The 144179-nt window shown below is 33.5% G+C and overlaps 6 protein-coding genes and 1 long non-coding RNA gene across 11 annotated transcripts; 4 read left to right on the forward strand and 3 right to left on the reverse strand.

Moving 5' to 3' along the window:
• Positions 1 to 613: 613 nt before the first annotated feature.
• Positions 614 to 22715, reverse strand: LOC139501507 (lipoma-preferred partner homolog). 3 transcript variants are annotated; one of them, XM_071290610.1, is made up of 10 exons: positions 22574 to 22715; positions 16524 to 16674; positions 14162 to 14916; positions 13448 to 13592; positions 12111 to 12212; positions 11326 to 11393; positions 9737 to 9784; positions 7751 to 7881; positions 6567 to 6687; positions 614 to 5242 (listed from the first exon to the last, which is right to left on the reverse strand). In XM_071290610.1, exons 2-10 carry the CDS (start codon positions 16639 to 16641, stop codon positions 5111 to 5113), a joined length of 1620 nt encoding a protein of 539 aa, XP_071146711.1. In that variant the 5' UTR covers positions 16642 to 16674; positions 22574 to 22715; the 3' UTR covers positions 614 to 5110. The 3 variants fall into 3 exon arrangements, with proteins under 3 accessions (XP_071146711.1, XP_071146713.1, XP_071146712.1); XM_071290612.1 differs by lacking the exons at positions 614 to 5242; positions 6567 to 6687; positions 7751 to 7881 and adding an exon at positions 7940 to 8257; XM_071290611.1 differs by lacking the exons at positions 614 to 5242; positions 6567 to 6687; positions 7751 to 7881 and adding an exon at positions 8300 to 8445.
• A 19172-nt stretch (positions 22716 to 41887) lies between these two features.
• Positions 41888 to 51640, forward strand: LOC139500108 (sodium-dependent glucose transporter 1A-like). Its single transcript, XM_071288847.1, has 6 exons — positions 41888 to 41947; positions 42293 to 42408; positions 42853 to 43197; positions 47306 to 47462; positions 49106 to 49397; positions 50577 to 51640. Exons 1-6 carry the CDS (start codon positions 41888 to 41890, stop codon positions 51638 to 51640), a joined length of 2034 nt encoding a protein of 677 aa, XP_071144948.1.
• A 7816-nt stretch (positions 51641 to 59456) lies between these two features.
• Positions 59457 to 67176, forward strand: LOC139500707 (uncharacterized). The gene is made up of 3 exons (XR_011658335.1): positions 59457 to 59633; positions 65045 to 65248; positions 66496 to 67176. It is a non-coding gene; the product is annotated as an uncharacterized lncRNA (long non-coding RNA).
• A 2243-nt stretch (positions 67177 to 69419) lies between these two features.
• On the forward strand, positions 69420 to 94904 carry LOC139500708 (uncharacterized). Its single transcript, XM_071289534.1, has 3 exons — positions 69420 to 69542; positions 89874 to 90101; positions 94467 to 94904. Exons 1-3 carry the CDS (start codon positions 69479 to 69481, stop codon positions 94727 to 94729), a joined length of 555 nt encoding a protein of 184 aa, XP_071145635.1. The 5' UTR covers positions 69420 to 69478; the 3' UTR covers positions 94730 to 94904.
• A 3319-nt stretch (positions 94905 to 98223) lies between these two features.
• On the forward strand, positions 98224 to 116109 carry LOC139500666 (uncharacterized). Of its 3 annotated transcripts, none has more exons than XM_071289445.1 (2): positions 98224 to 98339; positions 115007 to 116109. In XM_071289445.1, the coding sequence occupies exon 2, from the start codon at positions 115043 to 115045 to the stop codon at positions 116090 to 116092; it is 1050 nt and encodes a 349-aa protein (XP_071145546.1). In that variant the 5' UTR covers positions 98224 to 98339; positions 115007 to 115042; the 3' UTR covers positions 116093 to 116109. The 3 variants fall into 3 exon arrangements, with proteins under 3 accessions (XP_071145546.1, XP_071145548.1, XP_071145549.1); XM_071289447.1 differs by lacking the exon at positions 98224 to 98339 and adding an exon at positions 104336 to 104434; XM_071289448.1 differs by lacking the exon at positions 98224 to 98339 and adding an exon at positions 110601 to 110644.
• A 16448-nt stretch (positions 116110 to 132557) lies between these two features.
• LOC139500109 (integumentary mucin A.1-like) lies at positions 132558 to 132956 on the reverse strand. The gene has a single exon (XM_071288848.1). It carries the CDS (start codon positions 132954 to 132956, stop codon positions 132558 to 132560), a length of 399 nt encoding a protein of 132 aa, XP_071144949.1.
• A 60-nt stretch (positions 132957 to 133016) lies between these two features.
• On the reverse strand, positions 133017 to 133469 carry LOC139500110 (integumentary mucin A.1-like). Its single transcript, XM_071288849.1, has one exon. It carries the CDS (start codon positions 133467 to 133469, stop codon positions 133017 to 133019), a length of 453 nt encoding a protein of 150 aa, XP_071144950.1.
• Positions 133470 to 144179: the final 10710 nt, after the last annotated feature.

A 144179-nucleotide genomic window follows, 5' to 3' on the forward strand; every position in this document is an offset into this window, starting at 1 on the left:
TGATTTTTCCCAAAAGAGGGATGTTTTTTTCTCTTTTAATACCCCCATTGTATAAACTTTATATCTAAAAACTATCACTCAAAGGCTAAAAAAGTCTACATATGCAAAACTATGGTGAATTAGATGTTACACATGTAAGCCATGCTATGAGATGCATGATGCCCTTTGTGCTTCAAATGCTCCAAGAGATTTTAAGAATTTGGCAGGTACAAAATGAATATATTGGTAATATTTGATATATCTTTAAAACCCTGTTTATTATTGCAATATATTTTGTACAAAGCAGCTTTTCATAAGCTTTCCTTAGCAATACAGTAGACTCCACCTAATCGGATATCGGTTAATCGAATATATCGGCTATTGTAATATTATTTCAAAACACTGAACCATTCCCTATACATTTCAGTCAAAATACATCGGATAATCGAATATCGGTTATTAGAATATATCGGCTAATTGGATAGGAATATTCATGGAAAATGTGTGAAAACCATGTACAATCGAATATTTTGAAATAATTTCATATTGTTTTTGACAGGAAATGAAGCCGGAAGTTACGTCATTGTCAGATTTTCATTTTATTTTAGCCTTCATCAAAATGTTCAATAAAAAATGTACATTATAAATAGACTGCATGTCATTTATGCAGAAAGTAAAATTCCACCCTGTAATTGGTTTCTAAAAGTAAAATTCCACCCTGTAATTAATTTCTAAAAGTAAAATTCCAAGTAGTAATTGAATTCTAAAAGTAAAATTCCACGCAGTAATTGAATTCTAAAGTAAAATTCCACTCAGTAATTCAATTCTAAAAGTAAAATTCCACCCTGTAATTCAATTCTAAAAGTAAACGAAAAAGCTTGTGCAATAGTTCTAACCACACCCTATATGTCATTTCATCTTAAACAAAACATGCAATCTAACAAAAAAGCAAATAAAAATTCAAAACAAAAATGTGTAGCACAATTTTTTGATGATCTGATCTAACACTAAGCACCATTATCACAAAATCAATTTAAATAGATGTAAATAATACATAAAACAAACAACACAAAATTACCATTAACAGTTCTATTTAGTTTCATTGATGCTGATACACAGATTCATTGATTGTTAAAAGTTAAGGGGGAAAAGTCAAATGATACACAAAATATTGCCCTAACAATTTTACAGTAAACCAACTTAGTTAAGTACTTTTTTTTTTTTCGCATTTAGCCTTTCGGAATAGTTTTATGGGGATTTTTTTTCATGATCTGATTTTTCTTTGTTTGTATATTCATATAAGAGAAGATACAAGTTTGACATATCTGACATTTATAGTATAAATATTCGCTTTATTTTTCTACATGCTAAAACTTGTCTCCCTTTGTGTGGTATACAGTATATCTACCAACATTGAAGGCCGAGGTTAAATTTCTAATTTTTTTGGTTATTAACCATCTGCTAACTGAATAGAATGTCATTTACAATTTGATTAAAAAAAAACAATAAAAATCTTTTTGAAACCCTGTTTTCCCTAAACAAAAGCTGTTAACAATTTCATTTTAAAGATGTTTTTTTTTCACAAAAGCCATATTCAGATTTTTGTAAGCATTGGTAACAGTGTTTCAAAAGTGGCTGTGTCATAGGAGGTAGCTAACACACTGCATCAGAGAAGATAACTAGATTGTAAAAGTTACATAGCAAAATATATAATATCTATCTATTTGAAATCATACTTTTTGTAGGAAATATTCTGTGATAAAAAGATATATAGGAATGCATCAAGTGGTTCCAAACATACAATGTATCTGGTTCTTGTTTTTAAAAAAAAATTAATTGATTCAAATTACATTGAATTAAACTTTTCAGTTACATTTTCATTTTAAACCTTATTGAAAGTTTTTTGACAGCTAAGTCACAGAATGTCAATAACTTATCATATATTTCACTTATTTACTTATTCAAAGAACCTCATTTCCTTTTTCTGTTTAAAATTGGACACTCTTTTTAAATTTACCGTGAATTAATTTATTTTCGTGGGTACCAATTTCGTGGACTAAAAAAAACCTGCATTTAAGAGGATTATTCATATCAGGGTTTTGCCAAAGTCTGCATACAATCCTAAAAATATTCAAAGAATACAGGCAAATCTTTTAAAAAAAATTGTGGTTTACTGGTACCCACCAAGTCTAGGAAAACTGGTATCCAATGAATCCACATTATATGAAATTTTATGGATTGATTGTTTTTGTAACCATAGATACAAAGGCTTAACTGTAAGCCTTTGTGTCCATGGTTACAAAAACAATCAATTTCTAGCAAAAAATACTCAAAAAAGACTATATTTTATAACTGTGATTATTTTCATAATATCAGTATTTTTCTAGTTTTCACAGGAAAAATTATCTTTCTTTAAAATATCATTCAACAAAAATCTATTCAACATTACCCAAACAAATTGAGTATTCTAAGGAATGAATCAAAAGCAATTTGAGACCTACAACTACTTGCAATGCTTAACAAAGATTTTTAAGCAAAATATAGAGTAAAGGGACATAACCCTTGTAATTTTCTTTCAGCAGCAGTGCTAATTTTCATTTCAGCAAATAATTTTTAAGAAGCATATGTACATAATTAAATGGCATGAATGAGGTTAAAATGAACGGCATATTTTGAGCACATACATTTGCAATGCAACACAAATTTTCCCCTTTACCAACCATGGTTATAAATGTTACAATAGCCTGCTGTGTTCTAATTATTGACCTCTGTTGTTAAAAATTCTTCAATATGAGGTTAGGAAGAACTGCTGTATAAAATTTTAGTTTTTTTTTCACTGATGAGGTATAAGTTTACAGAAAGGCATTAGCACTAGATTTTACTCCCATTACAAATATTAAAGCAAATGTCTATTTAAATTAAACCAATTTAGAGAGTTGAAATCAATGCATGAAAAATGTAATTTTACTTAATAAAATTCAACAAAAGATAATTAGTTCTTTGCATAATTTGAAAACCAAGCAAGATAAAATAAAAAAAATGCCACCAGGAAAGTCACAATCTATTTATAAACTGTTCACAATATTTTGATAACAAAATTTCTACAAAATGTTCTGTTTTTACAATATAAAAAATACAAATACATTTTACAAAATGATATTTAAGTCTACACAACAAATAATATAAATTACATTGTATATCACATTTTTAGCTAAAAAAAATGAAACACATTACATGTTTATAGCAATCAAATAAAATACATTACATTCTTTTTGTAACAAATATAATATATTACATTGTAACATAAAGTATCATACAATTTCTTTGGTAAAAATAAATATAATACACTTCTATTGTAAAAGTGAAATATTTCATGTTTATATTGTAGAATAAATAAATAAAATGTGCACAATGAGCTAAAATAATGGCTCTCGGTCACATTCATAATGATTATTTTCTGCCCTAGAACAGATTTTGCAAAGCAATGCCTTTTAAGAGCAATTCAGTCCATACATTTTCCTCCAATTACCTAAACTATTGATTAAAGTGTCAAATAGTAATAGGGGGGCCTTAGGGGCCAGGTGGTCTAAGAAGTTACTACAGTTATCACTAGCCAGTCAACACTGAGGTTGTAAGTTCCAACCTCGCTAACTCTAACCTTAATTTACTAGGATTGTCAGTTTTCCTATCAAAATTCGTAGTTTTCTCCAATCAATAAAAACCACCATAAAATAGGCAAAATGTGGTGCTTAAAAGTGGCATTTAAAACACAAAAAATCAAATAAAATAGAGATAGAATTTTAACAATAGTTACCCGATTTTTTCAAGTATTCATTGAAAATTCTTTGACAGTCCATAAATGAGTGATTTAGTCTCTAAACAGTCCATGTGACATTCATAGGAGACAACTACAAAATGATTCAATAGAAATGTATGTCTAACTTGTGATCAGGCATTCATTATTTTGGTCAATGGCAATCTAGTACAGATTATATCGTTTAACAACAATACATTATTTTGAGTCCTTTTAATATTTTGTAAACATTTATTTCTATAACTTCACTACAGTAAAAAGCACCATTTAAGTATTATACAAAATAGAATATCAATTCATGTTTAACTGCATCAAATCAAACCTAAAAATTCTATAAATCAAAAGTATTTAGTTATACAAAAAAATGTCTGTCAAAGGAAGATTCTAAAACTTAAAAAAAAAAGAATGTGTCCATAGTACACGGATGCCCCACTTGCACTATTATTTTCTATGTCCAGTGGACCATGAAATTGGGGTCAAAAATCTAATTTGTCATTTAAATTAGAAAGATCATATCCTAGGAATCATGTCTACTAAGTTTCAAGTTGATTGCACTTCAACTTCATCAAAAACTACCTTGACCATCAACTTTAACCTAAAGCGGTACGGATGAAACGGAGGCTCAGTCCAGAAAACATAATGTCCCTAGACTATTGAAGGTGGGGCATAAAAAACCTCAGATTTTTGTATTTATATTAAACCTTTACATGTACATAATATCAGTAGGTACAATTAATAAGCTAATACATTTAAAAATGACAGTATTGCACAAGTAGCTACTGCAATATATATATAAGGACATAGGGTTGTTTTAGACCAGTGGTCCATCATTGTCCAAAGAAATAAAATAGTGGAATAAATTGTATTAATGAATAAAGCAAGTGTCACATCAAAAATATTGTATATGACAAAATTATATATCTTTGCTCAAGTTTAAATTAAAAAAACAGTTTGAAGTATGAGATACATCAATAAATACTAGTACAGTGCAGTGAAATATTTACAAAGATGCTATGAATTTTAAATGGATTGATTGCATTTGAACTCTTCCAGTTCAAGGGTCAAAAGACCACTTCACCTAAAATTGCATCTGACATTTATAACATGACAATGGTTTGCCGCGGCACATATATTACTTAAAAAATTTTTAACAAGAAATATTGATGAAAACAAAATCAGTTTTAGTAATTAGATGTCTTCAGATCATTTAAAAAAAGTCAATTGAACATAAAATAAAGCAGATCTGAATTCTGGTACATTGCACTTTTCATTCTGAACTATAATATTTGGTTGTTATCAGTATCTTTAGTTGGTACATTATAGTTCTGTGGTCATCTTTGTGGTCATTGCCTGTATTCTTCTGGCATTACAATTTTTACAGAGAATATGTTCATCCAGTGGATAGCATCCACGTCCTTCTGCATCAGATGAAAGCTGTAATCCACAGTCCTGCAAAAAATCATTTTAGTTACTGTGGATTCATAATTATTCGTCAGATACCAATTTTCGTGATTTCATGGGTACAGGCTGGTATGAAGACCTCGGCAAAACCACAAAATTAAATATCAACAAACATGCAAGATTTTTTTTTAATCACGAAAATTGGTACCCACGAAAAAAAATGAATTCACAGTACTGTAAATTAAATTTTGAATCTAATGTAAACATAAAAAAATAACCCAATACACACAAACGAACAAACTAACAAACCAAAATGCTTGTTATATACTGATTACTAGATTTATTTCACTTGACTGGGCGGGGTTTTAGAAGTTGGCTTATTTAAGACCAGTCCATCTAAAGACAGGAGTTTTCGGATAAACTCATCAATGCAGTGTCCAGTTATTCGTCCCGTATCATACACTCAGTTCTTTTGTACATGTGTTTGGTGACACTGATAGGTGATTTAAATTCAATAATATTTATAATGACAATCATCATTATCACACACATCTTCAAATAGACTGTCCTCATGCAAATTAAAACATAAGCTCTGCCCGATCAGTTGAAATAACATTGGTAATAATAAATTTGAATATAGAAATGGGGAATATGTTTAAGAGACAACAACTGGACCAAAGAGCAGAAAACATCCAGCCACCGATGGGTCTTCAATGCAGCTAGAAAATCCAGCAAGTAAGTTCAGAAATTATCATGAGGTTTTGATTTATGCAATAAATTTATCAAGGTGAGTATCACAATAAATATTAGGTCAAGTTAACAAAGAAAGAGGTAGATTTTTCACGATTATTTTAGGCTTGTTATGATAATTTCCCAAAAAGCTAGTCAAGAATGTCAAAAACAAATATAACAAACTACAAACAAAATTTTCTATAATTTGGCATTTTCTTTTGTCTTTTTCATGAATTATCAACAAACCACAAAGAGAGGGATTGTGCAGAATGAGGAACCAACAAAAACGTGTTCATAGTACACAGATGCCCCACCCACAATTCATTTTCTATGTTCAATGGACCATGAAAAAGAGAAAAAATCTGGAAATTAGCATTAAAATTAGAAAGATCATATCCTATGGAACATGTGTACTAAGTTTCAAGTTGATTGGCCTTCAACTTCCTCAAAAACTACCTAGACCAAAAATTTTAACCTGAAGTGGGACCTATCGATGAATGGACGAACCGACAAATGAACGGACTGACACACAGACCAACAAGCATAATGCCCATAAATAGAGCATAAAAATGCAAGAGTATCTGAATAAGGACAAAAAAGAATGATATCACAGAACATTCAAACTTTATCCTTTTCTTACCTCACATCTATAGCACTCAACATGAAAACTTTTATCCATAGCAACGACCCTAACAGTTTCTTCCTGACCTTTCTTTGGCATAATTGGCTGATGACAAACACAGCATCTTGGTGCAAATTTTCTGAAAAACAATCATGAAATTACATCAACTAAAATAAACAGCTGTTCCATGAGTGCATGATATGCCCGTATTTATGAAAATCTAAGGCGAAGTTATCTTGTTTGTTTTGAGATTGTAACACAGTGATGACTGATGAACCCATAGTTTGACTTTTATTTATTATGTCTGTTTTGTTCATGTATTGTTGTAAATATAACAGAATTTGATACGACTGTCGTACAAGTGCGGTTTAGCACTATAAAACCAGGTTCAATCCACCCTTTTCTACATTAGAAAATGCTTGTACCAAGTCAGGAATATGACAGTTGTTGTCCATTTGTTTGATGTGTTTTGTCATTTTATTTTGCCATTTGATTAGGGACTTTACGATTGAATTTTCCTAGAAGTTCAGTATTTTTATGATTTTACTTTTTAATAGATATAAATCAGTCACCAAAGTTTCATGATAACTGCTCTAAAGTATTGTGAGAAAACTTGAAAATCCCCCCTTTTCTTTGAAAAAAATCACATAACCCTGAAACGTATAAAAAGTGAAAGGAAGTTATCATCAATAGACAAATCACCCAAGTTTCATGAAAACTTCTGAAAGTATTATTGAATTATTTTTCCGAAAACTGGAAAAATCACCTTTTCTTAATGAATAATGGAAATTTTATTGTAACATAATATCATGTTATATGTTTTTTTGGAATCTGATATTTTGATTCTTTGATTAACTGCCAAAAATTAGGAAAACATTTAAGTAGTTCATTAATGGGGAAGTAAATATTAAATGAAAAATTTTGTGTTTTACCTAAATATTTTTATAGAGAAAATTTTCAATTCTAAAATGAGAGTTTGTGGAAGGGTTTGTTGATTATTTACAAGAAATGTAAAAGTCAAAATTTGTCATCCAGTTTAAATTCACTTCTTCTCTGACCATGTGAAATGTGCCAAAATATCACTCATTTGAAATGTACAAATTCGTTTGAAGTGAGCACACTTTTTTATAACCCAAAAACAAAAAATGAAAATTAAAGCACACACAAATATCAATTACATTATTCAGAAACAATAATCATACTTGTGAAAGTCTTCAATGCAATGTATCTGACTAGTAGCATCAACAGTGAAAGGAATGCCATCAAGACTTTTACCACAGACAACACAAACAAAACAATCAGGATGGTATGGTTTCCCTGTGGCACGTAGAAGCTGAAATGATAAAGAGAATGTCGTCAAGACTTTTACCACAGACAACACAAACAAAACAGTCAGGATGGTACGGTTTCCCTGTGGCACGTAGAAGCTGAAATGATAAAGAGAATGCCATCAAGACTTTTACCACAGACCACACAAACAAAACAGTCAGGATGGTACGGTTTCCCTGTGGCACGTAGAAGCTGAAATGATAAAGAGAATGCCATCAAGACTTTTACCACAGACCACACAAACAAAACAGTCAGGATGGTACGGTTTCCCTGTGGCACGTAGAAGCTGAAATGATAAAGAGAATGCCATCAAGACTTTTACCACAGACCACACAAACAAAACAGTCAGGATGGTACGGTTTCCCTGTGGCACGTAGAAGCTGAAATGATAAAGAGAATGCCATCAAGACTTTTACCACAGACAACACAAACAAAACAGTCAGGATGGTACGGTTTCCCTGTGGCACGTAGAAGCTGAAATGATAAAGAGAATGCCATCAAGACTTTTACCACAGACAACACAAACAAAACAGTCAGGATGGTACGGTTTCCCTGTGGCACGTAGAAGCTGAAATGATAATAGCAATGTTCAATTTAATGCATGTTGCGAAATTATTGCATGCATTTATCATTGCGTTTTTTAAGACTTATCGAATGTGAAAAGTTACATAATTTATACCAGAATGCAAGTTCTTATTATTGCTATACTTAAGAAGTGGCATTTTATACATTAATAATTAACGACTGTGCCATATTTGAATGATACACCTGTCGATTTTTCAAAGAATACAGCTCAATTACTTCTCAATCAGAAACTCATGAAAAACTAAAGGGAGGTTATCTTAATAAACATACACCAGTCACCAAATTTTCATGATAACTGCTCAAAGCATTGATTGAAAACTGGAAAATACATCCTTTTTTATGAATAAAATCACATAATTCCAAAATGTAAAATGTAAAATTTATCAATTTCGAAAGGGAGCATACATCAATATATATAAACAATTCACCAAAATTTCATGAGCACTGCTAAAAGCATTTTTGAGTTATTGTCTGAAAATTGGTAAATCACCCTTTTTTTTAATGAATAAAACCTAATAACTCAGAAACGTAAAATCAAAAAATTTATAAAAATCCTACAATTCATAAGGGACGACATCAAAAGTTCAATGAAGGATAAAAAACTTAATTCAAATAGTTTTTTCACTGACCGCCCACACCCCCTCTTAACTTAAATTGGGAAAAATTGATTGACCAATAGGGATATATGTAAAATCAATTTTAGATTAACAAAACTTGCAGCAATGTTGATCCCCCCCACTCCCAAACTATTTGATTTAAGTTTTTTTTATCCTACATCGATCTTTTGATGTTGTCCCTAAAAGTTTCTTGCAAATTTATGAAAGTGTTTTTGAGTTATTTTTATGAAAAAACCTAAGAATTAGAAAATTAAGATGTATAAAAGTCAGCTCATATTAATAGATATTAACAACTCACTAAAGTTTCATGCCAATTGGTTGAAGTGTTTTTGAGTTATTGTCTGACATATTGATGACGGACTGACAGACAGACAATGGTATACCATAATTCGTCCAGTAAATGGCATATAACCTCACATTATTTTCTGTTTTCATTTGCTTAACACTGGTCATTTTTAGGCTGTTTATAGCTACCTGTTCAGTGTGAGCCAAGGCTCAGTGTTGAAGGTTGCACTTTGATCTATAATTTTTTACTTTCACACATTGTGTCTTACATGTAGATGGAGAGTTGTCTCATTGGCACTCATACCACACAGGCTTGTACCATAGCAGCACAAAGTTGCAACTCAATAAAACTAAACTGATCCTGGTACCTACCCTATCTGTGACTGGTTTAGAACACACTGAACATCTCTCTAGAGTATTCTGAAAACAGAAAAGGTCAAAAGGATGATTATATGGTTATGATTGCTGTTAAATACAACTATAGTCCTCTGGATTATCTATAAGCAATGGTCAGAATACTGCTGTATCAATATTTGACATTTTTACCTATATTGTCTGTTTTTCTTTGCTCGCACATCATTGTTGATAAAAAAGAATTCTATGTGACTGTCATTCAAGTAAGAGGTTTAGCTTGCTATAAAACCAGGTTTAATCTACCATTTTTTACATAAGGGAATACCTGTACCAAATCAGAAATATGACTTATAAATGTTCTAGCTTTTGGTTTTGCCATTTGATAAAGGACTTTTTTGTTTTGAATTTTTCTTTAAGTTCAATATTTTTAATTTACTTTTTTCAAATTTTAGCTGTGCACTGTGTGTTTCGATTGTGCATCTTAAACCTGCTAAAGTCTGATCAAGTCTTCTTGTAAGTTGTGACCTTCTAAGGGAAGACTTTAGCAAACATTAGTCTGTGAGTAATTGTCAATTCATTTATTTTTATTGGTATCAATTTTGGTGGACTGAGGAAAACACTATTTTCAGGGATATTTGAAGTGATGGTTTTGTCATTGTTTAAGGTGGTTTCACACACCTTGCTCAAATAAATTTGGCTAGTTTAATTTTCATAAAATTTTTACAAAATATTTACCTCGACCTTTTGACAAAAAATTTAAAATTAAAAAAAAATTGAACCTCACACTACACAGCTACTTTTGCATAGGTACTATTTCTGTACTAAAAATATGTAGTACTGGAAATTTACTTTTAATATTTAGTACTATTTCTTTACTTTAAAATTATTGTAATATTTAGGTACAATGTACTTGCATTTTACTGTGTATATCAGAAAAATTTCATTGGATATAGCAGTTTGACAAACTTTTATTTTGATCATTGTGAAGCTTAATATTTCCTTAACAATAGAACATGATTAAAACTTTCTTCTGATTTTTACAGAGTTATCTCCCTGAAGTGATATGTACCACTTAAATACAAGCCAATTACGCCATTAAAAAGTTTGTAGAAAATATAAAGTTATTATTCAGCTTTACCCCTAAAATCAAACAAAAATTGGTTACCTACTAATATATATAAATGGGATATGAGTCCATGGTACACATATGATGCCTCTGCTTGCATATAAAGTTATAAAGGGACATAACTCAAGAAAGGTAAAAGTGACATTACCTAAATTTGTACTTGATATGAGTTTTGTTGTAATAAGCATTGTGTATAACTTTCATAACATTTAGTTGAGATACAAAGTTAGAGAACGAAAATCACTTTTGGGACATTCGTACTTATGTACAGACGGACAAGGGTTACACTTAATTCCCCCCTCAGACAGTGGCATAAAAAAGATAAGCTGTAGTTCAGTCTAGTGATATCAATGTCAAATAAAACATACTTTTGGATTGCAGCTACCCTAATTTAACCCTTTTAACCATAAAATTCTTCATATCGTCTTAGTGTTTGGCACAAGTGTTCAGTTCATATAAAATACTTTAGAAATTAACTTACAACATAACAAGCTTCACAGTAAGGTTTTGTATCCATTGAGTAAAACTGTTTCCCTGTTAGCATGGTTCCTACAAATAAAAATTGTAAATCAAAGAATTCAATCATTCATAAAGACTTAAAAGAAAACAATAAGAGTAAAGAAAACTAATTCGTTCATAACATTGCATGCAATAGCATTATTCTAGTAAAACTGTGAAATTATAAACCTCTAGAAATCAAAGGAAAGACAATTAGGATTCTCACTAGGCCACCCTTAAGAAAATCTTTTTTTGATGGTGCCTACCAATGTATTGTGTTGGATAACTTCGTATGGATTTTATTTTAACCAACAACATATAAAGTAACATGTTTAATTTTAGACAAGTAAATAACATGAGAGAAGGAAAAAATCTCTAAAAAATTTGAATTTGTATCATTTTTTTCTGGGTAGGCTGCTTTTTATGGTGGCAAGTCCACGAGTCCTGGACACATGAAAAACTGTCAGGACTCAATATTTGTAAGACAAGTGTAATTCAAACCTTACCACATTCCATACAATTAAAACATCTTTGCTCATTGTTAAAGGCTGTACAGTGACCTATAGTAGTTAATTTTTGTGTCATTTTGGTCTTTTGTGGAGAGTTGTCTCATTAGCGATCGTACCACATCTTCTTTTTTATACTTACCACATTCCATACAAGTCTAACAACCTTTACCACATTCCATACAAGTAAAACAACCCTTACCACATTCCATACAAGTAAAACAACCCTTACCACATTCCATACAAGTGTATCAACCCTTACCACATTCCATACAAGTAAAACAGGAAACATGATAAACTTGATCCTGTGCTGTACAGCCATTCGTTTCACCAATTACTTTCCTATTGCATCGACAACAAATTCCTGAAATAGAAACAGATACTTGAACAGGGATTTTTGAAGGTCAAACTGTAGACTTTTATTTAATAACCTTTGATCATGTAAAGATATTGCTTTTTTTTAAAGGACGTAGTTTATTGAGCTAGGTTGTCAATACCATACATGGCATGTATTTTGATGTAACAATGTAAGGGAAGTAACTTTACTTTAAATTGTTTAACTACATGCTAGGCTTTCAAATAGTTGGTATTGAACATTCCTGATGAAGGTAAATAAAAAAAGCACTTCTAGCAAATAAAAAGAAAGCATGTTTTTAATTAATTTTTTTACATATATATATCTAAGCTGCAAGTTTAGAAACTAATGTGCATTTATTTTGTAATTTAACAAATTAAAAAAAAATGTCAGATTGATTGGTTAATAGGATTTCAGAAATTTTTTGCATACATAAGCTTTTAATATTTGAAATGTGAGTTATTGTTTAGTGAACCAATTCCACTGCAAATATGCAGCAATAAAAACATTCTTTCCTTTAGAAATATCATGCTTTGTTGAGCTAAAGATGTCTTTTGTTTTTTAAGTTGAATGGTTGCTGTCTAATTAACATTTGCATCCATAAAGCCCCAATCACACTGTCACGTTTTACTACGTTTCAACTACGTTTTGAATAAAAATGTCCCGTTACTTTGAAAGTTAGGTTTTACTAGGTTTGTGATACATTCTTATTACGTTTTGCTACGTATAAGTACATGTAGACCCACGTTTCCACCAAGCATTAATTTGTTTTGATACCTAGTAAGCATGTTTTGCTAAGCTTTGACACATATTAACTAGGTTTCTACTTTCGTTTCAATTTTCACTACATTTGTTGTTGAATTTTCAAAACATAAGAGACAGGTCCCATTTTGAACAAAGGATCACTACCTTTCAATACTTTTCATTACGTATATTCCTGTTTCGCTACACTTTCAAAACGTAGTCGAATGTATAGCTCTTGAAACGTGACAGTGTGATTTGGGCTTAATAGGGTTAGGTTGATATCTTCCTCTACACTTTTTTTTATTTAAATTTGTAGGCAAATACAAAATATGCAAATTCCCTTTTTTTCATTCAAATTGTTTTGTTTTTTTATGTTTACAGGGAAAACATTATTGCAAAAACACATACACCCATTAAACTAGTTATTCCTTATAAATCATAATGCGCATTACAAGCAGTATGAAAAAAAAAAGAAAATATAAGTTTTCTGGTGTACAAACCCATAAATTCTGGATCTGCTGACGATGACATATTTTCCATTAAGAGGCTTGTCAGGGCATCAACCTCTGCTTCTTTGTTCTTACTGGTCCCCTGCATACTGACAGCTGGTACCTGTGGCCCAGGAACAGGTCTGGTACCTTCATCCTGAACAATAATAATATTAAACATATTAGCTATGAAAAGTTAGCAGGAATATAGGTGCTAGAATTATAGTATTTTTAAAACAACATATAAGACACCAAAGGGGCTTAAATATTCAATAAATGTACATGTACATCATTCAAGAAAAAGAGGATAAAACGCTTCCAGTGGTCAATCTATCTATATATCATGTATATCATGTATTTACTCAGTCCCAAAGAGTGTAAATAATTATATACCTTAATCTGTAAATACAATGTATATATCAAGACAAATTGTGTAGGGCTAAATTTATCAAAATAGTTGCTAGGTTTAGCTACATGTAGTTATAAAACCAGGTTTAAGTAATGTACATGTACCTTTTAATTAAACCCATAATTTTCTTTGCAAAATGCCCAAGTCAGCAATATGACAATTGCTTTCCATTCTTTCCATTGATTGATGCTGAGCGTTTGATTTTGTCAGTTTTTTAGAACGTCTTACTTTTGTATATACCTTGGAGTTTGGTGTGAATACGTTTTTGCTAAATAGAATATTTCAGTGATACATAATGCAAGCTTGCTTGTACTTACAAATCTTGGTGAGAATCCACCTGATCCACCACTAAGGTGACGTGTTCTTTCACCACCACTGTTCTGCTGAGTGTAAATAATGGGTGATCTTTCTCCACTATTTTGTCTGCCGTAGAACTGATTAGGAGAACCTCCATGTACAGGTGGAGAAGGCTCGCTCTGGAACTGATACTGATCTGGGGAACCAGTCATGTAAGATGGAGAATTGCTGGAAGGTCTATTGTACATATCTGACGATGACCCTCGTATATTTGGTTTAGCATAAATTGGTTGTTCCTGTGGAACAGGAGAAGAATCGCTATAAGCAGATTGAATTGATTCTATGTTAGCATAATTGCTTTTCGGTTGATAGACTGTTGAGGAATTTTCTGAATAATTTCTCTGCCTTTCGTCCACTTGGTAGGGACTGATTACAGGAGATTCTGTTCTGTAAACAACTTCTGTTCTTGGTTTAGACTGGTACCCTCCAGAAGACGGAGAATACTGGTTCCCTCCATACGATCCACTTTGTGAGTTGTATGTGGACTGCTGATTGTAGTCGGTTGCAACGTGGATTGGTGACGTGACATCTCGCCCTCTATATCCTGTGGATGCTTCGGGAGGGGGAGGGAACTCGTCATGTACTTCCTGGTATCCATAACCCCGCCCAGTATCAGGGGGTGGAGGTGGGAAGTTTTGTTCTTCTACATATGCTGTCTGAGGTGGAGGAGGAGGAAAATCTTCAGTTCTCTGGAACTGTCTGTAGGAACTGCCTCCTGGAAAATGTCAAGAGGATGTTTCACCAATATACTTGTACGCGTACGACCACAAAACAATTTCTGTTAATCAAGATGAATGTGAAAGTATGAATTATTTATCTTACCTCAATTACTCCAGTATATGAATTACAAAATTAAGATTGACAAATAACGATTAAGCTTTTTAGTGAAGAACAGAACTGACTTTGTATTTTATCATATTTGTGGGTGTCAATCTTCATTAATTGAAGAAAACTTAAAATTTTCAGGAAAGGAGTAGGTTTCAATAAGGCCAAAAAATGTCCTCTTTTTTCAGCCGAAATTTAAATTTGGGATTTATTGGCCATTATCAATATGAATCATAGCTAATACAATGACTAGATAGGAAATAAGTCTTTTTGTTGAAAATTTATGTTCCTGCATTTTATTCATGACGTTACAAGTAGTACTCATTTTAATTTCCCACGAAAAAAACAATGAAAATCATGAAAATGGTTATTTTTCCATTGAATATTTGGACAGGAAACATAGAGCCCATACGTCAACAAAAAAGACCTTTAACAATAATGTTTGTAATGACATTTTACATGTCTAACTTGAATATTTAGGATGTCCACGGCTGGGTTCTATGTTTCCTGGTCTTAAATTTGGCTAAAATCCATTCCAATTTTGTCAAAGGAGTAGGTTCAGTAAGACCCCTTTTTGGCCCCAAAATATAGCAGTTTTACAAAATTGTGAAAATGTAATAATTTAGCTATTTATTGGAAAGTAGAATGCTTCTGCTACACAAATATGGGCTGTTTATGACTTTACAATGTACATATATCGGTACTAACATCATTAAGTCATGCTAAATTACTGAAATCTTCACAATTTTAACATTTTAGTTAAATTTTAGAAGGTTTCTGTCTTAAATGAAAGTGGCCGCATTTGTGTTAATTCATAAAATTGAAATGTAAGTTGTATTTGATGATAATATATAACATATATAAAGTTTGAGGATGAACATGGCTGCGGCGACTTTCATTCTTGACAAAAACCATCTGAAAAGTGACGATTTTTTGCATATTTGATAGATTTTTCATATTTAAGCTTGAATTGGGGCGTTTTTAATGACTTAATCAGTTAAAATCTTTCACATAAACAAATTGAATCAATTGAAATAGACACTCAAGTGTTTAAAAAGTGTAGAAAAATATTTCGTTAGATGAACATGAAATTTGAGGCCAAAATCAGCCCTTACTGGACCTACTCCTTTCACCATAATTGCTTATTTTGACCTAACTGGGATTTCACATTGTAAAATCAACGCTTTAGAATAAAACTATGACAGAAATAGTTTTATATAACTTTCTCACATGTCTTTAAATCAACTTAACACATTTTTTATCTTGTAACATTGAACTTTATAATCAGGCCAAATATGGCCCTTACCGAACGTAACTCCTTTGATTGAGCAATTTTGTCTAAATTTGTACACAATCCTGTATAAAAGGAGATATTTGTTGTTTTACACATTGTTTAAGGTTTTACTTATACAATTATCTACAGTTGTTAGCACCCTAATCCTTTGGTCTTGTCAGAATTGGGGATAATCATACCACATTTCCTTATTTTTATATTACCTGGTCTAAATGGCTTGGGTGATGAGTTTTGTACTTTTGGTTTGGGTGCCACAGCTGGGGGTGCCTTCTTTTGAGGGTCTGAGATAATCAGCTGACGAAACTGGCCGTCTAAAGACATTCTGGCTGAGAAGATGTAAAAAATGTATCAAACCTGAAAAATGTTAAAGTAATAATAATAAACTGTCCATCTAAAGACATTCTGGCTGAGAAGAAGTATCAAACCTAAAAATGTTACAGTAATAATAATAAACTGTTAACTGTTACATGCACATTACTAAATAAAGATTGCTGTGACCCCACTCGGATTTTTCACTGGCAGGATAATTGAACCATAATTTAGATATATCAACAAGATACATATTTATTCACTGGATATGTCTGATACACCAGATAACTGAACCGATGGTCAAATGAATCTCCTGTTAACTCTAACCAACGGTTACCATGGTTATCTATATAAATAGGGTGCAAAAATTAATCCACAATTCTGCCTCTAACATGTCTAATGAAGGTCTGTTATGGACTGAAAAAGGTCAGGCTATGAAACATCACCCGTTGCTGTTAATCATGTTAATTATGTGTATTGATATATCTACTACATTTTTATGCAAACAACAACAGTTTAAAAGAAAATTCAGACCAACTAACTATTATAATTAGCTATAATATTAAACATGTTAAAGGCATCACGAGTTACATGTGTGCTTTATTTGCAATGAAATGAATGTAATGTGCAGTCAAGTGAAATTGTCTTCAGTAGATTAGCCTCTTAATTTATACATACATGTATCATGTGTATGTTCATGATGTAGCTCACTCACAGTGACATAATATCATGCTGCATGACATGTCTTTGTAAATCAAACAAGTGTAACAACATCATGTATTATCTGTTATATTAAACAGTTAAAACACTTTCAAAGGTACATGTAATAAAATTTAAAAGGTCCAATTCTGTCACTAAATATTGGTACATGATCATACTTCAAAGAATGTCATTCTTTTGCACATGTACACTAATGACTCACCACTGTCTCAGTGTCTATAGTATACATCAGGGTTTCCGATGGCGGTCGCCATTTTCGCAATTTGCGAAAAAAAATTATAAAAATTCGTCAAATTTGCGAAAGAATTTGGCGAAAGAAATAAATATAACAATTTATTTTCCTCCATCTTTTTTATTTACTTTTTTTTCGAGTTTCATGGACTTTACCCGATCAGACAATACTCGAAATTCACCTTGACCTCATTAAGATTTGGACAGAAAATCAATAATCAGCTGATTGCATTTTATAGCTATCGACAACAAAGGACTAATCAATAAAGGTGTTGATTGAATTGTTTGACAAAATGATATGGTTAAATGGCTTCCGCTAAATGTCACATATAGAATTTATTTCCCACTTTATGACGCCAGAGTTCGCGAAAAGTGTCAGTCCTCAGGATTTCACCACCAAAATGTTGCATAGGACTGACACAATTTTAGTATTTTTCAATACAGTTAATAGTGAGGACCAGCAGATTTTCTTCAAGGACCACCAGGGGAAAAAATATTTCGCGAACTCTGCAACGCACATGTTTGAAGAAAACTTTTGACGTCTCCTCTCCTTTTAAAGATAGTTTAGAAAAGAAAGCTGTTGTTGTGAAGAAAATTGTTCAAAAGAAAGAAAAATATCCGATTTAAAACTTTAATTATCCTTTGACTTTAATATAGGTAATTGATTAGGGAGACTACTTTAAAGTCATTTGAGTGACACACATGTTTCAAGCATAGTTTTACGTCTCAACTTTTTCATTTAGCCTAGATGGTCAGGAAAAGAAAACTATCCAAAAGGTTGTGAACAACCCCTCGAATGAGAATAACCCTTCAATGTAATGACTGCACATGCAATGAGGGATCAATTTCATGTGATACAAGCTTTTGTTTTGTTGTAAAAACCACTTCTTAGTACAAAAGGGCACATCTGTATATTTTTTTGAAGAAACTTTCCCTACGAACTTTACTGGTATTATATGATCAAAACATGTCCATTAATTTTGTTATATTCCAGGACTTATATCTTCTTTATTGTTAAAGGTATAGTGGCCCCCTCATTTAGAACAGTTGTTTAACTCATTCGCCCCCAAGACATTTTTGGAAAATCAGGCATTTTCTAAAATTTGCAAACATATGCAAATTATATGCAAATCAGCAAACTCCTGATGCTGTAACTGATGCTCATCTATTAAACTACTTATTGGGATTTGGGGGCGGATGGCATGGGTGGGGGGTGGGGTGGGAGGTGCAATATTTTCTCGTGGGTTTGAACCCACCCCCAGTGAAAAATGGTGATTTTCCGTCAATTTTCCCATTTCAAAACGACCTTGAGAGGTGAACACTGACACGACTGTGTTTTTTTGTCATTCAAGTATTACCCTATAGTTACAGTAGTCCATTCATGCTAGCTGGGAGTATATTGGACTTCAGTGTCTTGCTTGGGAATTATTATTGTCAAGTCAGGTCTGCCTAAATGTCCGTTTTTATGGATTTTTGACAAAACGGTGACCTAGATTTTACAGACTAGATTCCTATTGGCCATAGTATACCTCGTCGTGTTCCTATACCACCTATGCATGCATATATGATAATAGTTTTTGCCAACAGTCACTTCCAGTTACGTAGTGGCCATCAAAAGATGCCCACCCCCACCGGATTTTGGCTACTTTTCATGTTTTTCCGATTTTGAACTCTTAAACGGCTTTCAAAGTGCCATATTTTCATGAACAGACATCTGAGAAGAGTTGATGGACCATGAACTACTTGGTTGAAGTCCCTGCTATCATGACAGTTCAGCTGGGGCAGTTCAAAACCAGGTGCTCCGCAGGGCGCAGCTTTATACGACCGCAGAGGTCGAACCCTGAACAGTTGGGGCAAGTATGGACAAAACATTCAAGCGTGATACAGCTCTGAATTTGGATTGTGATCAAATTTTTGACATTACATGGGTTTTTTTTACACAAAACAAATGTCAAGATTTTACAAATCAATAAAAGATTTCTTCTTCAAACTTTTTAAATCTAAAATTAAATAGTTGACACAGCATAGGTTTCTGACACAGAATGAATGTGGTCTAATGAACTTTTTTTTTTTTTGCCTTTGAGCAATATTTAATTCACTATGCTGTTGAATATTAATCCTCTCAAAAAAATGTTTGAAGAAATTTTCTTTTTATTTATGAAATCTGAAATGAGAAAAATTTAACCCCCCCCCCCTTTTTTTCACATCCCCGTTTCCCTTTTTCCAAAACTGATATCAATTCAAATTTCTAATGGAGTTTGCAACAATAACTACTCTTTTAAATACATCATAAAATATTAAAATGTAAAATAAAGTGCTTGTTATCACTGAGTGGTAAAGATTGGTTGGTAGTAAAAGTGAATATACATTGTTTATTGTATAAAACAATAAAAAAAACTTCATCTGCAACATTTTATATTGGCAAATTTCCAATGAAGTTATTTACATAAAGTTATTGGCAAATAAAAATAGAAAATGACATCATAGTCATGTCTGGCAAATGTCCAACATACATTATCTAAAAACATTTTAGATAAGATAAGGAAAAAAAGCTTCATCAGCAACATTTTATATTGGCAAATTTCCAATGTAGTTATTTACATAAAGTTATTGGCAAATAAAAATAGAAAATGACATCATAGTCATGTCTGGCAAATTTCCAACACATATTATCAACTACTATTCTATACAAAGAAAGATAACTCCAATTGAAAATTAATTGCTATTGCACAATATTGTGCAATTAGATATTTCTTGCTATTGTGCAATACTGTGCAATTGAAAATTTCTTGCTATTGCACAATACTTGATATGGAATCCTGATATGGACCAACTTGAAAACTGGGCCCATAATCAAAAATCAAAGTACATATTTAGATAAAGCATATCAAATAAGCCCAAGAATTTAATTTTTGTTAAAATCAAACTTAGTTTAATTTTGGACCCTTTGGACCTTAATGTAGACCAATTTGAAAACTGGACCAAAAATTAAGAATCTATATACACAGTTAGATTTGGCATATCAAAGAACCCATTTATTCAATTTTTGATGAAATCAAACAAAGTTTAATTTTGGACCCCCATTTGGACCAACTTAAAAACTAGGCCAATAATTAAAAATCTAAGTACATTTTTAAATTCAGCATACCAAAGAACCCCAAGGATTCAATTTTTGTTAAAATCAAACTAAGTTTAATTTTGGACCCTGTGGACCTTAATGTAGACCAATTTGAAAACGGGACCAAAAATTAAGAATCTACATACATAGTTAGATTCGGCATATCAAAGAACCCCAATTATTCAATTTTGATGAAATCAAACAAAGTTTAATTTTGGACCCTTTGGGCCCCTTATTCTGTTGGGACCAAAACTCCCAAAATCATTACCAACCTTCCTTTTATGGTCATAAACCTTGTGTTTAAATTTCATAGATTTCTATTTACTTATACTAACGTTATGGTGCGAAAACCAAGAAAAATGCTTATTTGGGTCCCTTTTTGGCCCCTAATTCCTAAACTGTTGGGACCTAAACTCCCAAAATCAATACCAACCTTCCTTTTGTAGTCATTAACATTGTGTTTAAATTTCATTGATTTCTATTTACTTAAACTAAAGTTATTGTGCGAAAACCAAGAATAATGCTTATTTGGGCCCTTTTTTGGCCCCTAATTCCTAAACTGTTGAAACCAAAACTCCCAAAATCAATCCCAACCGTTCTTTTGTGGTCATAAACCTTGTGTCAAAATTTCATAGATTTCTATTAACTAAAACTATAGTTATAGTGCGAAAACCAAGAAAATGCTTATTTGGGCCCTTTTTGGCCCCTAATTCCTAAAATGTTGGGACCAAAACTCCCAAAATCAATACCAACCTTCCTTTTGTGGTCATAAACCTTGTGTTGAAATTTCATAGATTTCCATTCACTTTTACTAAAGTTAGAGTGCGAAAACTAAAAGTATTCGGACGCAGGACGACGACGACGACGACGACGACGACGACGACGCCGACGCCAACGTGATAGCAATATACGACGAAAAATTTTTCAAATTTTGCGGTCGTATAAAAAGTATGGAGGGTCATACGGGCCATCAAAGAATGGTTGTCGCCATCACGCCTACAGGCAGGATTGGGGGTTAAAGGGTTAAGATACATTGAATATTTTTCCCTTTTAAGTAAAAAAAAAATCTGTTGTTTCTAAGCAAATGTTAAGTGTTTATTCATTAACATGTAGACTCTAAAATAAGTTTGAAGGAATAATCATAGACACAATGGGGCAAAATCATCTTATTTAAGGGAGGGGGAGGGGTAGAAAAAAGGTAAATTTTAAACCATAAATATATTTATGTTACTTTCCGAAAAAAAAAATAAAGTGCGAAAAATATATTGTTTTGGCGAAAGAGGTGGCGAAAAAAATAATTGACCCAGGGGAAACCCTGGTATACATAAATGTACATGTACATATAATATAATCAAATCATCCCTATAGCTATAAGACATATTTAAAAATTCCTACAACTTTCGTCCCATCTGAGACTACTGTTACCTGTTACCTAGTCTTTATCTTCCTCCTCTAGCAGGAGCTTTGCTTCTATAGAGTACTTCTTATTTGCACCCTAACCCTTACACACGGGGCACTCATAAAATCCAGAGGTCCCGAAATTTGAAAAAAAGAATTCCCGAAATCCCAAGCTTAAAAACACCCGATCCCGGAGTCCCAATAAAGGTCCTATCCCCCCTCAAATCAGTATACTATGTGTTATAATAGTAGTCTCAGGTTCCATGCTAGAGTATATTCTTAATTAAAGAATCTCCCTACCTGTATCACTTACTCCGAAATCTGCTCATTTAAGACTTTGATGAAAAAGTGCCTGTGCTTTGACGGTATAAAATATCAATATTTTTTAAAATTTGGCTAGACACTCACTGACAGGTAAACACACCTCCCCCTTTTAAACCGTAACAAACTTTATCATTTACCCATTCTTAAACTTACCAACAGCTGAAAAAATTAAGTGAATAAAATATCTAGCGGTTTCCTTCTGGTCAAATCGTCACCAATCTCAGAAATTCGTTTTAAGGAGTGAATCACTTCAAATCCTGTTGTTTTCCTAAAAAGGAAGTCGACAAGTGCTTGTGACGTCACTTCCTTTTGGTGTTTTGAGATTGCAAAGCAATCGCAAGTTTACCAGTTTCTGAAGTTTCTAGCGATCCCGCTTCAATTATTGAAGATTAGTTGCCGGGCGTGAGCCGTCGACTATAAAATTTGTAATTTACACAGTAGCAAGAAAAATAAAAAATCAAAAAATCAAAATGACGATTGTACATTTGAAAAATTTTGATAAAACTATATGTATTTATCATATACTTAGACTAAATAACATATGATTTTTACTGTATGATAATAGCATAAAATTAACGTAAATTTCATATTTTTCGAATTGGTGCTTAGCGGGCTGATATGAAAAGTTTATCACATGCTTCGAATGTTATCACATGCCTTTCCGTAACGTTATCGCATGGCATTCCGGTGATACTCGGCAAATTCCGGAAAATACACCTCAATGCTACGTTTTCAGTGAAAAACATCACAAAGTAGTGTACAAAACAATTATTTGGATAGTGGAAAGTATATTGTGTAAAAAAACCCCAAAATAAATGCATTTTTAAAAGTTTCAAACATAATTTAGAAAGTAATTTTTATAAAATTTGACTTTTCCAAACAGTGTTCATTATGTAGATTGTTAAATTTTATTTTTTTTGTCGATTCGTCCATATTAAAATGTTTTTCTTCTCTTTTGATGCATATGATAGAAATATTTCATATCCAATGTACTAAATTTGAGGTCCGACGTTCGTGAATGTTAACTCTTTAACTTCTATTTGGGAACCACATGAACGGATCTGTATTCACTATATGAATCGGTTATTTTTCTCCATTGTTGAAGCATATGATAAAAAGATCATAACATGTCATTTTTCATATCGCATGTATTATCAGCCCTCGGTCAATATCAGCCCTCGAGCCATGCGGCTCTTGGGCTGATATTGAACCTAGGGCTGATAATACATGCGATATGAAAAATGCCATGTAATAATCTGATAATATACATTGATACTCTTGAATCCCTCTACTGTACTACATGATACTATTTGTTGTGGCAGGTCATGCGCGTAGCTACGTTTCGTCAAAACGTCCGGGCGTACACTTGAATTTTGCAAATAAAACAAATAATCGAGATAGAATAAGAAAAATTGGTCAAAAGCTCGTCAGCCATGTGCTTCTTTTTTCAATGGATAGTAATTTTGAATAAAAAGGGACTAAATTTACTCAAATAGATCATTTAATATACTAGTATTTGTTCGAATCTTTTGTAAAAGTCTGAATCTACTATGAATTCTACGTACTTTTCTTATATTTAAAGCAATTCACTGTCTGCTCAGATACGATATGCTGTTTGTATTTTTGTCGAGCCTGTGATTTATGTCCCATAAGAGAGACAAAGCGGCGTCAATGGATGAAGTCTTTTGTAATGAATGACTCTCCGTGAAATTTTACGAAAGTTGGACAGAAACTGTCAAAAATGATCAAAAGAGTATTCAGAGCAATATAATAATGCAAGGACAAAATGTATTTCTTTCTGCAATTAATAAGTGATCGCAGTTTGGGCTTACATTTTGTTATTTCTCAATTACATTAACTACTTGTCGAACCTTCATCGAATATTATGAAAATGCCGAAGAAGCTTTTTCTATGACTAATGTCTAAAGCTAAAATTTTGAACTTGAAGCATTTGTTTTCGTTCATTTTTCTGTTCTTTCTGATATTAGACAGATAGCCGGACTTTTCTTTACGCAATTAATTGTTTTACATGCTCAATTTATAAACCTTCATAGATTGTCGTGAAATATTCCAGATCAAGAAAAAAATATTAAAAGATTTTTTTTAATCCCTTTAAAGGAATGATAAATTGATTCACTTTTTGTGGGAAGAAATCCTAGGTGTTCCAGAACTTTTTTTATATTGCACCTCTTAGAAATATTTTTTTTCGTGTTCATTAAAAGGTGCTTTTGTCGATTGTATGCCTCACGGCACCCTTTAAACTTATTTAAAAGTAATATTAGTTTGGACGTTTTCTCTAAAACCAATGACCATTAGGCTAGCTTTCAGTTAAACACGATGAATAAGTTAACATATTACAAAATGTAACCAAAACAAATAAACCATTTAGATTCAAAAGTATGTTGCTATCAATGATTTTTTTACTGACAGGAATCATTATGGTATCTCATTCTCGATAGCTTTCCCTTTCGAACTCACTACCAGCAGGTGCTTTAACATTGAGCGGTTGGAACCCCTCATATCCCTCGCCAAGGTTCGGGCGTACACGTCAAAAATGACCAAGCTACGCCACTGCAGGTGATTCCAATTTATAACTGTTCCGTGGATAAAATGGATATTTATAACTGTCTTTAGATGTTTGTATTTGCCTAAATGAGTGTGGATTGCCATGTCTGGTTCTATTGTCTAGTGGGATCAAAATGTTATGTCACGGTATAGGGACTGCAACAATTTCATGATCAATTTTGTAAAAGAAAACAAATCTGTATCATAAACGCCTAATTTCGAGTGGGTACCAATTTAGGTCTGTCATCATATCAGTAACTGAGCTGGTGTTATGGAAGCGGTTGCATGAGAAGCGTGCTGCTCTTCTCTGGACTTTTTCGATTTGTGCCATGATTTCCTTTTTTGATGTGGATCCCAACAATGCACAAATAGTTGAACAGTATTCTAATTTTGGTCGGACAAGAGCTCTATATGCATGAGCTTTAAATTTTGGTGAGGCTATTTTTAGGTTTTTAAGAAAATATTCAAGGGACTGATTTGCTTTTGATGTCATGTTATCGATATGTTTGTCCCATTTTAAATTTGATTGAAGAGTTAGGCCTAAATATTTTGTAGTCGACCAAGAGAGTAATTGTGTAATTTATAAGTGAAGTCTAAAGGTTTGCGTTTTTAGTTACACTGAGAATATTGCACTTATCAGGATGAAAATGCATGAGCTGGTCCTGCTCCCAACACCGCGGCCGCTTCTAAATCAGACTGTAATTTATAGGCGTCGTCTTGTTTTTTTTAATTTCCCTATAAATAATACTATCGTCTGCAAAGACGCTTAATGTACTATTTTCAATATATTGTGCCAAATCATCGACAAAGATTAAGAATAAAATTGGACCAAGTACTGTGGCTTGAGGTACTATGTGACCCCAGATGTTACAGGAATTTTATTTGATGTTTCATCTTCAAGGACTACTGGTTTTTTTTCTGTTTGATAAGAAATGTTGAATCCAATGATATGCATTGCAATTTATACCGTAGAAACCAATTTTATACCTGAGGTGGTGGTGTCGGAAACTTTATCAAATCCTTTTGCAAAATCCATTATAGATGTCTATATTTGAATGTTTTTATTATTTGAATTTGCAAGATCTTAAATAAATGATATTAGCTGAGTTTTACAGGAGCGGGAGGATCGAAAACCATGTTGTAAGTCATATAGTATTTAAAATTTTCCCAGATGTTTCATTATGCTACTAGCTACAAAACAGGGACGAAAGATAACAGAGGGACAGTCAAACTCATAAATTGAAAAAAAAACTGACAACGCCATGGCTAAAAATGAAAAGGACAAACAGACAAACAATAGTACACACGACACAACATAGAAAACTAAAGAATAAACAACACGAACTCCACCAAAAACTAGGGGTGATTTCAGGTGCTCCGGAAGGGTAATCAGATCCTGCTTCACATGTGGCACCCGTCGTGTTGCTTGTGAGATAACACATGCGGTAAACAGTCTAATTCGGTAGGTCACATTTATGAAAGGGAAGGGGATTGTAGTTACGACGTAAGGAAAATATCCGATATCATTTGGGAAACGGTTATTCCATAACGGTCAACCAACTCGTGATGGCGTCCGTAAAATTTACGAAGAGATGATTTCAACTTCACCATTTGAAACTCTTGATTTAATGGCTTCCTTGTGAGCAACAACCCTCTATCAAAAAAATCATGATAGGAAATGCAAGCACGGGAATATCGTATCAATTGGGAGATGCAGGTGCTGCTGGAATGTTGCTTCTTAGAAATGGAAAGTTCACAATTGGAAAGCTGACATCATCTCTTTTGTCGTAAAGTTTTGTTTTCAATCGACCCTCATTGTCAATTTCTAGATGTAAGTCAAGATATGAGGCCGACGTAACTGTATCTGTTGTATCCTTTATCTCTAGTTCAATGGGATAGATGCGTTCGACATAGTCACCAAATTTTGAATTATTTAGTGAAAGAACATCATCTATATAGCGGAAAGTAGAGTTAAAGGATATTGCTAACTTCTTATTTTTCTTCCTAAGAAGTTCCTGTATGAAGTCAGCCTCATAATAATAAAGAATCAAGTCGGCAAGAAGAGGGGTACAATTCGTTCCCATTGGAATGCCAATAGTATGTTGAAAAACACGTCCTCCGAACCTAACAAATATGTTGTCAATCAAGAAATCAAGCATCTTGATAATGTCAGTTTCAGAGAATTTTTTGTTTGAATCTGAGTGATCCTTTACAAAGTAGGATTTATCCCTTCCTAAGACAAGATACTTGTTTCATCGTTGGCCATACTTTTTTATTAAACAAAACAGTACCAACTCTTTCAATTTGTCTTTTAGTTTGGAATTTGGAATACTTGTATAAAGTGTAGAAAAGTCAAATGTTTTAACATGTTCTTATAGTTTGCAGCAGACACAGGTCGTCCGGCCGATTGGTACAGATATAGAGCAGAATTGTTCACTTGATGAGGAAAGCATGAAACTTTGCATAGTAGTTCTTGGTTATATACCCTTTGCTTTCAGCTATGGACCCACTCTGAAAAATCCAATATGGCTGCCATTTTCAAGATGGCGGAAAAACGGTATAAAAATCAAGATTGTCCTAAAGGTATTCTATATAATTTCGGAAATTAAAGTTATGATTCTTCAAAAATGGACTTCATGTTCTTGAATTTGTTATCAATTAATTCTAAAATATAAAAAAAAAATAATTTGGTTATTTCTATTACACATACATTTGCAAATATGGCTGCATATACAAAAACAAATAGTGAAATTCAAAATGTTAAGTAATCAATATGTTACATGTTATTCTTTAAACGCTTTCAGTTTTAATGGTTGGAATGAAACAGGTTGAAACGAGTCGATTGAACGTTAATAAAGGCCGGTTAAATGTGGTGGAATAGTAGGTAACTCATCTGAACTTTGAGGCAGTGCCGAGGGCACCCTGTCGCGTGTCTTTTCAATGTAACGTCTTGCGTCACTTATCGCATTTTCATCTGCCGTACCCACTACATCGTCAAATTGTTCTATGTAATCAATAGGTGTACCTTTCTTCAGGCGGAATAGGCGATTGTCATCATTTAAAATGGTTAAGCAGCAACTATTTCCTTTTCCAACGACGTGCGAAACCAATTCGCAACTATTCAGCGAGCATGGTCATAAAATGCACTCCTGGTCAGCACTTTTATTAGTTTTAATGGTAACAGTCATTTCTGAGTTTGGTGGAACTGTGATGGTTCGTTTTATGCAAACTTGCTGAGTTGGATCTCGTTTCCACCGTTAACAAATGCCGCATTTATCACTTTATTGTTGATGGTAATTGTGGGAGTACTCAGGTTTATCACTGCGCTCAGTGTGTCCAAAATATTTAGCCTAAGTATAACATCGTCTGTTTACTCTATTAATGTCGAGAGTCGTTCTTTATAGTCTTCCCAACAACAAGCTATTAACACAAACCACGTTGCGTTACGTTCTCAAAATCTCCATTTTCTGCCGGAATTAATTTCTCATTTACTAATGTTATCATTGCAGCAGTGTCCACAATCATGCTCACATTCTGGTCATGTATAGTACCTCGTACTGCTAAGCTCTTTCAAATGGTTTGTCTGATGACAATATCGGACGAGGCCGTGGGCCTCTGTTCGATTTTGTGATTAGGTGATGTGTCATGGCCAATGGACTTTGGAATCGTGCGTTGGCCTACTGGCCCGACCCTTTGCTGTTTAAAGACTCCATTGTTGGAGTTGCACTTTGATTTGCTCCGTATCCTTGTGAAGGTGATCTTTGTCTGAAATAACCTGGATTTCTGGAGTTTGCCCGTGGAGATGCTAACCGTTGTCTTTAGGGACTATATGATCTCTACCTTAGTGGGGGTGTTGCTGATCGATAGGCTTTAAGCTTGGGTGTAATATATCAGGCGATCTACCGCGAATGTATTGCTCAGGAGATCCTCCATGTGTATATTGATCAGGTAATCTTCCATTGAACTGGTGATCTTCCATGATTATTTGATCAGAAGATCCGAGGTTATACTGATCGGCCAATCCACGGCTATGCTGATTAGTTGAAAGCATAATATCAGCTAGTTTTGTGACAATTTGTGCGAGGTTATGCCCCTCATTATCCAAAGGTCTGCTCATATTTCCTTTATGGGTCGGTGATACTGCGCCATCAGCAAAGTAGACTTGTCGATGGTTATAATTGGCACTTTTTGATTCATATATCGCCATCTGGTTTGCTATTGAGGTTTTTAGTTGATTCAACGCCTTGTTGACATTTTCTGGGTTCCTCTTTATTACATGCCTTGAAGAATCTTTGTCTTTACATTCTCGACGGAATGCTTCGGTTCCAATCTGGTTTGATCGTCTTTCTTGCTGAAGCGCTGTTCCAAATGAAAGCTTTTTTAAGGCCTTGGAATCATCATCTGTGCGAGCGTACTCAAAGCCAACATCGGCCTGCAATATGGGGCCTACACACATTTTTCTGTTTTCTCATTGTCATCTACCGGCAAATCGTTCAAATTGGTAAATGAACGCCTCCCAAGTCATGGATCCTCTCCAATTGAGTTTTTTGAATTTTTGGGAGCTGTGGGCTTCGTCTCCGGTCCCTTGCACCAAGATTTTCTTGCCATCGGGTATATTCTCTCTCCAATGAGGAGTCTGAAGAAGAGGTGTTGCCACACTCTTTTGGTTTCCTCTGCCCTTTCCTGGACCGGCCAGTGGAGTCAGCTTGCTGTTATGGGAAGCCTGTTAAGGTTCCAGGAGCTGACGAGGTTGTCATAATTAGAGTGATAAATGTGGGATTTGCCATTAACTCGGCGGGGATGATACCACAAGTAGGCACTACATTCAGCATTGGAGAAACTTGATATAATCCACTTGCAGTCAATTGTTTATGTAATAGTGTGCTGCTCTGAACCAAATATTATTGACTCATAGTAGATGGTAAGTGTGCGTAAGAAGACACATAAGCCATTTGCTGGTATCCTTGATAAGTACTAGAGGGTTTTAGCATGTTCTTAATTGAAGATTGTTGTTGAATAATTTGAACTGTTTCATGCAGGGCCAAAAACCCTGACATAGGACTTTTGACTTAAGGTGAAGACACCTTCAACAGAGTTGGCGCGGTTGCTGGTTCATGCGAACTATAATTGGGGAAAGACACAAGGCATGGATTTTGTTGTGTACTTTTGGTAAACTTGCGTTGTACTGGCTAAGGTCAAATTTTGGCTTAGATGATGTGTCCATTGCAGGCATTTTAACTTCTTTATTTCGATTGTCCACTAATTCATTTACAACAGATGTCAGTTGTTGGAAGGTACCCTGCTGTTCAAATGCACTTTTAAATTGAACTGTGTCTACTTCTTCAGGTGTTGTCAGCTTGTCCATTCGTCTCACAACAGCATTGAATATCTTATTGGTCTGACCATCAATTCCGCCAAGCAATTATTGTGGTCTATCCTGTCTTCAGACTGCTGAAGTTGCTGAGATATTGCTCTCATCTGTTCGTTATTAATATGCATTGCCTCTTTCTGTTCAGCTTGAAACGTAATGAGACCAACACATATTTTATCAATTCGCGATGATTCGCTCTGTTTTATATTGCGGTAATCTCAGCTGTTCTTTGGGCATTACATTTACTACCTGCTAAAAATTCTTGGTACAATTGTTTAATAGTCATTTCTGAGCTGTCCTCTGTTAAAGCGTCCGAGTTCAGCTGTGGGTTTCTCCATATCCCAAAGTGATTAATTTTCTGCCATTTCAATGTTCTTGTCCTTGTTGTCCCCAATTCCTGCCATTTCACTGATATGTGTTTAAATGATTCTCAATTCACAGTTTGATATCTCAAATCACAGCTTTTATGTGTGACCCAAGACAACAAATAGTGCAGCTTTTAATGAAAGCTACTACTGCAGCTTTTTATGAAGGCTACTGCTTTGTGTATGAAATGACAAGCAAGGCAAAATCAAAAAGGACAGATACTAAATGACACTATATATCAATAAAATGCTTATATTCAGGTCAATTCTCAATAATGAATATTTGCTCCTTTTTAATGCGGCCATTTTGAAAATAGCCGCCATTTTGTATTTCAAAGATAGATCAAAACAAAATCTTGCTAAGTGCACCAAGTCATTCAAATATGTTGATTTTTGTGCTTCCAGCATCAAATCCACTGTGGTTTGTGTAATACTGGAAAATATTTTAGAACGTACGGCAGCCATCTTGAAATAAGCCGCCATATTGAATTTTGAGGGTGGGTCCATAGCTAATATTGCTCAGTACACAAAAATATACCATCATGCAAAAACTGGTGCTTTCCTCATTATTTGAGCAATTTTTTCACCGATCGGCCGGACTATCAATGAAATTGGGCGAAAGTTTAAGGGATCCCGTTTGATGCCATTTTTGAATGCTGGACATACACTTGCGAGACGCAAGTCGTCTGGGATCTTTCCAGAGTTCAGTGATGTTTGAAATATGATTGATAAGATGGGAGTGATAAATGATTTACACTCTTTTCAATTTTTTCCATGGATGAGATCAGTTTTGTGGTTAACAGATAGACAATTATTAATTTATGTATTAAATTTAGGAGAGTATAGACTGTTTATATAATACAACTCTGATACTTTAAAATTAAATAATATTTGTTTATCCCAAACCTGATATATTTTGAAAATTTATATGAGAAAAAAGGGGGGATTCGATATCGGGTCTATGTGTCCTAATAAGGGGATGACCATGTCCAAATAATTATGCCGTCTAGAAAGGAAGTTTTTGATTTTGCAAATAAATAACTCAGCCTTGATAATCAGAAATATAAATGGTTTGTTCTGTGGTAGTTTGAAAATCAATTACCTGACTTTACAATGTATTGAAGATAAATAACTCCGAGCAGGTCTAATCGAAAGTATGAGATGGCACCAGATTCTTCATAAAATTCTTTTTTCCCCCAAAACAAATTGGGAAACCCTTTCCAAATCTTTTAGTAATAAAAGTATAAATATTGTTTAAATATACTTGAAATGTCTGAAAATAGGGTTCATTTAACTTGAGGTATATTGTCTCAGGAACACTTACCAGTCACTTTTATTTAACAGGGCCGTAATTGCCTCATGTAGGTAATTTCAAAACCAAACGATTGTCTCCATATCAAATTGTGTTCACGGCGAGTGCCTTGCAAAAAGCAATTTCTCAGACGTAGACCTTGTTTTTTTCGGGATCAGTGTTTCTTATATATTTGTCTTTTGTTCATTGATTGCCCTTCTGTATTCTGTTAGTGTTGCATTTCTTTTGTAATCTAGTAATTTTGTTATTAACTTGATCATGCATATGAGTTTAAAAAAAACCAGCAGCCACAGACTTACCTATGTGAATTACATTTTTTGCTTTATCCTGCATATTGGTCACTTGATGTTGTCACTAGAAACTTGACACTTAATCCATACATTTTGCTTTGAGACCAAAATATTGTCAAAAAAATATTAAATCAGAACTTGCATTTTCATATTAAGAAAGGGTCTGGGAAACCCCCAGAAAGCATGATTGTGCATTTGTTCTATAGCTTCTTGGGCCTTCAGCGGCTAAAAAACCCTTCAAAAAAATTTTGGCGAAAATGTTTGGCATTACTTTTGAAAGATGCTAGTTACAAACAAACTTTAATAATGTGTATGTATGCAATACATGTGCATGCAGTTGGGAATTCAAAAGATTCATTTCTTGAGAGGATGATGATCAATCCCCCACCCCCGAATATCAAATGATCGTCCCCTTACATGTTGTCCGTTCGCTAAAGTTATATAATGATAAGTTATGACTAAGATACTTGATACATGTAAATCATGGTGTATAAACCTGATAATAGTAAAGCGGTGTGAATATGTTTTTGATATATTTTCTACTTTATAGTAATTCAATTGGTGCCTTTTTTTAAATACCATCATTGTGTTTTTAATTCCATTATTCTATAATTATTACATTTTGACAATATCAAAGGATCATTGTTTTTGTAATTTACAAATCCTGAGAATTCCCATGCATACCATAAGTAAAATTCTTTAACTGGACCTAGTGTACTATTATTTGTTTGTTTGTCTTTTTTATTTGATAGCCATGGCGTTGTCAGTTTGTTTTCGATTTATGAATTCGACTGCCCCTTAGGTATCTTTCACCCTTCTTTAATGTTTTTCGTATAAAAATTACATACTTTTTGCATTATTTTATTAATCTACTATCAACTATTAAATTTATTTTTAATTATAATTTTATATGCATATTTGTCCACTATTTCTTTCTTTATAAGAATCTTGTGAGGTTTAACTCCTTTCAATTTTTTACCGTGAATATTCTAATTTATGCAAGATATGCCTAATGGATACATTATTAATTCTTGACGCATATGCCTGGGAACAGTATAGCTATATAGTTAATATAGAGTGGGTGGCGCATTTTCGCCATGGACATATTTTCGCCGTTTTGCTATTTATTCTGTAAAATGTGTGTGCCTTTACCCAGTACTTGTCTAAATATATGTGAAAGGCTATTTGTAATGTTTGAATTGTTGATATTCCTCTTTACCCCATTTCAAAGTTTTTTCCCACATATAAAGCAGGTGTTTTTAAACAATTTTTGGGTATTATGTAAGAGTTATATGGCAATCATACTCAGTCTTAGAGTTAATATTTGTGAGAAAAATCATATAGGAATGATCTCTCAAGCTTATTCATATAATAACAAACATTCATTTTTATAATATACAAGGATAATGAGAATGGTCATTGCGGCGAAAATGTGTCCCCATGGTACACGAACGTTACCTCGGGAATAGATTACCTTAGCTGGATTTGGCAAAACTTTTAGGAATTTTGGTCCTCAATTCTCTTCAACTTCGTACTTTATTTGGCCTTTTTAACTTTTTTTGATTCGAGCGTCACTGATGAGTCTTTTGTAGACGAAACGCGCATGGCGTATGTACAAAATTTAGTCCTGGTATCTATGATGAGTTTATTTCCTCTTGAGTTTGTGTTAATTTTAAGAACAATTAATCATTGTTTTGAAGATAATTCTTTTATCAAACATTTTTTCATATAGTAAAATTTCTGAAACCTACATAAAAAGTTCTAAATAATCGAATGTAGGTCGGCTGTAAGTGGAAATGAACGAATTATGCCGCGAATATGGGTCACTCACTCTATATGTTCCTGTGTATACCAAGAACATGTACTGTTTTTGTCCAGATAATTTGATTGCACAAAAGCTTCGGTTTATATATGTTTTCAGTGTCAAGTCGTGCTTGATAAATCAAAAATTGAATGGAGATGAAATGTTCGTCTGGCAATCTTCTGATTTCAGATCGGGCCTCGACTTTTGAAGCAGATCTTTTTATTCCAGATATAAATTTACCAAAGTTTCAGAGAGAGTCTTGTATTAAAATAGAATGGATCCAATATTTTTCTGAATTTTAGCCCTAGGTCAAATAACTATATCCATTAATGAAATCTGTGAGATGTAAGTCAACACCGGGCGTACTGATCTCAGTGTTCAAAAGATCATTTGACACATTTACATAGGAAGAATGCGAAAGGAAGAAGATATAAAAAAAAAAGATGTGGTATGATTGCCAATTAGACAACTGTCCACAAGAGACCAAAATAACACAGACATTAACAACTATAGGTCACCGTACGGCCTTCAGCAATGAGCAAAGCCATACCGCATAGTCATCTATAAAAGGAGGTCCCCATATGACAATGTAAAACAATTCAAACAAGAAAACTAACGGCCTTATTTATATATATAAAAACAAATGAACCAAAAACAAGCATGTAACATATAAACAAACGACAACAACTGAATTACAGACTCCTGACTTGGGATAGGCACATACATATATTTATTAAAGTTATGTACACCGGTATGTAAACATTACCACGTGTATTTGTTTATGAAATTACACGTATTTGAAAGTATATAATAGGTTAAATGTTTTTCATTGGTCGAGGTAGAACTGACCATAATATTTGAATAGGGTCATTTTAAATATTTCGTGCTATACTTTTGGCGGTTTTGTAAATTAAAGATATTGTCATTCGAGGTTGGCTTTTGGTGCAGTAAAGTTTCCCACCCTCCCACCCGACTTAATGTATTTTATTTGTGTGAAAAATAATGTGTGTAAGAACAGAATCTTTATTTGATTCATGATATGTATTTTCGTACATAATGAAAATTGTTTTTATTTTTGTTGATTGGTTTTTGTGTTTGTTACCTGCAGCGGCCTAGGCAGACAGTAACACTGATGAACATTTTTTACGTTGCATTTGTCTTTAATAAAATTAAAGCTTTGCTGCACACTGTCAGGCGAGCTGATCCCATACAAAGGTGTTGTGTTTATTTTGTAAATAATTTATGTTCGCTTGAAGTTATGAATTAGAACATAAATAAATAACATAGCGGGACCCCCTAACCTGGGACAGTGGTATAACAGTACAACATAAGAAAGAACTATAAAAATCAGTTGAAGAGTATATAAACTCATCATAGATACTAGGACTAAATTTAGTATATACGCCAGACGTGCGTTTCGTCTACAAAAGACTCATCAGTGACGCTCGAATCCCAAAAAATTAAAAAGGCCAAATAAAGTACGAAGTTGAAGAGCATTGAGGACCAAAATTCCTAAAAGTTTGCCAAATACAGCTAAGGTAATCTATGCCTGAGGTAGAAAAGCCTTAGTATCTCAAAATATTCAAAAATTTGTAAACAGTAAATTTATAAATATAACCATATCAATGACAATTCATGTCAGCACAAAAAGTGCTGACTACTGGGCTTGTGATACCCTCGGGGGAAATAAATCTCCACCAGCAGTGGCATCGACCAAGTGGTTATAAAAACACCACTTTTTAGCCTTTCTAGCAAGATCGTCTAATAGATAATTAATAAATGATTCCACGTACAATACTATTACTGTAATTTTGATTAACCATACTTTTTTTTTCAATATAAGCAGCGAACTTTCAGTTATCACAAACATTCTTTTAGAAATTTACCTGGGACGTCACCTTACCTGTGACGTAATTTTGTAGCGTTATCCAGTCAGTGACAATGCATGGTTAGTTTAAGCTGTTTAATCTGCTTTCCCCCCTTTTTTATTTTACGTGTTCGTTTTTATTCTATGGTTATATGGCATTTTTATAAATTTACTGTTTGCAAAAGTAAAAATTATTCTAAATACTAAGAATTTTCTTATCCCAGGCAAAGATAACCTTAGTCGTATTTGGCACCACTTTTTAGAATTTTGGGTCATCAATGCTCTTCAACTTTGTACTTGTTTGTCGTTCTTTGTATGGTGTATTGAATTATAAGCCTGGTACCTTTGATAACTATTAGCATACCGAAATGTCCTATTGTAATGTTTATTTATGTATGTATCTCTGTCCTGATTTTTTTGTTTGATACTGTAGTCCTGTCATGTAAAGTTGCCATTTAGTGTTATATTAGACATTGCCATAAAAGCGTGAGGTTCGTCTAGCCACAAAACCAGGTTCAAACCACCATTTTTTTTCTTAAAATGTCCTGTACCAAGTCAGGAAAAGGCAGTTATTATATTATAGTTCATTTCTGTATGTGTTGCATTGTTGTTTTGGTTTTTGATGCACTTCGGTGTTTCTGTTGTTTCGTTGTCTTCCTCTTGAAGTTGATGTGTTTTCCACGGTTTTAGTATGTGACCCGGATTAGTTTTCTCTCAATCGATTTATGACTTTCGAACATCGGTATATTACTGTTGCCTTTATAAATACTCGGATTATTTACAATGTTTTGAAGACCTTCTTTACTCTCTGAGTGTATTTAATTAAATAAACAGCAAATGAAAGGAATTTTTTGAACCAACTTATATTGGACTCTTTATTTGTAGTTATAAAAATTAGATTGAACAAAGATTGATCAGTTTCAGTTTAAGGAAATTGATTATTTTAATTTTATTAAAGAAAATTTTCTCTACTCAATTTTATGCCAATTTAAAAAAGCATTCCATTTCTCCCCTACATAATATAAATGTATAATGCATATCAAAAGTTTTGTTTAATTCTGATGTATAATAATTACTGATAGTTATCAGTAGTACCAGACTTATAATTTATTTTATACTGCACTCGTTCTATTTGAGCAGTCAAAATGCGTTGACCGTATATTTCTATGTCATATACAGTCACTGACCTGATATCACTTTTCCTCATGAATATTTAAATAGAAATTGTTGAAATTATATTTAATTATTCATACGACCTCTTCAACCTGTTCTTGTTTCCAATGTAAACAACGATGCGTTTAACGACTCAAACTTGTTTCTTTTACAATTTTTGGGAAAACTTATTTCACTTATTAATATTTTTTGTTTGCTACCTATAAATCATTATGTTTTATGCTTATGTTGATACTTTAGTCTGTAAACAAACGAATTCGTTCACCATTGATTGCGGTTTTCAACAGATAAATGATGTACATTTCATCGTGTTTTATATTTCTCGTCCTGTGTGATATGAGGCCTTTTTAAAGGGGGATTTTCCCCAATATTTAAATCAAATAAATAACATTAACACACTAAACAACAATTGACAATTTTTTTTTAGATTGCAGTATAAAGACAATAATAGTGCATTGACTTGACATATCAACGATATAAGGATTCGGCCAGAAACGGGGAAAATGCTCGGCACAGCCTCGCATTTCCCCGTTTCTAAGCCTCATCCTTATATCGTTGGTATGTCAAGTCAAGGCACTATTATTGTCTATCTAATATGACGTACTTAATTCGCTTTGTGAATAAAACCATACTCTAAATCACAATAAAATTTGTTTGCACATGCGTATATTGACTACTGTAGAATAATTAAATTTATCGAATTATCATGCATTTAATATATTTCATTGACTTAAAACACTTCCAAACTCTAAAATGATGAACATGTTGTTATTAATTCAATTATAATGGCTGTAATGTGCTGCAATTCGACATTGACATATTTGACCTAGATACGACAACCGTTCATTGCTGGCTGTTCAAAATTACTTCCTCTGAAAAATCACATTGCCAGCCGTCTGCTTGTTTACAAACAAAAGGACGGTTACGCTGAGGTCACTATGCATACGGAAAATATGTCGGCGAATTGCTTCCTGGAAGCCAGCAATTAAAAAAACTTCTTCTAAATGTTGACAAATTGAAGAATTTTCCTCAGAAAAAAGTATATGTACATACGTTGTATAGTGAAAACTATCCATTTAGTTATAAAAAACATGTGCATATTTTTTTATAATTTGAGGTTTCTTATGACTTTAATTGACCTAATCAAAATCGAAATGATTGATGCAAGTTATACTTTTTTTGTAGTTTTAATATAAGTAGGTATCATATTCGTTTTATTTTAGACCTCACTATCTCTCGGGCAAAAATAATCACGAATATAATGCATACCCATGTTAAAACTACAATAATAGAGGGACGAAAGATACCTGAGGGATAGTCAAACTCATAAATCGAAAATATACTGACAACACCATGGTTAAAAATGAAAAGGACAAACAGACAAACAATAGTACACATGACACAACATAGAAAACTAAAAAATAAACACACTAAAGTATAGCTTGCATTAATTATGTCTTAAATACGCCAGGCGCGCGTTTCGTCTACATAGGAATCATTAATGACGTTCAGTTCGAAAGTGTTATAAAGCCAAACAAGTACAAAGTTGAAGAGCATTGAGGACCACCAATTCCAAAAAGTTATGCCAAATACGGCTAAGGTAATCTATGCCTGGGATAAGAAATCCTTAGTTTTGTCGAAAAATTCATAATTTTTAAACAGGAAGTTTATAAATATTGACCATATAATTGATATTTATGTCAACACCGAATGCTAACTAATAGTTTTTTTAAATAAATATACTGTCTAAGGTTCTGTGATCTATTCTGAATCCAATCTCAGCGTTGAATATTTACCTTTCATTAAAGATATAACTTAAAGCCTCTCTTTTAAATGATTTAGGACAGCACTAAATATTTTTTATAATACATTTTCTTTAATCCATTATAATAAGATGGGCAAGAGATACTCCAAGAGTTATGAAGAATAGTTAAATAAGATTTGTGCCACTGTGCTGGATGAATTTTAGTTTCAAATATGAAGTTAAATATCTTTATTGGTATAGGTTTCTCCGTCGAAGAATTGTACGAGACTGGACTCTTTTGTTAACTTTCATTTATTTATCTTTGTTCTATTGTTAATATTACTTTTTCTGTTTGGTCTGTTTTTTGTGAAATCCATTTAACGTGGCTCGGTACTTATGCATCCCGTCAATGTGTTGTTAGTATTATCTTTAATTTTTGCTGGTGTGCTTTGTACGTGTGACCTTTTGTGTTTCTTTGGTACATATGACGTGGTTCTGTAATTTTGAACATCCCGTCATTATGTTATTGTTCTATTATAATGCCGTTATCTTATTGTTCTATTATAATTTTGAAAATACTTTGAACGACAAAATTATTTTATATCTCAATCTGTGTGATGTTTACATTCAGACGTCAAACACGCGATTCTGCACTAGAATTGATGTTATCCTAGCCATTCAGTCACAGGACTTCAAATTTATCAATCCTTTATGGGTTGATTTAAAATAGAAAATAAGTAAAAATGAACGTGGTTGTTAAATTTTATATATGCTTCTTTGTTAAATATTAGTTTTTTTTCTGATTGAGATTGTGACACGGTGGTGACTTCTGTACCCCTATTGTAAATTTTACCTTTTATATATGTATTATTTACGCATCGTTGTAAATATGATATAATTTTATGCGACAGTCATACAAGTGAGGGGTTTAACGCTATAAAACCTGGCTCAATCAACCATTTTCTACATTTGTAAATGCCTGTCAGGTATATGACAAGTGTTGTCCATTCGTTTGATGTGTTTTATCATTTGATTTTGCTATTTGATTAGGGACTTTCCGTTTTGAATTTTCCTTGGAGTTCGGTATTTTTGTGATTTTACCTTTTACATGATTTATAGTTATATTATTTTATTTTTATTTCATCAACACTTTTTTTTTTTTTTTTTTTATCTTGAACAGGTTTTATAGTTTTTATAAATTTATTTACGTTATTCATTCATATCGCCCTTTTGGTATTCATCGTTATCTTGAACTGATCCTAAAATGTTCCGAAAGTCTGAGGAATTGCTCTTTAGGGTATTTGAAAGTTTAAAATACAACTGTTCTATATATACACACTTTTTTGTTCAACATTTTATTTTTAAAGATTTAGGTTATAAAAGTCTCTCTGTTTTAGATTACTATCAAATGGATCTTTTCCTACTTTGCTTGAAAGTGAGTTGACAATTTTTTCTTTGTTCATAAATAGCATAAATTACCCTTTTTTTATTTACTTCTTTTTTTCTTTTATGTTTTTATTCATTTCAGGTTTTATCATTTTACTCGCCCGCTATATCACAAAACAATGAATTTAGATCTGCTGTCACTTCGAATTAAAAAAAAAAAAATCTTTTTGATTTTCAGATAAAAAATTATTTTCAAAATCAGTAAATTTTGTTCGCTCATTTTCACTAGAAATTGCTTCAATACTTTTATAACTTAAAAAAATTCTTGTTTCAAATTGCAATTTACGATCACTTAATTCTGAGAGTGGTACGACAAGAGATAAAATCTTGAGTTATAAAATAAAGAACCGAACTGAGGACGGAAAACTTACACTTTAAAATGCATAATCAAAACAAGAATGTGTCCATAGTTGATCATCAAGGACATCAGTGATCAGAGTTCCAATATTCCCTCTGATGAATGGCATAATTATTTTGATAAACCTTTAAATGTAGATCGTAGTAATGAACATGAGGATTTACTTCAAAGTATAATGTTTTACTTGATTATGCTATAAATATGCAGGAAGTGTTGAAAGCTATAAACTTTTTTAAAGAATAACACAAGTGAAGGTTTTGACTGTAATAGTATAAGTAAATAGATGCTTAAACATTCTAGTGTGAATGTGTTGATTTGTATTTACAAACTTTTCAATATTTTGAAATCATCTTTATTACCTAGTAGTTGGACAGAAAGTATGAATAGACCTCTGTTTTAAGCAGGAGACGTTATAGATCCAAGTAACTAGAGAGGTATAGCAATATCTAGTTGCCTAAGTAAGTTGTTGGTAAAGATCTTATGCAACAGAGTAGATTTTTTTTTGTAACTGAGAACAACATTCTATGTAAAAATCAAATACTTAGTAGGCTTTAGAAAAGCTAACAGAACAATTGATCATGTTTATCCATTAAAATCTATTGTGGATAACATGTTTAGTGCACACAAATATCTATATTGTTGTTTTGTTGATTTTAGAAAAGCCTTTGACACAGTTCGGAGGATTTTTCCCTTTTCTAAACTTTATGAGCAAGGTATTAGGGTAAGATTTACCATTTAATCAAAGATATATTAACATGTGTTAACTATTAAGTTAAACTAGATTCCGGACTAACTGATTCCATACTCTCAAATGTTGGTGTAAAACAAGGGTGTATACTGATTCCCTTTCTTTTCAATTTATTTATGAACATGATGAATGTCTGTCCAGGATATCTTGATAAGAAATTTGATCCAGTAGGCATAGGGAATACAAGCGTAAATTGTTTAATGTATGCAGATGACATAATTTTAATGTCTCAAACCAAAGAAGGGCTACAAAACTGTTTATCCTCATTGGAACTTTATTGTGAAAATGTCAATTATCATTAAATATAGAACCAACTCAAATAACAGTATTTAATAAATCAGGTAAATTATTGAAAGAATGTTATTTTTATTTTGAGCAAAATCTTCTCAAAAGTGTTTAAGAGTATTAATACCTAGGTATTGTAATGAAAGCACCAGGTTCTTTCAGTACTGCAGTTGAAGATCTTAGTAAGAAAGCTCTTAAAGTAATTTTCATGATTAAACATAAATTTCATTGTACACATAATAAAAGAACTTGCCATTAAAACTTTTTGACTCCTATGTTAAACCAGTCCTTCTTTATGGAAGTGAATTGTGGGATCCGTACATTCTTAACCTTTGACAAACGCAGAAGCGTCGTTTCAGAGGTTGATGACAAGATGCATGGGAGAAGCGTATTTACGCGAATGCTTGGTATTATCGGATGACATTGTGTTGTTTTCACGTAACATAGATGATCACTTTGATAGATCGAGTCTTTTTGTAGTCGTCAAATACACCACGGCTTAAAACTTAGAGACCTTCTTGTATGAAATGTTATTTTTTTTAAGAAGGAGATTAGATATCTTGGTGTTATAGTGTCCACAGACAGTATCAAAACCGACCCAGAGAAAGTTATAGCAGTCCAAAATTGTCCTGTTATAAAGAACATTAAAGATCTTCGTAGGTTTATAGGTTTCACTTCCTATTACCGGAAGTTCATTAGAGACTACACTAAAATTGCAAAGCGTCTAAATGACCTATTTCTTGGATACTATAGTAACTAGAAAAATCTCGGGTCTGAACGGAATAAGTCTAGAAAGCCTTGTCCATGGAAATGGGGTACCGAGGAATTGAAGGCTGTTGATCTTATTATAGAAAAGTTGACAAACCCACCAGTTCTTGCATAATTTTATGCAGATTTCTCTTTACCTTTCCTTGTAAACGTTGATGCAAGTGGTACCGGTTTTTGTACCGTCTTGTACCAATAACAGGAGGGTAGAGAACGAGTGATAACATACGTTTATAGTAGCCTACCTGGCCCCGAAAAATTATATCAAGCCCATAAAAGAGATTTTTTGGCGCCTATATGGGCTGTAACTGATTAGTTTCATGATTATCTCTTTGGTAGCAAATTTACTGTTAGAACGGAAAATGATCCATTTACATACGTTCTCGGTAAAGCTAAGTTAGAGGCTACCTACCATATGTGGGTTGCTGCTCTGACAAACTATGATTTCAGCATTGTGTATAGAACAGACAAGTCAAATATTGACGCTGACGCTTTTTCTAGACTTCCGTCCGATTGTAAAGAAGTTTTTAGTAACGTAGTTAAGGCTATTTGTAAATCAATAGTATTAGCACCAGATACCAATCCTGCTATCGAAACTATATGTTTGTCTCATGATATTCAGGTTATAGACAGCGATAGCGAGATTTTGACCGATACATCTAAATTCGCTGATATAGATCGGATGTATGAATAGAGACAAGATCCATGCATAAGTAGGGTCATTGATTTAACTGATCATAGACTCACTAAGCGTCAGATGTCTTATGAAACGGATCCGAAAATTACTGCTAGAATGGGGAAACAAACTGTGTTTTATATAGGAAAAGCTACATTAATCATAAAGTTATGTTTCAACTAGTATTTCCTTCTATTTACTGTGAGCTAGTACTGACTGCTCTTCATAACGATTTAGGTCATCAGGGAAGCGATTGTACTTTATCACCATATTATTGGCCAGGTATTGATAGAGACGTAGAGAGGAAAGTTTCAAACTGTCAGAACTGCATACTCAGAAAGTCGAAGTGCAGGATTTCAGCATCATTGGTTAATATATGTTACTCTTACGCTTTGGACATCATTTGTATTGATTTTCTAACTCTTCAGCAATCAAAGGGAGGATATGAAAATATTTTGGTCAGTACGTATCATTTTACGAGGTACTCTCAAGCTAAAACAAAGAAAAACCAATCCGCTAAAACTACAGCTAAAGCATTATGGGAGAATTTTAGTCAGCACTATTCTTTCCCATCTTTAGTCCACAGTGAACAGGGGATTTTTTTTAGGGTAAGGTTATCCAAGAACTGTGTAGACTAGAAGGTATAAAAAAAAATATCGCACTAAGCCGTATCACCCACAAGGGAATGGTGACGAAAAGAAATCTAATTGGAAAGTGTATGTTGCGCCGTTAGTATATGCCTATAATGCTACAAAACACGATACAGCTGGATACAGCTTACAGTATCTGATGTTTGGTTGGCACCCGTGGCTTGTCATTGACGCTTTTATAGGCAACCCAAACCAGTCTGTTACATAAGATCATACTGCATATGAGAGTGATTTGAAAAAAACCCATTGCAGTTTGCCTAAAGACAGATGAAAAATCAGCCGAAAGGACTTGAAGACGTCATAAAACGCGATATGATCTGAAAGTCAGACAGTCAGTACTGGGGCCTGGTAATATAGTGCTACTTAAAAATGTATCGTTTAGAGGGCAGCATAAATTAGAAAACAAGTGGGGTAAACAACCTCATGTTATTGTTTCAAAACCCGACTCCGATATTCCAGTTTACTAGTTTATCATAAGATAGGAACATGATCGAGGTCGTAATATGTTATTTGCTATTACTTCCATCTCCAGTTCAAACCCTCAGTGTAGTGAGAACTCTCGACGTAGGATAAATGTAGAACGATTGTCCTTCAGTATTAAAATATATAAGGTTTAATACTCTTATAAGACAGTAAACGAAATCACTACTGATGACCAAGTTGTTTCCATTGCTTCATCTGAGAACTCTGATTCAGATTCAGATGAAGAGTTTTTTCACACTTAAATATAAGAGAAAACAAACGACACAACGGAAACACAACGATAAAATGTAACACACACAGAAACGAACTATAATATAACAATGGCCATATTCCTGACTTCGTACAGGACATTTTTAAAGAAAAAAATGGTGGGTTGAACCTGGTTTTGTGGCATGCCAAACCGCGCACTTTAATGGCAATGTTAAATATAACATTACAATGACAACATAACATTACAGGACTACAATACAAATAAACAGAAGAACATATTAGACAAAGAAACACATGAATAATAGCTTCTGTCTTTTGAATTTACATAGGTTGTCAATTTGAAAAACAAGTAATTTGAAGTATGAGAATGCATACGATGAGATACAGCTAGATCTTAACTCTATTCTACATGATGTGAATAATTTTATTACAGAATTTTATCATACAATTCATGTTGTCAAGCGATTTTTTCATTCTCCTGTATATAAGTATAAGAGTGGGAAATTTAAATATTTGTTTAACAGATTACTAGATTGGGTACATCCTACGTTTGGTTTAGCAAGATTTGGGATTGATCGTTTGTCAGCGGCATTTCATTACTTTGTTGTTTATTCTTTTTTTTCTTTGTTGTGTCCTGTGTACTATTGTTAGTCTGTTTATCTTTTTCACTTTTAACCATGGCGTTGTCAGTTTATTTTCGATTTATGAGTTTGACTGTCCCTCTGGTATCTTTCGTCCCTCTTTTGAAACAAGCTATAGCTTTGTACGCTATCTTTGGGTTTACATATGAAGATATAAATTAGAACGATAGAAAGTTAATGCGATTCTTTGTTATTATTATAAAGATATATATATTTATATTCAAATGACATGAGATATGCATGAACTCAAAGCGCGGCAATACTAAACATATACTAGTATATATACTAATATAACCACGTTTCGAGTTAGTCACGGGTCAATATAATATCAGAAAGGGCGGATGATTTTGATGGTGGGTGATTCATGCAAACATGGAAACGCCTACCCAGTCGACTTATTCATTAGATTATGTGATTCCCTGGAGTGTGATATACTAGTGTTTGTTATCAATGTTTTGTACTGTGTTTTCGATCTATGTGGAAGTTAATATGGTCAGTACAGACAGATAACGATTTCAACTAAGATGACATCTCCTTATACGTGTGTATGAATTGATTAAGTTTTCTTGATCTATTTTTTAAAACGATTTAAGCTTATACGACAACTCCTTATACGTGTGTATGAATTGATAAAATTTTCTTTATATATTTTTTTTATTTATCTTACCTACATTGTATATAGGTTTTTATCTTATTCGTCATATGCATTTTGTAAATAAGAAGATTCAAAGGTTTGTTTGTGTATTATTACTCTTAATTGTGTATAGATTTCCTTTTTTGCTAACGTTAATGATGCATTTTGAGATTGGAGACGCATGCACCAGCCACGTGCGGGATCACAACTTCAGTGTTGAAAGGCTGATACAGTTAATAGACTACTTGGTCAACACGACTACGGATGCCTTTGTTAGAAAGACTACTGATACAGTAACTAGACTCCTTGGTCCACACGGCCACCGATGACTTTGTTAGAAAGGCTACTAATACAGAAACTAGACTCCGTGGTCCACACAGCCACCGATGCCTTTGTTAGAAAGGCTACTGATACAGTAACTAGACTACTTGGTCCACACCGCAACCGATGCCTTTGTTAAAAAGGCTACTGATACAGTAACTAGACTTCTTGGTCCACACGGCCACCGATGCCTTTGTTAGAAAGGCTACTGATACAGTAACTAGACTACTTGGTCCATACGGCCACCGATGCCTTAAATGGCTTTGTTAGAAATGAGAGGAAGAAACTGGAAAGCAGATTTTAAATCGAAGAAGATCTGGAAACAACGGAAGTCGACCACATTCTGTATGTCAAAGGTGTTAGTGATATGTGGTAGATCTACAAGAAAAAAAGTTTCAAATTAAAATTCAACATTATTCCCTAATAGGTATTTAGGGGATGTCTATGTAAAGAAAGGCTGGAGTGAATTTACTAGACTGACCTTCCTTGACTGCAAATTTAGTTGACATTGGATTTAAATTGGTTCTAATCTAAACATATTTATTTATAGTGGATTGGGAAACAAGCTATTGCAACTTATATTAATCCCTTTCCACTTTGCAGGTGCGAGTGCTGCCTTGTAGCCGTAATTACCTACTCTTTTTCGAAATCTACAAGGGTGTTTTTTACGTGCAAGAGATGTGGCTCTCGGGTCAGCCATTTTTCGTCCCCTTTTTTTCTGCTTTGTTGAATAATCAGTCATTATTATTATTAGCTTACTTCATCAATGTCAATTGTCTTTTAAATGAAACTATAAAGCGTGCATGTACAAGGCTATAACATCTATTGATTCTTAAATCTTTTCATTCAAAAATTTGTTGATTCTGAAATACCAAAACGATTTTTCAGTTTTTTATTAAAGTAGTATATAGCTGTTTAAAAGTCATAAATCAAATGAGAGAAAGCAAAATATAGGTTACAAACTTAAACCAAGGGAAACACAATAACTATAAATTCTTTGATGTTGTACTTGATTTGGCCTATCAAATGCTTGATACACACATTATTTTCTGAGTCTTATGTAGACGATACAAAATGTGTTTCATACAAAACTAAAAATCAAATATCTGTGGTGAGTTTTCATAAAATTATTGTGACTTATAGCTGTTATGATTGCCAGGTTACTGTTTTGTTATAGTAAATTATACTGGAGATTAAAACTACTTCCCTTTCCTATGATACAGATGTCACACATCGAAGGCAAATCGACAGAAAACAGATTTTTATCTTCGGATTATACAATCACAGAAAAAGTTTTGAAATCGTTTTTCCTGGTAATATCTTGGACTGCACTGGTGAGCATTTATAATGATAAGTCTATTTTCAAATTATGACACTTTGTCAACTATAACATAACGGAGCATGTCTCATGGCATAATAAAATCAAAAGTGAGAATTGAGAATGAATGAGTGTTTGTGATCCGTTTAGAACAAAATAATTTAAAACATTATATCAGAAGGTTTAAAAATATAGATTGACCTTTGGGAATTCTATGGAAACAAACTGTACTCCCGTCCTAACCGAAGGTTCCCGAAGTAATGGTGAGCAATTTGTTTGAGTTAACTGTTTTCGATTGACATATACTTCATAGCCATATTATAAACAGTACTAAATGTGTTTTGCAATAAAGAAAATCTGTAAAGGACCGATATGATCTTTCCATTACGAACAGGCCTGGAATATTATTTTTCCAACACTGTCAATAATGTTTCGTTTAATATACTTTAAAAACTGCCTGGTTTTTGCATCCTTAACATGCAATTATGAAAGGGCATATTTTACTTGTTATAACATATTTTTAAATTCCTTGTACGTCACAAATATAAAGAATAGTTTATCCCTTTTGAATAACTTGGACAATTTCAAAAGTGCAGTACTTGCAATGCGTCACTCCAATGAACGCAAACATACTGTTACACGTCGTTCAAGCAGTATGTTAATCTATTGTAATAAAAATTCATAATATCTAATAAAAGTTGTAGATTTAGCTAACAAAGTCCTTATATTTGTATAAAGTAACATTCGTTTATAGTGGAAAATTGTTTAAACGTTAAATAAGCTACAATTAAAAACTGCTTGCTTGTCCCTCTCTGTGATTGATATTAGATAACTCTGGTTAATTTCCTAATCATACAATCATGAAGGGAAGTTAAATAATGCGGCTTTGATTTGTAGTCTTTTTCAAAAACGATGAACGGTTCTTTATATTGGTATGTAATCATTTTAAACCTATATTTAATTATAAAATAATGAACCTGTTAAAGGGAGACAATACTCGCATAACTTAGATTGACTTTTTCGAATCGACACATAATACAAAGGAATGTCACTTTTGCATACAAACGACACATCAATATAATAAATTAACTGTGCATTCGTGCTCCACCTTCAGTTAATATTCTGATTAAATAATAAATAACCAAAAGTTGTTAATCTATAGTAAAGTGAAGACTAATGAAAGCTAAACCACTGTAAAAAATGTTTCTTTGAATTTTTTTTTAAATTTACTCAGAAAAATGCTCGAGCCACTTGACTTTCATAGCTCATATTAACGTGTTTACACAATATTTTAATAAAGTAGTTAAAGATTATTTGCTTCTAAAAGTGTAAGACGCAATACAAATCGTACGCTTGCGTCAACTTATCCAAATACAGATTTAAATAAGTCTTGAACGACATGTTTTGTTTATTTTTATCAATACCGGTTTGCAAACAAATCACAAGAACATGTTAAGATCGGACTACCTATATCCCGATATAGTTAGGCAAATACGCTAGTTCCAGGTTGTTTTGGAATACTAGTAGTTGATTTAGACGTAAAAGCACATTAATTGAGATTTAACATTTGTTTTCTGTCTATGACGAAATAACAGAAAAGATGTGGTGCATACTGAATAACTTATATATTCTATATACTACTTATATTTATAATTGTAGGGACTGCAACAAGAGATAACAAATACAACATTAAATGACCTAATTATTCTAACAAACTCTAATTATGAAGTTATCTCCAGAGCAATATTGGGTGTTGGAGTTGGTTATATAGTCTCAGCAGTCATAGGTGGGCCATTGGTGGACATGTTCAAACATTTCAATGACTTGATGATAGCTTTGTGTTTGCTTGTGTCTGCACTAGCAACATTCCTTACACCTTATTCGTCGTACTTTATAATTTTATGGGGTTTGTTTTTTGTTCGAGGTATGTGTGCAGGATTACAAAACGTAGGTGAGTATGTTATCATTGGCAATGCTTAAAAACAAACTATACCTTCATTTTAGGAGTGGGTCGCGGAAGGGGGGCTATATTGCAATCTCTTTTCCTTTTCTTCAATGAATGTGTTTGTCAGGATGACTTTATATTCAGTGAGTGACTTGGCAGGAGTGAATGTATGAGCATTTGGCAAATACATTTTTCACGATAGCCGGTTGCTTAATCTGGTCAATTTAATGTATTTTGACATGTAGATATTATCCTTTACAGATCACGTGTTACGTCTGTCATAAGTAATAACGTATATAGACCTCTATGTTTATACACAGATATGATATATGAATTAAATATCTAGGGTCTACTTAGTTCCAATAATTATGACTTCTGGCAAGGCTATCTTAATTTTTTTCTGGGACGCCTTCCATATTTGTTCCAGAAGACATCCTTGCCAGACGTTATAATCATTTGGACTAGGGTCTATACTTAGATATTAAATGGACTAAAACAATTGTATAGAAAACAAAATGTATACATCAATGACACCACAACTGAATACGATAGAACAATCTCTTAAATACCATTTAATCTATACAAGTTTTAAATCAATTTATAGTTGCAAACAGTTATAACCAAAGATCCGAAATGAGCACTTGATCAAATATGAAAGTCAGTAACGAAGTCCCTGCACTGCTTTCCATAAAGACCAATAGCATATTAGTAGCTTAAACCAAAAAAAAAAGAAACAACAAACATACGACACAGGAAAAGACTGAACTTAATACTGCTACCACCTTCAGTGTTCATTTCCTAAATATAGAAACATAGCTATATTTTGTATAATGCCAATTTCATCATGGAACACTTTCTCCATAATCAGGGGTCCATTAAGGAATGGAAATTTGACATTTATGTTACGATTTAAAAAGCAATCAATGTATTACTTTAACATGTTTAAGTTGCAGTTTAAAAACAATATTAGGTCAATGTCATAAAAATATGAACTTTTTTGTACTAGGCCTAAAACTGAGAAAGGGCGAGGTTCTTTCCCAGTTTCTCAGCCTCATATAAAATAGTTTATTTTTTCCTGACATTGACCTAATATTGTATATTTATAATTGACGACTGAACTAGGAAAGTGTATAACAATACCGGTAAGCACTTTCGTAAACATTTATTTTATTTCTAATTTCACAGCTGGACAAATCATTATCTTTAATTTATGGAAGGAAAAATCAACTGGTCCAATGCATGTTCTTCATTGTGGATATGGTATTGGAGCATTCATCATTCCATTAATAGCCAATCCATTCTTGGCTGTTTTAAAACCATCTCATGTAAACGATTCCATTAGTTTGTCCAGGAATATAACAACGACATGTTTGACTTACCCGAAACTTGACTTTAATGCTTCAACTCAATATACAAAAGAATCAAGAATAAAAACAGCTTATTTAATAACTAGCCTAACTGTTGCATCTGTCTCTTTTGTATTTTTGTTTTACCAATTTTGTTATCGCAAAATACCACAATTTTCTTTTAACACAATTAAGACAGAAAATAAACTTAGAAAATTGTTAAAACTGATTGACACAGGCACATGCGCAAATGGAAATCGTTTGTTTGGAGCAGAGATTATAGGAATACTAATCTTTTATTTCTTCAATGCAGTTGGAGGAGAAGTCATGTTTAAAACATTTCTCCGGAGTTACTCGATTGATAATCTAAAATATTCCGGAGATGATGGTTCCATTCTAAATACCATATTTGCAATCAGTTACACAGCCTCCAGGTTGGCTGGATTACTTTTCGGTAGCATCATTCCAATCCGTATTCTATTAGTGTTGGAATCGTCCGGTTTATTGTTGACGACAATATTGTTAGAAATATTTGCACGTGATAATAAAATGTCATTGTGGATATTGGTAGTACCAATGGGAATCTTTGTCTCTCCGTTGTATCCATCTGGTATGGGTTGGGGAAACTTCTTTATCTCTATAACAGGAACAGCAACTGCAGCTTTGTTGATTGGGAGTTCTATTGGAGCGATGGCTTACGGTTGGGTGATGGGATATCTTTATGAACACTACGGATACGAGATGTTCATGCACCAGACGTTAGCGTTTGGAGTGATAATGTTTTTATGTACAATCTTAATGGTGGTTCTCACGTTTCATATTGCAAAACGAGAAGCTAAAACTAACAATAGGAATGTTTCTACCTATGAACATGTTGAATTAAATAAAAAAGATATAATCTAACAGAAGTTGCATGTGTGTTCAGAACTATTTACAAATGTTTATTCTCATTAGAATTAGCCACGAATCATTTGCCATCTAGTCATATCTTTTTTCTATCCTTCGTTATGTATCTGACAAGAAATGGGATAATTTAATGTTTAATCACGGTCGAAGACAATAACATGAATAACAATCAAAACCAAGGAGTAAACAAAGCCTAAAAAAACCAAAGGACATTTACATCAACAGTTATAAATAATAAATAAGAAACAACACGAACTCCACTAAAAACCGGGAGTGAAATCAGGTGCTCCGGAAGGGTAAGCATTTCCTGCACCGTATACGGCACTTTGAAAATTCACTGTGTCTGAATCACTGTGAAAACTTATAATAGTGTTATGCATGAATCCTCGTGGACATTCTTTAAATCACTAGTCAATCTGTCTTTGAGTCATTATTTCTAAATAACTACAGACGTCATTTTGTTTTTTTTAAGTATTAAGTTATGACGACTGACGATATCTTAAATAATGGATCAAATTAAACAAGACCAAAAATGGAATAGTCGCAATCGAATTATGACAAAGAAGGGAACAATTAAACATCATGCTATATTAACATACTAAAAATAACATGTGCAAAAAGCTTATCCGGATTAGGGTTTATTAAAGGTCCTTTTTGATTTCACAAAGCTATATACTTTTGGTAATTCAAAAAATTCTCTTCAATCATCAACGAAGAAAATGTGCATTAGGTTTAGTAAATGGGTGCTATGTACATTATTTGCGGATAAAGAATTCGGAGTAATAAGCAAACGTTTAAACTTTTGAAAATCACATAAAAAAACAGTATAGTTCAGAAATCTTGTTTATGGTTATCAAAGGTACCAGGATTATAATTTAGTACGTCAGACGCGCGTTTCGGCATTACGACTTATTAGTAAATATTTCTAACCAACATCAGTTTTATATCTAATGTTAAAACACTGCTACATGTTTCGAAGGATTGTTCTGTTATCCCCTTGTCATTGAACTAAAGAACCTTTTATTGACAGTTATATGCATACATAAAATGTGAATATGGTAGACATGTAAAGACCGCAACAACAACGTGCATATGATTTTGTATTTATCAATTATTTCATCCACCATATAAATTTCATAGGTAAACACGTAAACGATACAGATGTTTGTATGATTACGTAAGTAAACCTTGATTTCATGGCTATTTAATCCTCTCACATGTATAACAGTTGTAATCCTCTCACATGTATATAACAGTTGTAATCCTCTCACATGTATAACAGTTGTAATCCTCTCACATGTATAACAGTTGTAATCCTGTCACATGTATAACAGTTGTAATCCTGTCACATGTATAACAGTTGCATAGAATTATATTATAATGACAACAATGTTGAAGCATTACAATAAACAGAATAGGTAAAAATGTCACAAATCGGGATACAACAGTCAACATCTATACTAATAGACGTTTTCGGAAACTAAGTTCACAATAACATTTAAGTTGACGATGATAATTACAGGTAAACTTACCTGTGGGTCATCTCAAAATACATAATGTCTCGAAAAATGTGGCTACATGCTTAATATGAGAAAACAATGAGAGATATAATTTTAATGAAAATCAGCTATTTTTCACCATTTTTATAAAAAGTACTGTTTTTATTCGTTTGAATCAGACGAGGAGCTGACTGCCAATGCTTTCAGTAATTTAGGATTTTCTTTGCCATAAATTTTTATAGGTAAGCTGATTTTTTTTACAAGCTGCATCAATGATACTTTTTTGGGCTCCGCTTTTTTTTTCTTAGACGCACACATTTTCATCATCTGGTACATTTTACATTGGATATCTCTTAATGAATCGACAGCAAAGATGGGAAACTGGGAAAAAACTCCCAATGGCAGTGGGTGCTATTGACGGTACCTCAACCGAAATTTACAGGCCACTTGTTGAGCCACAGAAGCTTTATTATTCTGGACATCGCCACTTTCATTGCGTACATACTCAGGTCGTCATCGATAATTTAGGCATAATATGTTATATTGATGCCGGGTTGACTTCGTCATATAGTTAAAGCGTAACGGCTTGTTTCGTTTATTTGAATAAAAAAAATAATATTTGAGTTATTTTCAATTTGTCAATATTGTACATTTTAATGACCCCTCTAGAATTATCTGTAAATGTCATCATAAATGTAAACATAAAAGTTTAAAACACTTTCCGAAAATGTCTAATAGACGTGTTAGGAAAGTCGAAACTACTGCTGTCACTCGTGTTGGATGGAAAATGAATACAATATGATGTTGGGACCATCTCAAAAAGTACAAAACTAAATAGTTGTGTTACCTGTATGGATAGGCGTGTTTGATTAATCTTAAACAATTATAGTTATTAAAGTACGCAGGTGAAGATTAAAAATGAAATTATTTATTTTAAGAACCAGTAAAGACTTAGTAGATACATTTTTAGATCAATTAAAATTAATCTTGAAAAATAATTTATCTTGATTTAATGTTTTGAAAACAAATGGTAAAAGGGTGTAGTCGTATAACTACGAATGTCATAAAGGAACACTAGTCAAATTGACCCATAATTATCGCATTGAAAATCCATGTCTTCGCATTGAAATCCGTGATCTCAGATTATTAATCGGTGTTCTCGGATTGTTAATATGTGTTCCATGGATTGCTTATCTGTTTTCATTAATTGCTAATCTGTGATCTCGGATTGGTAATCCTGAACTAATAAACTACATGTGTGACAATTAAATCTTTTTCATTTGATACATGTAATACAACTTCCATTTCCGGATATATAAGTACTGTGAGTCGACTTAAGAAATGAAAAGTTATCAAGAAATTAAAAAAAGAAGAAAAATTACTTTCGATTTAGTTGCCATTGTTTCCCGGAGCTACAATCGTATACCCTATAACGGACTTTCATTTATGTAAATACATGAACCATTCGTTCTCCCTTCCCACCCTCCTCCTCTCCCATTGCCATCATTTAGAATAACATGTGTCTGCATTTCCGATTCAAATGGTTTTTATCCTCTTGCTAACAAAATTGGAGGGGATCTTCTAACGATACCATCTGTCGGTCCGTTTGTCAACTTTCGTCCGTAACCCTTTGTTAACACTTTATATTCAATTGTTCCAGTATTTTGACCAAACATGGTTATACTTAGTCCTCATGAATATCCAGAATCCATTAAAATTTATGATGTCAAAGGTCAAGGTTACTGTTAGACTTGTAATTTATCATCAATTAAGGCAAAACGAGCGAAAACAGAAATGTAAAAAAACAGATAGTAGAATATCACAGTATCGTGTGTATGTTGAACACGCAATGAGAAGTTTAAAGATAAACAGGGTCGTCTTGAACTTTTTGGAGACATCAAAGAAACGAACTAAATCTAATAGTTGAAGTTTGTGTCGGACTTTTTCTTCATATTTAATCAATGAAACTGAATGCTTGTATCAATAGACCACAAAATCCCAAATTTATATTTTAGAATAAATCATCGCGCATTCATCTTGTGTAAAAGGGGAGCTTTTGTTTAGTTTCCAAAATTGCTTTATATTTATCTTTAAGTCGTTCCAGAATGATAGTAAATCGATGGTTTTTTTCCATTGGGAGCTAAGGCAGGACAACACTCTTGTTCCTTCATTTTTTGCAAGAATTTGTTGATTTTGAAACTAAAATAAAAACATTCCCCTTTTTTCCCCTGACAGAAGGCACAGATTTGCCTAATTGTTTTATCATATTTTGTATTCTTGAATCAAATAATTACAGTTACATGCAGGGTTATTGTAACGATTGTCTTCAATACTGGAATCCCACGTAATTTATTATAAAATTCACATTAATTTTAGTTATTAATGTTGGGTCTTTAAAAATGATTGTTTTGCATACTATTAATAAAGTATTTCAGTTGTCATACAGGTAATAAAAACCATATAGTATTATTACTTTTTGAGATGACCCCCACATCATATTGTATGCATCTTCCATTCAACACGAGCACCAGTAGTAGTGTCAACTTTCCTAACACGTCTAATACAGACTGATTTCATTGAGCTGCAACTCCTCTGTGACGATACAAAATCGTAAAATAATTGTTGTATGATGTATAAATGTAGTGTTTTGTAGTTCTGTTTTGCGGTTTTTGTGTGCTATCCTAGATTGTTATACGTGTTTGTTTTATTCTGTGGTTAGCATGTCGAAATATTCGATTGTATTGTTCATTTGTGTATTTCTTTGTCCTGAATGTTCTTGCATTTATTTGTACCCGTATTGTTGTCATTTTAGTGTTTTATTTAATATTGTCATAAAAGCGCGAGGTTTAGCTAGCCAAACAAAAAATGTCCTGTACCAAGTCAGAAATATGGCAGTTGGTATCTTATAGTTCGTTCCTGTGTTTGTTGCACTGTCGTTGGTTTTTTGTTCACTTCAGTGTTCCTATTCTTTTGTTGTTTTCACCTTATAGTTGTAACCCGGCTTTGTTTTCTTTCAATCGATTTATGACTTCCGAAGAGCAGTATACAACTATTGCTTTTATTTTGTACTTCCTAAATTTGTCTAAAAAAAAACCCCAAAAAAAACACGCCATTATTTTTAGAAACATCCCAGTCTTGAGACCGTAATCGATCCGTGTCATACGCTTTCACGCGTGCTTAGCCAATATACAGTCCGACATTTCGGTCTGGAGACAACTCGCACCACCCAAACATTGTCACTAATTATTACAAATTACATTACTTTATAAAACTCACACCACTTAAAATAAACAAATTAAACAAACAAAGCAGATATGTGTTTTATAATTAAATTGATTTCTTCGTCTCTTAGTAAATTTATTATTTCTTCCGTTCTTGCAGCGCCGGTAACACAGAGACAAAACTTGACTCGCACCTTTCAAAAAAGGAAGTATTAACCCTACAAACTAGCACTATTGCGGAATGTTTAAATCATCAGACTTCTATGTTATCTTCTTCTACTGTTTTTCAGTGGCGTAACTAGATCATTTTTACGTGTACGCCCGAACCTCAGCGGGGGGTTCTGGTGGTTCCAAGCGATGTCTTTCCATAGCATCTGCTGGTAGTAGGTTCGAGGGGAGGGGGCGATATATCGAGAATGAGATATCATTGCTATTATTAAAAACTCAGCAATAGCAACATTCTTAAGAATCTAAAACGTTGTTTTTTTTTATGTTTATTTCATTCATTGTATTAATTTGGAATTCAATGGTCATTGGTTTTAGAGAAAATATCCAAAAGCAGTTACTTTAAAACATGTTCATTCTCAATTTTATCAAATTAAAGATACTGTGGCGTAAAGCAATTAATTGACAAAAACACCTTTTCATGTGCAAAATTCAATAAACATGAAATACTTAAATTTTCAGAAATGTTTAGGTGCACTATTAGATATCGTAAAAGATTATGTGGAACCCAGGTTCATACCTGGGATTGCTTTCCTCCAAAGCTGAATCCGGCTTCTCTCGTGCCTTTAGAGGATTAAAAAAAACGATATTTTTTTCTTGAACTGACAAAGCTTTATGACAATCTATAAAATTATAATCCTGGTATCTTTGATAACTAAGCCACTCATTAATATATATTGAAAAGCAAAAGCAATCATTCAAAGATTTTAGCAAAAAAGTACAGGTGATCGATTCAGGTTCTTGGGAGCCTCTTGTTTCTTTCTTGGTTAGATTGTTTGAAAATTGTTGTGGTAATTATGTTTTTTATTCTGTCAAATCTAATTTTCCGAATGCTTAATATATTTGTTTTGATGAAGTGAACAACATTAAAAACTAAGCTTATATTGTCTATTAATAAACCTATATTTAGATTTCTGATTTTTGGCCCAAGTCAGGGTTCAATTTGGTCCAAAATGGGCTCCAAAATTAAACTGTGCTTGATTTAAACATAACTTGAAAATATATAGGGTTCTTTGAAATGGTGTGAATCTAAACTGTATATATTTTCATTATTAATTCGATATCATCACATTGAGATACAAAGGGTCCTAAAGTAAACTTTTGTTTGATAAACAATTGAATTCTTGGGTTCTTTGATATGCTGATTCTAACCATATTTTAGTGATTGTATTTAGTATTTTGTCATCACTGGTTGTTTATTATTATCATTTATATCAATTTTGAGATATTTCCGTTTCAACAGAAATGTGTATTTCATAAAAAATAATAATCTTGGGGTTCTCTGTTAACGAAACGCGCGCGTGGCGTACTAAATTATAATCCTGGTTCCGTTGATAACTATATGCAATTCTTACAGCATAATTAAGATTTTGAATATTTACCCATAATAGGTAAATGTCTAAATTCAATTTTTCTAGTTCTTTGACTTCATTCATTTCACAAACCTATGCTATATCAAATATTTAGAGCATATCTGATGATATCTGAAGAGCGAATTTCTGACCTTCAAGAACATACTAGGGCTGCGCAAAAAATGCAAGAACTGAAAGAAGTTATTCAGGAAGAATGAACTGAAATAAGTTAATCAGGAAGGATGAAATGAAAGAAGTTATCCAGGAAGGATGGCCGATTAATAAATGGAATGTACCATCGGGAGTATCAATATAATTCGAAATTCGAGATGAACTGATCCGACAGAATGGTCTTTTATTTAAAGGTGAGAAAGTTATATTCCCTTAACGTCTAAGAACTGACATGATAAAGGGGATTCATTCTACATCCATCTATATAGATAAACTCATTATAGATACCAGGATTAAATTTTGTAGTTTCGTCTATAAAAACATGACTCATCAGTGACGCTCGAATCCAAAAAAGTAAAAAGGGCCAAATAAAGTACAAAGTTGAAGAGCATTGAGGACCAAAATTCCTAAAAGTTTTGCCAAATAGAACTAAGGTAATATATTCCTGAGGTAGAAAAGCCTTAGTAAATTCAAAAGTTTTGTAAACAGTTAAATTATGAATACGACCATATCAATGATAATTCATGTCAACACAGAAGTGCTGACTACAAAAAACATAGCTATTACCAAGGACAATTTAAGTTTGGAATAAAACAGTATCTTAATGACAGATTTATAAGGTAAAAACAATGTTTAAACTTAAAAGAACGTTTCCAGAGCGTAAATATTATAATTTAAAATTAAATAGGTGGAAATTTCAAGGTTTGTGCTCTCCTCGTTAAATTGTGGCAGGCATTATTCTGGAATAATTTAATTTTGGATGTAACGCGTCTTCTGATTGGCTGACGTTATTTTGTTATCAGACCATAGACATAATCTAGTCATGTGACCGTGACGTCATCAACGTTTTTTCAAGGTTTTCTACGGTTTAAAATGGAATTTAGAATTAAATTATAAGAAATGACTGTATTATTTTTTCTGTCTATTCGAAATAACATAAAAAATGTGGTGCACACTGTTAAATAACCCGCTGGATTAATGTAATTGAGATTTAATTGAGTTTAATAGTCATCATGATCGCTGATATCAATTTGTCCAAGAAAATGGCTGGTCAGAGGTAGACCCAACAAGGAAGCAAACAACGCAATATGATTGGTTGAATTATATTTACAGGAACAATGTAGGTTGATAGATAATTACGGAATGTGAAAGTATAATAAGATTTATCTTAAAATCTTTTAAAAATAGACATGCAATGATTGACATGCAATCTTTCTAAAAAGAAAGATAGAGGATTTCGTAGAAAAAGGATATTTTATTAAATTTCTATTCGGAGTTTCAGTTTCAGTGAATAGGTACAGAATACTTCATAGCGTTATAAATTATTGTTAAAAATGATAAGTACAAAAAAGTTGCAAATCGATATCGTAATTCAAACAATATTATCTTGAATGTATAATTGTGTGTCTGATAACGCTCACATAGTATAATTGTCTGAAAGGAAGTATAAGTACATGTATGATGTACTTAATCAGAAGTTGGATTATTTGTGTGTTTTGTTTTGCACTCATATTATATTCAGGTTTGTAGATGTGTACAAGTCAATTGTGTGAAGTTTTATTCAACAATCATAAATAGTTTCTGAGATAAAGCGCGACATGTGAAACCACCCCCTTCCTTTTTTTTTTTTTTACAAAAACTTAATAACTCTTAAATAAAATTCTGAATCATCACCAGAAAGTATACAGACTTGTCCGATTAATATAACTAAAAAGTTAAAAAAGACTGAGTAGGTACAGTTTTCTTCTTATTTATGTCTCTTAAAATTGGTTTAGAACGTATGAAACGCAAATCAGTTCTCAAAATGAAGGATAGAGTTTTTGACAGACAGCACATAAGTAAGTCAGACATTATATTGTTCAAATATCTGTTTACCAATCATTAATTCTTTAAGTAATGACCTGATATGTGTCTTACTTTCGTTGACAACCTAATGGTCCTTACATCTAATCATTATGCAATCTGACCTTTATAATAAGCCCTCTTTCATACTGAATACTGATGTTATGTAAGTTCCAAACATTAAGCTAACAACAATCACTATGATCTTCCAAATTCCAAATTAATTTCTTTACTAAGCAAATCATTTTTGACCGAATTTGGAGGTGAAATCCTGTGCCTCCTGTGAAGAGAATGATGAGCTCCCTGTACGTTACTTATCCTTGTAACATCCGTCGGTAGCCTGTTACAAGGCAAAAAGTGTTCCTATGTTATATATCTTTATTTCTCAGAGGTAGTGGAAATGTCCCATTATATTCATCTCGGACCCTTACCCTTAATTTGTTCTCGTTTCAAACATTCATGCCACATTTGCCACTGGGCGCTTAGCAAACATTAATTCATTTCGTTTTATACTTTGCTCATTTGTAAATAGATAGAGGAAGATGTGGTGTGAGTGCCAATGAGACAACTCTCCATCCAAATAACAATTTATAAAAGTAAACCATTATGTAAGTTTGTTTCAATAAGGCAAACAATCATCTCTGTTAACAAACAAATATCACTTCTTCTCATATATTTTATGATGGTATAATACTAAACCCCTAACAGGAGGGATTGTGTCTGATATTCATATGATGAGGACATTATCTTTTACGGAGTGGCTATTTGTCCGGCTAGCCGGACAAATAGTGCCAGGGCTATTTGTCCGGCCATTGTAATGCGCATGTCATATAATGTACGTTCGGAAGTGCGTGTAACATTATCTTCTGGAGCACCAAGAGGGCGCGTGTAATCTGATCACTGATTTTCAATTTTAAGTTCATGGCTGAATTATTTGTGATAAATTTTGCAGTTTTCGGAATTTGACAATGGAACACGATATTATGAACTTCCAAGAATGATATAATCTTATGAAAGGGACTCTAAAAAATTGAAATCACAAGGAAAATGGGAAATAAAAGATAATTATATATAATTGATCGGAGAATTATTTTTACAAAATTATTCGATTTGCTACAGCTGTGTACAGGTGGAAAAGATGTTCAAAGCAAGTATAGTTGAAAAAGGCCTTTACAATTGCAGGCCTAACTGAATGAAATTTAGCTTAGTAATAATCCAAAAATGAGTCTTGCAAGACAAGAAAAGAAAAGAGAAATTTGGGAAAAAGGGGGGCATTATAGAAAAATCTCTCACCTTTCACTCAAAAAACTTTATATCAAGGGGTCTATAATTCTCTTTGACAGCTACAGACATAATAATTTTGTACCTTTTTCAGCTAGACAAAATCCTTTACGTTAACTTAAAATGCTCGAGTCAAACACTACCCAAGTTTGTTTTACAAGTAAATTCTTCCCTCTTCTTATATAAAAAATATGGGATATATATGATTTTATTCTAATTATTCGTTATCCACATTGGACTATATACTAGTATGAAGAAAACAACAATTTCAATTACCAGTAACAAGATTAATAGGCCCTAACACTAAAGATTTCAAACATGTGCTACCCCCTGGTGATGCTGAAGATAATATTACACGCACACACAAATATTATAGTGACATGCGCATTTTATTGGCCGGACAAATAGTCCTGGTACTATTCGTCCGGCTAGCCGGACAAATAGCAACTATCTTTTAATCAGTTTAATTGAGGTCTGGAGCTGGCATATCAGTAACTGTTAGTAGTCTGTTGTTATTTATGTATTATTGTCATATTTTTCTTTTCTTTTTTTTTCTTTCATATTCTTACATCCGACTCGGACTTCTCTTAAACTGAGTTTTACTGTGCGTATTGTTGTACGTTTTTTATTTCTACATTAGCTAGAGGTATAAGGGGATGGTTGAAATTTCAAAAAACATTTTTAACCCCGCCGCAATTTTGCGCCTGTTCCAAGTCAGGAGCCTCTGGCCTTTGTTAGTCTTGTACGATTTTTCATTTGAGTTTCTTGTGTATAAATCGGAGCTTAGTATGGCGTCCATTATCACTGAACTAGTACATACATGTATTTGTTTATGGGCTAGCTGAAGGATGCCTCCGGGTGTAGCAGTTTCTCGCTGCATTGAAGACCCATTGGTAGCATTCGGCTGTTGTCTGTTCTATGGTCGGATTGTTGTCTCTTTGACACATTCCCCATTTCAATTCTCAACTTTATCACTGTATACCAGAAAAAAAATGTGCATGTTTATAAACAAACAAAAATAAAATCGTGTTGACAAATATGAAACACTTTCGACAATATAACTGCTGAAAACAAACAAAAACTATAGTTAACAAAAGAAAATCTAAAAACAAAATAAAAAAATGGTAACAAAACAGAAAATGCTTGTTGATATAAAATCTGTTTCGATTACACCCGAAATTCAAACATAGTACAGAAATGTCAATTGAGGTGTCACTTGTCCTTGAACAGATTATGAAATTGAGATACTTGTATAAAGACAAAACAACTGTCAATTGGATCAAGTTTATGGGAAAATTAAGCAGCGATAGCTATATATGGCCAATAAATAGTTTCGCCTAGTCAAAGTCTTTGTAGTTGTTAAACAAAGATATTTTTATTGAAAATATGTATTAAATGAGACATTAAAATTGAGAATGGAAATGGGGAATGTGTCAAAGAGACAACAACCCGACCATAGAAAAAACAACAGCAGATTGGCTATTTTCTTTTCCATTTTCATAACTTTTTTGGCATTTGTGTAGTTTCGCATCAAAACAGGAAGTTCGAAAACTTTACTCAAAATAAGAGTCAGAATTCAAAAAAACTCACCAGACCAGTAGTCAGCACTTCAGTGTTTACATGAATTATCATTGATATAGTCATAATTATAAACAACTGTTAACAAAACTTTTGATACCTAGTGAGTAACATGATGTAAAAAATAGCTAAAAAAAAGACCAAAAGAAAGATGCACAACAAACATTTAGCAATTAAAAAAATGCCGTTATATAAACTACGTGCCAATGTCAAATTAACATCCTCAAAATAGTGATCAACAGAGTATCAATAGTCTTTTACACTCGGAAGATGTATGTTGCCCTTCAATGATATTTTAACTGAGAAACTCAAGGAAGCTTTTAAACCAAGAGTTCCAAATGGTGAAGTTGAAATCATTCCTTCGTAAATTTTACGGACGCCATCACGAGTTGGTTGACCGTTATGGAATAACCATTTTACAAATGATAATGGGTATGTTTCTTACGTCGTAACTACAATCCCCTCCCTTTCATGTCAGAATGTGACCTACCGAATTAGACTATTTACCGGATTTGTTATAACATAAGCAACACGACGGGTGCCACATGTGTAGCAGGATCTGCGTACCCTTCTGGAGCACCTGAGATCAACCCTAGTTTTTGGTGAGGTTCGTGTTGCTTAGACTTTAGTTTTCTGTGTTGTGTCATGTGTTCTATTGAAACGTCTGTTTGTTTTTCTTCATTTTTAGCCAGGCGTTGTCAGTTTATTTTCGATATATGAGTTTGGCTGTCCCTCTGGTATCTTTCGTCCATCTTTTTTGTTTGAAAAAACAATCAATTATCTAGCTGCAAATATCTCAGTAAGTTGGTTCAACCCATGTCCCATGTATGAAAACATCGTTAATGTTCGTCTTTTTAGCTCACCTGACCTGATCATTTCTCATCACTTGGCGTCCGTCGTCCTACGCCGTCGTCCGTTAACTTTCACTAAAATCTTCTCTGAAACTAATGAGCCAAATTTAGGCAAACTTGGCCACATTCATCATTGAGGTATCAAGTTTTAAAAATGTGTCCAGTGATCCCGCCTGCCAAACAACATAACCGCCATGGCTAAAAAGAAAATAGGGGTTAAATGAAGTTTTTGGCTTATATCTCTGAAACTAAAGCATTTAGAGGAAATTTGACGTCGGGTAAATATGCCCATCAGGTTTAAATCTACCTGCTCTTACGAAACAGACAATCCGCTGTTAGGTTACTGAACTAGTAATGTTAAGAAAATTTAGCAGTTTTGAGTTTCTAGCATTATCTTGATGAAGATAACTGTATACAGCAGGAATGTTCAGCAAAGTAAGATTTACAAATAAGTCAGCACTACTAAAATTGTCAATTGACTCCTTAAGAAGTTATTGCCCTTGATAGTCAGTTCTTAACAATTTTTCGAAAGATTTTGTCATCTTAAACCAATAATCCTCTGAAAAATATGTTCTTCAGGTTAAGATCTATCAGCACTGAAAATTCAGTCGAATCAGATAATCTGTTGATTGGTTGCTGTCCCTAAATTGGTAATTTAAAGGATTTTTTTTTTACAATTGTTGGTTATTCTCCGAATATCATTATAGATAGATATAAACCGTAAACAGCAAACATGTTCAGCAGAGTAAGATCTACAATAAGTGCACATGGCCAACATAGTCTTTTACGAAAAATTCTCCACTTAATCTACTAGGCCAAATAGAATTAAAGTTAGCCACAATTTTTAGTACGGGTATCTTGATTGAAAAATGTATCCGATGACCCTGTCATCTAACCAACATGGCTGCCATGGCTAAAAATAAAAGATAGGGGTTTCCTATAGAAGTACAGGGGAAAATTGTATAAAAACACGTTCGACTCGAGTCCCAAATTACCAGGACGGCAAGTTTTTGTTTCCTAAAATCACTGGTTCTCTCCATGTACTCGGATAACTCCATTTTCTACCACAAAAAAAAAAAAAACAAACAAAAAACAAACAAAACAAAACTGGCGCCCTTATAAATATAAAATATATAAGAAGATATGATGTAAATGCAAATGAGACGAATTTCAACCAACATTTAAATTAAGTGGATGTAATCATTTATAGCCTTCAAATGAGAAAACAAAATACTATTTAGTCGGACTTTAAAAGGCTTCGATATGAAAATGTAAGCACAATTCAAACTAGAAAACAAACGTCCTAGTTTATTACAAAACAAAGCTCATGTACGTGCTAAACGTTAAAAGAAAATGTAATTCTTTATTAATATATATCCAGATGCGTTATGGTGTTACCAATGCGGTGATAGCTCGATCGAAGGACCATGTGTAACAGACACAGCCGGCATGGAAGCCGAGTACATCAGACGGAATGATTCTCTAAAAGAGCCGAAGCCGGATAAGGTCAAAGAACCATATAAATATCTAAAGGATTGTTCAAACACCAGTGACATCTGTATTATAGAAAGAATTGAAGAACAGGGTGAGATATATCATGGTAGACTGTCTAACGTTAAAAACGAAAAGAGTTTGAAAAAACCTGTCCTATTCCTATTAACGTAGTACAAGCATTTGCAGAACAAACTAGTGGGATATTTTTTTTTGGGGGGAGGGGGTATTATAATATTATAAGCTATACTTCCCCCTTGTGTGGCAGTTGTTGATTTTCGAGTATTTTGACAATAATTGTTTTGCAACCCAAACAGACACCATAGGTTCATATGACAATGATTGGAAACCAGCGGACAAAACTGTGTAAAATTCATCTATGACATACAGCATCACTGACGGAAAAATTCAAATTCCGAACAAATAATCTAACATAACAACAAAAAGAAAGATAGGTGGAGTTTTGATACCGGCATATGTCCAAAATGGGTATGCACGATAATAAATTAAAAAAATCACAGCAAATGCAAAAACAATATGCACAAAAATACTACAAACTTCACCAACAAAAGACAGACCTACCAAACAAAGATAAAAGAACAACACAAAGTGACGATAAACCGACTTAGTACAAAATCTAGAATTTGATACGACTGTCATACAAGTGAGAGGTTTAGCGCTAGACAACCAGGTTCAATCCATCATTTTCTATAACTACATTTGAAAATGCCTGAACCAAGTCAATAATATGACAATTGTTGTCCATTCGTTTGATGTGTTTTGTCATTTAATTTTGCCATGTGATTAGGGACTTTCCGATTGAATTTTCCTCGGAGTTCAGTATTTTTGTGATTTTACTTTTTTCTGTACGGACAAACCTTTCTCTTTCCCTAGACCGTATGTCGTTTAACATAAAAATGCCTTATAAAGAACAATTCAGCTACCAACATGACGAACAATGAAATAATAAAACGCACCAATTTGGAAACCATGGCTTCTACGAGAAATTGTCTAGGTTTAATACGGAAGTTTTTTTGCATATTGCACCTCATGGAAAGCCCTCACAACAAGTTTTTTTTTATGAAGTCACAGCATAAAATATATGCCAGTACTAGAAATTGAATTTGATAAGACTTATCAGAAGTATTTTAAATCATCAAAACATTAGACATAAGTAATGAGTACATCATGCCTGAAAATGCATTTGTTGTATTTTTTTTATTCGATTCTCTTCCTCCCGAACTGACGATATTTTATACCTCTCATGTATTAGTAAATGTTTTTTTCTCTAATAATTCGTTATATTTATGTGGTATATTTTCAATTATTATAATATTACAGGACAAACGCACGCATATCTACGTGACTGTCACTATACCGGAAGGAGCTACTCGATTCAAGATACGAGGTTTAATTACCTTGACCCTAGTCTCAATCACACAACGTGCATCTATGAAAGGGGATCTAGTAAAAGATTGGTGTGTGTAACAATCTGCGATACAGACTTTTGTAATGGACCTCAGATTGATGGAGGATCGATATTGCAGATACGAATATGGCTGAACGTTTTATGTGCTGCTGTAGTGATTTTAAGACAAAATCTCGTTACATTGTTTTTCGTCTTAAATTAAGGATGTTAGCTTGTCATATTTTCGGAATCCTATGGTTTTATCCATTTGGATGCCTTGAAAAATTTTGTCCGTTGACACCCATTTTTCTTTTTATAAATCTTTTACATGTATAATTATAAGCCATCTGTAAAAGTCTCATAAAATCTTTGTTATTTTTTGATAGTTTTTGATAACTTAAACTTTAAAAATTTTATTAATAAAGCTATGAAAAATCAAGAGAGAACATTTTCCCGCCAAAATTGTAATGGCTAATATCTCGAAAACAAGCACATAGACCATTTTTTGTTGTTGCTTTTTTGGTCCCTTTATAATCAATCACCTATCAATATATACTAGTGGTATGAAAAGCTTGTTATTTTGAAACTGAGTAGCGAACTTCCTTAAATCTCAATGTGGCAAATAACGCGTCATGTTTTGGTCAAGGCTTAAGATACAGTGGCGGATGCAGGAATTTTCGAAAGGGGGGGTGCTAGCCCAGGGCAAAGGGGGGGTGCAAAACATATGTCCCGATTGTCCCGATTCAAATGCATTGATCGGCCAAAATAAAGGGGGGGGTGCGCACCCCCGGAACCCCCCCTCTGGATCCGCCACTGAGATAATAATGCATTACTTCTTCTACCTATTACCATTTACGTGGGAAAAATTTGGTTGATTATATAGGGAATCATTGAAGCATGACTGGAGCGGCCCCCCCCCCCCCCTTTGGGTCAGTCAGCCCCCCCCCTTTTTTTAAGAAAAGTTCTGGAACCGCCACTGTCAACGTGAAAAATCCATACCGTGTTGTCGGCTCTAACCATGACTTCTAAACAACTTTTGTGCCGTAGATTCAGCGTGAATTGAAATTTCTCAAGCCTTTCGTGTTTTTACAGAATACCGAGTTAAGGCTTTTATTGAGGTTACCTGGTAAGTTCACACAGATTGTGGCGTGCGTGAAATTACCTGGATATTTCATACCACATATTTGTGTGTATGGAGATTATTCGTTACCTTCATACAGCATACTTGGCGTGCATGGAGATTACGTGTGCACTTTAATTATACTGCAGATTTGGCGTGTAATGATATAAACTGTGTTTATGTGTCGCAGAAATAGTGTTTTCTGGTATGTATAATAGCCGTTTATGGCTTAACCGTACAATGCACTGTTTACAAAGATAATGCGTGGACTACACGAATCAACAACTGCTTAATAGAATGACGTAAAGAGGGTTGGACATTAATTTTCAAATACGACTGAGATTTATCATACCATAAATCTTTATAACAAATATAATATTAATTCAAATGCATAGCTTGGCTAAATTAAAGGTTAATATGTTCAGTACAATTTACAAAATCTGTACAAAATACCTATGAACACCAATTGTGTTGTTAAATCACACAGAGTTTGAAAACATAGTTGATTCTGAAATTATTTTTGTTCCTTATAATATTGAACAAATTTTGAAATTCGTTCGTAATTGATAAACCGATTTGTGGTATTGGGGTCCCTCATTTATAAATTCTTTAATTGTTCAGGAAATTTTAGTCTATTTTTATTTACTTTGGGCATTTTTCTTTGTTTTGTCTATTTTAGAACCCCGTTATTTTTATGCCCCACCTACGATAGTAGAGGGGCATTATGTTTTCTGGTCTGTGCGTCCGTTCGTCCGTCCGTTCGTCCGTTCGTCCGTCTGTCCCGCTTCAGGTTAAAGTTTTTGGTCAAGGTAGTTTTTGATGAAGTTGAAGTCCAATCGACTTCAAACTTAGTACACATGTTCCCTATGATATGATCTTTCTAATTTTAATGCCAAATTAGAGTTTTTACCCCAATTTCACGGTCCACTGAACATGGAAAATGATAGTGCGAGTGGGGCGTTCGTAAACTGAGGACACATTCTTGTTATCTTCAATTTTTGTGTGTAACCTATTTTTTTTCTATTCTTATTTTTTACCCATAATTTGGCATTTTTTGCCTTTTATTCTCTTTTCTGTTAACCCTATCGAGATCATCTAAGATCACAAATATGATTAATACGGAAACTAAAAATATCATGACCATAAATTAGTATTTTTGATGTTAAAACTAAGATTTTTATCTTCAAATCTCAGAAAATAGGAAACCGGATCAAATATTACTCAGTTTTAAAGATAACAAATATGATTTTCTTCGGAAACTGCAAAAATTTAAAGGCCAACAATTACTATTTAGTGTTTATATTGATATTGATTATTTTGAAGTCCTTTACATGACTTTTCGTATGTGTATCTTGGTAGTAATTAAAAAAAAATTAAAAAAAAATAAAAAAAAATAAGCAGAAAACATACAAAGAAATTGAAACCGTCTTAAAAGATTTAAAGCGTACACATTGAGGACAGTTAAAGATAATAATGTATACACAAATAACTATATTTACATGTACATATAAAATCCGAATACATCATATATATATATTGTATATATACATATACATCTCGGTACGTCAGATCACAAGTTCTTCACAATGTCGTATAAAGAATGAACATACATGGGGAGAGAAATTTATATTTTTATTACAACATTAACCAATCGAAAATTCAATATCTACATGTAACAAACTTGTAAGTGCAATAAAAGGTAAACAGGCGATATCTTTATATAAACATTGATATCTCTCTTATTTATTCTTGTTTAAATCGATCACCCATACCTTAATCTAGAAGGAAGGGAAACAATGGTGGTCTTTTGTCGGTTGTGGATTTTTTCCCTTATTTTCATAGGATTGGTATATCATTCAGGTTTGTTAAACAGATAATGATATATACTAGTATTCTGCAGTTGAATTCTAATGTGGGTAAATTTTCATTTCCTAACGTCTGACCTTAGACAAGCAGATTCAAATCGTCTTGCCATGCTTACGTTATGGGAATATTGCGAAAACTAAAAAAAAAAAAAAAAACCAGGAATGCTTTAAATATTCATGATGAGTATTGAATCAACGTTTTTTTTTTTATAAATACAACAATACCATAATTACGTAAATGTCAGTCTCACAAATTGTAAGTTATCTACCTAATCTAATTAAATATATCGGTTTGATTTTTATCTTACAGTTTGAAATAAATAGCATAGTATTTTTAAAGAATGTCGTTTTTTCCCTTTAAAAGACATGAAGGTTTAATAATGTTCAGCGTTATAATTAGATAGAACTATTTACAAAAATTAACCATACTGGTTAAAAATGTTTGTTCAAATATAAGTAAATATAGAAAAGAAGATGTGGTATGATTGCCAATGAGACAACTCTTCACAATAGACCAAATGAAACAGAAATTAACGATTATAGGTAACCGTATGACCTTCCACAATGAGCAAAGACCAAACAGCATAGCAAGCTATAAATGACACCGAAATCACAAGTGTAAAACAATTTAAACGAGCAAACATACGGCCTAGTTAATGTACAAAAAAATGTACAAAACACAATTATGTAACACAGCAACAAACTACAACCGCTGAATTACAGACTACTGACTCGTGAAAGGCACATACATACATAATGTAAGTTCATTATACACGACTAGAATTACAAGCTACTGATTCATGAAAGGCACATCCATACAGTATGCAAGTTCATTGGGCACGACATGAATTACAGACTACTGACTCGTGAAAGGCACATGCATACAGAAGAATGTAAGTTCATAATAAATGACAGGAATTACAGGCTACTGGCTAATTAAGGCACATACATACAGAATATAAGTTCATTGTACACGACATAAATTACAGACTACTGACTCGTGAAAGGCACATACATACAGAATGTAAGTTCATTGTACACGACAAAAATAAAAATACAGACTACTGACTCGTGAAAGGCACATACATACAGAATGTAAGTTCATTGTACACGACAAAAATAAAAATACAGACTACTGACTCGTGAAAGGCACATACACACAGAATATAAGTTCATTGTTAACGACAAGAATTACAGACTACTGGGGCGTGAAAAGCACATATATGTATACAAAATGCAAGTTCATTGTACAAGACAGGAATTACAGTCTACTGACTCGTGCAAGGCACATCCATACAGTATGTAAGTTCATTGGGCACGACATGAATTACAGACTACTGACTCGTGAAAGGCACATACATACAGAAGAATGTAAGTTCATAATACATGACAGGAATTACAGGCTACTGGCTAATTCAGGCACATACATACAGAATGAAAGTTTATTGTACACGACATGAATTACAGACTACTGACTCGTGAAAGGCACATACATACAGAATGTAAGTTCATTGTACACGACAAAAATAAAAATACAGACTACTGACTCTTGAAAGGCACATACATACAGAATGTAAGTTCATTGTTAACGACAAGAATTACAGACTACTGGGGCGTGAAAAGCACATATATATGTATACAAAATGTAAGTTCATTGTACAAGACAGGAATTACAGTCTACTGACTCGTGCAAGGCACATACATACATAATGTAAGTTCATTGTTAACGACAAGAATTACAGACTACTGGGGCGTGAAAAGCACATATATGTATACAAAATGTAAGTTCATTGTACAAGACAGGAATTACAGTCTACTGGCTCGTCAAGGCACACACATACAGAATGTAAGTTCATTGTTAACGACAGGAATTACAGACTACTGACTCGTGAAAGGCACATACATACAAAATGTAAGTTTATTGTACACGATAGAAATAAAAATACAGACTACTGAATCGTGAAAGGCATATACATACAGAATGTAAGTTCATTGTTCACGACAGAAATTACAGACGACTGACTCGTGAAAGGCACATACATACAGAATGTAAGTTCTTTGTACACGACAGGAATTACAGGCTACTGGCTCGTCAAGACACATTCATACAAAATGTAAGTTCATTGTACACGACAGGAATTACAGACTACTGACTCGTGAAAGGCACATACATACAAAAAGTAAGTTCTTTGTACACGACAGGTATTACATGCTACTGGCTCGTCAAGGCACATACATACAGAATGTAAGTTCATTGTACACGACAGGAATTACAGACTACTGACTCGTGAAAGGCACAAACATACATAATGTAAGATCATTGTACACGACAGGAATTACAGGCTACTGGCTCGTCAAGGCACAAACATACAGAATGTAAGTTCATTGTACACGACAGGAATTACAGACTACTGACTCGTGAAAGGCACAAACATACATAATGTAAGATCATTGTACACGACAGGAATTACAGACTACTGACTCGTGAAAGGCACAAACATACATAATGTAAGTTCATTGTACACGGCATCAATTACAGGCTACTGACTCGTGAAAGGCACATACATACAGAATGTAAGTTCATTGTACACGACAGGAATTACAGACTACTGACTCGTGAAAGGCACAAACATACATAATGTAAGTTTATTGTACACGGCATCAATTACAGGCTACTGACTCGTGAAAGGCACATACATACAGAATGTAAGTTCATTGTACACGACAGGAGTTAATCGACACTAGGATACTTGAAAGTAATATTATAAGACTGATGAGGTATAAGTTTCACATTTTTTTTATATACATATGGACCGTTTGTGGTTCCACTTTTTTGCCGTTCTTTAAGTAGTTTGTCCTCTTGTTTTTTTCTGTACTGTACAGATATCTTATATCAGGAGGTTAAGGACGAGGTTAGTGCAAACCATTTATTACCCAACCAATTTCTGACCATGCAGCACCTGGGTGGACTATCTGAATCATGATGTATAAGTGTCTAGGTGTGGTCTACAGAACTTAAACAAGGTAAAAAGGACAGAATAAAGGGGGAAAATACAGAAAAAGGGCCCCAAAATATAAAGAATAGAGAAAAATAGGCCCCTTAATATAATGAATAGGGAAATATAGGCTTTAAAAATCTTAGAATTATAGAGAATATCGGGGTGTTTTGAAAAACAAAATAGAGATTTATGAGCAAAAGTAAATAGAATCTTAGACAAAAAAAGGCATAAAGAATCATGAAAAAAAGAAATAAAGGACTCCGCTCCCCTTTTGGACCCTTTTCAAAACCCTCGTGTGTTGAATGATATTTCTTGTCTTTTGTTGTCCTATTTTCGGAGGAGTTCGATTTTTATAACTAACTTGTGACTTATAGTTGTTAGTTTCTGTGTCATTTTTATCTCTTGTGGACAGTTGTCTCATTGGCAATCATACCACATCTTCTTTTTTATATTGGTATTTTTTACTGTCCAGTTTTTTGTTGTTATTTCTCTTTATATTAACAAAACTTGTTTTTCATAAATAAGTAACATTTTACCTATGTATATCAGCCCGTTTTTAGGTCACCTACCCAAAGGGCCGAGTGAGTTTTTTGTTACTTGTTGTCCGTCGCCGTTTGTTAAATTTTACAAAATTCTTCTCCTCTGAAACTACTAGGACAAATTTAACCACTCTTAGCTTAAAATGTGGCTACCAATAGAAAATACAAGCAAAAGGCAAGTTTGGTCTATCATTTCAAAAACTGTTACAAATACATGGACATGTGTTATAAATTATCAGCTCTATCAATATGCGTCAGTACTGGCAGACGACTTCTCATATGAGTTATCACCCTTAAAATACAAATTTATCATTATTTTCATTTCTACCTACACTACAGCCCACGTGGACTTTGTCATTTCCACGCGCCCACGGTGGGCGTGTGAATTGGGTGGACATTTCGGTCCACGCCCGCCCACGTGTCCACTTGTCCACGGTATGTCGTGTGCATTGGGTGGACATCTGTGGTCCACGCCCACCGACCGGTCCACGGTATAGCGTGGAATCCACGCCCACTGCTGTCCACGGGAGATCGGGTGGGCGGGATCGATCCATGAACGTTATATATCGGTACAGTGGTTGCCATATGTTTATTGATTTGTAAATGTATTGATATGCACTTGTAACACTTTGTACATAGAGTAATTTATCCTATAATAAAACATTGTGAAATTTTTGCATTGTTTTGTACGTGAATTAGGAAGCCTTAGCTTAATGTTTTGTTCAGAGTTCAGTTTGTATTGATTTGACACCAATGAGTAAACTTAAATTGAAATTATGTGAATTTGCCATTTTAAAATTGTTGTCGTAAATACTGATTGCCGTGTAGATACAATAAACCAAGATGCCACCTGAATTATTTCAATAGAATAACATGTGCTCTTAGAAGGCAGTTATTGCCACGTGCTTACAAGTCATCAGCTGCTCACTATATTCGTTTAATCTTAAATATATGTCCCATTTGTCACTTACAACTGATTCAACCCGAACATATTTGAATAAAAAAAAGTCATGGAAAACCCTTGTTAATTACCGAAAAACATATTGCTTATTATATAAACATTATGCCGTGAAATTTTTTTTTTTTTTTACCTCATTTCGTTATTTCCAGGACAAATAAAAATACTATGAACTTTAAAGAATACAAAAATGAAAGAAAAGATCACTGACGGATGCTTATATATGTACCAGTGTTAAAATCAAATTCTTGTTAAAACATCGGTTGTTAATTATCTTCATTATCTTTACTCATGAAATTGACAGGTAATAAATCACACAAGATATTAGCGTTGTTTGTACATGTATTCATTGAGCTGTGATTCGATCATCAGATATAGTAATAAAAGATTTTGTGATTTGAATTGCGATGTTAGAATTCGGTTAGATTGTCTATTGCATAAGTTAACCGCTTTTCAATGAATTTAGTTGAAGCAACACTTAATATTGGTATCATTGATTGACTGAAGCTTTTTAACGTCCAGTAGCAAATATTTCATACAGGTACAAGTTTAATTTACAACTTTATATCAAAATAACCCTGACAGATTAAAATGCAAACTTTATAGATGTGTACACAAGAAATATACAACATGTAAAGTTAATATCAATAATATATTAGTACATAGATAATTGACCAAAATGGACCTTACTTTCGCAACACCTTGTCTTCTTTGTGAACTACATTTTGTAAAACAGTTTTCAAATTAGATTCAGAGTCAAGTTTATTAAAATTATGATGCTTAGTTTCAACTTCATTTAACATATATTTCTAGTATTACTGCTGGTTTGCTGATGAAGGTTTAAGTGTTCCTCATCATCTAATTGGTGAGCTTTACCCGCTCTATTTTCTCTTTGATTTTTCTTAAATAAGCCTATTTTATTTTTCAAAGTTACATGTATGGTCATTTATACGTAATTTTATTAAAAGCTGACGACTGTTATTTTTTGGGGTTTGAATTGCGCAACTAGTTTTCTATTATTTTTTTTGTTCCTGATAGACTGTTTTCCAGTGCGTAATTTATTATACATATTCAGGACGAATACTCAACAATAATAGATACATGTAGTTAACCTTGGCACTTGTAATGTTTACAGAAAGTTAAATATACCTATTTAAATAAAGATGATTTAGATGATTTTGATTTTTTGGTTTTATTCTTTTGTGAGAAGACATGACACTAGCATGATTCGTTTAATTATAGTATGTACAGCATGCCTTGTACTTTTCTTCATACATGTATTATAATGCATCTTGTCAGCATCGTTTTGTTAATTTTGTGTATACATTTGTATGTGACTAATCTCGAGGAGGTAAAACTGTATTCATATAAAGAAACTAATCTGCGCAAAGCAAGGCTAAAACATTAAAAAAATAAGATGTGATTTATTTTTTTTCTCAAAGTCACAGAATATTTTAAAATGCAGTTTGACACAATTATGTTTTCATTGTTGAAGGCCGTATAATATGACTCTGTGAAACTGTTGTTTATTTAAAATAATGCCACATCTCCTTATTTCGGATCTGATGGATTGATGTCTGACTTGTCTCCTTTTTATATCTAAATTTCGTATACTTATTTATATACATATTAAATGTAGTTTCGTAACCATTTAAAGTCATGTCAAAAGAAATCTGCATAGCAAGATCGTGAATGACGTGTATGTATAGGCTTTAAAATCCATACAGATTTATCGTGTAAAATCTTGGACGTCAGCATAGTTTGATTAGATTACATTGTACAATAAGAATATTATGACACAGGCCGTTTCAGGTCTAGAGCTTAATTTCAGATATATAATTTATTTCAAGTCCGGTTTGTAAAAACACGAGAACACAAGCTTCAAAATGCTATATAAATATGATACGTGTATTGGAATTCTTTACATTTTAGAAAAGAAGACCGTTACTTTGTCTTTCTTTCTTCCTTCTGTTTAATGTTCTATTTCAATAGTTTCATCTTTATTAAAATTATCTATTGCTAATTACATGTACATGTATGTGCCTGTTCAAGTGAATTATGTAATCCATTTCAACGAGAATCCCTCAATTCAGACAAAAAATTCTCAAAATAAATTTTAAATGTTTCAATTATATATGTACATTTGTAATTATAAAATTTGTAATAGTATATTTGAAATCCGTAATCAAATGTATGGTTTGAATCTTATAAAATCTTACATTCTATATTACATCAAATTCATATTTTTCAACTACAGTCATTTATTTTTAAAATACTATTTTTTTCGGCTGGATTTTTTTCTATATATGCATACTGCTCTATTTCTCTTCAATTACTCCAATGGGCGTATGACATTTGCGCCGATTTTGAAAATTTTCATTCTTTCATTTGAGCCGATTTCATTTTTTCATTTGCGCCGATTTTATGTTTACTCCTAATTAGATTTACAGGTAAGTTAATACTTGTACATGTACTGTACTATACCATTGGTAAACCTGGTTATAAATGTTGTTCATTTATGTTTAATTTAACTTTGATTCATATTGTTCTGGAACTTCGTTGTAAGACGATGGACATAGTGCACACTGAAACGAACCGATGAGTCAATTCTTTAATCATATCGAGGGCCATACATACACATGTATCGGAAGGTCAGTGTCCTAAAACATAACATCATATCTTACTAATTTACCATAAAATCGTGTAAAGCCAGATTCACCACGGATTATATTGTCAAACACAGATCTAGCATTACCATGTGGAAGATGTTCGAAAGACAGAGGCTAAAGAACTATACGGGTACTGTCAAGTGAAAAGTCTGGAGGTGCATGTATCTTGTAGGCCTTCTTCCATCTCCCCGTGGTGAGCAGGGGACAACAGTTAATATGCATGTTATGATTCACAATTCATAACAGTTTTACAAGTGGCTAATGAAAGAGGTATATATAATGATAAATGAAAAATAACACGACTTGTACGACTTTGCCCCCCGCAGAGCTATAGAAAAACAGTACATTAACGGGTGTTACACGGACTCTTTTTAGACGATACACGGACTCTTTTTAGTTGTTACACGGACACTTTTTATGAATAGAATCACTCGTGCATGCTCAGTGAGTTCATGGGCACTTTATCTTTCAATTAGATTTGAACTTTTTGGTTCACCGACTTATTTCCCGTCTTTTTATTGAACAACATCAATATCTTTTTTTTTCAAACATTTCTAGTTAATTACTATTCACATCAGTACACTAAGGGATTAGACATTTAACTTCAATAGAGGGGGGTATTTTCTCCTAAAATAGATATTTTGGTCCCAAATTATATGAGAAAAAATTATTATGGTCAAGCAGATGACAAATTAATGTTTTGAATGATTCCTGATTTTCCAAATATCGTTAATAGTGCTCATTGGCGGATCCCAGAGGGGGGGGGGGGGGTCCGGGGGTTGCAACCCACCTTTTTTGTTGGCCGATCAATGCATTTGAATGGGGACATATAGTTGGAACCCCCCTTTTTAAAATGACTGGATCCGCCCCTGGTGCTAATTTAAACAAAAACATTTGGGTGATGGCGTTGAAAAGCAAATAGTTAATATACTCAAAAAAGAACATACCGCCCCCTTTATGAAGCAAAATATTCGGTCAATAAATGTTTTCTTAAATATATGGACATGAATAGTATTTTGGACAATGCTGAAAGTAAAGAAAGGATGATACTGACGTGAACATTTCAATAAAAAATAAGACAGGAAATAAGTAAATAAAAATCAAATCTAATATCAAAAGATAAAATACCTATCAACTCACCAATGCACGATTGATCCTATAAACAAAAAGTGTTCATGTAATACACGTCCAAATAAGCAGCAAATCTAGAAAAAAATCATTCAACTTGTCATCAATTTTGGGCGGTAAGCTGCGATTGGATCATATGGTAATACGTGTTTAATCCCGATCAACACTTGCAGATCTAGAGACGAGCATGAATTTAAAAAAAAATCAAAGTATATTCCTGAATATATATAATATTAAGACAAAATCCATTTTTTTTCATAAATATTTCATTCACTAATGAAGTAGGAAATTCATTCTTTTAATACCTTTATATTGTTATCGAATTTATATAAATTCATTCTTTTAATACCTTTATATTGTTATCGAATTTATATCAGTGGCGGATCCATGTCTAAATCCAGAACAAAACAGGGGGGGGGGGGTCCAACTTTATGTCCCCATTTAATTGCATTGATCTTCAAAAAAGGGTTGTTCCAACCCGCGGGACCCCCACCACTGCATATTAAATTCATGTATTTGGCAACAAACGCGCGATTTTTACGATTTTTTTAAGGGGGAATGGCGGGATTTAATGGCTCATCCTGCATTTTTTCATCAAATATAAAGATCACAGCCTGTGTATTTTAAAATGAATTAGCCCCCCTCCCCCTCCCCGCTTTCCGTTTTATTCATAAAAATCAAACATTATCTTACTTACCACTAAAATATTCCTTAATATATTACTTTTTTACGAAGTTGCATTTTAAAAAGTCTTAAATGTGTACAACATTTATATTTTACTTGAAATGGTTCTTTTTTTTTTTACCAAATTATTAGATTCCTGATTTTTTTTTCTTGAAAAAAAATCTCGGTTGAAGGGAAATGAAAAAAAAAATGTGTTTATACTATAACTTACATTTACTGCTTTATGGCTATCAAAGATTCTCAAATGTTTAGTCTTGCTTAACGTATTATTACTTGAAACGTCGTACAAGTCAGATAAAAAACAAAAGTAACAAAAGAAACAGGCCGGTAACAACCAGCCGAATAGTTTTTCTGCACTTGTAGTCAGGTCAAGGTCCTCGGCTATCGCCTCGGACCTTGACCTGACTACTCGTGCAGAAAAACTATCCGGCAACGGTTGTTACCGGCCTGTTTCTTTGTTACCTTTGTATTTTATCTAATACTTGGATAGAGAGTTCTCTCATTGGCACTCATAACAAATCTACTTATATCTATTCACCTGTAATTTACCTGTAAAAAAAATCGGCGCAAATGAAAAAAAAAAAAAACCGGCGCAAATGCAAAACGCCGACTCCAATGCAGCCAGACAGGTGTTGTTCCCACCGAAACAAAAAGCCATATTTTTTTTTGCATTTGACAGCTACGGTATACCCCAACTATCATATCATCACACTGACAGGGACCTTCAAATAAGCAAGGTATTCAAAAATAGTCATCCTTTCAAAATGTTTTGTTTTATTTTATCTCCGGGTGGAACTGTTATATCATTCATTACAACCTGTGTGCTTTATAAGATCAACAATTCTATTTGATTTATCATTGTTAAAAAATTCGGCGCAAATGAAATGCAGATCGGCGCAAATGCAAAACGCCGACTCCAATGCAGCCCGGTGTTGTTCCCACTTGTACAGTTGATATTAAGTTTTCTTTCATTGCTTTTTTTATATAGAAAAACATAATTTTCGAAATACTCATTGTTACTATTAAATTTAACCACGTCCCACCTTGAAAACCATTATTGGTCCCTTTAACGAGACAGCAACTAAACGACATAATTAAACTATAGATATATACAGTCCAAATTATTCCTCCGGTATTAAATAAAGATACTTGAAATTTGTAAGAATATTTCAGGTTGATATTTAATTGTTTAATATCTTTTTTTTTTGGTATTGAAATTAAAACAATTGATTAATCGAAGTGAATATCTATACTTTGGAAATCATTAAATTTGTAAGAATATTTAAAGTTGATATTTTGTTTTTTCTCATTCATGCACTGGTGAAATATTCTAGAGAATTGCTTTTTTGTATGAAAATTAAAACATTTAATATATAACGAAGTCAATATCCGTACTTGGGAAATCCGTATTTTGCTTTACAAAAAAAAAACATAGTTTAAAATCAAACTTTGTAACCGTTGACTATAACCACGGATTTGTTTAGATTAATATATAAATCCTTGATATAACCAAGTCCGACTTTTGAAATTCAAGACCATACGTACTCATGTGATAATTCATTTCGAATTATATTTTTTTTTTATATTTAAATGTGTCCGTTGTAAACGATGATTTAGAAAGTACTTTTTGGAGAAAAATGGCTAACCTTTTTAATAAATAAAAGGAAAAGTGTACAGAAATATAGACATCTTTTTCTTTTTGTGTATTTAGGTTTGTGATTTAAAAAATAAAATCCGTTCCTTTCTCCAAGGTCCTTAACATACTAAAAGGCGATTCCCTGTAAAGGGAATTTCTATTTCAATTCATTTGTCTTTAAACAGACACTCCTTCGATTAAATTCCAAATCTGATTGGTCAAATCCAAACTGTGGGCGGTCTTCCCGTTATCAGGTATATTATCATTGGTTTACACAGAAAGTTGAACGCCAATAGTAAACCAATGAACATGCAGAATACAAGTAACGATTTTTAAAATATATTTTCTTATATCAATGACCAGAGCTCTGATCAATGACTTAACTTAATCTATAACCCTGAATTTCTATTACAAAAACGACAATAGTTTCTTCTTTTTTCACGCAAATATACACGGTCCACTGCTTGCACTCAAATTCTCGTATTTGATTTGTTATATAATTAAAACAGGAACTTTCATAGATGTTTTAGTAAGCGTTTGTATGCATTCGATGGATAATTTATTGTTTTATCTTAAAGTCTTTGTTTTATTAAAATATATTCAATATTTGAGAAGTTATTTAAGGTTTTATCAAATGAACATTTCATCTAAGTGTTAATTGTTAATAATTTTTTCATGTCCGTAGATATGGGTATTTTAACACCCTGAAGTACCCCAGTACACCCTGAGGCGAATTTATCCCCGGTCTTAGTCTGAATCGGGTGAGTTTTAGGGAAATACGCGTACAAAGTGTAACGTGAAAACAACGTTATAGTAGTCTCAGGTTAGATCGAAAGTGTACTCTTTGTACTTTGAATATTACTGAAGATGAAGTCCATTTTGTTTTACAATGTGAATGCTGTAGAGACTTAAGGAGGCATTTTATGAAACCTTATTATTATAGACGTCCATTGTCGTTCAAATTAGTGCAACTCCTCAGCACTGAAAATAAAAGATTTGCGTAATTTTTGTAAACTCTTGATTAATGCACTTAATCATAGGACCAAAATGTTATTGATCAATACTTGATATTTATTCGCTTCTCTGATGTAGTATGCCATGTTGTCATATTAAAAATGTATTTGTATTTATTGCACTGATAAGCTTAATGTCTGTGCTCAGAGTATTAAAGTTTTTAAAAGTTTTATAACTTTTTTATACTATCCTGGATTTGTACCAAACTTGGACAGAAGCTTGTTTATTATCAAAAGCTAGTATCTAGAAAGAAATTAAGTTAAAATTTTGTTCTTTATTTCCGTATTTTACATGTACTTATGAATGGACTTAGCTTTTCTTCTAGATACATTACATATCTGCAGTTAAAGTGTTTAAAACATTTATTAGATTCATAAACTATGCTGCTTTTTTACAAAACTTGGACAATCAAAAGTTAGTATAGAGAGGAATATCTTTATTATTTTTTTTCTCATTTTTGTTGAGGCTGTGATTAACATCAAAAGTAGGCGAGACACCAGGTTCAACGGAATCCTTACAAATTTAATATACAATAAGCACAGTTTTTTTTTTAATTCAATTTTTTTTTTATTATTAAAGTTTCTGTTATAAAAGTCTGTTGGAAAACGTTCTATTAAACTTTTTTGTGTGTTGCATAATGTAAAAGGATAATTCTGGGGATAATTAGATTATTTAGATTTTTCTAACTGCATAAAATTAAAAAAAAGTTTCAACTTTTATTAAATATGAAACAAACAATATTTCAAGAGAAGCAACTTTTCCTACTTAAAAATGTTTTATTTTAGATTTTTCCTGATTTCACAACTTTTGAAATCATAAAAATGGTCACTTTAATTAAAAATAATAATTCAAGAGAAACAATTCCCTAATTGCATGTTGTTTAAATTGCAATAAAAACGCAAAGGTTTAATTTGTTTATTTAATATTTTTATCTAAATTCACATTTCGCCTTAATTTAATTCCCATCTGGCCTAAGTATATTTTTTACCTTTTTACCTGGAATTTCCAGTTAAGGTAAAATGAGAACACACCATAAAGAGTTGGATAGAATTATCAGGACGCGCCGTTACATGGGATTATTTATCCACGACCGACGATTTCATTCTTTACCAATTAGCGTGTTGATTAGTCGTTTTATCTTTAATAATTATTAAAAAGAGTCGTGTCACGGTGATTTGCGATGGTGATAAATTAAATAGTTTATTAAAGTCAAATAAACACATACATGTACAAGTTTACTCGGTAAACAAATACAGACGGTTTCATTTAAAAAACCAATTGAAAAATCTCCACAAAGTCGTAAAATTTTCCATTCAATTTATTTCTTTTGAAAACGGTAAATGAAATTACAGATCAAATTTGAAACAAAATGTGGCTTTCTTATGGATCAAAACCCCCTTTTGATAGCGTTGTCCACTTTTGTCTACTACTAAACATTCTTATACTGAAGCAAGGTTCCGTTTGTAACGTAATTCATCGTTGAAAGTGTAGAAAAATCCGTCCGTTCGGAACAAATCTTAACTTGAGTACACAAGCCATTTTGCATACGGGCCCAGTTAGAAAGCCTTGAGGGAATATAAATAAAGTCTGAATAATGACTATACATGTATCTCCATATTAATCTCAGTTTCTATATTTCATCATAATTGAGTATTTTTCTAATAGACAAATTTAATTTGTTGGTTGCTTAGCGTGTTGTGGCAAAAGTCTCATGCGCAATCAGGACGGCAAGTCGTATTAGAAAAAAAGAAAAAGATTATGAAGTACTACGTTAGAAACGGTAAACGTCTAAACACCACCTAGGCCGCCTTGGTGCACTAAGCTCCTGAAACTGCACTAAGCTCATGTTGGAACAGTCATATAAGCACCAAGGTCATTCAGTACGATCCCGAGTACGATACAGTTTTGAATAAAGAGCATATATTTAAATTTTGGTGTAAATATATTCAGAAATTAAAGACTTATTAACATTATACCTTTGTAATTTGGTTTGCGAGAATAAAGATATATATAGAAATGTAACTATATACCCGAGTTGAAATGACAAAGATTTAAGCAATGACAGGTCGCAGGACGGCCTTTAACGACGAGAAAATCCATATCGTCTAGTCATCTTTATGTATATGCATTGGTTTTTTTTGTTCCAAAAGTTAAAAAAAAATAGAGAAAATATTGTCATAACATGTAATGTAAATTTGACTGATAACAGTTTTTAAACGATTATATGTTCAAATGTTGTCAGCTGTTTACAAAGAACCTGTAAAATAACAAATTCCCTGTACTTTACCGAACTAAATATATTTAATCAGAGTCGCCAAAATAGCCACTGCCTTAATCATGATGATATAGAATTAAAAAATCTCTTATTTCCGAGCCTTTTTATACAAATAAGATGATGTGGTATGAAAACCAATGGGACAAATCTCCATCGAAGTCACAAGTCACAATTATAAAAGTAAACCATTTAATATCGGTCAAAGTACGGTTTTCAACACGGAGCCTTGGCTCACACCAAACACGGTACGTCTAAAAACTGCTAATTAAGGACGCCTTAGTCGGTGCATTACCTTAGTCAGAGACATATATACATGTGTATATATGTCTCTGCCTTAGTGCACCAAGGACATATACAATGCCACTAAGGACTAGAAGGAGTGATGTTATATGTATTATTTTTCCATATTAAGATAGAGATTGATATTAAATGCATAAATTTCATAATCAAATTTTATAGAAAAATAATCATAAATAAAAGAGATATTCAACATTATTTAGGCACGTGCCAGTGTCTCTTTGATATTCCGAAAATCAGTGAACCGATTGACACGTTCCAAATAACAAAACAACTGATTAAACAATCATAATATTTTTATTTTAAATAATTAACAATTGTATAAAAAAAAATGCTTAATATTTATAAGTAGATGTGTTCTTATTTAAAATGATTAAAAGAACAAATAATTTTGCTTTTGTTTTATTTCATTCCCGACAAAGTTATTTGCAATAGGTGCATGAATTTGGCCAGTTAAGAGTGTGGTCAGCTTGTTAAAATGTTTATGTAAGATATATCAAGACAAAAGCCGTCTGTTTACAAAGACTTTTTTTTTTTTACCAAATTGTCTCTTTCAGATATTGTTTGAAATGATTTATGAAATAATGACTATGTGCTTTACTCATTGTTGAAGGCCGTACGGGGTCTTATGGTTATTAATTTCTTTGTCATTGTGTCTCTAGGGAAGAGTTGTCCAATCGAAACCGTCCAATCATACCACATCTTCTTGTCTATGTTGCATGTAGTAAAAATTTATTATCATAGCGAACTCGTTTTTGTCCAGAAATATATTGCTCGAACGTTTTTCATATGATAATAAATTTGAAATGAACCATAGCACAGGCAAAAGATATAAACTCTGTCCAAATACGTCCGTTTACATGTAAGTTCAGTTTGGTTACATGTAGTAAATATTTTTTTATCAAATGAGTTCGTTTGTGCCCTGAAATATATTGCTCAAACTTTTTCTTCATATTTTAAAAAATTTGAAAATGGTCACATAAGATAATCTCTGTCAAACCAGTTCATATATGAACTCAGTGTGGTTGCATGTAGTAAAGATTTATTATCTTATTGATTTCTTTTTGTCCAGTAATACTTTGCTTAAAGTCTTCATATATGAAAATAAAATTTGAAAAGTGCACCACAAGAAACAAAATAAAGTGTTTCAGCTCCATACCTTTCTATTGTTCGAACACTTTATTTTATTATCAAAATTTTTATATATTTCAGTCTTTTATTAATTTGAACGTCAATTTAAAAACCCGACATTAGACATATTGCTCTGGTGACACATTTATAATTCATATGAAATAATTACAAAATACACTTGAGAAAATACTTCTTCATTCTGAAAAAAAAACCATGAATAAAATTTCAACAACAATTCATTTATTAGTATCCAACTTTACCAATCTTGTCGATTAAACACGATAGATATAGCAGGATTCCCGTGTAATCAGTTGACACGTGTCAAACGGGTCATTGATTTTCGTCATATCAAAGAAAAACAGGCACGTGTCTAAATAATGTTGAATATCTCGTTTATCTAAGATTATTTTTCTATAAAATTTGAAATTTATGTATTAGATATCAATATCTACCATAATATGAAAAGAAATTACATTTAATGACACCCCATCTAGTCCTTAGTGACATGTTATAAGTCCTTAGTGCAATAAGGACTAAGGACTCCTTAGCAGTGTTTAGACGCACCCCACCATACAGCCCACTTAAATTAAAGTTTAAAATATTTCACTTAAATTTCTTTAATATTTCGAATTTCTTATACATGTGTTAGAATAAAAACAATCATTTCAAATTTTTTTTATTAAAAGATTTTAAAATGTTTTAAATTTCTTTATCTCTTTTTAACCCCAAAATCTGCAATTTTCTCTTATTAAAAAAAACTATTTTTTGTTGGCATTTAAGGTATAGCAAGGAGGTTATATTAGATATCATATCATAAACACCTCTACACTGCATTGCTACCAAAATTACACCTGAACTATATGACCCAGTCACTGATAACAATCACGTGACATATGCGATTTATCCAATAGCCCGAACTGATCGCGGTAACAGCTCGGTACATCAGAGGGCCATGTCAAGTGGGTAATAAACATGTCGGTTTCTTTATAATTTTATCATTTTTCTCTGATCGAACTGATATCCTGGGGATGCTAATTTTGTATCAAGCAGAGTGTTCACTCTCCTTCTTATATAACTTCCTTGGGTATAGGTAACACATAAAATGTTGGCATTTGAGAAAGACACCGATAAATATTATATAATAACCTTTCTTTATTTCTTCATTTCTTCATGGATCAGTGGTTTTATTACCTGTTTATTACTGGCACGTGCCGTCGGACAAAACCTTTGATGACAGAAAAAATCATATTACGACAAAACAACAAAATGTACTGACAAAAAATTCAGATATATTATCTTGAGGAAAAAATACATCCGATGGTATGTTTGTTTTATTCATAACACCATCCCATCATGGGCTTAGTGCAGTTTCAGGAGCTTAGTACACCAAGACGGCCTAGGTGGTGTTTAGACGCTCCCGGTTAGAAATTTCTCATTATTTGGTAAAAGGATATTTTCATTAGCTATTAAAATTGGTACGAATCATATTTCTCATTATTTGGTAAAAGGATATTTTTATTAGCTATTAAAATTGATACGAATCATATTTCTATATTTCTTCTGACAAAATTATATCTGTTCCTTTAAAATAACCCATAAATTTCAGATTAGATTATAAGAACATTGGAACTGAAGTCTCTGGAATAATTCATATATATAAGGGCTTTTGAACTTATAAATATTGTATAATTTTATATATATATCATAGGCGGATCCAGCCCCCCCTCCCCCCCCCCCCCCCCTTAGGAAAAGTTCTGAATCCGCCACTGTATATATAGACTAATATAATAGCAGGATTGATTCTTCTTATGGTTTCTTGTATACTAGTATTCGTCAACTATGAGGAATCCTATTAAAAGAAATGACTCAGTACATATTAGATTCCAATTCTATTCTGTTTGGTTTTCTCAAATGAATATATCAATATTTTACCGAGATTATATATAATGTGTATATATGCATATTGTGTAACCTTTTGATTAAAACTATATTCATGCCGTAAATCTAGTTTTTTTTTATTAACTGTTAAGGAGGTATCTCAGCATTAAAAAGACGGAAAAAAAAACAACATTGGAGCAGGTGTTCATGTATATAAAAGAAATACTGATAGCGATTAGGATAATAAAGTTCTTTTTGCATGATCCTCAAAAATGAATATCTGCCTTCTGAGTGGATACCATAAAGTCTTAAGTGATGGGTTGAAGCAAATTCAATACCTCATTGATAGTTGAACTGTCCTGACATCACAAATTAGCATCAATAAAACATTTTGAAAAAATACAATAAAGTATTTATCAAACAAAGAAAGAACACATTTGATATTAACGACATGTTAAACAATATGAATACACTAATTAGATCGAATCCGTGAAATTGATTTAAAATCGTTTGATAAAATATTATTGCACAATTTTAAATCGTAATCAATCATTCATGTTAAATTTAAAATTGTTATAACCAATAATTGACATCATTCTACAATATATTGCTGACTAGACGAGCTCAGATTGGCCGGAAATGATTAAGGCTCTTACGGGGAACGTAACATGTATGTCGATTCATTGTATTAGGTAAAGTATCTCTTCGAGCTTCTTATCAAAAGTTTGCAATTGAATAAAAATGAAACATATCTCAAGTGCCGTGTGCTAGAAACCTCTTGTTGAAAGAATTATGCAAAATTGTCTTCGAGTTTAAATAAAAATACATTTTTTTCTCCAGTGCCGTTTTATACTATTCATATCCATTTTTGTCTTTAAACAGACGTCGAAATCAAGCATTCACCAATCTTGAAATAATCAATGTACTGACAAAACATCGGATGACTACAAATTATTTTGGGTGGTGACAAGCACTTGTATCAGATAAAAAATCGCATCTCTATACCCAAAAGTGAGGTTAAGGTACACTTCACAGACACATTTTTCCGGAGACAAGTTCCTGTGTGGATGATGAATAAATGACCGGGAATTCAACCTCACCGTAACAACTATTATATTGTTAATCAGTATACTCTAGTTTGTTGTTATAAATTATATTAAAGTCATATGAAACCTCTAATTAAAATAAAAAAGGATGCATATGTTTTGTTATAACTATAAGTATAGTTTTCATGCTAAAACTTATGTACTGCCATATACTTTTTTTCTGAAGAAAATTCTTTAACTTGTCCACATTTAGAAGAAGATTCCTTTTTAAATTGCTTGATTTCAGGGCCCAGTTGTTCAAAAGGATGCAATTCGCCGACATATTTTCCGTATGCAAGTAATCTTAGCGTGACCTTTCTCGTAAAAATCAATCGATCGCAATACGCATCGATATGTCATTTAAATAAACTATATTCTGATTGCACATGTTATACACGTGCTCATTAACCATGTTTCTTTGCTGATTGCTTACAATAAGGTGACAATCTGTAAACTACGGCTTCATAATACGACAAATATAAGTATAACCGTTATATGTAATTTTTATTTATTTGTATGTCATTCTATTCTACTAGTATTCTAATGATAGTGCAGTGGAAGTGCATAATGGTCATTCTTTTGAAATAATTAGTTTTTCTAATAGATTGGATTTGAGTAAGTAGATTTGAGTAGGCATTCAAATTTTCCCGCAATTTTTGGAAAACCTTCTTCAGATATTTTTCCTCAACGTTAACACAAATTATTGGTATCCTTGATATAATATCGATTATATATTTGTAAGACAAAAGATTTTCACATCATTTATCTACATGACTGTTCCTTAAAAAATATTTTCATTAATATGCATAAGCGATAAGGAATGTTATTTTGGACTTGATAATTTCCACGTTGTTATACGAAATACGTCCGGTTATCAATCAAAAACGCAAGTAACGTGGGTACAAATGTCTGCGACAGTTTAATTTTCAATTTTAAAGTCCGATATCGGCAAGATAAAATCCGAAAACCCACGAGCTACTATGCGAGAATCTTTTTCTCTAATGATTAAAACATAAATAAAATGTTGTTAAGCGAAATCTCCTTCGATAACCTTCCACATTCCACAAACTTGTCAATTTTATTATCACCTGTTGGCAAAGTTGATTCATTCGGTGAACTGGTAAAGGTTATGACCCTTAAACGTCTCTTACAAAGATAAAAAGTGCATGAAATATTGCAAACTACTTTACAAAAAGATTTTATTGGAATAAACCCCTTAAAAAGCATCAAATGTATCCGAAAATCACGAGTTATATCTAGAACTGTGCATACTTCTTCCCACCGTTTACCGTGGGCATTGTATGTCCACGGCTGTCCTCGGTATAGGGTGGACACCACGCCCACGACTGTCCTCTGTATAGGGTGGACAATACGCCCACGGAAGTCCACGGCATAGGGTGGGCACCACGCCCACGGTGGACAACGGCCGTGGACAGAGAGTGGACGGCATTGGTTTGTCCACCGTGGGCGAGTGGAAATGACAAAGTCCACCTGGACTGTAGTGTATTATCTTGAAAACTTGAAATAACTTCTACATATAAATATGGATTTTCGAAACTTACAGGCGACTCCTTATAAGAGTTACTGCCCATCAATGACGATTTTCCAAAATTTTTGAGTCAAAACCTTATATCTTAAAAATTATAAAGATAGATAGCAAAAATTATTAGCAATACTTGAAGACAATATGTAGGGAATAGTCTGGCGACTTTTAATTGAAGTTATTTGAATTATTGTAGAAGTAATCATATGTTTCATGTCGGTACTTCTTACAACCGATTAAACGGTATTGGTTTGTGTCATTGTTGAAGGCCGAACGGTGTCTATAATTGCTTACACGTACACTTCATTTGAAAATTGGTAGATATGAAATTGAGAATAGAAACGGAGAACGTGTCAAAGCGACACCAACCCGACCATAGAGCAGACAACAGCCAAATGCATATATATAGTTGTCTCATAGGCTCACATACCACAGCTCTTTATTTTTTGTATTCATAAATAATTCTTAAATTGTACTAATGTTATTGTAGATACATTATGGTGCTACCAATGTGGTGATAGTTCTGCCACAGGTCCGTGTATAACAGACACAGCTGCCATGGAGGCAGAGTACATTGAGTTCAATAAAACAAACTCGACAGAGAAACAAGATCAGCCAACAACTGATAAAGACACAAATACGAAAAAATACCAATATCTTAAGAATTGTCAGAACTCAAACTATGATAGATGTGTCATTGAGAGGATAGAAGAACAAGGTAGTGTATTTACTATGACAGGTGTGTCATTGAGAGGATAGAAGAACAAGGTAGTGTATTTACTATGATAGATGTGTCATTGAGAGGACTGAAGAACAAGGCAGTGTATTTACTCTGATAGATGTGTCATTGAGAGGATATAAGAACAAGGTAGTGTATTTACTATGATAGATGTGTCATTGAGAGGACAGAAGAACAAGGCGGTGTATTTACTCTGATAGATGTGTCATTGAGAGGAAAGAAGAACAAGGTAGTGTATTTACTCTGATAGATGTGTCATTGAGAGGATAGAAGAACAAGGTAGTGTATTTACTATGATAGGTGTGTCATTGAGAGGATCGAAGAATAAGGTAGTGTATTTACTATGATAGGTGTGTCATTGAGAGGATCGAAGAATAAGGTAGTGTATTTACTATGAAAGATGTGTCATTGAGAGGATAGAAGAACAAGGTAGTGTATTTACTATGATAGATGTGTAATTGAGAGGATAGAAGAACAAGGTAGTGTATTTACGATGATAGATGTGTCATTGAGAGGATAGAAGAACAAGGTAGTGTATTTACTATGATAGATGTGTCAATGAGAGGATAGAAGAACAAGGTAGTGTATTTACTATGATAGGTGTATCATTGAGAGGATAGAAGGACAAGGTAGTGTATTTACTATGATAGATGTGTCATTGAGAGGATAGAAGAACAAGGCAGTGTATTTACTATGATAGATATGTCATTGACAGGATAGAAGAACAAGGCAGTGTATTTACTCTGATAGATGTGTCATTGAGAGGATAGAAGGACAAGGTATTGTATTTGCACTGATAGATAGGTCATTGAGATGATAGAAGAACAAGGTAGTGTATTTACTATGATAGATGTGTCATTGAGAGGATAGAAGAACAACGTAGTGTATTTACTATGATAGATGTGTCATTGAGAGGAAAGAAGAACAAGATAGTGTATTTACTATGATAGGTGTATCATTGATAGGATAGAAGAACAAGGCAGTGTATTTACTCTGATAGATGTGTCATTGAGGGGATGGAAGAACAAGGCAGTGTATTTACTATGATAGATGTGTCATTGTTGGGATAGAAGAACAAGGTAGTATATTTACTCCGATAGATGTGTCATTGAGGGGATAGAAGAACAAGGCAGTGTATTTACTCTGATAGATGTGTCATTGATGGGATAGAAGAACAAGGTAGTGTATTTACTATAATAGATGTGTCATTGAGAGGATAGAAGAACAAGGTAGTGTATTTTCTATGATAGATGTGTCATTGAGAGGATAGAAGAACAAGGTAGTGTATTTACTATGATAGAAGTGTCATTGAGAGGATAGAATAACAAGGTAGTGTATTTACGATGATAGGTGTGTCATTGAGAGGATAGAAGAACAAGGTAGTGTATTTACTATGATAGATGTGTCAATGAGAGGATAGAAGAACAAGGTAGTGTATTTACTATGATAGGTGTATCATTGAGAGGATAGAAGGACAAGGTAGTGTATTTACTATGATAGATGTGTCATTGAGAGGATAGAAGAACAAGGCAATGTATTTACTATGATAGATAGGTCATTGAGAGGATAGAAGAACAAGGTAGTGTATTTACTCTGATAGATGTGTCATTGAGAGGATAGAAGGACAAGGTAGTGTATTTACTCTGATAGATGTGTCATTGAGAGGATATAAGAACAACGTAGTGTATTTAGTATGATAGATGTGTCATTGAGAGGAAAGAAGAACAAGGTAGTGTATTTACTATGATAGGTGTATCATTGATAGGATAGAAGAACAAGGCAGTGTATTTACTCTGATAGATGTGTCATTGAGGGGATAGAAGAACAAGGCAGTGTATTTACTATGATAGATGTGTCATTGATGGGATCGAAGAACAAGGTAGTGTATTTACTCCGATAGATGTGTCATTGAGGGGATAGAAGAACAAGGCAGTGTATTTACTCTGATAGATGTGTCATTGAGGGGATAGAAGAACAAGGCAGTGTATTTACTATGATAGGTGTGTCATTGAGGGGATAGAAGAACAAGGTAGTGTATTTACTATGATAGATATGTCATTGAGAGGATCGAAGAATAAGGTAGTGCATTTACTATGATAGATGTGTCATTGAGAGGATAGAAGGACAAGGTAGTGTATTTACTATGATAGATGTGTCATTGAGAGGACAGAAGAACAAGGTAGTGTATTTACTATGATAGATGTGTCATTGAGAGGATAGAATAACAAGGTAGTGTATTTACTCTGATAGATGTGTCATTGAGAGGACAGAAGAAAAAGGTAGTGTATTTACTATGATAGATGTGTCATTGAGAGGATAGAAGAACAAGGTAGTGTATTTACTATGATAGATGTGTCATTGAAAGGACAGAAGAACAAGGTAGTGTATTTACTATGATAGATAGGTCATTGAGAGGATAGAAGAACAAGGTAGTGTATTTACTATGATAGATGTGTCATTGAGAGGACAGAAGAACAAGGTAGTGTATTTACTATGATAGATGTGTCATTGAGAGGATAGAAGAACAAGGCAGTGTATTTGCACTGATAGATAGGTCATTGAGATGATAGAAGAACAAGGTAGTGTATTTACTATGATAGATGTGTCATTGAGAGGATAGAAGAACAAGGCAGTGTATTTACTATGATAGATAGGTCATTGAGAGGACAGAAGAACAAGGTAGTGTATTTACTATGATAGGTGTGTCATTGAGAGGATAGAAGAACAAAGTAGTGTATTTACTATGATAGGTGTGTCATTGAGAGGATAGAAGAACAAGATAGTGTATTTACTATGATAGATGTGTCATTGAGAGGATAGAAGAACAAGATAGTGTATTAACTCAGTTCATATTTAAAAAGAGATTGGTAAAAAAGGTACAATAACGAAAATTCCAAAATATAAAGCATTGCAACAGTTAGTCTTACAATCATAAGTTTACAAATAAAATTGAGAAAGAATATGGGGAATATTTCAAAGACACAACAACCTGGCCGCAGAGCAGATAACAGCCGAAGGATACCATTGTGTCTTCAACGCAGCGAGAAATCTTACACCCGGAGGTGAGCCTCATCTGATCCTTAAAAACAAATATGTACTAGTTTAGAGCAAATGGACATAATACTTATATAACTCCAAAACATATAAATTAACTAAAGCTAAAAAACCCACTTAGTACAAAAGTTAGAGGCTCCTGACTTGGGACGGGTTAAACATGTTTTAAGATTTCAACCCTCCCCATACAATAAATTACGAAACACATAGAAATACGCAGAGTAAAACTCTGTTTATAAGATTGAGTCTGAAGTTCGAGTCCGATTCCAGAAAAAGGTAACAAAATACACTTATGTCTAAGCAAAATGACAATGATGCATAAATAAATAATTTGACACCAAGAGCAGTTATGACACCAGATCCCAGTTAATAAAATTGAGAATGGAAATGGGGAATGTGTCAAAGAGACAACAACCCGACCAAATAAAAAACAACAGCAGAGGGTCACCAACAGGTCTTCAATGTAGCGAGAAATTCCCACACCCGAGGCGTCCTTCAGCTGGCCCCTAAACAAATATATACTAGTCCAGTGATAATGAACGCCATACTAATTTCCAAATTGTACACAAGAAACTTAAATTAAAATAATACAAGACTAACAAAGGCCAGAGGCTCCTGACTTGGGACAGGCGCAAAAATGCGGCGGGGTTAAACATGTTTGTGAGATCTCAACCCTCCCCCTATACCTCTAACAAATGTAGAAAAGAAAACGCATAACAATACGCACATTAAAATTCAGTTCAAGAGAAGTCCGAGTCTGATGTCAGAAGATGTAACCAAAGAAAATAAACAAAATGACAATAATACATAAATAACAACAGACTACTAGCAGTTAACTGACATGCCAGCATGCAAGCCTTTTTACATTGATGCACAATATAAACTTCTTAAACTTTTTTTCTCTCAGTAACTACAACTATAAAATCAGTTAACAAACAGGGTTGAAACAGTTAACAGCTTAAATTGATCTCAGATAACAGTTAACAACACCTTGAAAAGGGCCATAACAGGTTAACACAAAAAGGTATTGCCCCCTCTATAAATGGCTGGTAGTTCTTAAGTTATCTTATTTTATAGAATCCTGTTGTCAAAGGCGGATTTAGGGGGGGGGGGGGCAGGGGGCCCGGGCCCCCCCTTTTTGGGAAAAAATTTGGTTGCTTATATAAGGAATCACTGAAGCGTGACTGGAGCGGGCCCCCCTCTTAGGTCAGTCAGTGGGCCCCCACTTATGAAAATTTCTGGATCCGCCACTGGTTGTCTGCTTCAGCATTATTTATATTTATATTTCAGGAAAAGTCCACGCATATATACGGGATTGTCACAACAGTGCTAACAACTATTCATTTTATGACCCGAAGTTTTTAGATTTAGACCATACACGTAACCACACATCATGTATCTACGACGCCTTTTCCAAGAGAGTAGCTTGTGTCACTGTGTGTGAAACAGATTTTTGTAATGGACCTCAGATAGCTGGTGGAAATAGTAGCCGCGCTCAAACACTACTTGTTCTGTTTTATTCTGTTCTTGTAGTGTTAAAGTACATTGTTTAATCTATAGTGAAACATTGGTAACATGAAACGTCTTAACCTGGCTGAAATTCCATAACGTAGTGCTATGCTTCGTGCGAGTTTGGCACAAGCTTAGAAAATATTGGTGCTATTTAATTCTATGTATAGTTCATTACTTTTATATATAATTAATATTGCAATAAAATATTGTAGTAAAGCTAAATGACTCGGTGTTCCATTTCAGTTCAGAATAAATATGTAAAACAACTGAACTAAGAAAACAAATATGACATATATGTGGAGGGCACAAAATTATTTGCTGGCGCCATATACCTTCGTATTACTCAATATTTAGTTTTGTAAAGAAGTGCTTGAGACTGTTGTTTCATCTTTTGGATAGAGATTTGGTTGGTGTAAACTAGACCGCAAACAAACGACAGACTAAGCAAAACCAGGTTTAGACTGTATCATGCATATACGGTCTTGCACAAAAGACACATTGTCTGTCGTTGATTTGCTGTCCAATTTACATTTGCATTCTAATATATATCAGCGGTCTTTTGGCCGTAATAATTAATCTTTATTCCACACAACACTTCAACTTTATACGAAATTTAAAACATAAACTAGTACATTGCTGAAAAAACATTAAAGCGTGTTATCGTTTTTATACATCGGTAAATAGTCAATGCTAAAACAAAGAAAATTATTAATTACTGCTTTGACTATCTTTGTTCGACAGTTACGATCTTGAAAATGTATTATATGCGCAGCTTCCGAAACTATTCAGTGAAGGCCAACAATTAAAAAAAAATAGTAATATATAATAAGAAGGTGTGATATGATTTTCTTATCCCTTGCAGGAATAGATTAACTTAGACGTATTTGGCACAACTTTTGGGAAGTTCGGATCCTCAAGTCAATGCTCTACAACTTTGTACTTGTTTGGCTTAAGGGCATACGATAAAGTAGAGATCCCTCGTTGATTTTTTCTTAAAATTTTGATAGGAGGTCAATTTCAATGTGTACTTTTCAAATATGCAAAGAAAAAAGTACCATCATGACTTACTTTTTGAGATAATTTGGTTCGAAATTTGCATATTTGGAAGAAAATCCCTGGTTTTTCATAAATAAGGACTTTTAAAGAAAGTAACAATACTTTTGAACGAAAAGTCATAACTTAACCCGTTTTGTGTTGATCATACAAGTAACAAAGCCGGTGACAAGACTAATTCAGTAAGTCACATTCTTACACAGCATCATAGTGGATATCAAAAACCTTAGAGCGCATCATACTTTGTTTAAAAAAAAACAATCGAAACAGCCAATCTGAATATGGAATAGAATAGAATAGAATATTTTTATTTCCCAGTTTACAGGGGCCATAAAGGGCATAAAATCAGATACAATTGATTTACATAATTGGTAACAACAACAATAGCGACATATAAATATATGTTTAGTATATAAGCATTGGTCATAAACAACATATATATTGTGAATAAAAGAATAAAATTACATTATATATGCATTTATTCTCAAATCATTTACTTGACTTGGTGTCAATATTCATACCTGATCTCCTTAATTAAAACAGTCACAAATATAACAAGCCCAGTTTTTCCATAACAGTTACATTTTCTTGCAAACATTTAGAAGATTTATTTAAATTTATAAAATTATCACAATTGTTAGAAATGTATTGCAAAAAAACATTCCCTTTGAATATCATAAAGAGGACATTCTAATAAAAAATGAAGCTCATCTTCAACTTTACCAAGTGAGCAATTTGAACAAAGACGATTAGATCTTTCTATATGTTTTTTTTTAATTATAAAAAAGAAGGTGTGGTATGATTGCCAATGAGACAACTGTCCACAAGAGACCAAAATGACACAGACATTAACAACTATAGGTCACCGTACGGCCTTCAACAATGGGCAAAGCCCATACCGCATAATCAGCTATTAAAGGCCCCGAAATGACAATGTAAAACAATTCAAACGAGAAAACTAACGCGGGTCTTATTTATATAAAAAAAGAAATGAAAGAAAAACAAATATGTAACATATAAATGTTCCGGACCATATGAGTATTTGGACCATACGCGTATGGTCATGACCATATGGGTATATACTCATATGGTCCGACCATACGCGTATGGTCGGGGTAATTAACAAGTTTACAGGTAACACCCATCTCTTCATAAGGTATAACAATTGTAGTTGTCACGTCATTAAAAAGACGATATCAAAGGTCATTTCATTATATTATAATAACAAAAGAAGCAGTTTTGTGCATTTAATTATAATCACTAGTCACTATAATAAACACATTTTATTCATATAGTCATTACCGACTTGTTGTTACGAGTGCATGGCAAAATGTCGACTTAGGTAGATATTTCCATAATTTCTTAATGACTGTCATGGAGTTTCCCCGAGACCTCGGGATCACTGTACGCAGCTGATAAAAAGGCTACCTTTTCGCTCGAATGCAAATGGTGTAACTGCAAAGGATCGTGCACAATCAAGACGTGCAAATGCAGAAAAAGTTATGGTACCGTGTGGAAGTTAATGCCATCCTAAGCGTAATTTTAAGAATACAATTCGCGATGAAAACTAATTGTGGCATCTATATTTGTTTTTTTTTATAGCCTTTGAATTATAAAATTAATACATTTTTATGTAAAAATCATTGGTTTTATTTAGATAAAGTTTATTAATATTTGAAAAAATACCTATATGGTCCAAATACTCATATGGTCCGGTCCGTTAATAACCAAACCAGTATATATACCCATATGGTCCGACCATACGCGTACGGTCGGACCATATGAGTATACGCATATGGTCATGACCATACGCGTATGGTCCAAATACTCATATGGTCCGGAACATAAACAAACGACAACCACTGAATTACAGGCTCCTGACAGACGGCATACATATATATATGCATAATGTGGCGGGGTTAAACATGTTAGCGGAATAAACAGCTTCTGGATTAAAGGATTATATGAACTAAAAGTCATATGCAACTTCAAACTAAAAAAATAATATGCATATGTTTTTTATAACTAAATGGCTAGTTTTTATAATAAAACTTATAAAAACGTCAATCCCGCGTCACGCTTTAACCCCAATGAGACACACTTCACACCACTACACCATTAATGTTATATAAGAAAATATGTAAATTTTAATACACTTTATTATACTGATAAATTCGTGATTATACAAAATCCATCAACACCAAATGATGTAAAAGCAGTTGTTTCTTTTATTAAAGAATTATTAAAACTGAGGAAAGGAGACCCATAGTATACAGTAGATTCTAACTGTTTTTATCATATCTATTATAATTTTGTCGAGTTTTCATTGTTTGTTTTGTCTATGTATTTGCCATAACCAAAATTGGTTTTTGTTTGTTTTGCAAATAAATAAAGATTACTTTCAATCCTTCTAAAAATACAGAAACGTTGTTTACTAAACACGGAATTATTGATCGTCTCCAGTTCAGTGTATTTTTAACGTCAGCCTCTATGTGATTTTAACTCCAACGTGCCAACGTGCCAACCGTATCAACATTAAAATACTATCTATATCCTGGACGTCTTGAAGATAAAAACAGTATCAAAGTTTTCTAAAAGGTAGGTTTGTTGCACAGAGTGGTAGATATTATACAAACATGTTTGTTCTTCCAAATAAGTATGTTGACATCATTTTTTGTACCATGCAATGAAATTGACGTCATTAATTGTCGTCATTCCATTTTCCAAATCTTGATTCGTTCAATAAATAACTTCAACGTACCAATTTTCAGCCCGTTCCCTACATGCCCTAGTCAAAGATCGTCAAAATATTTACATGACATTATAGTCAAGCGTCGTGGCTTCATCAATAGAGCATAGAATTTCTAACACAGGCACTTGTTTCTATCCATACGAAGGTCGACTATCCATATAAATAGAAGAAGGTGGCTAACGAAATTTTTTTTAGGTCACGACAGTCTCCGCTTGGGACGCTTTTTCTACCCTTCAACTTAATGCTAAAAATCCCTACCTTATATGAATCGATTCAGTGAATATTTTCCTTTAACACTAAACTAATTTCATAATCCCCACAGTGTTCCTCTTCACGGTAATCTACTCTCAATTCACTAAACCATGTCCAAAAGTTCAACTACCATCTTTCCAATGTATCTACTTCCGGTTGTGGGCAGAATGCTATCTTTTTAAAAACGAAATGATTCTGTAAAATTACCAGTTTATTATTTTCATTATCAATATATTTTTAAAGATGAAATTTCACCGAAATAAGTACATTTATTGTTGTTATTAAAAAAATCAGAAAGTCAGAAACTAATTTGAATGAATTCGATAATACTAGAGAATTCCGAATGTATATGGTAACTCTAAAGAATTTCATCGATCTTTTATTTTGGAGGTAAAAAACGTATCAGAATTAGGGGAAAGAAACTGAGTCAATGAAAACAAAATAAATTTACTGCGATGTCAACCGGAAGTAGATACATTGGAAAGATGGTAGTTGAACTTTTGGACATGGTTTAGTGAATTGAGAGTAGATTACCGTGAAGAGGAACACTGTGGGGATTATGAAATTAGTTTAGTGTTAAAGGAAAATATTCACTGAATCGATTCATATAAGGTAGGGATTTTTAGCATTAAGTTGAAGGGTAGAAAAAGCGTCCCAAGCGGAGACTGTCGTGACCTAAAAAAAAATTCGTTAGCCACCTTCTTCTATTTATATGGATAGTCGACCTTCGTATGGATAGAAACAAGTGCCTGTGATTTCTAATCAGAGATTGTGTAAGGTTTGAATCTCGCTTAGACTTAGCTGCGGAACCGTAGCTCTTTTGGTCCTTATGTTAGTTTTTGACTATTTGCGGACATGGACATGGTCCGCAAATAGTCAAAAAATAAGCTACAGTTCCCCAGCTAGCTTAGACTATATACGCAATCATAGTTATATCAAATTTTAATGTTTCTATCATATTTGTTAGGACGTTGGCTTTATTCATAGAGTCATTCTGGTTCATTTTGACTATAAAGTATACTAGTATATCATTTTATTATTGAAAAAAATAATGTATCGCTTATTGTGTGCATTCCTATGACTGTCCATACTCTTGACTTACTTTCTATTCATGTGACTGTCTAAATTTATTACATATATGCAAGGAACAACTGTCGTCAAACTGATGTAGGTGCCTGTACATAACCAATAACGCGAGAATTTATTATATAGCAATGAAGCCCAAATTCTGCGTGTGTAATATATACATAACTTAAAATGAGGCCATTGTATACAAGTTTCAAAACAACACAATCAATTTTTCGAAACCTTTTTTGAACATGGTATTATATGTAACAAATGCAGTCAATAGCAATTTTTTTGCAAATTCACTGACTGTGTAGATACAAGTACTGCCATTTTTACCACCGTCCCTGCACCGGTACCTAATTAAATAAGTCAGCAGAAAATAAAACAACACCACAGAACAAATCAATTTACACTACAAATCGTGTAGGTAAAGCATCAAAAAGCTATTGCATCTGTATCACAACGAAGGACCGATTTGTTAAAATGCCATACAAGGTGTATTATGGCCAAATACAGATGTTAGATGTTCTCCGGTTAAAATAGATATTATCTTATTTTATCTTAAAAAACCTTAAAAGATCAGGGTATCGTTTCACAAAGATTCGTACGACTTACGTTTACGATTAAACTTACGTTTAGCGTAAGATTTTACCTGCGAGTGTTTCACAAAGGTGATCGCAAACGTAACGTAAACGTAACGTAGACTTACGATAATAATGGAAAAGGGGTGCTCTCTTTGACAGCCGCGTTCATGTCTATAAAAAGAATCGTTCTTTCAAAACCAGGAAGAACATTCATACCATCGTATTTTGAAATAATTATCAGTTTTTTTGTTAGTATAGTAATGAGGTTTAGTGAGGTAAGCATGATAAGTGTCCAATCTAGTTTTAAGAAATTTTTTGCTTTGATTTTATTAGAAAATTGACTGGCGGAGGTTGTTTTTTTCATGCACGGTCTGTTTTTGCTATTGTTGAAGAATGATGAAGTCATACAAAAAAAAAAAAACCAGTTACATTCATTTGGACTTTTTTACTAGAAATTATAAGTATCTTTGAATGTTATTTATGAACAGGTATAAAATGTGTTAAGCATTGTGAAAGTTTCTTGTGCGTGTCTAGGTTGTTTTTTTGTCAAGGAGAAACCCACTGGCAAAACAACAGTCAATTATGGAAATGTAAAAAGTATATGCATATTTTTATTTCATATTTTATAACGCTATGCGGTGCATTTGTTATTGTATCATCCAAAAAATAGTCATCAGGACATTAGGAAAGCATACAATAGATAAAAGATGTGGTGTGATTGCCAATGAGACAACTCTCCATAAGAGACAAAAAATAACAAAGAAATTAACAGAACTTATAGGTCACCGTACGTCCTTCAGCAATGAGCAAAGCCCATACCGCATAGTCATCTATAAAAGGCCCCAAAATGACAATGTAAAACATTTCAAACGAGAAAACTAACGACCTGATTTATGTAAAAATTGAACAAAAAACAAATATGCAACGACAACCCCTGAATTACAGGCCGACATGGGACAGGCACATACATACGTTTGGCGGGTTTAAGCATGATAGCGGGATCCCCCCTTTTTAACCTGGGACAGTGTCAAACATAACAACATATGAACGAACTATAAAAATCAGTTGAAAAAGGCTTAACTCATCAGATGGACTAAAATTCATCAGATGGACTAAAATACAAGTGGACGTGGACGGGTACTATTATTATATTTATTAGTATTATTTGAGCCTGGAAGCAATTTTTAAGCAAGAACAACTTAAGCTGAGATTGCTGTTCGGGGTGAAGGCCGTACTTTGACCTATAATTATTAACATTAAATACATTTAATAAAGTGGCCACTGATTTTTTTCTCAATAAAATCAGTGGCTAAAAATTACCCGTTTTCCTTCGATTTCCTTACTTAAAGAAACATCAGTATTGCTGGATCCTGGAAGCAATTTTAATGCAAACAATTATTATCTGTATTTAAAAAAAAAATTGTTAGAAATCAAACTGGTAAGTTAAAAAATACATATCGTAAAGCAAGATCATAGAACGCAAGATTTTTGTTTATCGAGGACCTTGAATTTCAATATTATTGAAAGCTGAACAGACATGTACATTTTGTATATAACTACAACCAGGGACTTTCTATAATAGTATATACTTAGTATAGAAAGTTCTTGCTACAACGAATGGGAGTGTTTATCTACTAACGTATTGAACATAATACTCTCGTAAGATCGGGAGACAATAACAAAAATAATATTAATAGTGTAAAAATATGCAAGTGTTCGGTAAACAGGAAGTTGTCGAGTGATGAATCTGAAAACGCATCACACGGTATAGCTGACTTATATAAATCCTGAAACCAAATTTCAGAAATCCTTGTATTGTAGTTCCAGAGAAAAATGTGACGAAAATTTTCAACTTGGCTATCATGTGTAAAATCAGACAAGTGTTCGGTAAACAGGAAGTTGTCAAGTGATGAATCTGAAAACGCATCACACGGTATGGCTGACATATATAAATGTTGATACCGAATTACAGAAAGGGTGGATGTGTAGTTCCTGAGAAAAATGTGACGAAAGTTTCATGGGACGGACTGACTGACGGACGGACTGATGGACGGACTGACGGACGGACTGACAGACAGAGGTAAAACAGTATACCCCCCCTTTTTTTAAAGCGGGGGTATAATGATCCAACACCTGATTCAGCCGGTAACGAATTTCCGATATCATAAAAGATTCCAAAAAAAAGGGAACTTCCTCTGCTTAATTGAGCCCCTAAATAAATTTGAATATTGTTATATGTGTTCTCGTACAAAAACTGAATAACACTGAGACGGACGGCTACACGAAAAAAAATTAAAGAAAAATACTGAAACGGTTCACTATCGATCAAAAATTCGGAAAATTACAGATATATCACGTATCATGATACAGCTGTTAAGGAAGCTGGCTTGTCAGATTTTGGATTTTTTGTCAGATTTTCAGAATCCTCTGGTTTTATCCATTTGAATGCCTTGAAAAAAATTGCCCGGTGACTCCCATTTTTCTTTTTGAAATTCTTTGACATGTATAATGATAAACCGATAATCTGTAAATTAAAGTCTTATAAAATTTTAATTACTTTTTAACAGTTTTTGAGAACTTTAACTTGTCAATGATAAAGCTATGAAAAGTCAAGAGAAAATATTTTCCCGCTAAAATTTCAATGGCTCATATCTCGAAAACAAGCACGATGACCTATATATATATTTTTTGCTCTTTGGATTCCTTTATTAAGGTCAAGTAACAGTAAATGAACGCCGTCTAGCGGATTCCGCGAAATATTGCGACGTTTTGTACGAATAACGTCCCTTTGACCAGATTTTGCAATATTAAAATTTCAACCGGCGACTTTTCAATGGGACAACGGTAAATCTGACGGAAAGTATGTATCTTCTAGGAGAATGAACTTGTTTGCTAAAATTGAAGAAATGCTACAGGATTTTGAAAATTAATATGAAAACAGTCATGAAGACGACCTTCAAAACGAAAATCAGGTGTTTGAGTTTGGATATCTGCCTACCAGTTAAAACAAGTGTGAAAACTGTTGACCACTATTTCTACATAATTGTGATGAGGAAAAACAGTGCGGTCTCGACAGTATATTGAACTCTGACACAAAATAGTACTTTTGATGTCATTGTTTACTTAAACTAACCAACAAATATGCAGAAATGAAACTTCTGGTGAAAGGGCAATATATTTAGACCATTTTGAGTCAAAATTCACTTGTCTATGAGTTTGCTTTAAAAATTCAGGATTAATGCGCTTCATAGTACACTAATTTAAGATTTCCAGAAAACAGGGAGTTATTTTGGTAGTACCTGTGTTTTCAAGATCAGAAATTTCATATAAGACTTTAAACATTGGTTGAAAATTGGCATGTAGAAAGGTGATACATGTACAATTCAGGATATACCTGGTTTCCTTGAAGTTAAACTTAAGGTAAAATATTTAGATAGCTGTGAAAATTGCAAGATTCGGTTGAACAGATAGGGATTTTTAATTGGTGGTTTGACACCTTTATTTTCGTTTTCCTCCCAAAATAACACAAACTGAAAAATCATAAGAAAAGATGACAAATGCGACTATACCTATATAGAACACAGAGGCATGATGATTAATTCATTGTAGAAGGAAGAGAAGCGACACACAAAATTAGGTCTTCTCGTTTATTAGTATAGATACTCTAACTTTTCTTTTACAGTACTTTGTATATCCCCATCCCTGTTTCACTTGAATTATTGTCAGCTTATTCGAATATGAGCATGTTTTCTGGAACGTTTGAAATAAATGCAATTCATCTAATGTTTGAATGTAAATTTACACAATCATGTAATTATAAACATTAAGCATGTTTTAAAAACAAGAAGAAAGGTTTATAAGTGCAACACACGGTATTTTTGGACAAGAAATCAATTTTTCTTACACTTTTAAAATTCAAATGAAGTAAAACAAGAAATCAATCTGGTTGACGCAACAATGACAATCTGTTACACAGAATAATAGTGGTGCATTTCTTTCCAGTGGGTCTCAATCAACACTGATTTACAGAAATCTTGGTAAGAATTTAGTCTTATATGCTTGATTTTTTTATTAGTTGTTATTGGCTTTGAACAAGCTGTCAGTAACTGTGTGTATTGGCGGATACAGAGGGGGGGGGGGGGGGGCATGAGGGCGTACGCCCCCCTTTTTGCTTGGACTTAGACTAGACTTCGTAAACTTTGCCATTTCCCGTGTATTTAATTTTTATGAGACATTTCTTTTCATATACAGATTTTTTTTCGCCAGTATTTACTGATTATTTCAAAAGTAAAACTACAAAATACTGAACTCCGAGGAAAGTTCAAAACGGAAAGTCCCTAATCAAATGGCAAATTCAAATGATAAAACACATCAAACGAATGGACAACAACTGTCATATTCCTGACTTGGTACAGGCATTTTCAAATGTAGAAAATGATGGATTGAACCTGGTTTTATAGCGTTAAACCTCTAACTTATATGGCAGTCGCATCACAGTAGAGTGATTCGGTATGGTTGAGTTGACCAGTTCGTCGAAAAAACGTCACTCAGTCATTTTGAAATTCAAATTACAGGAACACATTTGCAATTCTGAGCATGAAAAATCATGACACCTTCAAAGCGACAAAGGAGTGAGCAAGAACGTATTGACTTCTATTTCACAATTCAACCAAAAAAAGTTATACTCTATTATAATCTCATGAAAAAAGTTCCACATTAATATTATTTACCTACGAAATTATGTTTAACCCCAAACGCCCGCGCCTATCTTAAAATAACATAGCTGAATAATTATCCCCAGTCAGTATAAGCTCTGGATAGATTTAAAGTGCAAGGTTCGAGCCATTGTTTGAGGAGGCAGTCTGAGATCTGAGAGTCTGGCCGTATTTAGATTGAAAACAATAATCTTGTCCACTTTTTGGCTAATAGAAACGAAAATTTCCAACAGAATAATATAGCATTAAATGAACATAATAAATAAAAAAAACGGGCGTATTTTTTTCGGGACGGGGGTTTTCATGAAATGATATATCGAATACTTTTATCAAGATCAGACTGCAACCTGCCTGCTGGTGTGGCCTTTATGTCCATTTGTCGACCGTCATTCACAAATTCGTTGTCGTTTCAGACTCATTAATAGCCTTTTGTTAATTTTCAATTGTGTTGGGTAAAACATATCAACCAAACATTTGTATAAAAATTGCTTCTTTGTCTTTTTTAACTCGTGTCGCTCGTATTGTAAAATTCACCGAATAGCGCGGTGTGTATCTTGTTTACAACAAGAAATCTGTGAGTTTATGCTAACTTAACATACAACAAGCGAGAATTTTCCATGTCAATTTTTTACTGACAAGTCCCACATCAAATATATCAGTTTATAGCTTTTGACCCATACTATAATTTTATGATAGACAATTTATGGGGAGAATACAACATCAAAAATGTCCAACTCTTACACTTAACAGCAACTATTAAATATGCATGCCCCACGTCAAGAACCGTTTAAAAAGTGCATTTTACACTTATTTTATGTTTTTTAGCCAAAAAAAGGTCCCAAAATTTGTTCGCCTCGCTCCGCTCGGCGAATTTAAAAATGTTTGCCCCACTTTGCAAAATCCTGGATCCGCCCCTGTATTCTATATGTAGTATGTCAAAACTGTCCATACAAAAACCCTATATTCACTGGAAAAAGACATCGTGTAGCAGGAAATAAGCAGAATGGGGGGCAAGTTTGGGACATTAATACTAAACTTAGTCTTGTACGGTAAGACTAGATATCCCCTATTTTGAAAATTATCACACCATTCGGAACAATTATTTTCAAAGTAGCGAAAAGGAAATGAACCACATAAATTAATACTGGTCATAAATTATCCGCTGCTGTCAGTCAGTCATATAGATGACACTAAACTATAACACATTTAAATTTTTAACCTTCTTTACGGTCGGAACAATAATTTAATATTCATACAAGTTTTTAGACTATAACAAATGAAAAATAAACAAAAATGACGTTTCACGATCATTAATCCATCGCTACATTTTGTATTCTGACGTGTTTGTTTTTTTCTAATGGTGTTTTCTTTCACGTCCGCAATTTTGTTGAAAGTTTCGATGTTAAAAATAGAACACAAATCTTTTTAATAGATACATGTATAAATAGTTTATGGTTTAAAGAGTTATACATGGAATATTATCCTAATAAAAGAACATTCAGTGGATCCTTAAAAGAATTGTCTTACTAGTATTGATTCGTATGGTTGTCTCCTCAAAGGAAATTGTTCTATATAAAAATTATATATATATATATGGGTAAAAATTAACCGAATAAAAAATAAAAATGTACCCTGAAAGTAGCATCTCAAATATAGAATAGAACTGTTCTCAATTCTATTTCACCCATAAAACTTGAAGGTCGAGAACGAGATTATATCGATCATCTCTATATCATACTACTACTATATACCTACTAAAAAAATAGGAGGGGTCCTGATTTCGAAATCCCGGACTTTAAAAAATGAAATCCAGAGGTCCCGAATTTAAAGTAATTTAAAATAAATCCCGCCATCCCGAAATTCGAAAAAAGAATTCCCGGATCCCGAAAAGATTAATTCCGAAATCCTGTATTTAAAAATACCCGATCCCGGAGTTCCGATCCCGCCCCCCCCCTTTCCCTCATTTGTTTGGATGAACTAAATAACAAAACAAACATTTACGAGTCATGTCTCAGCCTGTGTGCAATTGTGTTTTTTTTTTTTTTGTGTTTTTGGGGGGGGAGGGGGGATTATTTTGGTAGGCATATTAAACATTAATTTGTACATCTGTTTTTAAGTTATATCTCAATCTCCGTAAAAAAAAAAGTACACTCTTCATGTATGAACAAAACTTTTGATGGTCTCCACCTGTATATAAAGATTTTCTTACTATAAAAATCCTTGACCGAGACAAAATGCGTAATTATCATTTTTTTAAAGAATTAATATATGGCGAAGATGTATGAGATTTTGAGACAAATATAATGAGGAAATAGTTCTCAATACAACAAAGGATATATCTCGTATTCCACAAAAGATTGTCGATATTACTTATGATATAGTATTGATTTTGATTTATTGCTGATGTTTAACGCCACGTTTCTCTATCTTTGACATTTTTCTTCTAGTTTAGTATATTTACCACATGTATCTGCTAGCATCCGTATAATTCGAAAATGCTCAAATTATAATATAAAAACGATTGCCCAAAAGTTTGCACTTGTAATCGGGAGGGGGGGGGGGGGGGGGGGGGGGCAATGAAATGTTTTCAAAATATTTCAGCAATTCTGTATACAATGAACACACTATTTTTTACGTGGAGATGCATACTCAAGAGACAACTTACCGTGCGCTGCCTATACAATAAAAAATTGTAATATTTTGACACAGAGAAAATAATTTCGCTCGGGCTCATTTCTTAAAAAGTCTTAAGAAACCTCAAATTAAAAAAAATAATGCATATGCTTTTTTTTTAATAACTGAATGGATAGTTTTAATTATGTGCATATACTTTTTTCTTAAGAAAATTCTTTAATTTGTTCATATTTAAAAGAAGTTTACTTTATTTTCTTTGCTTCCTTCCAGGAAGCAATTCCCCGACATATTTTCCGTATGCAAAGTGACCTCATGCAGTGTGACCCATCTCGTAAAAAATACGCATGAATGTCCTTAAAATAAACTATTATCTGATTGTATATGTTAAATACATGCTCAATATTCATGCTTTTTGTTGATTGTTGACAAACAGGTGACAATCGTTTATATTTAAACTTCGGCTTCAAAACACGAACTTTAATTACCTGCCATATTTTCACAACAACACTGACCGATTGAAAAAAAAATGACGATTATACGAAATTTATGCGAAAAAAATGATAAAATCGTGCACAGAAGACTAGTAAGTTTATGACGTTTGTATGCATTAGTTCAAGAGTTGGAATAACATTATTTTTCACTCGTTTATTATGACTTTAAGATCCCAAATTCTAACTTTCAACAAGATCTTGACTTCGAGGAGAGTATATTTATCTGAAGCTGAAATGGAGTGAAGGATTTTTTGTTTGTATTTGAAAGATAGTTGAATTTATTTTCAGAACATCGTCCTCCGCTGTAGTGTATAACCGCAGTACATGCATTGATAGATGGGAAAAAGGGGGTGAGGGAAGGGGTCATAACTAGGATTGTAATTTAATATCTAAGTGACTTGACATATCTATGTATTTATTGTTATCTTCATAAAGTCCGTGTAAAACATGAGTGATAAATGTTGTAGAACTAGCAAATAAGCTTTTATAATTTTCTTTTTTTGCTGAATATTTAGTACACAGTTAGTACAAGCACCGTGACACGACGTACCGATCCCTCTCTCTCCCTATCCGGGCTCCGTATAGGGGCGTTTTTCAATAAAAACGTATTTTCTTGTCCTAGCCACGTTAAAAAAAATGTGTTTGATCTTTGCAAGTAATTTTTTGTGCAGTCAGTACATTGAATTAGATTAAATATTTTGAAGCAAAGAAACAGTTTATTTTTTAGAGGGATTGATAAGATATTGACTCCTCAATGGTCCAAAACAACCAAAATGGCATGTCCCTAGACCGCCTGTTCAACATTCATACTCTAAAATATCGTAAAAAAATGAAGAAATTAATGGGGTTTTTACTTTACATAAGTTCTTTAATAATTCAAAAGTATGTTCAGAGCCAACATATTCTAATAAACAGCTTTCAATATAGGTTTTTTAATTTCAGAAGGTGTGTCCCTCACAAATTGTCCACTACGAAATGAAGTCATTAAAATTTGCCAATAAACAGTTTTATAAAATCAATGTAATTTTTGTTTGCAAGAGATATAAACATTAGGGTCTTACAAAAGAAGTGATGCTTTTATAACGGCAATTAAATTGTTGGTAAGAAAAATTGAGCACATTAAAATGGACCAGAGTGATACCGTATTTTTGATAATGTCCCCTACGAAACGGGTCAAATCTCCTTCAGTATCTGGTTTTAAAATTATGAAAAAAATATCAGTGTACAGCTTGATAAATGCTTTGATGAATACAATCAGTCTTGTTACTATTGCAATATAGGGATTGTGGGGAAAAAATAAAGCATGCGAATACGTCCCTTACGAAACGGTCCCCTACGAAACAAGTATGGGAGAAAAACGTTTCGTAGTGGACACTTTTTTTAATCTTTTTTCAATTATATTCGTGCAAAACAAATAACAAGGGTTAGTTTCGTGTAATTTTTATTATGTTTTTATTAACATATAATAGGGTTGATGTCAACTACGAAACTTTTTGTCCACTACGAAACGGTTTTGTCCACTACGAAACGCATCAAAATGTCCACTACGTAACATGAGTTGAACCTTCATATGTGAAGTACTGTCTAATCTGTATCGATAAAAATGATTTTCTAATTCAGAAAAAAATGAAATTTTTCTAGTATTTAAAGTAAACAAACTGGAATGTCTATAGGAAACATTTAAAATTGCAAAAAATATGTGTGTGTTTATAAGAAGTTTCGTAGGGAACAAAAGTCCCCTACGAAACAGTACACAAATTATGAAAATAATATCATTTTAAAGAATATTTAAGATTGCACTTTTTGTTTACAAACAGGTCTGTTATAGAGGTATTCAAAATAACTTTTGAAATTAAATTTTAGACAAGTTGATTTTCCATTTTTTTTTAGGTCTGAAAGTTACGCTTTTATTGAAAAACGCCCATAGAACAGAACAGAACATATTCATATATAGTGCTGTGCTAGCGTACTCACTTCTATGTTTTTATGGTCAAATATTTGGACTATTGAAAGTTAAGTTAAAGGAAAAAAAGTCAAATGTACTGGAAAATACGATTATTTCAGGAATTTAAATTTTCAGTTACTTATGATTGGGACAATATAACATAAATACATGTATTCTAATGATCCAATGACACTTATTTTTCTTTAAGATAATGTAATGTTGTTGATTTTTACAAATTGTCAACAGGTTAAATCACTACGATTTGACTTACGACTGTCTGTTAATACTCGTAAGTTTACGATCAAACTTGCGATAAAATTCTACTTACGATTGTTTATGAAACGGTCAAAAACTTACGATTTGACTTACGACCGACGTACGATCTAAGATTGTCGTACGATTCTTTGTGAAACGATGGCCTGGTAGTCTTGAAGATAAAACAGTATCAAAGTTTTCTAAAAGGTAGGTTTGTCGCACAGAACGGTAGATATTATACAAACATGTCGACATCATTTTTTGTACCATGAAATTGACGTCATTTTAAAAGGCATTAAACAGATTCTTACACCACAGGGGCTTGTTTAGTGGGTCAGACGATGTTTTACTGTCAATGGCGATCGCTATCCTATATTATATAGGATAGCGATCGCCATTGACAGTAAAACCTCGTCTATAGGATAGCGATCGCCATTGACAGTAAAACCTCGTCTGACCCACTAAACAAACCCCTGTGCTTACACTAAAACAGGTTCAAGTTGTCGTCATTCCATTTTCAAAATCTTGATTCAATCAATAAATAACTTCAATGTACCAATTTTCAGCCCGTTCCCTAGTCGAAGATCGTCAAAATATTTACATGACGTCTTTAAAGGAAATGATAATGTTTTGCTGTGACCGTTGTAAGGTAGCACATCAACAAATTAAAATGAATTAATCCACCTTCCATTCCAAGACGTCATAAATATTTCGACTGCCCCTGCCCCTTTTGTCATATCGCATGTCTTGATTACTATTTTAGAACTGAGGGAGCTATTCTCATTTTTTGTAATTTCCCGTGTCCCGCTAGACTTCATTTCCCGTTTTCACGGCACAATACTTTGACTTTCACGTGTCACGCTTATAAAAAAATCTGCAATCCCGCTTCACGCTTAGATCCCAATGAGACCCCCTAAGGCAGCAACCATTTGATTTTTTTTGGGGGGGGGGGGCTATGTTTTTTTTTGGAAAAAAAAGTTTGTTTCCAGTTTTTGGAGAAAAAAATAATTTGTTTTTGATTCTGAGAAAAAAAAATTGTTTGTTTCACCCTCAGCTGCCATATGTAATGCTAAAATTGAAAGAAAAAAATTGTTTTCAACTTGTTGCGAAAAAAAAAATTGTCTAGAAAAAAAAACCATAGCCCCCCAGAAAATCAAATGGTTGCTGCCTAATCAGTTGTGAATGGAGTAGAACGAACATGTCGGGCCATGTGCTTAAAAAAGAGCTGGATTTCTTAAGCCCCCCAATATTATCTAAGCCCGGGCTACCATTGATTTTATTGGTTTTGGGGGGGGGGGGGGGGGGCTAAGATGAAAAATTTGTTCTGCCTCTTTTTATTAGTTTATTCTGATTTTTCCTTTTAAAATAAATTGGCATCCTTCCTTTTTTTTGCCAAGTTGCTCATCCTGCCTTTATGTCCTTTATTAACTGAAAACTCCTATCTTGCCTTTTTCAAAGAGGTAGGGCCAATTTGCCGTGATTTTTTTTCACAGAAGGGACAATTTCAAAAAGTGCCGACAGAATAGAATTTACTATAAAAAAAAAAATGCTTTTTGATCAATATCTCGATTTACTAATTATAATATGATATGTGTGATCAATAGTTAATTTAACACTCAAAAAGTCCAATATGCGGAATTTATGGTGTTTTTAGGTAGGAAAAACAGGGAATCCCCCCAGAAGAACATGTCAAACCAAAAAAAAAGTTATGTTTTTTGTGACTGTTGTAATTTATACTATGTTTTCCCTCAAAAATTGGTTTGGTGTGTCCTTATTACACAAAAACAACAGTCAACTATTTTATGAAATAATTGTAACATCGCTAAATTGTACTGATAAGATAGCTTCTTAAAATAAGACATTATACTCAAGCGTCGCGGTGGCTCCATCAATAGAGCATAGAACTACTAATCAGAGATTATCATTGTTTTGAAGATAAGCCTAAGGTTTGAATCTGGCTTAGACTTCAGTTACTGACAAGACTGACAAGTTACGTGGTATGGTACCTTATGTGCATAAAACAATTAAACAAAGTCTATTATATAAAAGAAAAAAGCAGTTCTGAGACATACATGAATCACCCCCTGCCTGTATCTTACAAATAGCTGTACTTAATAATTAAACAAAGTCAAGTTAAAAAATCAATAGTCTTGGCCTTGTTTTTTGTAGGAATACCTGGCGTTCATTATCGTAGCGGCTACGTAGATTTTTGCCTAGCTGCTATCGATATCTATGTAGAAGCTATAGGCTAACTACACGTCCAATAGACAAAAATACTACGTAGCCGCTACGATATTGAACGCAACCCTGTTCAAGGTATAAAAATAAATAATGTGACGTATGTTCATGTACTATAATTATTATCTATCTGGCTATTTAAAACATGATTTACCTATCTTATCAATTGAAAAGAATTCACGGCAAAATGGCTCTAGCTCTTTTATCCTAGCACTCACACCCCTTTCTCCATGCAATTAAAATGGTAGTTCCCTAATAGTTAGTCAGTTTCCCTCAGCTATCATTTTCTTATTTTATTTATTTGCAATTTTTTATTTTCAAATAAAGGCACGGTGTTGTGCAGATATATCTTTGGCCCGCCTGGTCAAGATATAGTCCAAATAATAGTCTGGCAAGGCTATTTTTTTCTTTTCTGGAAAGCCTTCTTCGTCAGACGTCAAAATTGAGGAGGGGTCTGAGGAGTCCTGATCCCGAAATCCTGGGCTTAAAAACATAAAATTGAGGTCCCGAATTTAAAAAAAAAAAATCCCGACATCCGGCCGGAAAATAAAAAAAAAAGAAATCCCGGATCCCGAAAGGGTCAATTCCGAAATCCCGAGCTTAAAAACACCCGATCCCGACGTCCCGGAAAAGGTACTGCCCTCCCCCCTAATTATTTGGACTAGTCTAGGAACAGAGTTCACGTCCCTTGATTTTCAATGTCTACAAATATAGTTCATAAATGATCCTCATGAGGTGTTGATGAATTGTTGCTGCCTTATTGCCGATCAACTGCTACCCTAAATGTTCACACCTCTTTTGTCCCCTTTAGTCTTAGTTCAGATGTGTTTCAACACTTGGACATTCCCCGTTAGTCTTAGTTCAGAAGTGTTTTAACACTCGGATAGACTAAAATGTCCCAAGTGTGTAAACACATCTGAACTGAGACTAACGGGGACTAATAATTAGTCGGATAACAATCGGATATTCCCATTTAGTCTGAGTTCAGAAGTGTTTCAAAAATCGGATATTCCCCTTTAGTCTTAGTTCAGAAGTGTTTCAACCATCGGATATTCCCCTTTAGTCTTAGTTCAGAAGTATTTCAACACTCTGATATTCCCTTTTAGTCTTAGGTCAGAAGTGTTTCAAAACTCGGATGTTCCCCTTAAGTCTTAGGTCAGAAGTGTTTCAACAATCGAATATTCCCCGTTAGTCTTAGGTCAGAAGTGTTTCAACACTCTGATAGTCCCCTTTAGTCTGAGTTCAGAAGTGTTTCAAAAATCGGATATTCCCCTTTAGTCTTAGTTCAGAAGTGTTTCAACATGATTTGTCACAGGTGTTTGTGCCCATTTTTAGCTCAACTGTCTTAAAGGCTAAGTGAACGTTTCTCATCATTCATGATTTGACGTTCGTCGATAGTGGACGTGACTTTTACAAATGTCTTCTCCTCTGAAACTACTGTGCAAAATTAAACAAACTTGTCCACAGTCATCATTGAGGTGTAAAAATTAAAAGTTCAATAAAAATTGTAAAAATTAAAAGTTTAATAAAAATTGTAAAGCTTAAAAATAAAGAAAAATTGAAATTAATTTTAAAGAGCAACCTCAATCAGGCATGCGCCAGAATGTAATCTTCAAAATGTTGATGGTTTTCTGTAACTAAAGAAGAAGAGGTATCTAATGACCCAGCCTGCCAACCAAAATGGCCAACATGGATACAAAATAAAAAACCGCTATACATAGAGAAAATCTAACAGCGGCAAAAGTGTTAAAAAATACGAGTTTTATCTATTTCTAATTTACGCCAAAACCGTCTGACAACTTTTTCTAGAATTATTGCCCTTAAATTATGAATAATACAATTTTTTTTAAATGGTGTTTTTAACTCGAAATTATAATAGGAGACAGAAACTTCAAACAGCAAAAATGATCAACCAAACACGATCTACACATAAGGCAACAACAAACCGACTAATATATAAACAAAGAGTACTCGAAGTTTCTGAAAGATAGGTCGAGCTAATAATAGCTATTAAATGAATCATGTATATAAACCTACTTTAAAAAGTATCAATCAGTACACATCCAACGAATTTAGCGTGGAAACGTCATAAACAATGCCTCCTAGTATTCATTTATCATTATACATGTATCTTGCAGCTTACTATTGGGTATTATGCATGAAAGGTCATTTATAGCATCTACAGTGTAAAGTGTTATAATTATTAAACGATTGTTTTTGTTTTTTCAGAAACAGTAATTTGCTTATTATTTTAAGATACAACTAGGTTTTAGGTTATAAACATAACATGTACTTCATGATTTTATTAAAGGTCATCATTTTTTATTGCAGGTTTATTAATTGACTAATTCATTGGATATTGCAGTCATGCTGAGAGCGTTATCAAGAATATGTAATAAAAGTTTTCTGACAAAAATGTTCATGTTACAAATTCTGCTGTTAAGCTTATTTGTAATAAACAGAATGACACAAACAGCTGAATCAACCACGTGTATAAACAACAATATTCAAAGGTCAAATGTTATAGTTAACCCTGATGGTAACCGTGGTTCCTTGAAACCAATAGATTTGATTCGAAATGATTGTGGTGAACTTTGCAACACATCTAGAAGAGGTGAATCAGGTCCTTACTTTGACCATGTTACGGCAAATATTAATTGTGAAGCTCTATTCAGAAACGAATACATAGACAGTGGACATGGATTGGCACATGCGCCAAAGGAAATCCCAAAAGAACTTGTGGATGAATACACTATGAATGGTAGAGTTGGTATAAAGAAATGGTATTTTGATGAACAGTATCTAGGCAAAAAAGCGTTCACACCAATTTGGACGGAAGAAATGATAGAGAAAAACATCAAACAAGCAAAAGCGCAAACACTTTTCAGTCCGTACGGTCTTGCAGAAATAAATGCTTTGCGGGATGGGTTAAAGCATGCACCTGGAATTCAAGATGGCCGAGTTCTTGTTATAGGTTCTGAACGGCCTTGGGCTGAAGCATGCGTGTTAGAAGCAGGAGCACGTGAAATACTGACTTTGGAGTATGGAAAAATAATTTCTACGCATCCTAAAGTAAAAACCATCGTTCCGCTTGATTTCCGCATGCGGTATCTCAATAACACATTGGGAGAATTTGATGCGGTTGTTACATTTAGTTCAGTTGAACATTCTGGCCTCGGTAGATACGGCGACGCCCTCAATCCATGGGGAGACATTATTGCAATAGCAAGAGCTTGGTGTGTTACAAAACCGAAAGGATCCCTAACATTAGGTGTTGAATATAAGTATGAAGGCGAATACATAGCATTTAATGCACATCGTTATTATGGCAAAATACGGTATCCATATTTAACAACAAACTGGAAACAATACTATAAAGGTATAGGAACACAACTTGTTCATGTTTTTGTTAAATAAATATTGTTAGATATGCATTCATGTACATTTTAGCTCATCGATACCAATTGCATTATATGCAGTTATCATCTTACATCCATGATTGTAATTTTTAGCCAAACTGGTACCTCCAATTGAGCTTTTCTCATTACTTTGCGTCCGTCGTTCTTAGTCGTCGGCGTCCGTTTACTTTTACAAAAATATGTTTCTCTGAAACCACTAGGCTAATTGGAACCAAACTAACATTAGGGTTTCAAGGTTGAAAAAATGATATAGCATAATTTATGTGCATTTTATCCAACCTGACTCAGATTAAACTTGTTCAAATGATCTGTGCATGCTCTTATATTACTTCATGAATTTTAGACAAACCGTGCCCTATTAATGCTAAATCTTAATTTGGTCAATATCAAAATCATCAGGAATTGAAAAACAGCGATATAGGTTACGCAAGATTGCCGAGTTGTGGGAGCTAGACATTACATAACTTGTAATTTAAATCTGTTTATACATGTATAGAGCTTTTAACAACTGATGGTCAAAGTACATTGATCGACCTTCAATAATGAGACGAAACCCATACCCCAAAATAAGCTGAGGGTCACAGTACATTGATCAATCGACCTTTAAAAGTAAGACAAAACCAATACCTCAAAGTTAGCTGATGGTCACATAACATTGATCTACCTTCAATAATGAGACAAAACCAAAACCTCAAAGTTAGCTGAGGGTCAAAGTACATTGATCAACCTTCAATAATGAGACAAAACCCATACCACAAAGTAAGCTGATGGTCAAAGTACATTGATCAACCTTAAAAAATGAGACAGAACCATATCTCAAAGTAAGCTGATGGTCACAGTACATTGATCGACCTTCAATAATGAGACAAAACCCATACCTCAAAGTAAGCTGATAGTCACAGTACATTAATCGACCTTCAATAATGAGACAAAACCCATTCCTCAACGTAAGCTGATGGTCACAGTACATTGATCGACCTTCAATAATGAGACAAAGCCCACACCTCAAAGTAAGCTGATGGTCACAGTACATTGATCGACCTTCAATAATGAGACAAAGCCCACACCTCAAAGTAAGCTGAGGGTCACAGTACATTGATCGACATTCAATAATGAGACAAAGCCCATACCTCAAAGTAAACTGGGGGTCACAGTACATTGACTGACCTTCAATAATGAGGTAAAAGCCAAACATCAAAGTAATCTGAGGGTAACCACTCACGGTACATTGATTGACCTTCAATATTGAGACAAAACCCATACCTCGAAGTAAGCTGTTGGTCACAATACATTGATCGATCTGCAGTCATGAGGCAAAACCCATACCTCAAAGTAATCTGAGGGTCACGGTACATTGATCAATCTTCAATATTGAGACAAAACTCATACCTCAGAGCTAGCTTAGGGTCACAGTACATTGATCGACCTTCAATAATGAGGCAAAACCCATACCATAAAGTAGGCTGAGGGTCACAGTACATTGATCAACCTTCAATAATGAGACAAAACCCATTCCTCAAAGTAAGCTGAGGATCACATCAAATTGATCAACCGTCAATAATGAGACAAAACCCAAACCTCAAAGTTAGCTGAGGGTCACAGTACATTAATCGACCTTTAATAATGAGGCAAAACCCATACCTCAAATTTAGCTGATGGTCACAGTACATTGATCAGTCGACCTTCAAAAGTGAGACAAAACCCATACCTCAAAAGTAAACTAGGGGTCACAATACATTGATCGACCTTCAATAATGAGGCAAAACCCATACCTCAAAGTAAGCTGAGGGTCACATTGATCAACCTTCAATAATGAGGCAAAACCATCCTCAAAGTAAGCTGAGGGTTAAAGTACATTGATCGACCTTCAATAATGAGACATAACCTATATCTCAAAGTACACTGAGGGTCACAGTACATTGATCGACCTTCAATAATGAGGCAAAACCCATACCTCAAAGTAAGCTGAGGGTCACATTGATCAACCTTCAATAATGAGGCAAAACCATCCTCAAAGTAAGCTGAGGGTTAAAGTACATTGATCGACCTTCAATAATGAGACATAACCTATATCTCAAAGTAAACTGAGGGTCGCAGTACATTGATCGACCTTCAATAATGAGACATAACCTATATCTCAAAGTAAACTGGGGTCCCAGTACATTGACTGACCTTCAATAATGAGGTAAAACCCATACCTCAAAGTAATCTGAGGGTAACGGTACATTGATTGACCTTCAATATTGAGACAAAACTCATACCTCAAAGCTAGCTTAGGGTCACAGTACATTGATCGACCTTCAATAATGAGGCAAAACCCACAACTCAAAGTAAGCTGATGGTCAAAGTACATTGATCGACCTTCAATAATGAGGCAAAACCATCCTCAAAGTAAGCTGCGGGTTAAAGTACATTGATCGACCTTCAATAATGAGATATAACCCATATCTCAAAGTAAACTGATAGTCACAGTACATTAATCGACCTTCAATAATGAGACAAAACCCATTCCTCAAAGTAAGCTGATAGTCACAGTACATTGATCGACCTTCAATAATGAGACAAATCTACACCTCAAAGTAAGCTGATAGTCACAGTACATTAATCGACCTTCAATAATGAGACAAAACCCATTCCTCAAAGTAAGCTGATGGTCACAGTACATTGATTGACCTTCAATAATGAGACAAAACCAAAACCTCAAAGTTAGCTGAGGGTCAAAGTACATTGATCAACCTTCAATATTGAGACAAAACCCATACCACAAAGTAAGCTGATGGTCAAAGTACATTGATCAACCTTAAAAAATGAGACAGAACCATATCTCAAAGTAAGCTGATGGTCACAGTACATTGATCGACCTTCAATAATGAGACAAAACCCGTACCTCAAAGTAAGCTGATAGTCACAGTACATTAATCGACCTTCAATAATGAGACAAAACCCATTCCTCAAAGTAAGCTGATAGTCACAGTACATTGATCGACCTTCAATAATGAGACAAATCCACACCTCAAAGTAAGCTGATAGTCACAGTACATTAATCGACCTTCAATAATGAGACAAAACCCATTCCTCAAAGTAAGCTGATGGTCACAGTACATTGATCGACCTTCAATAATGAGACAAAGCCCACACCTCAAAGTAAGCTGATGGTCACAGTACATTGATCGACCTTCAATAATGAGACAAAGCCCACACCTCAAAGTAAGCTGAGGGTTAAAGTACATTGACCGACCTTCAATAAAGAGACAAAACCCATACCTCAAAGTAAGCTGATGGTCACAGTACATTGTTCGACCTTCAATAATGAGACAAAGCCCACACCATAAAGTAAGCTGAGGGTCACAGTACATTGATCGACCTTCAATAATGAGACAAAGCCCATACCTCAAAGTAAACTGGGGTTCACAGTACATTGACTGACCTTCAATAATGAGGTAAAAGCCAAACATCAAAGTAATCTGAGGGTAACCACTCACGGTACATTGATTGACCTTCAATATTGAGACAAAACCCATACCTCGAAGTAAGCTGTTGGTCACAATACATTGATCGATCTGCAGTCATGAGGCAAAACCCATACCTCAAAGTAATCTGAGGGTCACGGTACATTGATCAATCTTCAATATTGAGACAAAACTCATACCTCAGAGCTAGCTTAGGGTCACAGTACATTGATCAACCTTCAATAATGAGGCAAAACCCATACCATAAAGTAGGCTGAGGGTCACAGTACATTGATCAACCTTCAATAATGAGACAAAACCCATTCCTCAAAGTAAGCTGAGGATCACATCAAATTGATCAACCGTCAATAATGAGACAAAACCCAAACCTCAAAGTTAGCTGAGGGTCACATTACATTAATCGACCTTTAATAATGAGGCAAAACCCATACCTCAAGTTTAGCTGATGGTCACAGTACATTGATCAGCCGACCTTCAAAAGTGAGACAAAACCCATACCTCAAAAGTAAACTAGGGGTCACAATACATTGATCGACCTTCAATAATGAGGCAAAACCCATACCTCAAAGTAAGCTGAGGGTCACATTGATCAACCTTCAATAATGAGGCAAAACCATCCTCAAAGTAAGCTGAGGGTTAAAGTACATTGATCGACCTTCAATAATGAGACATAACCTATATCTCAAAGTAAACTGAGGGTCACAGTGCATTGATCGACCTTCAATAATGAGGCAAAACCCATACCTCAAAGTAAGCTGAGGGTCACATTGATCAACCTTCAATAATGAGGCAAAACCATCCTCAAAGTAAGCTGAGGGTTAAAGTACATTGATCGACCTTCAATAATGAGACATAACCTATATCTCAAAGTAAACTGAGGGTCAGAGTACATTGATCGACCTTCAATAATGAGACATAACCTATATCTCAAAGTAAACTGGGGGTCCCAGTACATTGACTGACCTTCAATAATGAGGTAAAACCCATACCTCAAAGTAATCTGAGGGTAACGGTACATTGATTGACCTTCAATATTGAGACAAAACTCATACCTCAAAGCTAGCTTAGGGTCACAGTACATTGATCGACCTTCAATAATGAGGCAAAACCCACACCTCAAAGTAAGCTGATGGTCAAAGTACATTGATCGACCTTCAATAATGAGGCAAAACCATCCTCAAAGTAAGCTGCGGTTTAAGTACATTGATCGACCTTCAATAATGAGATATAACCCATATCTCAAAGTAAACTGATAGTCACAGTACATTAATCGACCTTCAATAATGAGACAAAACCCATTCCTCAAAGTAAGCTGATAGTCACAGTACATTGATCGACTATCAATAATGAGACAAATCCACACCTCAAAATAAGCTGATAGTCACAGTACATTAATCGACCTTCAATAATGAGACAAAACCCATTCCTCAAAGTAAGCTGATGGTCACAGTACATTGATCGACCTTCAATAATGAGACAAAACCAAAACCTCAAAGTTAGCTGAGGGTCAAAGTACATTGATCAACCTTCAATATTGAGACAAAACCCATACCACAAAGTAAGCTGATGGTCAAAGTACATTGATCAACCTTAAAAAATGAGACAGAACCATATCTCAAAGTAAGCTGATGGTCACAGTACATTAATCGACCTTCAATAATGAGACAAAACCCGTACCTCAAAGTAAGCTGATAGACACAGTACATTAATCGACCTTCAATAATGAGACAAAACCCATTCCTCAAAGTAAGCTGATAGTCACAGTACATTGATCGATCTTCAATAATGAGACAAATCCACACCTCAAAGTAAGCTGATAGTCACAGTACATTAATCGACCTTCAATAATGAGACAAAACCCATTCCTCAAAGTAAGCTGATGGTCACAGTACATTGATCGACCTTCAATAATGAGACAAAGCCCACACCTCAAAGTAAGCTGATGGTCACAGTACATTGATCGACCTTCAATAATGAGACAAAGCCCACACCTCAAAGTAAGCTGATGGTTAAAGTACATTGACCGACCTTCAATAATGAGACAAAACCCATACCTCAAAGTAAGCTGATGGTCACAGTACATTGATCGACCTTCAATAATGAGACAAAGCCCACACCTCAAAGTAAGCTGATGGTCGCAGTTCATTGATCGACCTTCAATAATGAGACAAAGCCCACACCTCAAAGTAAGCTGATGGTCACAGTACATTGATCGACATTCAATAATGAGACAAAGCCCACACCTCAAAGTAAACTGATGGTCACAGTACATTGATCGACCTTCAATAATGAGACAAAGCCCACACCTTAAAGTAAGCTGAGGGTCACAGTACATTGATCGACCTTCAATAATGAGACAAAGCCCATACCTCAAAGTAAACTGGGGTTCACAGTACATTGACTGACCTTCAATAATGAGGTAAAAGCCAAACATCAAAGTAATCTGAGGGTAACCACTCACGGTACATTGATCGACCTTCAATATTGAGATAAAACCCATACCTCGAAGTAAGCTGTTGGTCACAATACATTGATCGATCTGCAGTAATGAGGCAAAATCCATACCTCAAAGTAATCTGAGGGTCATGGTACATTAATCAACCTATAATATTGAGACAAAACTTATACCTCAAAGCTAGATTAGGGGGACAGTACATTGATCGACCTTCAATAATGAGGCAAAACCCATACCTTAAAGTAATCTGAGGGTCATGGTACATTGACCAACCTTCAATAATGAGATAAAGCCCACACCTCAAAGTAAGCTGATGGTCACAGTACATTGATCGACCTTCAATAATGAGACAAAGCCCACACCTCAAAGTAAGCTGATGGTCACAGTACATTGATCGACCTTCAATAATGAGACAAAGCCCACACCTCAAAGTAAACTGAGGGTCACAGTACATTGATCGACCTTCAATAATGAGACAAAGCCCATACCTCAAAGTAAACTGGGGGTCACAGTACATTGACTGACCTTCAATAATGAGGTAAAAGCCAAACATCAAAGTAATCTGAGGGTAACCACTAACGGTACATTGATTGACCTTCAATAATGAGACAAAACCCATACCTCGAAGTAAGCTGTTGGTCACAATACATTGATCGATCTGCAGTCATGAGGCAAAATCCATACCTCAAACTAATCTGAGGGTCATGGTACATTGATCAACCTTCAATATTGAGACAAAACTCATACCTCAAAGTGAGCTGTTGGTCACAATACATTGATCGATCTGCAGTAATGAGGCAAAACCCATACCTGAAAGTAATCTGAGGGTCATGGTACATTGATCAACCTTCAATATTGAGACAAAACTCATACCTCAGAGCTAGCTTAGGGTCACAGTACATTGATCGACCTTCAAAAATGAGGCAAAACCCATACTATAAAGTAGGCTGAGGTTCACAGTACATTGATCGACCTTCAATAATGAGACAAAACCCATTCCTCAAAGTAAGCTGAGGATCACATCAAATTGATCAACCGTCAATAATGAGACAAAACACATACCTCAAATTTAGCTGATGGTCACAGTACATTGATCAGTTGACATTCAAAAGTGAGACAAAACCCATACATCAAAAGTAAACTAGGGGTCACAATACATTGATCGACCTTCAATAATGAGGCAAAACCCATACCTCAAAGTAAGCTGAGGGTCACATTGATCAACCTTCAATAATGTGGCAAAACCATCCTCAAAGTAAGCTGAGGGTTAAAGTACATTGATCGACCTTCAATAATGAGACATAACCTATATCTTAAAGTAAACTGAGGGTCACAGTACATTGATCGACCTTCAATAATGAGGCAAAACCCATACCTCAAAGTAAGCTGAGGGTCACATTGATCAACCTTCAATAATGAGGCAAAACCATCCTCAAAGTAAGCTGAGGGTTAAAGTACATTGATCGACCATCAATAATGAGACATAACCTATATCTCAAAGTAAACTGAGGGTCACAGTGCATTGATCGACCTTCAATAATGAGACATAACCTATATCTCAAAGTAAACTGGGGGTCCCAGTACATTGACTGACCTTCAATAATGAAGTAAAACCCATACCTCAAATTAATAAGTAATCTGAGGGTAACGGTACATTGATTGACCTTCAATATTGAGACAAAACTCATACCTCAAAGCTAGCTTAAGGTCACAGTACATTGATCGACCTTCAATAATGAGGCAAAACCCACACCTCAAAGTAAGCTGATGGTCACAGTACATTGATCGACCTTCAATAATGAGACAAAACCCATACCTTAAAGTAGGCTGAGGGTCATGGTACATTGATCGACCTTCAATAATGAGGCAAAACCCATACCTCAAAGTAAACTGATGGTCACAGGACATTGATCGACCTTCAATAATGAGGATAAACCATCCTCAAAGTAAGCTGAGGGTTAAAGTACATTTATCGACCTCCAATAATGAGATATAACCCATATCTCAAAGTAAACTGAGGGTCACAGTACATTGATCGACCTTCAATAATGAGACAAAACCCATACCTTAAAGTAGGCTGAGGGTCATGGTACATTGATCGACCTTCAATAATGAGGCAAAACCCATACCTCAAAGTAAACTGAGGGTCACAGTACATTTATCGACCTTCAATAGTGAGGCAAAGCCCACACCTCAAAGTAAGCTGATGGTCAAAGTACATTGATCGACCTTCAATAATGAGATATAACCCATATCTCAAAGTAAACTGAGGGTCACAGTACATTGATCGACCTTCAATAATGAGACAAAGCCCATACCTCAAAGTATACTGGGGGTCAAAGTACATTGACTGACCTTCAATAATGAGGTAAAAGCCAAACCTCAAAGTAATCTGAGGGTAACGGTACATTGATTGACCTTCAATATTGAGACAAAACCCATTCCTCAAAGTTAGCTGTTGGTCACAATACATTGATCGATCTGCAGTAATGAGGCAAAACCCATACCTTAAAGTAATCTGAGGGTCATGGTACATTGCTCAACCTTCAATATTGAGACAAAACCCATACCTCAAAGTTAGCTTAGGGTCATAGTGAATTGATCGACCTTCAATAAAGAAGCTGAACCTGATGTTCATCGGTTGTCGATTGTTGATGTGGTTCATAAGTGTTTCTCGCTTCTCGTTTTTGTTTTATAGATTAGACTGTTGGTTTTCCCGTTTGAATGGTTTTACACTAGCCATTGTTGTGACCCTTTATAACTCACTGTGTGATGTGAGCCAATGCTCCGTGTTTAAGACCATACTTTAATCTATAATGGTTTACTTTTACAAAGTGTGACTCGGATGGAGAGTTGTCTCATTGGCATTCATACATGTTGACCTCATCTTCTTATACTAGTACCTATTTAGTTTAGTAATGGGTACGTTAATTTACAATTTTATGGATTTATTTATGAAAATGTTTATTAGTTATTATCATACATTTCGTACTACTATTTTTGGCATTTCAATTTTTCAATTTTTTAATGTATTAATATCTTATAGATTTATCGTTGCAAATGTAACTTTTTTGTGTACATGAGCTAACCTTCACGATCTAGTTGTATGCCCATTGTTATATTATTCCATTAAATCCGCAATTGTAAGTATCGGCTACCTTAGGAGATTTCAAAACGTTAAACAAATGGAAATACTTCAAACATACACCTTAGAATAACAAGTCGGACTCCATATTATGGAACACCAAAACTGTCTTATAATGGCCATTTGACATTATATGATGTGATTTTACCCTTGATGATGTGATTATAAGATAATGGGACTTATACTGTCTGGTTTTAGGTTCTAGATTATAAGGTTATGGGATGTATACTATCATATTTATGGACTATAATCATTAGGTTATTAGACTTGTACTGTCTGATTTTAAGACCGTGATTATAAGGTTGTGGGACTTGTACTGTCTGATTGACGGACCATGATTATAAAATTTTAGGACTAATACTGTCAGATTTATGGACTATAATCATGAGGTTATTAGACTTGTACTGTCTGATTTAAGGACCGTGATTATAAGGTTGTGGGACTTGTACTGTCTGATTGACGGACCATGATTATAAAATTATGGGACTAATACTGTCAGATTTATGGACTATAATCATTAGGTTATTAGACTTGTACTGTCTGATTTAAGGACCGTGATTATAAGGTTGTGGGACTTGTACTGTCTGATTGACGGACCATGATTATAAAATTATGGGACTAATACTGTCAGATTTATGGACTATAATCATTAGGTTATTAGACTTGTACTGTCTGATTTAAGGACCGTGATTATAAGGTTGTGGGACTTGTACTGTCTGATTGACGGACCATGATTATAAAATTATGGGACTAATACTGTCAGATTTATGGACTATAATCATTAGGTTATTAGACTTGTACTGTCTGATTTATGGACCGTGATTATAAGGTTGTGGGACTTGTACTGTCTGATTTATGGGCCGTGATTATAAGGTTATGGGACTTGTACTGTTTGATTTCAGGACCGTGATTATGTAGAGTTATTGGACTAATACTGTCTGATTTTAAGACCGTGATTATAAGGTTATAGGACTTATATTGTCTGAACTTATACTGTCTGATTTATGGACTGTGATTATAAAGTTATGGGACTAATACAGTCTGATTTAAAAACCGTGATTATAAAGTTATGGGACTTATACTGTCTGATTGAAGGGCAGTGATTATAAAGTTATAGGACTTATACTTTCAGATTTTGAAACCGTGATTGTGAGGTTAGGGACTAATTGTGTCAGATTTATGGACTGTGATCATAAGATTATAGGACTTATACTGTCTGATTTTTGGAGCGTGATTATAAAGTTATGGGAATAAAACTGTCTGATTGACGGTCCGTGATTATAAGGTAATGGGACTAAATACTGTCAGATTTATGGACTGTAATCATTAGGTTATGAAACTTCAACTGTCTGATCTAAGGATCGTGTTTATAAAGTTTTTAGACTAATAAGTGCAGAATTTAAAACCGTGAATATAAAATTATGGGACTCATATTATCAGATTCATGAACCATAATTATAAGGTTATGGGACTAATACTGTCAGATTTATGGAACGTGATTATAAAGTTATGGGAATAACACTGTCTGATTTATTGACCGTGAATAGAGATGATGGGATGTATAATGTCTGATTTAAAGCCATGATTATAAGGATTTGGGGCTAATACTGTCAGATTTTTAGACCGTGATAAGAAGGTTATGGGGATAATACTGACAGAATTTTGGACCGTGATTAAAAGGTAATAGGACTTATACTGTCTGATTTATGGAACGTGATTAAAAGGTGATGGGATTTATAATGTCAGATCTATGGATTGTAATTATTAGGTTATGGGACTTATACTGTCTTTTTATGGACTATGATTATAAGGTTATGGGACTAATACTGCCTGATTTATGGACTGTGATCATAAGAGGTTATGGGACTAATACTGTCTGATTTATGGACTGTGGTTATAAGGTTATGGGACTTATACTGTTTTGATTTATGGACTGTGGTTATAAGGTTACTGGACTAATACTGTCTGATTTATGGACTGTGGTTATAAGGTTACTGGACTAATACTGTCTGATTTATGGACTGTGGTTATAAGGTTATGGGACTAATACTGTTTTGATTTATGGACTGTGGTTATAAGGTTACTGGACTAATACTGTCTGATTTATGGACTGTGGTTATAAGGTTATGGGACTAATACTGTCTGATTTATGGACTGTGATCATTAGAGGTTTTTGGACTAATACAGTCTGATTTATGGACTGTGGTTATAAGGCTATGGGACTAATACTGTCTGATTTATAGACTCTAATCATTAGGCTATGAAACTTAAACTGTCTGATTTAAAGACCATGATTATAAGGTTATGGAACTAATACTGTCAGATTTATGGACTGCAATCAATAGGTTATAAGACTTATACTGTCTGATTGAAGAACCGTGATCATACAGTAAAGGGACAAGTACTTACAGAATTAAAAACCGTGATTATAAAATCATGCGATTCATATTGTCAGATTCATTAACCGTAATTTTAAGGTTATGGGACTTATACTGTTATTTTATGGACCGTGATCACAAGGTTATTAGACTACTACTGTTTGATTGACGGACCGTGATTATAAAGTAATGGAACTAATACTGTCTGATTTATTGACCGTGAATAAAGGTTATGGAATGTATAAAGTATAATTTAAAGCCGTGATTATAAGGATATGGTGCCAATACTGTCATTTTTTAGACCGTGATTATAATGCAATAGGACTTATACTCTCTGATTTATGGACCGTGATTATAATGTTATGGGACTTATCTTTTCTGATTTATGAACCGTGTTTATAAGGTGGTGGGATTTATAATGTCAGATTTATGCCCGAGTCTATAGCGAAATCCTATATTAAATTAAAAATTTGATTTAGACCCGCGAGCCCCCTTAAATGACAATGATCAACATTAATTAACGAAGGACATTTATCAGTTTTTGTCATGCCAGCTGCCAGATTCAGGCACAGTCAAACTGATTGAAAGAATTTGTCGTCATCATATGAAAATCAAACACAATCCAACCCGTTATGGGTTTCAAATCATTATATCATAAAATAAATCTTACGAGAAAGAACAAAACTCATAAAACATGCCAACAACTGGTTTTAGAATAAATGTGTTTATTGACCCTATGATTTAATCAATATAAATTCCCAAAAATGTAATCTTTAATGACCTGACAACAGTATCATAACTATACCCCTTCTTAATAAGTCTGTTTGTTAAACGTTTGTTTAGCTTCTGAAATGAAACACGAGACTCTTGTTCTTCGCATATAATATTACAATAAAAGATCGAATGTGAAAAAATTATAACTGTCCTCATGTTGATTTATATTACGAATAATGTCCTTGTACCGATGATAAGATTTAGTGAATGTTTGAAAAGTTTGTGATATCGAAAATCTTGGTGTTACATGAAATTCTGTAATACAACGATTTCTTTCGTTAAAATCAATACGTTGTTACATAAAAAGTTAAAAAAAAAAAAAAAAAAAAAAAAAAAACACGAGCGAAACAAACAAGTTGAGATATGTATACACCATAGGATGGTGACCAGGGAATGTCACTGTCTTAAAATGGATAATTAACAATAGATTACGAAAAATAATCTCTTATGGTACATTTTGGTATAAAGTTTCCCGTTAAAGATTTAGGTACCAAGTTAATGAAATAGACAGTGTTTGTTGTAAATATCAGCTGTATCAGACAGTTCAGCAGGATAAATCTCAAAAGTATTCCTACTTAAGTCGTCATTATTGAGAGCCAATATCATCCAAATATCTAAAAGGGTTATTAAATATTTGTATCTGATGTTATTTGGATATGTCTTTGATGATTTTTGTCATAAATTGGAACTCGTAACAATGCAGAAACATGTCCACAATAAGTGATGCACAGTTAGTATCCATTTGAATTCCTGTTTTATTCAATCAAAATTGTCATCAAATAAGCGGTAGTATTTCGAATATTTGAGTGTTGATGAAAGGATTAAAATTAAATTTTTACATTCTATTTATTATAAAAAGAACTGGAAAACGTTTGCCCTTATGAAAATAACCTATATTTCAAATTGTTCAATAATAAAATTGAGAAAAGAAATGGGGGAGGTGTTAAAGCGACAACAACCCGAACAAAAAGCAGACATCAGCCGAAGGCCACCTATGGGTCCTAAATGTAGCGAGAAAGTCCCGCACCCGGATCCGTCCTTCAGCTGGCTCCTAATGATTACTTACTTCGAAAGAACAAAGTAATCAGGTATGAATCATAAACAAACTTCAGTGACATGAATGGAGATGGCTGGCATGATCGTTTCTCTTTTGAGTGGTCTGTCGTATACAGAACTCGATAACGTATGACTAAATCCAAAGACTTGTCTTCATATCGTACTGTAAGCATAACCTGGTTCAAATTGAATTACCTTTCTGTTTCAGCTACATATCCGCTTTCAATGATATGATATAGGGTGTCATGAATAACATTGATGTTGTATGTTTACAGCAATACCTCTTTGAATCGGATTTTGTTTGCGTTAGGAATAATGTCTCCTAGTTTTAATTATTTATAGCTTGATAGTATTCTATGTTGAATTTATAATGAAGAAATGTGTTAGAAGAGGGCGGATCATACCAGATGGACAGTCGTGATCTCAGGTGCTCCGAAAGGGTAAACAGATCCTGCTCCACATGTGGCACCCGTCGTGTTGCTCGTTTAATTACAAACCCGGTAAATAGTCTAATTTGGTAGGTCAAATTCGTGACAAGGGAAGGGGGCTGTAGTTATGACACAAGGATGATATCATCTTCATTAATCTTTTACCTCGAATTCGACAATAAGCCATGACATCTATTAATACCCATTGAGTGTATTTGCAACCACTGGGTCGATGCAACTCCTAGCGGAGATTTATTTCCCCGAGGGTATCACCAACCCAGTAGTCAGCACTTCTTTGTTGACTTGAGTTATCATTTATATGTTTATAATTATAAATTAACTGTTAACAAAATACAAATTTAAAGATAAACATAAATATCTACAAGATAAAAGTTATTTAAGAAGATGTGACCATACAGGTTTGACCGGTTATTAAGATATCGACGTATCATACACGTGAACAATGCATCCCATTCAAATCATAAAATGCAGTTTCCACGTGCTGCAAATTTGAAAATTTAAGTCCGGCGTTGTGAAAAGTTTCTCCACACTCTGATTTTAACGATGGTACGAAGACGACTATCAGAGGCTCAAAGAAGGCAGATTATCGACCGGCGTCCATCAGGGTTATATAAGCTATTGGATGTCAGATGGGCTTCGATTATACTGTAGTCAGCACGCTTGTGCGAAAACACATCCAAACCAATAACGCTAAAGACTTGCCAAGTTATATTAATTGGTAACATCGCCGCGAGAAGACAGGGCAACGCCTGTTTAGACGAATGTAATTCACAACAAGTTCTGTTCTTAAAAGAGAATGGTTAATTCATAGACAGCTTTAAACCATTAGGAACCGGGTAATAAGCTTAAGACGTCCAATGCTATCTGACCGACATTAACAACTGCGTTTGGTATGCTGCCTCGCTAGTCGTGGTTGGAATTTGAAGATCTGGTGCAAGATCCATTGGTCAGACAAGAACCGGTTTCTTCTGCATGTAACATATGGAACATAGAGAGTTTGGAGACATGAAAATACAGTATATACCACAACGAACATCAAAGCAACTGAACCTTACGGTGGAGGCTCTGTGTTGGTATAGGGATTTATCTCTCATGACTGCAAATTATACTTGGTCACTCTGCGAGGAAACCTTAGTTGTGATCAATACATCAGAGATGTTCTTCGGCCAGTAGTTGTACCCCATTTTGATAACCACCCTTTAGCTGCAAATACCTCTTGTTATGGATGACAACGCTACGCCGCATCGTTCAAGGGCGGTTACCGCATTTCTGCAAGGCGAAGCAGTAACTGCTTTTCCATAGCCTGTCATGAGCTCGGATTTAAATCTCATAGAACATTTTGGGTACACGTTATGCCGTCGGTTACTGTATAAATTTTACGTCAGTTGGAAACAGCGTTGCACCGAGAATGGCGACAAATATCACAGCAGGAAATCCGACGACTAACTGGATGGATGAGACGCAGGGTGGATGCCTGCATTCAATCACGTGGTGGTTTTACCCGATGTTAAAAAATTGAACAATGGGTACAAATGTAACGTTAAAAGAATTACAATGGACGTGTTCTAAGTGAAATGACATTAGTATCACGCATAACGAACTCTTTAGTTGTCGCCTAAGAATTCAAGCATCTGCTTTCAAGTGCTTTGGACTAATCCCATAGGCAACAGGAAATACGTAAGGCTTGTCGATCGCATAGGTCCTATCCAAGTCACTCAACATGAATACCATTACATCACTTGGTCTATCAAAGCAAAGGGTGAAATGCTGATTGATCAAACACTTTACATCATCTATGCAGCTCTTTATTTCAGAATGGGAAGCACTGTTACGTAAGCTTGAGATAGTGTTACTAGACATTCCCGTAGTTGAATTTTAAAACTATGTGTGGATTATTATAAATTCTATATAAATTTTGGACTATTTTAAATCTCGGTCTATTTCTGACATTTATTCTTACATACTTTTGATTTTTTTAACCCTGTATGCTAACATTAACTATGTGAAATTTTAAAATTGTTTGTATGTACATTGAATGACAAATATATACGACGTAAAAAAATTCTGACGTCAGACACGCAAATCAATGAATGTGTTTTTAGATAGATGTGTTTGTGTGCTATTAAATTGTTCGTTTTAAAATTGTTACACGATAATGACTGCTGTACTCATATTTTCACTATTTTAGTTATTTTATTGTGTCTGTTTAGTTTACGCATCATTGTAAATATAACGGAATTTGATGAGACTGTCATCAAAGTGAGAGTGTTAGCGCTATGAAACCAGGTTTAATCAACCATTTTCTACATTTGACAATGCCTGTACCAAGTCAGGAATATTACAGTTCTTGTCCATTCGTTTTTTTTATGTGATTTGTTATTTGATTTTGCCATTTGATTATGGACTTTCCGATTTTTCCCTCTAAGTTCAGTATATTTGTGATTTTACTTTTTGTTATTAGTTTGTTGATAGTAACTAGACATTCTAGTTTGTTTATTGTTACTAGGCATATTAGTTTGTTGATTGTTACCAGGCATGCTAGTTTTTTTTTATTGTTACTAGGCATATTAGTTTGTTGTTTGCTACTAGGCACATTAATTTGTTGATTGTTACTAGGTATGTTATTTTGTTTATTGTTACTAGGTATGTTATTTTGTTGATTGTTACCAGGCATGCTAGTTTTTTTTTATTGCTACTAGGCATATTAGTTTGTTGGTTGCTACTAGGCACATTAGTTTATTGATTGTTACTAGGTATGTTATTTTGTTTATTGTTACTAGGCATATTAGTTTGTTGGTTGCTACTAGGCATGCTAGTTGGTTTATTGTTACTAGGTATGTTATTTTGTTTATTGTAACTAGGCATATAAGTTTGTTGGTTGCTACTAGGCATGCTAGTTTGTTGGTTGCTACTAGGTATGTTTTTTTGTTTATTGTTACTAGGCATATTAGTTTGTTGATTGTTACTAGGCATGCTAGTTTGTTGATTGTTACTAGGCATATTAGTTTGTTGATTGTTACTAGGCATGCTAGTTTGTTGATTGTTACTAGGCATGCTTGTTTGTTGATTGTTACTAGGCATGCTAGTTTGTTGATTGTTACTAGGGATGCTAGTTTGTTGATTGTTACTAGGCATATTAGTTTGTTGATTGTTACTAGGGATGCTAGTTTGTTGATTGTTACTAGGTATGCTAGTTTATTGATTGTTACTAGGCATGCTAGTTTGTTGATTGTTACTAGGGATGCTAGTTTGTTGATTGTTACTAGGTATGCTAGTTTGTTGATTGTTACTAGACATGCTAGTTTGTTGATTGTTACTAGGCATGCTAGTTTGTTGATTGTTACTAGGGATTCTAGTGTGTTGATTGTTACTAGGCATGCTAGTTTGTTGATTGTTACTAGGGATGCTAGTTTGTTGATTGTTACTAGGGATGCTAGTTTGTTGATTGTTACTAGGCATGCTAGTTTGTTGATTGTTACTAGGCATATTAGTTTGTTGATTGTTACTAGGCATGCTAGTTTGTTGCTTGTTACTAGGCATGCTAGTTTGTTGATTGTTACTAGGGATGCTAGTTTGTTGATTGTTACTAGGGATGCTAGTTTGTTGATTGTTACTAGGCATATAAGTTTGTTGATTGTTACTAGGCATGCTAGTTTGTTGATTGTTATATTTAGGTTCACTGGTACACTCTTTTTTTGTTTGGAGAAGACGTTACTAAGTTGGAAAACTTGTGTCTAATCCATTTGTCTCTTTTTAGAACAATAAAATATGTTTAAACTAAACTCTTTTTTGTTTGAGCAAGAACTAAAGCAGATTGAGAGAAAAGCAAATCACTATACACTGCCGAAAGGAGTTTTTCAATGTATATACTGGTGATCTTAATGCACATGAAGCCTCATGGGACCGAAAAAAAAAGAGATTATTTTAAGAGTTTTGTTACATTATTAACATTTTTCGATATTTGTTTAGTAAATGTGCCGCACAATATTTTACATAATCTTGGGTCAACTTTTAGATCCCAACTTAATTTTATTTTAGAATGGTTTGATCAGCATCTGCGGTTCATTTGTTTTTTTATTCCTGAAAGGGTGCAGTTACTTTCGCCATGACAAAAATAGTCGGATTCTTGTCTTATATCATATATTTTCTCAACGGAGCCCCTAGTCTAATTTTAATTTTCCTTGGCCTGAATTGTTATTGAAAAATATTGGTGTTCTATTTAGATTTATTGATTGTTGGTGTTTTAAAGCCACTTTTCATCAGCTATTTCGTGGCGGTAAGTTTTTATGGTTGGAAGAAGCCGGATTGCCCAGAGAAAACCAAAAAATGTTAAATTGTCTTTTGATTGGGTTAAGCTATTTCAATTGATATTTTATATTGTGTCTCTCTTTGTTTTGATGTTACACTGTTGTTTCAGATAAGGTAAAATTTTAGTACAATCATAACTTACTGCAATTGTTTGCAATGTCCGGAGTCAGAAATCTGATGTTCAGTAGTTTCTTGTGTTTTATATAGATTAAGCCGTTGTTTTTTTCCGTTAGATTGTTTTTTTTACACTAGTCTGGTTTGTTTTATGGCTTTTTATAACTTTTTGTTCGATGTGAGCAAATACTCTGTTTGAAACCTATAATAGTTTACCCTTATAAATTGTGCCTTAAATGGAGAGTTGTTTCATTGGCACTCATACCACATATTCTTATATATCTTTATATGAGGTAATTTTTCTTTTGTTGGGATTATAGAAAATAAGCATTATTGCGAAGTATTCAAAAGTGTCCTGTCATAATAAACTATACCCACTGGAACACCTGGACAAAGTTCAAAATCATTTTCATATAGGTTTAAATGCAGTATCTAAATTCAAATTGTAAAAATGTGTTGTATGGTATATATAGCCTTTAACAATTCTAAATTAGGTCAATATTAAATACTAATTATTTTTGTAAAATATTTGAAAAATACCAGCTTTATTGATTATAAAATACACTCGGTTGTTTTTAAGTGTGTAACACGATAAGGTTAAAGTAAATCTAAAACTATTTTTATTAGACATTTGCGGAAACTAGGGGTAACCTAGGATTACACTTTAGACTTACGATTACAGGTGACAAAAACAAGGGGCCCTCTCAAAATACAAAAACAAACCAACAATACATATACAAAATAGCAAATGGTGTCTTCTATTAAAAAATCAGCAGAGGTAAGCAACACGTTAAATTCCATGTGTCCGAAGCAATTTTTCTGGATTTACCATTAGGACCACACAAAGCCGAATATTCGAAGACAAAGATTTATAAGGACCGCAGATGTAAATAGATGTATATGATATATATATATTATCAGCAGAAGCAATAGACTTTCCTGCGAAACAGCTTAATTTAATGCAATGGTTAATATAAGAAAACCAGCAAAAATATTGTTCAGAGGATACTCTACAAACTGTTTTATTTGAAATAGTAATGTTGGTGTCGTTTTTGTTGTGCATGATTAATACAACTTTGTATCCGCCACTGTTGCTTGTCGACTTAAATAGATGGTGTATTTTTAAATAATTTCTTCTTGGCTGCTACAGTTTTGCACTTTAATCCCTAAAAATAAATTGATTAGATTTGGGTATAAACTTTGCGTTGAAATAAACAACATCGCAGTAAGAAATTACGGGATGTTCCGTCGGTTGGAACACCCCTTTTCTTGTCGGTCAATGCTTCTGAATAGGGACATATGGTCGCCCCCTTTTGTCGTTTGGTTGGAGTCCCCTTTGAAAAATAGCTGGACCCCTTAGTCGTCAGTGCACTCTATATAACGATTCCATGAAAGTAGTACCAGTCTCAGAACAAACGTTAAAGCTCATGTTTCGAGCATTCAAGTCCCACAAATGTTCATGGGGGATATTAATAACACTGCGAAAAAAAACGCCCATACTTATTGATTCCCTAGATCTCTATTATAATAATTGTATAAAAGAAAAAAACAACTAGGAACTCATTTGTCATTTTTTGTATGTTGCTGTTGAGAAAATAACCATTTGAGTACATCTGTTCTTACATTTCAACTGAGTCTTGCGAACAGTCTAACATTTATTTTCGACATAGAGAAAAATTCATTGATAACTGTTTGGTGTTGGGTTTGTTTTTGGAAAAAAGGGGGTGGGGGTCAGGAATAGTTGTGATGTTTTTTTCTATCGAAACCAAAACGTAGACAAAAGTTTTTGTCTTATTCATGAAAAATACAAGATTTCAAATTTATACCGAACGGCAAGTATAATTTCATCAAAAATAAATAGCTCAAAAACACCCGTCCGCTGTATAATCTAACTCTCTTTTCAACAAAATAAAAGAGAGAAAGTATGCCTAATCATAATCATGCCAGTGGCGGATCCAGAGGGGGGGGGGGGGGGTTCCGGGGGTTCGCACCCCCCCTTTATTTTGGCCGATCAATGCATTTGTATCGGGACATATGTTTTGCACCCCCCCCCTTTGCCCTGGGATAGCACCCCCCCTTTGGAAAATTCCTGCATCCGCCCCTGCATGCTAACATGCTCCATGGTTGATTGCACCTTTACTAACACAACGTATTGCTGACTCTTTTTCAGCAATTGCCCCAATCTAGCTACTGCAACGACAATTGCTATATTTTGTGTGTTTCATGTTGAATTTATTTTTAAAATTATTTTAGTTCATTCTATCATACTTCGTACAATTACAGCATTTTCAATCTGGATAGCACTGTATACAATAATTAATGTTTAGACATCGCTGCAAATATGTTAGGAAAAAATCGTTATTCAACTACAGAAAAACATTACTATCGTTACATTGTTTTGGATCGACGGTTTATTTTTACACTTTGAGAAAGCCCAAGATATAAATGCTACTTGTGAGTGTATAATTGTAATCCTAATCGTAGGTGAATGAATATTTCTGCAAATGTCTATAAGTACTAAGGTTTGTTAACAAGAATCATAAAATACAATTTGAAGTTGAAATGCGGAATATTTTGTGTTTAAAAAGAAGTTATTTTATTGATGAATAACTTTTAAATACGATAAAGAATCTACGGACACTTCACAATTTCAAGTCAATATTTACAGTGGACAAAAAGCTGCATTGATGTTAATGTGCAATTTAACCCTTGATCAAATAATTTAAAAAAAACAAATTTTGAAACCACAAGCAAAAGAAAATTCTACATATCACAAACATGACCATTTTATCTGAATTGTAAATAAGATATTTCGATAAAACTATCGTTCCGTATGCATGGTATGCATTAATTCATTGAATAAAATTAAACAAAAACGTGCACATTATTTAGATCAAGTGTAGTTTTAATATAATACCTTAATTCGCATTGTTAATTTGCATCAAGATACACAACTTCAAACTTTAGTTGAACTATTATTTGCATGGTCTGTCAGTTTTCTATTGGAAAACATCAGCTATCTTGTTTTTAAAAATATTGATTTTAAAACAACCATTGATTTCAAATATGGTGTAATGTAAGGTACACAACATTTATAATATAAGGATTCTCCTTGTGAATCACAAGATATCATTTGCAGAATCCGTTGTGTTAAAATGAAAGTTACTTCAAATAACAGCTCACTAAAATGATGCATAATGTGATGATTTGGACAGAGGATATTTTATATTTAGGCCAATAAAATATCGCATTCATTTGATTATTTTTGTCGTATTTAACTCTTGTAATGATGAAGAAGTTTCAGGTAAGCATATTTAGTTTAATAAGTATTGCCATTCTACGTTTTATCTATCTTAAACATCTACTTTTGATATTTTGAAGTTTAAATACAAACAAAACACATTTACACTAACACGATTTAACTTAACATGTGAACTTGTCTATGACAACTTGATTTGATTGTAAATTTCATCAAGTCAGTCTTAAATTGTTAAAAACCCGCTAAAGACAGTTTAACTCATTTTAGAAGGTATTCACATATTTACAAAGTTTGTTATTCAAACTACACCATCAAATAGCAAACATAATTGTTATACTTTGTTAAGTAGGAGTCGTTAATTCTTCGAAAATAAGAAGGGGAAATAACTGATGATTGGAAATACAACAATTTATCACGAAAAGGTAGTAGTGATTATGTTCATTTTCTCTGTTAAAATTGTGATTTTGAGAAAAATTTATGAAAAGTTTATAAATAACTAACTAATCAAATGGGGAACAAAAATTAATATTGATAATATGATTTTTATTTCTTGCAACATAATCGATACATCTAATGGCGGGGTTTACACTTTGTACCCTTGTTTAAATTGTTCGTTTAAAAAATGACAATGCACCCATTCTCTTAACAACAGGTTAACACTAGATTTAGATGAACTTGTTTTAACGGGCTTTTTTCTTTAAGAAAAATCAAATGCTAGGAAAGTCATCAAAAATGAAAAATATCAACGACAGGAGAATCAAAAGTGTTTTAATTTTATTTTCATAAGTTATATACTTGCTTTTTCCAATAAAATCAATGTGAAAATCATAATAACTTTGGTAAATTCCAATAAAACCGCACCACAACAAGATACGACTTCAATCATTATAAAAAACCGACAGTAATACTCCGAGTTTCAAACCTCGTAAATAATTTCAAAAGAGACAACCAAGTAGCAAACATATCATGCGGGAATCGCAAGATATTCGAATGGAACGAAACCGGTTGGCAGACAGACAAGCATACATCACCCGCCGTGTTATTCTACAGTCACTCAAATTGTCAAAAGTTGCAAGATCACAACCGGTAAAGTTCTAGTTCAGACGGTTATTTTGGTATTATATGTATAAGAACTAGGATCGCGAAAGTAGTCGTTAGAGTATTGAGACACCAACGCATCGTATTGGTCAATACATTCGTAATTGTGACTGTAACATATTAGTCGTTCTTTTTATAATTTTGATATAGTAGTTTTGCATAACTGAATATAATGGAACCCAACATAGCATAAATGGTCTTTATGAGATGCTGACCAAGTGTTGTCACTGTATAGCCGATCCATCATCTAAGATGGCCGCCAGAGGGGGCTTCAGTTTAACATAGGATTCTCTCGGAAATGCATACAAATGTCTTCTTTTAGAGACCCACTGAATGGAATGAAACCAAACATAGCATGAATGAGATACTGGCCAAGTGTTGTTACTTTGTAGCAGATCCATCATTAAAGCGGGAGACTTAGTTTAACATACATTGTAGGACCATATGGAAAAATATACAAAGAACCACAGAATGGAATGCAATATTGAACTTAATTTGACCGAAACTATTATTTATGTGTCTGTTATGATTTTTATCTTTTTTATATGAGCGAAGCAGGCTCTTGAGATACTCTAGTTATTTTTGTTTACACTACCATAATGAGGAAAAGAAGAAAAATAACATTTTTAATAGACCGTCTGTTTTTAATAATATTTAGAAGTTGTAATCACAAGAAGTGGTTCATATGAAATATTGCGCATCAAATAATTCAAAATATTTTTGATGTTTCAGATGTTAATCTCTAATTTATCTTCCTGTGTACGCAAGATGGCATTTTGCTTGCCATCTTACGTCATGAATGTTAGCCCGTTTCAGTGGTTCCATTTGACAACTGAAGCATCATGGTTTTGAATATGAAAATCCCAAACATAAGTCATGGGGTTTTATTGTTCGTATGGCCGTATTTAAAACCTAATCGAATTTCACACTATTTAAGAAAATAATATTGAAAATATATTTACTACGACATTAAAATATAACGAACATCTTGAACAGGCCTTGGAGTCGGAGGTGTCTAGTTTTTGTGTTGGATTATGTATGTATCCGGGTTTTGTTTTCTGTAATTAGTCATTAATTCAGTTTTATCATGTATATCTTTTATATTCATTTGATAAAATTAACTGTTTACAATAGCATAACTTGTTCCAATTATATTTTTTGAAGGTAAAGATTATAGATGTAGAACAAATATTCATGGACATGTTTATCCTACTGACCATCTTTCAGGTATATAATGCGTACGTTGAAGGATGTTTATCATACAGTTGTCACATGAATATTAAACTTAGTACAAATTTATATAATGAAGTAGAAAAAAAAGGATATGGGTTATTCATCGATGACACAATATCAGTATATACATAGCAAAAAAAACAAACCCCACACAAAACGCGATGGAACAGAATCATACGGAGCAAACAACACTTATCTCACTGTATGAATTTGACACAACTACCAACGGTTTGAATAGAATTCTTTGAAAAATAGGTACACAATATACCAGAGGAACATTCAAACTCATAGATAAAATAAAACTGACAAAGCCATGGCCAATAGTTATCAAAGGTATCAGGTTATAATTTAGTACGCCAGACGCGCACTTCGTTTACATGAGACTCACCAGTGCCGTATATATCAAAATAGTTATAAGCCAAATGAGCATAAAGTAGAAGAGCATTGAGGACCAAAAATTCCCAAAAGGTGGCCCAAATACGGCTCAGATAATCCATTTCTGGGATAAGAAATTCTTAGTTTTTTCGAAAAATTTAAAGTTTTGTAACAGGAATTTTATAAATTAACAATAAAAGTGATATCTAGGTCAACACCGAAGTGCTGACTTCTTGGCTGGTGATACCCTCGGGAATGCGCGTTTCGTCTACATACGACTCATCAGTGACGAAAAGACAAACACACAAATAATAGTACAAACGACACAACATTCAACACTAAATATTAAGCAACACGAACCCCACCCCAAAACTGGGGTTGATCTCAGTTGATTCGGAAGGGTACGCAAATATTGTCGTGTTGATCATGTTATTACAAACCCGGTAAGACGTATAATTCGGAAGGTCACGTTTGTGAAAAGGGAACAGGATTGTAGTTACGGCTTAAGTAACATAATCGACATCATTTGTGAAACAGACATTCAATCGCAAAAGTCATTCATTCTTCATTGTCGGGTTTGCTATAATTTTATGTATACAGTTTTTAATATTTTTGAAGAACTAAGGTGTTTTACTCCTAGATCAGATTGCCAGATATCTGTTATTGGAACACATTGGTCTATATTCAAAGTTGTAAACAACACAAATGTTACTCGTTTTCAAATAATGCGCATAACTTAAGACGAACCCCGTCTCTTTGATGATTATCTAGGCCTAACTCTTCACCAAATTCTGGGGAAGAATTCAGAGTTATTTTTTCATTCTAATTTCAAAAATATTGTAAAAGCACAATTTTGTAACAAGTATCCGCATCAACACGTATTTTTATTGACCTACCAATATCTCTGGGATACATGAGTATAAGGCTGGTGTGTTTGATGATTTTGTTCGTGATCAAAAGCTATCATCTTTGGGCGTTTTATCTTATTTTGATGGAACATTGCTTACATTATTAATTTTTTTATTGATGAATACGAATTTATCTTCTGGTAGATGTCATCTTTAAATGAAGCATACGAATTCTCCTGTCCATCGCAAGCACACTGGAATATTCGGGCAAAATCCATATGTGATCCTCCAAGAAATTATACTTGCTTATTTGACGTAACGTTTAGAGTAAATGTATACAGAGAAAGATGTAGAAAACCTAGACTTTTAGCTCCTGGTAAGCCTTTTATATATCTAAATATGTGTTCTGTTAATACTAGCATGTTTGTTTGTTAAGTTTTAATATTTATTAGAGTAAAAATGAATGTTATATGTCGGATACGTTTTACAAAAATATGGTTTGGTTTCATATATCAAAGTGTTTGATAAACAACTAAAAAGAAATTTTCTTCAATAAATACATGTCGCTGTAAATAACGATTGTATTGAAATGTAAATAAATGAATTTTGTTGTGAACGTATTATAATACATATACCTGAATTAAGAATTAGAAATGCAACGTTTAAACCATCAATAAAGTAAATGAAGTCATAGGCGCATATTTAATGAGTACTTTCTTTTCCAAACATTTACAGGTTATAAATACGTCTTTCAGCCGGACTTAAACAGAGCAACATGCAGTGTAACTCGATACCAGCCTTTTAATTTTGACACAATTTTGTCTAGTGACTGCACCTATCAAAAATCACTTTGTAACAGTTTAGGTCAGGAAGCATATGAAAGAAGGAACACTTCGGTCGATAGAAAATGTATTTGCAATACCGATGGAGGATTTAGATTTGTCGAGAACTCGCAAAATAAATGTTACTGCAATCCTTCAACTGACGATTGCTCCTGTTATCAAGGGAGACATCCATACAACACAACTGGTCGACTGAAAGGTAAATTACAATTATCTAAATACGAGATTTAAATTTTGTAAATACTTTATTAAGTATCTTTATTTAAAATCAACACTGGTTTAGATATAACTGTTAAGGTTATTTTTAGCCAAACAAAGGTTTCTTTTTATCTAATGACATTATCTGAAAATTTCTGTTGAAGACTATATGATAACCACTAACTGTCATTCGGATGTGCCGTTTGGTTGGAGCCTGATAAACATTTACACAATTATCCTTTATGAAATACAATTATCCGTTACGAAACACACTTTCCTCACAATTGTGAAAATAATAACATCTAAGAAGTAAACAATTTCCTAGTGTATGTTAATAACCAATATATCTAAATCGATAGCTATCCTTAATGTTAAAAGTGATCCGAAGATCGTATTAGTTGCAAATGTTTAACACAAAAAAATGACATTCCAACCTGTCTACCATTGATTGCTATCCGTGTCGGTGATTTACGCGATCCTTAAAGATAAGGGTTTTAATGCGATTCCATAAGGTCAAAATATACCCGGACTGACGCGACTACATTTAAATAAAATGCATTGGTTCCGATATCAATTTGATATGACGTCGGATGGACCCGATCCGATCAATTGACTGGTCATTTCGAACCTTTCATTTCGTCCTCAACAATGAGACATCTTATAACAATGTTCACTATATTCTGAATGGCTAACTGCACATCTCGCGTTATTCCTTAAGCGATTGCATGACACAATAAAATCTATCATTCTTGATGACACGATATCCCACAATAAAGTGCACAGATGAATTAAATGAAAACTTGATAAAAATTGTTATTTGAAAATTTTTGATGATGCTAGCTTAAAATGTAATTATAAGTCCTGAATGCTTCTTTTGGTAAATGCATAGGGTTGTAAAAGCGTTGACCGTGCGCACATTTTTAAAATGAAACACGGAAATAAAAAATGTATTTCGGTCAATGCTTTTTACACCCCAATGAAGTTACAAAAAGTAGCATTCAATTCTTAAATACACAAGTATCTAAAGTAAGCGATTTGTATTTAGGACTACTGAGGAGGTTCACGGATCTTGGATTAATCAAGTGATACCCTTTCTAGTTTGGTTGATGGATACGTTCTATTTAAGTAAAGTATTCTTCAAATATCTGATCAGATGACAACCGAACGTTCTGAAAGATGTTTGTATACCAAAAAAGGGAGATGTGGTATGGTTGCCATGAGGCAATTAAAAATAATATATGCACTTAAATTCAAATGAAGTGAATGTAATTAACTATTGGCAACCGTAATGCCCTCAACAATGAGAAAAACTCATACCGTATAATCGGCTATATAAATGCCCCTATTGATGATGATACGTGTTTGCTTCCTTAACATGGCAAGACAAATTGATCAATACATACTTGTCTTGTAGAAGAAGATACAATTACATAAAATCAATATTGTGATATAAATTTTAGTGTCCCCAACATATATTAATTTGACAAAAAAAAATCAAAGATCCCTGATTTGTTAACAATCTATAAAAAAAAGCTGCTGGCCTCATAAATATAAACACCAACTGTTATCGACGTCTAACTGCACACTAGTATAAGAGGGCGCAAAAGATTCCAGAGGGACATTCAAACTCATAAATCGAGAATAAACGGAAAACGCCATGATGGTTAACGAAGAAAAAGACAAATACACAACAGTACAAAATATAGAAAAAAAAATAAGACTGAACAACACAAACCTTGCCAAAAAATCGGTGTAATCTCAGGTGCTCTGGAAGAGTAAGCAGATCCTACTTCAAATATGGTATCTGTTTTGACGTAATAAAAGAAGGACAAAATATACAAGAGAGACAGTCAAACTCATAGATCGAAAATAACTGACAACGCAATGGCTAAAAAGATAAAGACACACAAAATAAATAAAAGTACACAAGACACAACATATCAAAAAACAAAGACCTGCGCATCATGTGGCACCCGTAATGTGTTTATGTTATTGCAAACCCGGTAAATATGCTGATACGGTAGGTCACATAAGTTAAAAGGGAAAGGGGTTGAGTTACAACATTAGGAACATATCCGATATC

This window comes from Mytilus edulis, chromosome 13, assembly GCF_963676685.1.
Source record: "Mytilus edulis chromosome 13, xbMytEdul2.2, whole genome shotgun sequence".
In the NCBI taxonomy this organism is placed as follows: domain Eukaryota; kingdom Metazoa; phylum Mollusca; class Bivalvia; order Mytilida; family Mytilidae; genus Mytilus; species Mytilus edulis.

What these genes read in the sequence shown, in the direction of transcription:
- LOC139501507 (XM_071290610.1), bottom strand. Translation starts at nt 16,641, where the DNA reads ATGTCTTTAGACGGCCAGTTTCGTCAGCTGATTATCTCAGACCCTCAA. An exon ending in GTGGATTCTCACCAAGATTT is followed by an intron (nt 13,593 to 14,161) that starts GTAAGTACAAGC and finishes ATTATTGTTCAG; the next exon opens with GATGAAGGTACCAGACCTGT. An exon ending in TTTTACTTGTATGGAATGTG is followed by an intron (nt 11,394 to 12,110) that starts GTAAGGGTTGAT and finishes TTTTATTTGTAG; the next exon opens with GAACCATGCTAACAGGGAAA.
- LOC139500108 (XM_071288847.1), top strand. Translation starts at nt 41,888, where the DNA reads ATGAAAGCACCAGGTTCTTTCAGTACTGCAGTTGAAGATCTTAGTAAG. An exon ending in TAATATCTTGGACTGCACTG is followed by an intron (nt 47,463 to 49,105) that starts GTGAGCATTTAT and finishes TTATAATTGTAG; the next exon opens with GGACTGCAACAAGAGATAAC. An exon ending in TGCAGGATTACAAAACGTAG is followed by an intron (nt 49,398 to 50,576) that starts GTGAGTATGTTA and finishes CTAATTTCACAG; the next exon opens with CTGGACAAATCATTATCTTT.
- LOC139500708 (XM_071289534.1), top strand. Translation starts at nt 69,479, where the DNA reads ATGGTGGTCTTTTGTCGGTTGTGGATTTTTTCCCTTATTTTCATAGGA. An exon ending in AGGATTGGTATATCATTCAG is followed by an intron (nt 69,543 to 89,873) that starts GTTTGTTAAACA and finishes ATGTTATTGTAG; the next exon opens with ATACATTATGGTGCTACCAA. An exon ending in TGAGAGGATAGAAGAACAAG is followed by an intron (nt 90,102 to 94,466) that starts GTAGTGTATTTA and finishes TTTATATTTCAG; the next exon opens with GAAAAGTCCACGCATATATA.
- LOC139500666 (XM_071289445.1), top strand. Translation starts at nt 115,043, where the DNA reads ATGCTGAGAGCGTTATCAAGAATATGTAATAAAAGTTTTCTGACAAAA.
- LOC139500109 (XM_071288848.1), bottom strand. Translation starts at nt 132,956, where the DNA reads ATGCCTAGTAACAATCAACAAACTAGCATCCCTAGTAACAATCAACAA.
- LOC139500110 (XM_071288849.1), bottom strand. Translation starts at nt 133,469, where the DNA reads ATGCCTAGTAACAATCAACAAACTTATATGCCTAGTAACAATCAACAA.